General features: G+C 40.0%; 2 protein-coding genes across 5 annotated transcripts; one reads left to right on the top strand and one right to left on the bottom strand.

The window, feature by feature from the left end:
• Positions 51,144-118,340, top strand: KIAA0930 (KIAA0930 ortholog). Of its 3 annotated transcripts, none has more exons than XM_021393002.1 (10): positions 51,144-51,538; positions 81,235-81,383; positions 99,236-99,340; positions 100,600-100,677; positions 103,261-103,362; positions 103,814-103,954; positions 105,769-105,963; positions 108,120-108,282; positions 110,301-110,456; positions 113,440-118,340. In XM_021393002.1, exons 1-10 carry the CDS (start codon positions 51,394-51,396, stop codon positions 113,478-113,480), a joined length of 1,275 nt encoding a protein of 424 aa, XP_021248677.1. In that variant the 5' UTR covers positions 51,144-51,393; the 3' UTR covers positions 113,481-118,340. The 3 variants fall into 3 exon arrangements, with proteins under 3 accessions (XP_021248677.1, XP_021248667.1, XP_021248685.1); XM_021392992.1 differs by having other exon boundaries at positions 51,146-51,538; positions 99,233-99,340; XM_021393010.1 differs by lacking the exon at positions 51,144-51,538 and adding an exon at positions 70,660-70,693 and having other exon boundaries at positions 99,233-99,340.
• On the bottom strand, positions 121,847-138,354 carry NUP50 (nucleoporin 50). 2 transcript variants are annotated; one of them, XM_021392971.1, is made up of 8 exons: positions 138,019-138,354; positions 135,171-135,249; positions 133,904-133,987; positions 131,693-131,885; positions 130,231-130,890; positions 129,171-129,249; positions 127,535-127,653; positions 121,847-125,750 (listed from the first exon to the last, which is right to left on the bottom strand). In XM_021392971.1, the coding sequence occupies exons 2-8, from the start codon at positions 135,237-135,239 to the stop codon at positions 125,548-125,550; spliced, it is 1,407 nt and encodes a 468-aa protein (XP_021248646.1). In that variant the 5' UTR covers positions 135,240-135,249; positions 138,019-138,354; the 3' UTR covers positions 121,847-125,547. The 2 variants fall into 2 exon arrangements, with proteins under 2 accessions (XP_021248646.1, XP_021248655.1); XM_021392980.1 differs by lacking the exon at positions 138,019-138,354 and adding an exon at positions 137,683-137,904.

Below are 144,179 nucleotides of genomic sequence, written 5' to 3'. Positions count from 1 at the left end.
TTTATGTGACAGTGGAGATGTCTCTAATAAAGACCAAGCACCCTTTCTTTGCTGTAGCCTTCTCATAACTGCCTGTTATGGTGGATCATTTGTGGCAGACAGGTCAACACAGGGCAGTCACACACTTCTGCATGTGCAAAATGGTAACAATAATAGTTTCCTACTTCAGTGTTGATTGAGAAACTTGATCTAAACAGCATTTACAATCAGGAGTCATACTGGTGTAGAAGACAGAGAAGATAAAATGTTGGTGGTGGTTCATGGTGGTTGGATAATGGTGTGTTATATCTATGAGCAAGTAACACATTTTTTGATGAAGAACTAAGCAGAGATGACAAGGGATCCTTGACTATGACCTGGCTACATTCCTTAGGCTGCAGTTTCTGTTACTGACTTTGAGCAAAAGTAACTTCACTGTGTTGGCATGACATGGGCAAAGGCAATGACCCTTCCCTGGATAATGTAGGGAAGCAGGCCTTTCCAAGCAATGTAATCCCTCAGGATGGCCCTGAGTATCTGTATGATAGAGCCCTTTTAACTTCATTTTACCAGGTAAATAATATTTAGCTTTCTGAGTTTGCAACTAAGAGTGAATTTTAATGAAATCCAACTAGATTAACATTTGAGGTTTGAGAGGGATCTCTGTATAAGGGCTGAAGAGTATGTTTTTTGCTCTTGGAGATTTTATTAGGGCTTGGAAGTCTTCTAAATCTAGAATCCTGAAGTATCACTACATGGAACTATTCTACTACCTTCGGGACTCAGCTGAACTTCAGTGCAGTGGCTGTGGTTTAAAATGAGTGTGAATTACAACATAACCAGGCTCCTGTACTGAGCAGTGCACCAAATTCCACTGCAGTCAGAGTGGTGAAAAAGTTTTCTAATGAAGTGATGAATTAAGTCCATAATATCATAATTATAAATGCATAAAGCTTTCCATTAGGACTTCATTTACACACGGATTTTAACCACACTAGTATCTTCATTGTTCCCAGGAGGACAAAATTACATGCTATTCTGACTACAGTCTATAGGTTGCAGTTGAAATACTTCAGGCTATATTTTGATAGATGCTGTTTAAAGATAACCACATAAATGCTAGAACAGAGCTACCCCTTAGGGTGAGTATAGGAATAGATATTTCTTAGTCTGGATCTGGATTCTTCAGACAATACCACAGAAATACCTCATGCAGTTGCCTTCTAAAAAGGGTAGAAGTTTTGTGAAACATTCTGGTACTTGGGTCCCTGGTTGTCACATCCGTGGTTGCAGTGCAGACTGTGCAGGACGATGAAGCAACTCACAAGTGAGGCACTGAATGCCCATCTGGGACATAGGACTTAAACCTACAGGCCAGTGAATGGAAAAAAAATAATTCCAATTTTATTTTATCGTAAGATTATATAAGACATGCAAGTACTGCTGTGACCAATGCCTAAGTGTAAAAATTAGGCCAAGTTGAAGTGCAAGGACTTGAAAAAAAATCCAGATCTCTACTCTTGTTTCTCCTAGTCCAACACCTAATAGGTGGAGTTAAAATATTTTTACTTAATGTGGTAGGCAGAAGCTTGTTTGTCTTGTATAGAACTACTTTAATCTTCTTTCTCCTCACAACACACTCTAAGTGGGACTCAATAACAGACATTTTATTGTAATCTACTTTCTAAGAGGCTTAATTTCCAATCACATATCTTGTATTCATCTCCAGAATGTGCACTGCTGTCCACTTGTCTCAGCTCTCAGCTGTTAATTACTCCCTAAAGAAGAGTTGGTTTTTTGCTTAGGACCAGGACTGAGGATCCAAAAGATTACACATAGTTAGGGACTCCTTCTGAAAGCAACCAACTGAATTTCTATTTTTCAGCTGTCCATTTATAAGATAGGAATAAAATTATTCCTCTCTCAGGTTTTAGTACCTCTGTCTATTCAGATTATGTGTTTAAGGGAAAAGATTACTCCTTATTATATACTTGTATTGGTTATTTTAGCCTTTAAAAGAAGAATTAGGCTTCAGTGCAATACAACTCACTGGTCAGGTTTGGGCAGGCATGGAATACAACCCTCAAGCACACTTTCAGTTTCCAAGCGTGAGAGAGGAACCTCTGGAAAAAAAGTCTGTACTCTACAGCTTGTCATATGTACAAGATAACAAAATAATTTAAATACACCTAGCTTGCAAGAGTGTACTTTCTATGAACACAGTCTAAACAGATATTCCTGCTCAGGAGCTGAGTCCTGACTTTTTTTTACAGAATTTTGTAGCATGACAGGGCTGGTTACTTGCGAAATTTGGCTTCAGTTTTGCCACATACCAAGAGCTCAAACTCTGAAACTCAATGTTTAATCTGTGTATGTATGCACATTTTCATTGCTAAGCTGATGAAGAACAGTGAGCAGTGAGGTGGACTTTTACACCAGTATGCACTGGGAATCAAATGGCTGGAAAACAGCACTGCAGAAAAGGAGCTGTGGTCCTGGTGGACAGAAAGTCAATGAAATCCAGCAATGTGCCTTGCAGCAAAGGCCCACAGCACCATGGACTGCATTAAGATGATTGCTAGCAGGTTGAAGGAAGTGATCCTTCCCCTCTGCGCTCAGTGCTGAGCTCCCCAGTGCAGGAGACAGATGGAGGTAAACAGTATGAGTCCAGAGAAAGGCTGCTGAGAAGACTGAAGGATTGGAGCATTTGTCGTAAGAGGCTGAGTACTGCAGCAATTCGACCTCAAGAAGGGAAAGCTCAAGGACCTGGTCAGTGTGTATAAATACCTTGTGGGAGGGCATTTATAACAAGAAAGTAGCCAAAGGAAGAAAAATGTGGGAAAATAGGACCAAATGAACATAACTGAATACTTTACAATGGGGTGTCTGTCAACATTATGGAAATAAATGCACATGGAAAATAAAGATGAGGTGATTGGTAGTAATCAACACAGCTTCACTATGCCTGACAAACTTGGTGGCCTTTTATGATGGAGTTACAGCACCAGTGGATAAAGGAAGAGCAACTCACATCATCTACCTGGACTTGTGCAAAGTGTTTGATACTGTCCCGCATGATATCCTGGTCACCAAATTGAAGAGAAATGGATTTGATGGATGGACCACTCGCTGGATAAGGAATTGGCTGGATGGTTGCACTCAGAGAGTTGTGGTCAACAGGTCATTGTCCAAGTGGAGACCAGTGACGAGTGGCATTCCTCAGAGATCAGTGCTGGGACTGCTGCTATTTAACATCGTTGTAGGCAACATGAACAGTGGGATCGAGTGCACCCTCAGCAAGTTTGCAGATGACACCAAGCTGAGTGGTGCAGTTGACACGCCAGAGGGAAGGGATGCCATCCAGAGGGACCTGGACAGGCTTGATAGGTGGGCCCATTCCAACCTCAGGAAGTTCAACAAGGCCAAGTGCAAGGTCCTGTACCTGGGTCGGGGGCAATCCCAAGCACAAATACAGGTTGGGCAGAGAAGGGTTTGAGAGCAGCTCTGAGGAGAAGGATTTGGGGCTGTCAGTTGATGAAAGATTCAACACGAGCTGGCAATGTGCGATTGCAGCCCAGAAACCCAACTGTATCTTGGGTTGCATCAAGAGAAGTGTGGCCAACAGGTTGAGGGTGATGATTCTGCCCCTCTACTCTGTGTTCAGAGGGTCTGAGGTCCCCAACACAAGAAGGACATTGAGCTGTTGGAGTGGGTCTAGAGGAGGGCCACAAGGGTGATCAGAGGGATGGAGCACCTCACCTATGAGAACAGGCTGAGTGAGTTGGGGCTCTTCAGGCTAGAGAAGAGAATGTTCTGGGGGGACCTTACAGCAGCCTTCCAGAACCTGAAGGGTGCCTACAGGAAAGCTGGGGAGGGACTTTTTATAGGGGCATGTAGCAACAGGACGGGGGGAAATGGCTTTAAAGTGGAAGGAGGTAGATTTAGACTAGAGATTAGGAAGAAATTCTTTACTGTGGGGGCGGTGAGACACTGGAACAGGTTGCCCAGCGAGGTTGTAGATGCCTTCTCTCTGGAAGCATTCAAGGCCAGGCTGGATGAGGCTTTGAGCAACCTGGACTAGAGGGAGGTGTCCCTGCCTATAACAGGGGGGTTGGAATTAGGAGATCTTAAAGGTCCCTTCCAACCCAAACCATTTTATGATTCTATGATTCTATGATTATCAACTTTGAGGGAAAGGCTTTCTCTAAAATTCATTCAAACAATTACAAAAAGCTATGTCAGGAAGGCTAAAAATAGGGCATGATGTGAATTGTATTTATAAGCATATCACAGTCAGAATAATCAACAAAAAATGAGATTAGAAGATATCCACGTGAAGATATTTGAGCTGAAACTGTTGTAATCTAGACCAGAGACCAAACAGAATTCATGATTCCCTAAACCATGAACAAAGCGTATAAAATTTCATCTGAGGACATATCTTTGCTCACCCTTGACTCTCATGCAAAGTCAAGAATGCCGTAACATCCTTTGGGATAAAACAGATATAGATAAATCTTGCACCTTATTTTCTATGCTAGCTTTGAATTTAATAGCAAATGCTCACATGCAGTGCCTGCCAAATTGTACCCCAATACAGAAATTCTGAACATGAGATTGAAAAGGTATTAAACACTTTGTCAAATCTATAAGAGCTTTTCACCCTCTTTTGGTCTAGCTGTACTTTTTTGTTTTACTAGGCAGACCAGATTGTTTATTGCTGACTTTTGCCTTTTACATTTTCAGGATGTTTTCCCCAATATTTTTGTTAAATACTCAAGAGCAAACTAAAGCTCCAAGAGGGCATTCCTGTTTGGTGAAATTATCCAATTATAGCAGAGGTAATTCTGAAAGTTCGGCATCTCAGGACAGTATAAAAATTAAGGAATCGTGTGCTAGTCTAGTCTCAAATACTTTTAAAAACTAGGAATTAAATCTACCCAATTTCTTCTTTCACAGTAGCTGGTATGACAAAAGTGTTAAAAGTGACTGTGTAAAAATAATCATTGGTAATCAGTAAGTTGCTGTGATTGCCAGCTGAGCCATGTGAAATGAATGTATGTGGACTTCCTGCAGCTGTGGAGGACAATGAGTTAATTTAAACCACTTAAGCTGCCATAGAATCATAGATTCACCAAGGTTGGAAAAGACCTCCAAGATCATCTAGTCCAACTGTTTCATTAAACATCTGCACAGTTAATCTGTCTCATTTAATGAATAATAGAACATTAAAATGGAGAAACTTGAGCATTTTCAACTGCCTACACATATGGATCAGGCATCAGACTAACTGGTAACTTCAAGAGAAAGGTTGGAGTAATTTAAATTCATTTCCTAGTTCTTCTGGCTTAAAAAAGGGATTACATTAGTTTAGCACTTATCCAACCTGACAATTTCCTACCAGTAGCTCTGCTATTCCTATATCCTGTCTGGTAGTGGCAGGACTTAAGCTGCTACAGAACTGAAAGAAAAGCTCCAAAGTTTTACTCAGAGATCTCCATCAAGCAAAGCTTCATTTGTATCTTCATTTCTAACTTCTAATAGCAATACATTTATTTGTTTGCCGACTAAAGGACTGCATTTCAGCTACCACTATTTACATGTCATTTACTCTACTCTCTGTTTATCTCAATACATCAGTTAACAAAGAATTGCAAATTCCAAGGAAGATTGCTTATTAGAGGTTTTGATTACACCAAGTAATTGGTGTAAGTGGACTTATAGTCGTATAGGCCTGAACTCTGCTCTTTAGAGCCAGTTCTACCAAATGCAGTGGATTTATTGGACAACATAGACATTTAATAAGTACCATCAAGCAGCTCAGGCATTTACAGCTGTATTACATAGACAGTCTTGCTTGGCCAAAGGAATTTTTGTACTAAAAGCTGTCTTGTTGTACTCACACTGACATGCTGGAACTTATACAGCATTTTTAACTCAGGTCTAACATTATCACACACATCTTTCTACATTAAATACTGAAGCAATTCACTAATCAGGGCAGCAAAAATACATTGTAATCTATAGATATTAAAAAAGTGTATAAAAGATTTCTAAAAAGTCATTACCGCTGTGTTATGACATAGCACTAGATTGCTGTCATTCAGAAGAATAGCATCATAAATCCAACATCATAAATGTTATAATATAAATTTTATTTATATTATATATATATTATATATATTATATATAATATATATTATATATAATTTATAATATATATTTATATTTTATAAATTTTTATAATTTATAATATATATTTATAATTATATATATATATAATATATATATTATATTTTATATATATATATAAATAAGTGTCATAAATACCACTTACAAAAATGATGAGCTGAGTCCGATGGATCTAAACAAGTTTATACCAAGTTACATCTATAGTATACTCCAAGTAATAATGTCTGTTAATAGGCAGTAATGTCCTTAAATGATCTGCAAATAATGAGAGAGAAAGACACAGGGAAGTTGAAGGCAGACCTGTACATCCTCCAAAGAGAAAGGTTGGATGAAGGACGTTGTACAGCACATGTGAAGGGAACAGACTTCTCAGCCTGCATAATGAACTTCCACAACTAATGACTTCGGAAAATGAACTGCCTTCCATCCAAGAACACAGCATATGTAAATAACACATCATATACAAAAAAAAAAAGTGCAAACAAAGCCTTCCTGAAGTAAAGTGTTACTCTACATGCATAAATCTTTTCTTGAGGCAGGAGTGAAAAAGCAAATAAGCTGCACATGTCAGATGTTTGCTGTGTACTTTAAAGCCACCAGTAATTCTTTAAAAAGGACTCTTGAACAGGAAAGAAGGGAACAGAGAAGAATTTGTTGAAAAGACCTTGGGGAAGGAAGTCAGCAGTATACATTTTTGAAATTGCAAGGATTATACCCAAAGCAAAAGGCTCCATGATGTCAGAAACCAGAACAAAGAGAAAAAGTGCTCAGTGTGAAGAGAAAGCCAGCACATACCAAGTCTAGCAGGTTTGTCTCTGTTTTGTCAAAGTGCGTTACACCTCTCAAACATAGGGACTTGCTCCTGAAGCACCAAGAAGAAAGCAGAGAAGCAGCAAATGCCTCCTAAGCCTTATGTTGGTGCCTGGAATCGAGGTTCACTCTGTGTCCTTTTGCACTGCCAGTGGGTAATACTGGAGTGGTGCGGAGCCTTCAGCCAGGCTGGGGGAATGCCTCATCCTCAGGTAGTGCTGGATACGTGCAGTGCTTCTGCTGATCGAGTTTCAAATTGCAAGTCAGTCAGGCAAGTGATGGTAAAAGAGAAAGGGCTTCTTTTGGTTTCTGATGAAAAATCTGGGAGAATGACATGGGTTCAGAGCACTAGCCTCAGCCTGAAGTAGACATGGGGCAGCATCTTGGGATTGTGACAGGAGCAAATGGATGGCAACGTGTAGGAACACTGATAAGCAGGATAAATAAAAGTCTTCTGCTGGCTTTATATAATGTTCCAATAAATTTATAATAGTTCAAACTCCATTATTAGTGGCTGAGAAATGATACAACACAGTTTTTATAGAATAAATTACTAATGATGAGTAAGTGCTGATGGATGCTACTTTTATTACTGTAGATCTGGACCTTTTTATCCCCAATTAATCTTACCACAAACTAAATTACAATTCACTTCAGGCAGACTTTTTCTTGACTTTGCTGGAAGGAAAACCTAACAGAGGGCTCCACTGGTTTATCCCTACTTTAAGCAAAGCTTCCCTGTACTCCTCAGAAAAACATGCATAGAGGCATTAATATGTGTTAACATACTCAAGATTATTAACTAATAAAACAGTGTGCAGTTATTAAAATTGTTATTCCAATGCCTAAATTGTCTCATGGAGTAAGGAGTACTATACTCATTTTTAAATTACATTAGTGATTGGTATTAAATGGGAGATGGTGACTGGCAATAGCATTCTTAATGAGTGGTATTATATTACCTGTGAACAGAAATTAATTTTTCTTAGTTTATTTATGACTTTTTTTCTCCCACTCCTCTGCTTTTTAGAGCCCTTTGGAAATGCTGGGCTAGATGCCTGTTCTTAAGAAATGAGAACTTTGAAATAGAGTACTAGTTTGTAGCTCTTAAATTCATTGCCTCTCCACAGAGATCCACAGGTCATCAGGATCACTTCTGAATTCTAATGTTATACATAGCTTAATTTGCCTAGTTTCCCTAACAATTCCTGCAGTTTACATGTTTATGGGTTGATATGGATGTTCACTGGCTTTTGTACATGAATATTCTGTGCTCTGGTTCTGAAAGTCAGGATTCTGGGACAGTCTACTTGGCTTTAGTTAGTCATAGCTAAAGAAAGTCATTTCAAGGTAGTTAGTGCCTACAGCTTCATTAGAGTAAGGGGAAATTCAACCTTGTCAGAAATGTAAGCGTACATTTGTGAAGCTATATATCAGAATTTGATCTTTTATTTCTGTGTCTTAGCCTGCTAAGAAATGGCCCTTGCTTGATATTCTTCTGTCTTAGAGGTATTTGAGGACATCAAACCGATGAAGCATTGCACTACAGAATCATAGAAGCTGTAAAGTGCTTTGTTGTAGATGCAAGTACTAACAGAAAAGATAGCTGAGTACAATCAGTACTATCACATGCTGGAACTCAACCAGCCCACTGTCTGCCCCTAATGAGCAGGCTGAGATTTGGAGGCACTTCTTTCAAAATCTGGTGATGATAGCAGTCTTCTCCAAGCATCAAGCCTCATGTGGGCCATGCAGCCTTCTCTCTAACTGCCCCAGTTGTGTGAATTCAAATTGGGAAAGGGCGTCACCTTTTCAGCTAAAGGCTTGGGCACTCATTTGAGTTGAAAGGTCATCTAGTCCAAGTCCCCTGCAATGAACAGGGACATCTGCAACTAGATCACGTTGCTCAGAGCCCTGATCAGCCTGGCCTTGAATGTCTTCAAGGATGGGGCTTCTACCACCTCTCTGGACAACCTGTTCTGGTGCCTCACCACTCTTATTGTAAAACACTTCTTTATATCCCATCTAAATCTCTCCTCTTTTAGTTTGAAACCATTTACCTTTGTCCTGTCACAGCAGACCCTGCTAAAAAGTTTGTCCTCCTCTTTCTTACAGCCCCCGTTTGGATATTGAAAGGTAGCTATCTGGTTTCCCCAGAGCGTTATCTTCTCCAGCTTGTGGAGAAGAGATATGTTATATGTGGTCTCTAACTACAGACCACGTATCAGGACACAGCACAGGCAGGGCCAACTGCTCCATAAGGCCAGGAGCCAAGGCAATGCCATGGCTAGCAGTGAAGAAGCCTCACCAACCAGGTCCCCTCCCCCAGCCCCAGCAACGCAAGCAGTGCAGGACTGCAGCCAGGATCACCTCAGGGTACAGGTCACCAAACAAGGTCACAGTGATAAGGCAGGTCCAGCATCCAGTCAGGAAATCAATCCCCAGGTCTGGATCCAGCACAGTGATAGCAACCTGGTCAGCTAGAGCAGGCAGCTCCACAGTGACAAAGCAGTCCTGAGGCTGAGCCAGGGATTTGGCCCACAGGTGCAGATCAACAGGGTCCATGGCCAGGCAAGGCATCAGGCATGTCCATCAGCTGGGCTGAAGACCAAGCTTCCTACCACACAGCTCATAAGGAGGCCAAAGCCCCGGAATGAGCTTAAATAGACCATGGGCAGGGGTATGGTGGTGGCCCCAGGCAGGCTTATCAAAGGCATTAAGGTCTGTTGGTGCCCTCAAGGCTTTGACACTTTCATAGAGTTGGCTTCATTTACAAGGACAATAAAAAAACACTAAGTTTGAAAGAAGCCATGCTGGTATTCTTTTTTCTTTTTTCTTTTATTGTTAAATGATTTGATTTAGGGATATACACAGAAAGAAACCAACAAAAACTGTGTATTTTAAATGAAAGAGCACATTTTAATCCTACATCACTTTGTTTACTTACTTAAAGCTGCCATTACCCTAGGAGAGCAAAGGAATAGAAAGCCCATGCCTTCCTTGCAAACCCATATTCAGTGAAGTGGGAACATTTCAACACATGTAATTGATTTATACTTCAAGAAAATGAATGATTTTTTTTCCCTCACCACTCCTAAGCTGCTTGATTGGAAAGTAATTGCTCTGCTTTTGGGAGGCAAAGAGAGGTACAGATACAGGGCTTACGTCAAAGCTGGTAACCCCAGTGCCACATCAAAGCCACATAAATGTGGCTGTGAGCGAAACCAGATAAATGCATTGATAGTCAGTATGAGCACTGGCCAACTGAGACAATATTTATACATCTGCAGGGAGTATGTTTTATTTAGTGTTTAGAAGGTGGTCATTTGATCAGCCAGAACTTCAGTTTGTTTGGTGGGGATGAAGTGGTGGTGGGGCTGCAAAGATCCAACCAGATGTTCTGGTTAAAGACTCCAGTGCTGATTTTTTACTCCTTGTTGCCACCTAGTGAATTCAGAGGTGATTTCATGATGGCTCTGTGTTTTGTTTGTTTCTTGTTTGAGATTTTTATTAGTTTGTTTTCTGAAGGGAAAAGAAAAAAGGAAACTTAAGAAACTGTATTCATTATAGGGAAGGAGTGAAAAGAGGCTCTTCTGGCAGATTTTCAGGTATGTTATTTTGCTATATGTCAAAATTGGCAAATTCAGAGAAACTGTCATAAGCTCCTTGGCTGATGGATATTTGTTCATGGTCTAAGTGCAGACTGGTTGCCAGGTACCTCACCAGTACAGTAGCAAAAAGTGTTGTTTCTCATTCTTCCAGTGTCACAACAATCTTCCTCCTCATCAGCCCTTGCCCCTAGGTCATTTTGCCTTCTTTTTTCTTCCTTTCTGCTTCTGTTCCTCCCTGCCCCTTCAAATAATGGTCTTTATGCTGTTTCCCTCTAATTTGCCCTTACTATGAGCAAGACATTTTCTCCATTTTGTGTTTGGGAAGTAAATATTCCTCACAGCAGCTGTGATATGTTTTGGCAGTACAAGTGAAACTCTCTTCTGACTGGTCCTAATTCTGACTCCTGTTTTGGCCCCTGAAACATTAGAAAAGACATGTGATGTAAGGACATTTTTTAGGATGCTAAATTGGTTTTTGGAAACTTAGTTCAGTTCCCGAATCTCTTCTGGCTTTTTGTCTGACTTAAGAAAGTCACTAAATTGTCATGTATCTCAGCTGCTCAGCTGAGAATGCCCCTTGTATTTATGCCTTGCACTGTGAGTCTGCCTTTTTCATGAAAAAAAAAGTAGCAATATGAAATAGGTATCACAGAACATGTCAGTAGATAGAGTAACCTAGTATCTGATATATAACAAACACTCCTCTGCACCAAAACAAAGCTTGGTTGATTTCTTGGTGCCTTTTTTACCACCTGGCACTCTTTCCTTCATTTGTTCCATTGTGTTCCTTCTGCTATAAAGTTCAGAATGGTAATATGAGACACAGAACAGCTAAAAAAGCTTCCATTTCTGCTCCTTGGCAAAGTAAGAATCAACACTTATCACAATTTGACAATTTTGTTGCAAATAACAATTTTATTGACTTGCATTGACACCTAAGATATTCTTCAAGGTTTCTGACTTTATGTTTTTTTTAATTAGGTCAGTGAAAGATCTCAACAAGATAATCTTCCAATAAACATCCCCTGTTCAATTAATAAAATAAATGAAGTGGTAAATTGCAGGACTGGAAGACTTGAAAATCTCAGAAACAAAAACAATCACCTCTTGGAAACTACAAACAGTGACTTAACTACATTTTTGGTGGAGTTTCAGAGATATGTCATTTATAAGTTGCAAAAGATTTGCTAATTTGAAAAGCTGGTAGAATTAAAAGATGATTTTTTTTCAAAGCACACATTTATTTTCGGAGAATAGTCTTGACAGGATAGACTCAGGAATAGCACCTGAGATCAAGAGAATTTTTAGCCAAGGCCAGAGAATCAATAGATATTTTCATACTCTATAGTTCCAAGGCAGCTAAAGATTTCCAAGCACCATACTTACATATGGTTATTTCACCATTCTTTGAGGCATAGCAAGGACATTCTATGCCCCCTCTCTGGAAGCATTCAAGGCCAGGCTGGATGAGGCTTTGAGCAACCTGGTCTAGAGGGAGATGTCCCTGCCTATAACAGGGGGGTTGGAACTAGATGATCTTAAAGGTCCCTTCCAAGCCTAACCATTCTATGATTCTATGATTCTGCATCATGGATATATTGCTTATAAAAAATGACTTCAATTAGATGGAAAGAGAATAAAAGAGTAGAACTCTCAAATCTCACAATAGTGTTCACTCCCTTTGTTCTTGCTGTCATGTTTTGACTCTTATCTGGCATTATTGCTCTCTGCCTTTTATCCAATCTTTCTGTCAAAAGCAGGGAAACTTGTCTATGTCATGTAGAAGGAAATTATTGACTGATGGGACATCAGTAGGCATTTACTATTTTATAAAAGAATTTTTTTTCTCCTCTGGCTCTTCGGTTTTGGTGTAGGAGCTGCTAACTGAAGTGAAATGGCAATTGCTCCCTCTAGTGAACTGAACTTTTACAGATATGCAGGTGTGCGACTGCTGGGCCTCTCCTTTTTTACTTGCTGGAACATCCTCCAAATTCTTTCATAGATTCAATACTATCAAATGCTAATTGCAAAATAAAACACTCGAATAGAAATCAAGACTGTAGAAAAGCTTAAAATTAATATGTATCTGACTGTATGAATCTGTAGTCTGTGTTCTGTACCAGTGTGGCATTCAACAAAATGTTCTTCCACAGCCAAGAGGAACAAAACAACAGAGGGTCAGCCCCAAGGGACATCAGCTTCCATTTTTCCTTCTCTGGAAAGAAGGAAAGGAATCCAAAGAGGAATGAAGAAAGAGGTTTCTAGCAGAGGCTATCAAACTGCCATGCCTAAGCATCAGCATCTTAAGCACTCATCTACCTTTCATTTAAAGCTTACAACCTGTTCTCTTCTTCTCTTTTCTTGTACCAGCTAGCACTGCCTCTCTTTTTTCTCTCTTTCCAGGCCCTGAGCCTCTACTCTCTCCGTTCACTCCACTTCTGCTGATATGTACAACAGTAACAAAAGGGAAATAGTGTTTCTGTTTGTCTTTTGAGATAAACTCCTGGAAGAATGCACCAGTTGTTCTGAACATAGAGACATGAACTGTCTCCATGGTTATTCCTATTTGTGCTGCATATACTCCCTTGGAAATCTTATAGTGTGGCTAGAAATACAGAAATATCTTGTTACCAAATTATTTTATTTCATTGCTTTTCCCTTCTGATTAGATACTGATTAATCAACACTGCTTCCTGCAAGGTGCTAGATGGCACATGGCATGTAAAGCAGGTATGGAATGCCTGGAACATGAGACAGTAGCTAAACTAGAAATAATATTCCCCAAGCTTAACTCCTGTGATCTCTAAGACTAATGCAATGCTGAGCTTCCTCCAAGTTGGAAGTATAAATATTTACTGCCCACAAGCACTATTGAACAATTTTGTACATGATACACAATTCAGAGTTTGAATGTGACTATGGATATAGGAAGACTCACATGTCCTTCTTCTGTAGCACTGGATATATTAAGCAGACTTAGTATAGCAGTCTCCTGGGTTGGTTTTACCCTTTTACCCTCTGTGGGATAAGGAAGGACCTGGGAGAGGTGGAAGGCAATCTGATGGCAGAAATTCCAGAAAGTGTTGGGCTGGACTGTGTCATTAGTGTTGAATGAGGAGTAAATTAAATGAATGAGGAGTAAATTAAATCCATTATAAACTTGGTCTTATTCGTAGCGTATCTTCTACCTTGTATTAGGTAGAGTAGATTTTATTAAAGCTGGACAGGAATGAAGGAAATCGTATGAACACACAAAGCAAGTGATGTTGTCAACTTATGAAAGATTCTGCAAAAGAAAGACTCTTATGAAAGAGTCTGCAAAAGACAGAAAGAATTATAAATCCTCATTTCATTGACTATCTCTCCATTTACCTACAACTATGAAACTTCGAAATCCATCAGTGTTCTGAAAAACTTTGGGCTGCCATTTGAAAGGAAGTACCTCAGGAAAATACGTCTGTGAACATAATGAAATCCTAGTAAGTATTAAGATTGTCATATAACCCACCAGCTTTACTGGGAGAAGACCTGAGGCATACAGGAAGTGAAGCCAAACATCTGCTGGGACAAATGTGCCTCTGGGGGGCAGTCCAAAAATGAAAGAAAATGGGCCTATCAAAAGAGTCCTTCTACTGAAGGATACTGAGGAAGTGAAAGTGTATTGGTTTAAACCCCTAGAAAATGTGTAAAACATGGCTCAGAACTATCAGGGGTGGAAGAACTTTGTTCATGACCTCAGCCATGTTCATCAGCTGAGGGAGGAGTGAAGTAATTAGCGTTCTAGCTTCAGTGACCACATTTCACTAAGCAGAGTTCCTCAGCAGCTTTGATTTTGATTTTGAAATAAAAAGGCATTGACTAGCAAAAAATGATTTGGTGATCTAGATTCAGGTTCAGTTGTTTTGAATGCTTTCTCTAGAGCTTCCTGTAGCAGTCTGTACTGTCTCCAGCACATCCTGAACCACAACTGGCAAATCAAGAGCAAATTTCCATGGTTGCCTTGTTTTTGCAAATAGCTGAGCACAAGTCAGTTGCTACTGGATGTTGAGTTATGAACACAGATGCTTTGCACGTCCCAACAGTTTCACATACATTCATCCTTTGCAGCCTAACCAGCCGTAAATTTGTACTGATACTTTTGCTTATGTTCCTAGATAAACAACTTTCACACCTTAAAACTGTGTAATGTGGATGACTTGTGGTCATGAATGAAATAATATTAAAATGAGTGTGTTTTGTAGTCATTATTGAGTTACTTTACCTTTTATTTCTTCGTGATTATAAAAAAGATGAGCATTCTTTTTTTTTCCTTAGTTTTCTTCCTGTTCTTGTGCTATCTTCCTCATGCTTTATTTTTATCTCTTTGTTTTAGCATGTTCATACTCAGCTCTGACACTTCCCAAGCTGTTACTCCCAGAAGCCACATAATAATGTAAAACATCTAGGATAGAACAAATTGTACATTTTACTCTAGTTTGGTGTGTTAAAATGAGCAAGAATATTTCCACAAAATGGAAAAGGGCATTGTAATAGAAGTCTGAAGAGTAACAATCTGATTTCTCCGGTGGAGAAATCTTTTAATAACAAAACAAAAAAGGAAATAACATAAGTGAATACAGTCCAGATTTCCTAAGGAGCAAGTTTAATTTATTAATGAATGTCAAACTTTGTTGTTTTAGATTGTAAAATCAAACCATCAATTTATGTGTGCCACAAGATCATATGAGGGGGTGAGGAAGGACCAGAAAAGTCAGAAATAATTTCATGAAGACTAAATAGTGCCGGTACAGATTTGATACAGTGATGTTGTGTAGTGTTTTGTTGTGTCCTGTCTTTCAGTGCATGTGAAGAATGCAAAGGCCTTTCTTCCTCATCACTTCCTGAGCGCTATCACATATGCATAGATTAAGGATCTGTGTTAGTACAGTCTGATCTGAGATTATGGAAAGAAGGGTATAGGAGAAAGTGACCTAGTGAAACATAAAAAAGAAAAAAATCCCAGCAAACAAAGAGGTCAGTAGAAGATTAGACCTCAGATTCAGGACTGCAGGCCCTCCAGCAAAGTATTCTCTAAACTGCATTGCACTGGATATCTCTTTAAAATGGAACCTTTTATCCTTAATAGAAAATCAAATGTAATTGAATAAAGAAAAGGAAATGCCTTTTGATAAGTGATTTGCTGCAGGGAATTGTTCTTAGGGTTAGACACAAAGAATCTTCATCTTCCATGTTGTGTTTTCTAGTTCAAAGAGAATTTAGAAAGATGTATATTAGAGAACTATCAGAAAATGTAGAATGAGAGGTGTTTTAGCTATATTTGATAGTACTATGCAATACAACAGGGATATTACTAATGGATTTGAAGCCCCAGAATAAAAACAAAAATGAACGCAAAAAATGAAACTATTAGCAGAAATATTATAGTTAATGCTTTGCAAGTTTCCAAAAAACTATGTACATCTTAAAGTAGCTCTGACATCCTCCAGAGCAGGTAGACGTGTGGCACAGCATGCCATGATTTCATGTGAGTGAGGAATCACCATTAAGGAATTGTTGAACACTAAGCTAATGCATAGCACATCTAACCATTTCTCAAAGCTTAACTGGGATGTATACTGATAAACATGAACTATATCTCAGTGGTAATGGGACATTCAAAAGATTCTTTGTGTTTCTATAAAACATCAGTTGCTCAAAAAGTAAACACAGATGCTAGCTGCAAGATAACAAAAATATATCACTGAGAACACATTACTTGTTCTCTTCAGGTACAAACCCTCTGTTATAAGTGGCTAAGGGTTATTTTGAAGAAGACAATATTTTAAATTTTAGTTATAGAGAGACTCATTTGTCTTTCGGCAAATTTTGTTCTTATCTTTGCTCTTCTCTATGAAACAGCAACATCTGAGCTGGGAAGTGATAGACTCAAACCGAACACTAACCATTTGGTTTAGAGAGAGTCTTTTGATAGGCTATTTTTATAAGTTTTCTCAATGGGATTTTTCACAGTTTCTTCAGGCTGGTGCTGTAAGGCCACTCCAAATGATGGACTAAGGAGAGTAGTGGTGTGAACTTAGGGAACAATTTATAGTGCATGTGCTGTCTGCCTGCTCCAAGTGCCTAACACACAAATGGAAAGAGTGGGAAATATTTCCAGTTTGTCTTCAGAACAAGGATATTGTCTGTGTTCAACAAATGACTAATATTCCAAGAAGTTCCTGTTCATGCAATGCTGAGTCTAAGAAGGGGTTTTGCAGAGAACCAGGCAGTTTAACTCATTCACTCTGTTGTGCTAATACTGCAAATCGGCTGCCAGACTGGGTCTGGCTCATATTCTGGGCGACTGGATGAGAGGTTAAAAAACACAGCTCTGTGTGTCCATAACCTCAGTGAGCTAGCTATACAAATTAGGATAGAAGCCGCATGTCTAGACTCTGCTTTAGGTTTTGCTATTGATATTTAGGAGTTACATATATTTTTATATGTGTTAATGGTAGTGAGTCAGTGCATTGATGAGTAAATCACTGTCAATTCTCAACACAAAAGTGATTGACTCAAAAGACTGAAGCCAAAATAGAACTTAAATGATGTGTGTCAGCCAGCTCTTGATGAGCCTCCTTGGATGAATCTTCTCAAGTGGCTCGCCCTCAGGCTGTCGTGTTTGCATGACTGAGAGCATACTTGAAATGATTACTATTCTGGCTTTTAAGTTTGAAGATGGCTTATTGAATCAGCTTAAGTATTAGCCAATTTTATCCCCATTTTATCTAATTGGAATCTCTGTAATGGAACTTCCCAGCCCTTTCACATCTTGTTATGGAGACCTATATGTCTGGCACAGCTGGATGACTGAACTGTTACTCAAAAAAGCCCTTGTGCTATTTCTGTCAGCTTCTCCCAAAGAATTCAGGGAGGTTTTTTGCCCTGCTTTCTTGCCTGAGCCAGCATTTGGTAATTATTCTATACGCATGCCTCTCCAAACTGTTCTTGTCCTCTAATCTCTGAAGATGGCTGTGGAAATGCACTGCCATTACAGGGAATTGTATCTGCCATGAAGTCTGCTTTCTTTGGCTGCTTGATTTACTGCAGTGTCAGTAAGGATTGAGTTTGGTTTGTAAGGAGGATTCATTCAGTCATGCAACCACTCTTCCTGCTCTGTGTTTTCTTGGACAAACTCCCATTTATGACTTCGTCCATAACTACTTGCCAGCAAATCCTTCTGAAAAGGCCTGAGGGAAGACACCCGTGAGAAGGTTGTTCTTTAAAAAGATGAAAAATGGCTTAATGTTTTATGCAGCATATAACGGTTCGCTGTGGAAGTCAAAGAGTACCTCACTTGTAACAGCTCTCATAAACAACCCTTTCTTTTGAGTTTTTCAATGTACTGTAACTCCAGACTAACTGCTGCTACTGTGTTTCTGCATTTCATGTGTGAGACCAGCCTCCTTAATGCCAGAAGGAAGGACAAGAGAGCGTTGTTCAGTCTTCTCAAGCAAGCCTCACTGCCTCGTTCCTACTTTCTGAAGCAGTACAATTGTGAAGGCCAAGTAAGAATCCCTTCCTCTCTTCCAAGAAGCAAGAACCCCGTGCTGTTCCTTGTCTTGCACTACCTTGTCTTTGTATTCCATGCTCTGGACAGGGCAGTAGCAGGCTTGCATGCCAGCAGGCAGCAGATGAGGAAGTGGGCAGGAGGTGGGAGTTGTAATGAGAGACATTTGCCTACACAAAAGCTGATGAAATTCCCTGTCAAAATTGTTTTTCATGGAAAATAATTTGTTCAGGGCATTTTTTTTAAGATAAGTTACTTTTCTGTTGACAAATTATAGAGCTTCTTAGACTGTCTGTATTCAGAGTTGATGGAAAATAATTTTTCTTCAACAGACTTCCCAAGCTATTTTTATGAGCAACTCTAGTTTTCATAATTGACAAGGAATTTGTCTGAGCTTGCCATATGAATTAAATGCATATATTTTCTAGGAATAAAATGTGCTAAAGTTTATATCATGTTGGATGTTAGAAACTGTAGAGTACATCACTGACTCTGAGAAGGGAGAGTAGGACATAATTGCAGCTAATCTATGTGAATATGTTTAATATTTCCAGTGCATTTCAACAGATCTGATTTTGACTTGCTGAGCCTAACACGCGTATTTTAAGATTGCCCAAACTGTTTCAACTAATTAAAAATGAAGAAATGATAAGAATTTTAATTTTGCTTCTTTATTCCAACAGATGGGATAGAAAAAGGGCTGTAACGTTCCAGTTTCCTTCTGGGAGAGGAGCCCTACAGCTTTACACATATTCCTTCCCTGGAGCATGCACTATCATGGTGAAGATGTTTATCATTGTCAATGTTAACAGGATGTTTAGCTTAGACAGAGTCATACAAACTGGATAATTTGAGAGAAGGGACCAGAAGTACCCAAATTGTCAAGGTTATAAACTCACAGGATATCCCAGTGGAAATGAATTAAGATGCAAGAACACATTAAGATAGCCATTCTGGCAAGCAGCCTGCTTTAATAATAGGTTTTCTCTTGGCAGGCTTGATAAGTCTGCAAAAGCTACTAGGTAACTGCAGAGTTGAGAATCCTTTATTTTAAAGACAAGGCAAAGTAGGCTTGAGTTATTTAGAAAAATGGGTGCAACATCGAATGTTATGAGGTGGCAAAAAATGTACAACTGTAGTTTCAGGACTGCTGGAAGACGCTACCATCAGTGTTCAGGAGCTGAAAATAGTAACTGGCAGGTGACAATGGAGTTGAAATTTTTCAAGGAAGCAAAGCTCAGTAGGACTAGCATTGATTTTGTGATGTGAGGGTGAAGTTGAAGCTCAGCTGTGCAATTGCTTCAGGTCCTGACTGATGACACTGTTGACAGAATTAACTCCTCACAACAGAGCTCCACCAACTGTTCAAGCTGGCATATGCAATGTCGTAGCTGTGTAGAGGTGCTCCAGCCTGCTTGCTACCTGTGCCTATTAGCAAGCGCCTGCTGTCTCTTGTGACTGCACAAGCATTTGTGAAGTGAATAGTGAATTGGCTCTTTTTCAAAATAAACCCATTGAAAACAAAAGGTTGCTATTAATCCAGATCACCTTCCTGAAAAGAGTCATTGCAGAAACCCTCCAGGAATGCCAGAGTAAAGCAGGTGCTGCCATGGAAAGCAAAAGTAGTTAACGTGAAGTAAGATTTGCAGTGAAATTTTAAAAATATATACATCCTCATAGCTCTAACATTTTATAGAGAGCAGAAGGTTAACATATAAGCATAACAATATCAAATTGAACAAAAAAAATGAAATTCCAAGTTTTGAGGTTCTCAGACCAGTACCACAGCACCTTTGCTGTGACAATACTGAGGAAGACTTAATAATTCCAATTACTTTCTAGAGAAGCAGATCTGAAGTTTGATGAGTGAAGATACATGAAGCAGTGTGAAAGAAGAGCTGTAAGCTGAAGCATGCATCCATGTCTCAAAAAAGGCTCCAGAAGAAGAAGCAAAAACAAACAAACAAACATAAAAAACCCAAACAAACACTGGTTAACTTATAGCAGGAAAAGGGAGCACTAGAAGAAACTGGGAATGTGTGGATTAACATTGCTACAAAAGCTGAAACAGTTTCTGAAAAGCATCACTTGTCTAATGAAAGCAGTGTTCAAGATGTCAAGTTCATATCAGCTGGAAGACCAGTTACAAATAAACAGGAAAATGTTAGAAACTGTGAAAAGAAAAAAAGACTATGGACAAATCATACTTACAGATGGAAAACTGGCAAACATCATGGGAAACCAATGGCTTCTACAACAAGACTGAACAGCCAGAGCTAGAAACTGAATCATTTCACATCACATATAAAGCTGTGAAAATATAAAGGGTAAAACCAATACTATTTCAGGTAAAAAATGACAAGCTTCAAAAGAAATCAGACGCAAAAAGCTGGAATTGACATAGTTATCAGTAAAATCATCAAAGAGTTAAAAAAACTACGAGATGAGTAGGAGATTTTGCAACAAAATGCCAGTTATGACCTAAGTATGCGTATGGGTCATTCTTCAGTTGGCAAATACAGCACTGACTTGAACAGAGTAAAATAACTCAGACAAAAGTAAAGAAAGAGCAAGTCACTCTTCTTTCCAGAAAAGCATGTGCACACCAGATTTTCACCCCACGAATAGCTGTCAAAGAGATAACTGGACAGTAAAAGCTACTCACAAAATTGACATATTGGATGAAAGATTTTAACAGACTTCAGCATCAATGTCATTCCAGAACATCTTGAATGTTCCGGTATCCAATGAAAATAAAAGACATCAAAACATTGTATCAGGACTTATATTTCTATTTGTTGTGGTTTAACCCAGCAGGTGGCTGAGCACAACGCAGTCCTTAGCTCAATCTCCCGCCTTCCCAGTGGGATGAGGGAGAGAGTCAGGAAAAAAAAAGTAGAACGACTGGGCTGAGACAAAACTGCTTACTAAAATAGAGAAAAGGAAAATAGTTATGACTATATAAACAAACAAACAAATAAATAGCAAATGATGCACAAGCAATTGCTCACCACCTCCTGAACTATGCTCACCTCAACCCCCGAGCTGCGGAAGGGAGCAAGATGAACTCCTACTCCCTTCAAAACTCCTTCCACTTGATGTTATTTGGTATAGATTATCCCGCTGGCCAGTGTAAGTCATCTGTCCTAATTCCGTTCCCTCCCAGCTCCTTGGGCCCTTTGCTGTGAATGGCCTTGGCTCAGTACAACACTGACTAGCAGCAACTATAAACATCGGTGTGTTATCAACATTGTTTTTCTGTTAGAACCAAGACATAGCATCATACCAGACACTCTGAAGAAAAAAATTCCATCCCATCTGAAAAGAAAACAGTATTTTAAGGCAACATATCTTCAGTGATTGGCATAGAATAGAACTCATGGTCAGATGAAAACATCTTCTCTTCTTTCAGCTATATGGCATTGCTTTTGCATTTTCAGAATGGGTAATTATATGCAAAAGGGTTTAACATTTGCTTTATATGGCACCAGAAAGCTCAACAATAGTGCACTTGAGATTTACATTTTGCAGATGATAATGTGACCACCTTCCCAATGTGGTTGTAAAACAACATTACAAAATGAAAAAAAACCAACATTACAAAAGTTAGCCTTAATAATTAGCAGTGAAAAAATTTAGTAAGAACTCAACCAATTTCAGTGCAAATTTTCTGAAAGGTGTCACTGACAGTAATAAAGGTCATTCAGAATGGATTTAATTAGGGAAGACAACAACAGCTTATCGCTGCTTAGCCTTACAGGCATATCAAAAACAGCACGTATTCAGAGCTCTGTCTGTTCGATAAAATATCTTCATCCTTGGTTAACAGCTATGATATGTACATTGCATTGTAAATGATGAATTTGCATTTGCACCAGTAAGTGCCAAACATACTGGGGCTCCTCCCCTACAGGGCGCTCTGTGGTCAGTTCAAATATTCACTTACATGCAAACAGTGTGGGTAACTGGGAAGCTGGACACTGTGACAGACCAGGGTACTTGTGCTTCTCCTCACTGCCTCCAATTTTAATGCAAGATAAAAAACTTTGAATATGAAATGAAAGTGAACTAATATTTTTTCTCAACATCAGTGTAGACTTCAATTTTTCTAGAGCAAAGAATTTGCATTCAGCTTTCAAGAAATGGTTGCCCCATAGTTTCTCCCTAGAAGACAAACTCAGAATGGTTTCCCCTAATTTTACTGGCTATCCAGGATGAACCCAGCCAGCCCACAAACAAGGAATCGGTTCTGTAGGATTTGTGGTATTAACCACTTACAGTCAGTGGGCTTGAAATGTGAGAGAATTTTTGTAAAACTTTCTGCCCAACACTAGCACAGAGATGTTAGACTTATTACTGCACTAAATGCACTCTCCTATCTATCGCATTTATGGTAGAAGTCTTCTTCTCTGAACTCAAAACCAAGATTTTCAAATAGTATTTATATAATGGATTACTTTTACTTGCTATTAGAACTACATGACTAAGAGCTATTTCTCAGAACCAGTACCTGCATTTCCAGTTAATATTAGTGAGAGATCATGACTACTAAACACTATGCTTCTCATGGATTTAAACAAATCTTTCTCTTTAAAACTCAGATGTATTTTACACCTGCTCATACTCCGTACAATTGGAAATTGAACAGACTCATTGTATAGTAATATGTCTATGGCATGACTCACAGTTATTTTAAAAATCATTATTCAGGTAATGCAACATAATATATTCTATAAAGTCTGCAATTAGAGAAAACTGCTAGCACTAGGATGTCATTTGAATAACACTATATTGGTGTCTCTCACTCTGCTTCACTGATCCTTAGGCTGCGTGCTTCCAGCAGTCCCATCTGGGGATTCTAGCTCTCAATGAAATAATGACTTTGAAAAATGCATCATTAACGTCATTATTCTTAGTGATAAAGACAAAAAGCAGGGAAGAAAGGAGAAAAATAATATATTTTCTTTTTTTCACAGCGAACATATACTGCTGATAATGATAGTGCTGATTCAGGGTCTGCTGACATAACACCAATACAATACCGAGGTGAACTCAAACTGCAAACGACATTAAGTGATCTGGGATTTTCTGAAGCAGTTGATTGTCTTTCTCTAGGTTGCTGAGTCTTCTCCCCTTCTAGCCCTGAACAATGCCTCACACTGGCATTTCTGCTGTGGTAAAGATTTACCCCAGTTCCTGGTTTCTCTGCAACACTGCTTTGGCTCATCTGAGAAATCAAAGGCATTCCTCATTTATCAGACTCACTGGAGTTCATTTTAAATGAAAATGAAAACAATGAAGTTTATTCAAACAAGATGATTAAATTGTCATATAAAACTGAAAATGAAAGCATGAAACCAAGAGAGACTTTTAGTAGGCCTAGCCTTAGGCTTCCGTCTGTGTTCTCTGAGGCACCTCACTGCAGCAGTCACCAGGGCTTGACTCAACAGAACTGAGCCTTGAGTGTGCTGCCCAGGGCTCATTGTCTTCGCTTTATTCCCAGGCTTTCGGATTGCTCTTGAATGTCAGTGATGCTTCAAACCCTACCGCTGAAATCCTCTATTTCAGAGGACCTTCCCTGAGGGCAGCCTAAGGCATCTGTGAGATAGCTTAAAGGATGCCCTCCAAGATTGCCTGAGAACGACTGAAGGGTAAAAGGATACTTCAGGAAGCATCTTCCTCTGCTCATGTTTATCTTTTCTTTTAGGAAGTATTTTCATTAATAGCTGTAGAATCATGGAATCACAGCATCTTTTAAGTTGGAAGGGACCCTTAAAGGTCATCTAGTTCAATTCCCCTGCAATGAACAGGGACATCTGCAGCTAGACCAGGTTGCTCAAAGCCCCTCCAGCCTGGCCGTGGATATCTCCAGGGCTTCCACCACCTCTCTGGGAAACCTGTTCCAGTGTTTTACCACCCTTGTTGTAAAAACTTCTTCCTTATATTCAACCTAGATCATACATCCCTTAGTTTGAGACCATTTCCTCTGGTCCTGTCACAGTCGACCCTGCTAAAGAGGCTGTCCCCTTCTTTCTTATAGCCCCAACACCTTTGGATATTGAAAGGCTGTTATCAGGTCTCCCTGGAGCCTTCTCTTCTCCGGGCTGAACAACCCCAGATCTCTCAGCCTGGCCTTGTGGGAGAAGTGTTCCATTCCTTGGATCATTTTTGCGGCCCTCCTCCGGATGTGCTCTAACAGGTCCATGTCTCTCCTGTACTCAGGACCTCACGTCTGGACACAGTACTCCAGGAGTGAAGTCTCACTAGCACAGAGTAGAGGGACAGGATCACCTCTGTCAACCTGCTGGCCATTATTCTTTTGGTGCAGCCCAGGATATGGCTGGCTTTCTGGGCTGTGAGGGCACATTGCTGGCCCGTGCCCAGCTTGCCATCCACCAGTACCCTCAAGACCTTTTTAGCAGGGCTGTGCTCTATCCTTTTGTTCCCCAACTTGTATTGATAGTGAAGGTTGCTATGACCCAGGTGCAAGACCTTGCACTTGCCTTTATTGAACTTCATGAGGTTTACCCAAGCCTACTGCTTGAGCCTGTCTAGGTCTCTCTGGATGGCATTCTGTCCCTCGGATGATTGCACCACACAGCTTCGTGTCACCTGCAAACTTGCTGAGAGTGCGCTCGATCCCACTGTTAATGTCACTGATGAAGATTTTAAGGGGCACCTGTTCCAGTACTGACCCTTGACGGACACCATTCATCACTGATCTCCATCCAGATATCGAGCCATTGACAACCACTCTTTGGGTACAGTCTCAGAACCTGTTCCTCATTCACGGAACAGTCCACTGGTCAAATCCATATCTTTCCAATTTTTCTGAAGTCCACACAGGTGACATCACTGGCTCTTCCCTTGTCCACTGACTCACTTAATGCCATCATAAAAAGCCACAAGGTTGGCCAGTCAGGACCTGCCTCTGATGAAATCATACTGGTTTTCCCACATCATTCCCTCTGTTCCATGTGCCTTAGCATAGCTTCCAAGAGGATCTGCTCCGTGATCTTCCCTGGCACAGAGATGAGGCTGACAGGTCAGTAGTTCCCTGGGTCATTCTTTCTACCTTTTTTAAAAATGAGTGTGACATTACATTTTTTCCAGTCAACAGGGACTTCAGCTGACTGCCATGCCTCTTCAAATACCACTGAGAATGGCTTGGTGACTTCGTCAGTCAGTTCCTTCAGGACTCTGGGATGCATCTCATTGGGATCCAGAGATTTATGGATGTTCATTTTCCTCTAGCAGTCACTAACCTCATCTTCACTTACAGCGGGAGGGGCACTGTTCACCCATTTCCCACCTTCTGAACCATCCCTTCAAATAGATGTATTTTAAAAATCACACAATAAAAGCATTCTTTATTATGCAATACTTTCAGTCACCTTCTGGTTTATTGGCATTTTTGGAAGATCAAAATTGCACATTAAATGCGATGCCAGTTGTAAGGGCCATTCTATCTCAAGGTATCTTCATCTAGATTTTTAGCAGTTCATAAACAGGAGCTGCCCTAAAGTTTTTGCTGTAGTAAAAAGAAAGATTCCATTTGCAAGTGAAGTCCTAATTCTTTATACGTCCAGGAATCCCTTGAGAAAGCAACATTCATTGAGTTATTCTTGAATAATGCAGCACTCTCATTTTGAAAGCTTACTGCAAATTCAAGTTTTGAATATTCTGTGACCTTGGTTTTTTTTTTGTTTTGTTTTGTTTTACTTGTTTCTGTAACTTTTTTCAAGCTCATACGAAGTTCAGTGCTTCAAAGTTTATTCCTTAGTAAACTTTCCACTTCCAGATTGTATTTTGGTGTTTGTAGAAGTCCAGATTTCTAGACATCAAGCTCAAAAGGAGGATCAAAGGATGGATTTATTATCCAAAAACATACTTTTTTTTGTCTTAAGAAAAAGTATCTAACTATATTTTAATAAAGTATCAGTTCTCTTTTGGTGATGGTATTGTTGGTGGAAAGGAGTCAGTAAGGTTCCTGTACTCAGAATCTGAAGGGATCTATTGTTTGGTTGTAGCGTTAGCCATATTCCAGCTAGGACGCATCACAGAGTAAGACTCCTGCCTGCTCACTGTTGTCAGTCATGAAAGATCTCAAAGAACTATAATTTCTGAAGTTCTGGACAACTTGTAGCTATGATTGTTGTACATTTTACTCCTATTAACTCACCCTATGTTTTCATCTCTGTAATCCTTACATCTTCCTTTCTGAACTGTAATGTTGCAATAAGTTATCGTGTAGCTGCTTTTTTCACCCTGACAGCAATAAAAGTTTAGCAGTAAACCACACACAAACATCTTCCTTTAAAAGATTTTTGAGGCTTCATTAACACTTAAAAAGATTTTTTGAAATGTCTTGTTGAAAGACACTATTCAAAAGCAAAATATCGTTAATCATAATTGTTGTTATTTCTGTCCTTTTTTATTCCTCTATGTATTTCTCTAACATGTTAAATTCAGTCATTTGCAGAGTGCTTGGAAAGTTTCTGAATTGTTTGTGACAGGATTGGGGAAAGTGTAATGAGAAAACAAAAGGAAAATGAGCTCTGTGCAAGAGCAACCCACCTTTCCCTCCAAATAAAATCTGTGGGCATCATCATAACATCAGCTCAGCTACTGCTCACATTATAAAATAATTTATTTCAAAATCACCCTTTTCTACAGTTCCTCCATGGCTTCTGTATGAGCTGTGTCTTCTGCTGCAGTAACAGATTAATTACGCTGCTCCTAATGAGAGGTGCTGCAAGTGGCAGTGAGAACTGAGCCTCAGCTTGAAGGCAGTAGGAAGTGAATTTTGCTACAGAGCATCACGGTCTTCACAGAACACCTTCACAGAACCTCTGAGTATGGTGCTGGCTGAGGTAAACTGAAATAACTAAACTGTATTGATTAGAACCAGATTGAAAGCTGCATGCTTTTGGGGAGAAAAAGAAAAAAAGACAATTTGGGATATTGGGAACTTCTTTTCTTCTTAGTACACCTATTGTGTCCAGAGCAATGCAGCATGTCTTTTGACCATTTAAAAACTACTGAATGAAGTTATTATGGTGGTTCTTGAAGAAGCAGTGTGATAGAGAGAACTGAAATGTAAGCATTGGGCTGGATTACAGTCTGAGGTATGTGCTGTCAGCAGTATCCTGGAACAAAGTGGTGATAAAGAGTTGTATATTTATCTAGAAAATGCAATTAGTACAGTACTGGTGACCATTTCTGCATTAGAGTCTGTGTCCTCTTGGGTCTTATCTCCATGGGAAACTACTGTAGAATACACAGAAGTCTGAATGTTCCATGTAAGAAGTACTGGGAACAATTCTTTTCTCTCCACAGTTATATGGCCCTTCTGTGGTTTTGTTTAATTCATGTGGGAGTTTGACTAAGCTTACCAAATGACACTGCAGAAAAGCACTTGCATGGTATGACAATGCAAGAGGGAACTAAGAGGAAATGGCTGCTCTGCAGTTACCCTTGCTACATACAAACTGGCCAAAAGAACCTCAGGCTAGAACTTCTTAACTTAGGTTCCTAAAACCTCAATTCAAATGTAGGTACCCTGCATCGAGAGGTTTCTGGAGCCTAAAAATTTTATTATCTGCTCTGTTGGAGGGCAGGTTGCAACCTGCCCTCCAACACTGCTCCTAAATAAATAGCTCGGTATGCAAAAGGCAAAGCACCTTAAGCATTTCTCACTGACTTATGTGCCACAGGTCCTTTGCAAATCAGATCATAGTCAGTACAAAATATATGACTTCAAGGTTCAAGGTGCATCCCTTTGGCCAGCTTAAGTCAGCTGTTCTAATTCTGTTCCCTCCCAGCTCCTTGGGCTCTTCACTGCAAATGGCCCTGGCTCTGTACAACACTGCTTAGCAGCAACTATAAACATCAATGTGCTATCAACATTGTTTTTCTCCTAGAACCAAGATATAGCATCATACCAGACACTGAAGAAAACAATTCCATCCCACCTGAAATTAAGACAATCTCTCTCTCTGGGAGGCTGTCAGTCCCCTCACAGTCCATCCAGGTAAATTAGTGAGCAGTCTGTCCCACCTTTTATTCATAGAGCACAGTACACTGCATGCTGTGGCCTCAAGTCAGTGGCTCTGTAGCTCAAAGGGAGTGGCTACTGGCAACCAAGCACACAGTGTCTCTTCCACCCACAATACAAACCTCACATCAGTCTTCTCTCCTGCCTGCTTTCAGGCTGCTCTTCCTGCCAAGGCACCAGCATGTGCAGGAGGTGAAGGGGTTAAAGGTAATGCCTTTGTGCCATTCAGGACAGTCCTTTTATAGTCAAGCCAGGCTTCAAGCTTCATAAATTCAAATTCCCCTTTGCGTGAGGCAAGGGGAAATGATAGGGTGATATATCTTTAAGTACTGAGGATGAGATCATCTTCTCTTTATAGAAAATGAAATCACCCAAAAGCTGCACAGCAGCATGCTGAGTGCATTTCTCAAGCTGCATGGAAAGAACACTATCTGGGAATTTTTTTCCACATGAAAAGGGAACACATATCCAGCCGGAATCTACCTTGAAGCATGACTCCTAGACTCTGCTTCTGTTTCTCAGGGAGAACTGAGAGTGTGGCTGCTTTCATGTTATTACTTCTGCAGTCATTTACAGCTGTGGATGCTGCACCCATGCAGCCATGACAGCAAAAAACAAGTTTTTCTAATTCCACTGGGTATAACTGAGAAACGCTGATAACACTTTGAATCTCATCTCAGAAAGGAATTATCTGTTGCAGTTCTGGAGCTATTGCTAGGCAAGGAGATAAAACAATAAAGCCGAAGTAAGAAAGCACCCCACCCTAATACTGTTCATTATCAGAGGGCACATAAGAAAAAGGAGTGAGTATTGTTTGTAAGAAAGACCTCACACACCTGCAAGCACACAGACAGACACGTGTACAGACAAACACAGACATACACTGAGTCATTACTGGGTCAAGCATGACCAGGCTGAGGCACAAGTGGGATTCCTGTAATAGCAGTGGGAACATCACAGGTCACGTTTGCAGTCCTGGCTTGTCCCATATGAAAACTTGGAAAACGTACTCTGAAATTAGCATACCACAGGTGTATCCATAAATAAAAGCAAAGCCTACATTTAACCATGAGTTTTGAAAGCTGAGCGACGTCACTCTTTTTCCAACTGTTCTATACCCTGCATTGCACATGAGCAAGTCACACTAGGGTTCTTTTTTCTTGTGATTTCTATTCTTAGCAAAGCTTTAATAGCTTCATGCAAAAACTGAATCTGTTGAGAAGTTTGTCTTTTACTGGCTATATATGCTGTAGCTTTGACTGGCAGGGGAGAAACAGCCCTTAAATCTTAGTGAAAAATCCCTAAGAGGTGTTCTCACCACATTCTCCTGTTAGGTACGTAAGGGTCATTACTTGCAATAAAGGCAAAAGGAGGTGAAGTGCTGTTCTGGTGTTTAACGTCTTGAGGCTGGATCCCACCCCTCAGTCACAGATGGCACAAATGAAGTGATGTCACCACATAGGGTGACAACCATAGGGAGCTTTGATAGCGTAAGAACAGTATACATATTAGGAATGACAAAGATCAGAAAAACACAAAAAGAAAATGGTAATTACAGTGGAATACAAGCTTTGTTTCTGAAAAAAATGTCATATTGTTTTATTGCAGTCCTTTCTGTTTTTATTTTCATAAGCCTCTTAGATAATCAGATGTGAAATTTCACTCCAGTTTCATTAACAACCGAATCCAAGTATGCTGCATGCTATAAAAAGCAGATAGTCTATCCAAGATAGTTACATTAAAGATTTATAGCAGTTATTAATCCATGACCATATCCTTAGCACTTGTAGACTGGCACAGCTCCATTGGTACATAGCCAATACATCCCAGCTGAGAAGCCAGCCTTCAAAGTCAGGTCCCAAGGATAGTCATAGAACAGTCACTATCAATTTAAGTAACATTTTCTTTCTTCATTCTGTCGCTTTTTGTCAAATTTTTATTAAAGGGAAATCCCTCATTTTACGTGCTTTTTGTATGCAACAAATGTATATGGTAGACGTATGTGATGTTTTTACATTTTATTATTTTATTATAGTGGCATTCTCAAAGTTTCTGAGTAACAGGAGAATATATTTTAATTACAAAAATGCAGAAGTTGCAAAGTCTTTCATTACACCACCTATTTTCATTTTTCTTTGGCCCCTAAACTCATTCATAGACCAAGATGAATTACGAACAGTAAATGGAAGATATTGATACCTTGCTGTATCTTCAGTGATCATTGCCTGATCCTCTGTCATACTATGATCATTCAAATTCATTCTACATGTAATACTAAATATTCTTAGAGGCATTCTTACAGATTTAATTATAATTGTATCCGATTATTTCAAAAACAATGATGACTACATTTTCATACAATTTTCATGTGAGACAATATAATAAATATTCACTTTACCATTGGAAGGATAAGGCACAGGAAGAACCAGGTAAAAAATAATTATACTTATCTTGAGCACACAGTGTGAGAGATCAAGAACTATATATTTTTCCACTTCTATTGCATTTTGTGACATTTTATATGTTTCAGGCACAAACAGCAGGGACCTCAACTGAGTCCATCTTCAGGATACCATGTAATAGCTTGAACTGAAAAGTTTCCTTTCTTTACCCTATAATCCCCCTGCTTCATTTACTAGATGCATTCCTTGTTTCTGCAACACATGAAACAGAGTGATTATAGACAACAAGCTAGTTCTCTGCACAATCCCAAAGCAATCCAAGAGCAGTTTCATGCTATGGTCAAGTGTTAAAAGAGATGCATAAAGTGAAGAAGGTTGTTTTCAGATTGCACAAATTCAGTTAACTATGGCATTCCAGATCTTCTGAGAACTTGTTTGTGGCTGCTTTGTTTCTTTCTCAGACCTCTTTTATGCCATTCCCAACACTTTAAAAACTTTGATGAAAATGATTTTAAACAATGATCAAGACTCAACAATAGTACTACATCGTATTTGTACTCTCAAATTGTCATCAGGTTTGGAAATCTCAATACACTGTGAAGCGCCCTGCCACTTCACCTGGAAGGAGGATCATACCCATAGCTGATGGCCACCTCTCATATAACCTTACCACTGACAGAATAACACAGATCTTTGACTGTAGGTGCAGCAGTATTTTTGTGCAGACAGTGGGACTAAAGGGCTGATAGGAGTGGGACCTGTGTGGAGGACAACATTCCATTGCAATTAAGGACAGTCCACTAGCCTGATGCATCTCATTTTGTTCCTCCAGTCACCTAACACCAACACCTTATAATTTGCTGTAATAATGGACTAAGATAATGACAATCACTACATCCATGTGATTTCAGTACCTTCCAGCCCATTTAGGTAGTTAGATGTAGCCCTGGCCAGCCCACAGTCTGTCACTATTCAAAACGCAGTTCACTTTCCTTGGCTTAAAAAAATTGCTGTAGCCTTTAAAAAAATAAAAGCGTCATCCTGCCTTTGGAGTTATTACCCAAAGCGGAATAGCAAAGTGCATATGTAACTATGAAGCCAAGCAGAAGTAAGACAGAAACCTTAAGTTGAACAACAATGGAGAGCAAGATGAATGAGTATGTATGTGTATATACGTGTGTGTATGTTTAAAAGGGACCTTGGTAACTTCTCATTGACTTTTCCTAAAAGTCATTCCACAGATTACATGTTAACTTTAAAGCAACCGTTTCAAAGACATTGTGACACTGCAGTAAATGATTCACCTTTTTTCTCTGTTGTCCAACTAAGATATTGACTGTTCTAAAATTAAAACCGATGTCAAAAAAGAAGTGGTACAGGAATACATGTGAAATCTTGCCAGTGAACAATTTTAACACTTCTAAAATGAAAAGCTCTGGCTTTCTTTTCAAGGTTCATTGTGTTGCACAGACAAAAACAAAGCCCAGAATTATTAATTTTCTACCTTAATTATGACAGAGTGGTAATATCTGAGCTGCTGCAGAGCTATAAACCATAATTTCTCCCAAGCCATGCCTACAATGCATCATGGATGCCATTAGACAATTATATACTGCTCTGAGCTGCTTATCATAGCAGTGGTATTAGAGCAGGAAGAAGAACTTCCTGCACTGCCCACAGGCTGAGCTTACAATATCTTGTTAGAATGTGAGACAAATGCTGAAACATCACCAGAAGGCAGCCACGGCTTGAAACTGGACACAGTTGACTTCAACTTCACTGCCATGAGAGTATGTTAAATTTCAGTTTTCTTTGAAACAGTAGGAAAAGATGCACATTATCCTTTTCAAATATTTTTATCCAGAGAATATGCCTGGTCAAGCTCTGGCCTCATTTCTTGTTTGGTTTTTTTTTTTTTTTTTTTTTTTTTTTTTTTTTTTTTTCCATACTGTAAGTTCTGCTTGTAAAAGCAGCTAATAAGTGAAAGTGTGCAGAACTATTGTCCTGTTTAACAAGAAAAGTCCTGCCCAAATTTGAACTGTTCTTGGTTATACAGGTCTGGTGACATTTTTTCCAGAGAGATACATGGTAGAGCAATTTCCTGTCCAGTAAAGTGTGAGTGAACTTGCCTAGGCAGAGTGACCTGCTAATGCAGTTGAGTCTGGACTAGCTTATTTCTAACTACCTGTGGTATCACTGTTCACCATTGTACATTGTAGGTATACTATGAAATTCTTGGAGCAAGAACTATAAGCCAGATTCAGCGCTGTTTTTGTATATGACTAGTGCAGAATGAATGTATATCAGACAATTTAATTTGTTGCTACTTTCTGCCAAAAATTGTGCACAGAAATGATAAACCATGCTTTGGTTTCTTTCAGCTGTTTGTAAACCTAAAACCTTCATGCATTTTTCTCTTAACTTATATGAAATTACTGTTTCCCAAAAAGACAAAATTCAGAGTGCCAGGTTTATTTCCATCTGAGTCAAGTACTGATGTAATAAAGAATGAATATTTTTTGAGTAATTTTGTTTATTCACAAACATTAATCCAGAAGTCTGTAAAAGAAAAAATAATTAACTATTTATTTGGTCAGGAAGAACATCAAATGTGCTTTTCCATGTTTTCTCATGCTCTTGTCAATACTTTCCCATGCTTTGTGCTGACTTTCATAGCATCTTTTAAATACACTCTACTACAAAATATGTTACCATTTTCTACAACTCACACCACTCAAGACTGTCTTCATCAGACCTTTCAGGGTCTGCAATTCTCTATCATGGAGAGGGAAATATTTTTTTTCTTTTTCTTTCCCCTTTTAGTATATTCATTTACTTTGATCAGCTTTGCTATAATCTTTGCATCAGATTCACTTAACAGCAGCTATTAGCATCTTTCTAATTTACTTCATTACAGTAATGCAATAAGTGAATATATTATGTCACAGAGACTAAGGAAAAGCTTATATACAAATTCAGGTTCCATATGAAATTCTCACTTGCTTAATCTCACCTTTGAAGAAGTCCCCCAACTGGCTTACTATCTTAAATACAGTAGATACTGTGGGATAATGATGCTGCATCTTCACGGGCCTGCTAGGACAAATTAATTCCACTACTGTGGTATTTTCTGAAGATAACCATGCTAGAATTTTCAATACTTACTTTTCTTTAAAATAACTTGTGTTATGCTAGCAAGCCAACGTGGGAAATCTGAATTGTCATGCACCATGGATTGTCCTTGGGTACCTGTCTATAGCATTCAGTGAAATAATCACCACCAGTGCTGTGCTCATGTTTTTTGTTTCTAAAATCTTTCTCATTGCAGGAGTGCATTCTAATGAACTGTAGATAACTCCAAGTTCTTCTTCCAGTCAGAACAGTACTTCTTCTGTCAACTGTTTTGGTGCTTTGAAACCAAGTGGAAAATATTAATGTGATGGATTCTTAACTCTAGAAAAGGGATGAGACATATGGATGCTGTTGCTTGACTAATACCATTAACATCACTTGTCATTTTGAACTCATCATGAAAGCCTAATATAAGGCAGACCTACTTTCTGTATGCTTTTGAAAGTACAGTTTCAAATCACACTCTTTTTAGCAATGGAAGAAGCCAACTCCCACTCTATTGCTAATCATGGGTTGAGAAGTCAGATTATTTTCTCATCACTAGATTTGTCCTTAAAGACCAAAATAGAGATATATTGGTAAGACAAGTATGGGAAAGCCTGTGACAAGATTTCCCCATATATAGTACACTTCTTAAATAAAGAACTTTCTTCTTTTTAGTATTATTATCACAGCAGTGCCTAAAGGGTCTATCACGCTAAAAGACCCATCACACCCATATATACATATGTGAAAAAACATTACTACTTACTTTCAATAAAAGCTTGAGACAGGAGAGACTGGACAGGAAACAGAGGCACACTGGTGTGAACTGACTCATTCAGGACTGATCAACAGCTCAGGAGGACAGCCAGGATGTGTATTCCAGTTTTTCTGCATTCCTACCTTGAGAACATGTCTTTGCTGCACATGGTCTGCAAAGGCTTTTGACTGCTGTAATGCAAAAAGTAATGATCCTAAAACACCCAGCAAAACAGCAATTGCTGCTGGGCAGCCAGCAATACCTTGTGAGGACTTCAAAATTCTCTATTCGTAGAATCATTAAGGTTGGAAAAGACCTCTAAGATCATCTAGTCCAACCATCCACCTACCACCAATGTTGTCCACTAAACCATGTCCCTTTGCACCACATCTCTTGAACATCTACAGGGACAGTGACTCAACCACCTCCCTGGGCAGCCAGTTCCAGCACCTGACCACTCTTTCAGATAAGTTTTTTCTAATATCCAACCTGAATCTCCCCTGGTGCAACTTGAGGCCATTCCCTCTTGTCCTGTTGCTGTTACCAGGAGAAGAGGCCGACCCCTACCTCTCCATAACCTTCTTTCAGGCAGTTGTAGTGAACTATAAGGTCTTCCCTGAGACCACTCTTCTCCAGATTAAACATGCACCGGTTCCCTCAGTCGTACTGCTGCAATGAGCGCCAGCATCAGGCACAGCTGGATGTAAGTTGTTATCCCTGTTCCTTGTTAGATCTGCAATCTGTGAATATATCTGTCCTGAATATATCTGTCCTGAATATTTGTTCAGGCTATGCTAATGACCAAAGGTAAACTAATAGCAACTGCAAATTCCAATGTAGACACTTCTGGATGCGTTGTGTTTGGTGTCCATGCTGTTGTCTTGTACTTATTCATTTTCTCTTGTGCTAGATTGTACATTCTTTGATTTTTCTTCTTTGATTCTTTCATCTTATTGTATTTCTGTTCCATTCTGGAATAACTACTATTATGATAACAATAATAACAACTTTTTCCCTTATAGATAGTGAATTGACTAGAGTCTCTCTCAAAACCCTCTTCTTATTTGTCATGGTTTTGTGATTTTTGTTGTCGGTATTCCACGTCATAACACCATGTAAAACATTGGCAGTTATAGAATTAATCTTCTGGTTGTGGGGACTGCCTTTTTTGGATGCTTGGTTCTCGGAGGGGGAGGGGAGGAGATGCACTCCCCAGGGGTCTTTGCATCTGGAGGGGACTGGTGATGCTGCCTGGCAGGTCGGGAGTTTGCTTGCTCCATATGCAGTGGAGAAGCATGTGGTCCCCTGCAGCTTAGGGAGTAAGAATCTCAGCTTTGAACTCTCGGTGTTTGGATTTGCTGGCCTTAATTTTGATATAATATTTAGTAAATTAACGTTCCTCCTCAGACTGGTGCTGCTGTTTTATTTTAGACCTGTCTACGATTTCCCTACCCTTCCCCCTTTTCCCTTTGTTTTCCCTAGGGCATGGGTCCACAGGTCCCCTGCCACATTAGCCATGGAACTGGGCAGGGCTGGCCCCTAAACCGCTGACACTTTTTTTTTCCCTCCTTTCTATCTTTTCTGGGCCTGAAGGCCTGCTGTACCCCTGTCACAGACACAGATCCATAGATAACGCCGTGACATTGTTGTTCTGTTTTCCTTTCCTTCACCATGTCATTTTCCTTACATAGGCACTTATTTTAGTTGCTTGTAAAAGAGTTCAGGATCTCTCTCATCCAATTATTTCAGAAATTATCTATATCTGTGACATGAGGACAGTCTGTGAAATGAAAACACATGTTTTCAGAGCATTCTTCAATCCTTCAGGATGTGCACTTTCAGAATGTGTCAAATGCCATGTTATGGAGCTATCACCATGGCAGAAAATGTTGAGTGGTTCTCTGATAGAAAGTTAATATTTTGGTTCTCCCTCCTGCTGATGAAAGTGGAGAGGGGGGAAGAAATAAGGGAGTTTCTGTGAAATGTCAGCTGTCCAGAACAGTCTAGTGCAGCCATATTTTACTTTAAAAAAAAAAAAACAACAAAATATCTTAGTAACTAAAAGGAAATTTATTAATTTAAAAACAAAATCTTCTGTGGAATGAGTAACAAGTATTTCAATTAGGCCACTTGGTCATGGCCAGAGGAGAGCTGTGGGGCACCCCCATGGGACAGCTAGGGCAGGGTCCTCAACAGGCAGAGCCTGGCCTACCAACCCAAGCAGGGAGCAGAGCAGGCTCAGGGAGTGCGCAGGGCAGCCACTGACACAAGGTTTCAGGCAAGCTCATGGTGGCAGGTTGGGAAGTCAAGACCACACGTCTGGGCCAGGATCAGCAGAGTATGTGGCCAGGCACAGCTGCCACAGGGCTGCAGCAAAGCTCAGACTACTAAATGTGAGAACTTCAGCTTAAAAGCAGTTTCAAAGAGAAGGAAAGATCTTGCTGAAGCTTCTTGGCAGAGATGTTTGGGGAAGTCTCTGCTGAGGCTGCTTTCTTTCAGGGCTCCCACCTACATTAACTCTAGCCTGGCCTTGAGCCCAGGCACCCAAGCCCCTAGATTCTTCTGGAGCAGCTTCTCAGCATTTTTCTGCCAAGTCAGCTCTCTGCCTCTTTTCAAGGTTTTGCTGAGCCACACACTTCAGTCTCTCATGCTGTTAAGTCTGTTCCAGTCTGAACCTGCCAAGACTTCATTTGCAGCTGTTGCCTTGGCCTATATCGTCTTATACTACTTTGCATCTCTGTTGTTTGCTCTCCATCAACAGCTGTGGATGCTCTGAGACTGCCCTCAGCCTCCTCTTTGCTGGACTAAACCAGACCAGCTCTATATCTCATCTGTTATTATCCTGGCAACTCTCTGCTAGATCCACACTAGTTTCTCAGGAGCTATTCTTAAGTGGGAGGCCCCAAAAGAGGACACAGAAATCCACGGGCAGCCTCACCAGCACCAAAAAGCCAAGCATATGGTTTTCCTTATTCATGAGGAGAGCATGATTTCTGGTTTCTGTTTAGTCTAGCATCCACTGTAACTTAGAGGTTTTCAGCAGATTTTTTAGGCCTTCAACCTCTGTCTGTACCCATGAGTGTTTTTTGTTTTTATTGTTTGCTGCATTTTTAGTTTGTTTGTTTTTTCCTCCCCAGTCCAGGTGATGTTAATTGGACCCTGTAACAGCTATCATTTGGGATAAGAAATACTGAATTGCCTGAGATAACATTGTACCTAATTCTCTACAAAGAGCTAATGCAACAAGAAGATAAAGTATGTTATATATCTGTTATGTTTATATCATACTTACATACATTAATTACATTATACTACTGCTCTAAAACAACTTAATCCTGTCCCAGAACATGAACATTTTGAGAGAAGAAAAAGCCCTGGAACACTGATCCTACAGTCCTTATTTAATTTTAGTTTTCTGTAAAGCTGATTTGAAGAAGTAATTACACAAAATACTCTGTTAATATATCCCTATAAGCATAGCCTCTGAATTGTTGTATAATATGAGTAATGCTTGCTTGCAACACCACAGTATCCTCTAGATGTTATGGATGATATTTGTCATGTTGCGTAGTAAATGGAGAAGCTTGTTGTAAGACTGTTCTGCTTTAACATGATACAAGTTGTCACAGTATGGTTAAGCTTGCTAATGTTCACTGATGGATACCCCTGCTCTCCAATTTGTTTAGATAACAGAAAGAGCTGGATCTCTGAACCAAGGAGATAAGGAAGTCCTGCTGAGTCTTTATATTGAGGAAATAGGAGGTCCTGCTTAGAATGGGTCACTGAATACGTAACGTACTTCTGGGAAACTTGCATATGTAACATAACTCTGAGAGACTTCTGAATATATAACGTACCTCTTGGAAAACTTCTGCATATGTAATGCCAGTTATGTATGCAAAGTGAAGATCTTTTGTGCAAGCTATGCATGATAGGAGGATTACCCCCATGCAATCAGTGCTGCCAATAAGAATACCTGCTTAACAGTAATAAAACTTCTAATGTTTCTTCACATCGATTTCTTCAATTCAGAGCTATTGCCATTAGCTGGCATTATTAAGAATTTAAATACTTTTATTTTGCAGCGTTCTGTGAAAGAAAGAGTGTAAGGTTAAAAACCTGCAGATTCCAGATGAACTTTTCCTTTATTTATTTATTATTATTCCCTTATTTATCCTTCCATTATCCTTCCTCTAAAGTAAGCCGAGGTAGGACGAGACACGCATCCCACACATTAGCAGCTTTCCAGTGTTACTCAGAAGTCTGCTTAATTGTCCAACAAGACTTTAAAATGGAGAAAGATATTATTTCAAAATCCTGCTACTGTCTGTTAAAAAGTATATTCTTAGGAGGAAAATACTTGAGATACTGATCTGCCCTTTTTTTTTCTGCCTATAGAGATCATGTAAAATTTCTTAATTACATTCTGTGTGTCTGAAACTGAGCTTTCCAGATAAACAAAACCTGTGGACAGGTGATAGTGTAATTACTTAATTAGTAGTAAGAGAGCAGGATCAAAGGACCTTTATTGAGAAAAGTCAGCTGAGACTGGTATAAGGAATCAAGCTTTTATAAATGTAGTAGGATACATATCTCTGAAGAAATGTTCCAAGTGGCTATACATATATATAAACTCATGCATTCTTTTGGAATGAAACTGGTAACCTACTTCCTTAAACTGTTTTGGTTAAAAATCAAGTCAAAACACTTGTATGATGAAAAAAAAAAAAACATTTAAATGGGAAAGCAACCTCTGTTTCTGAACTTGGAAGGAAAAGAAGAAGAAGAAAGAAAAAGAAGAATTAAGGAAAAAAAAAGGAAAAGAAAAAAGAAAGAAAGGATAGATGAGGTAAGGATCCAGCAAGACCTTGTTGTAGCCTTCCAGTACTTTAAGGGATCTTATTAAAAAGAGTGAAATAAATTTTTAACATAGGTAGATAGTGATAGGACAAAGGGGAGGGTGGGGGGTGGCTTTAAACTAAAGGAGGGGAGATTTAGATTAGATGTTAGGGGGAAACTGTTCAGTGGGTGGGTGGTGAGGCACTGGAACAAGTTGCTCAGAGAAACTGTGGATACCCCATCCCTGAAGGCACTCAAGACCAGGTTGGATGGGACACTGTGCAGCCTGATCTTGTGCCTGATTTAGTGGTTGACAACCCTACCTGCAGTGGGAGATTGGAATTAATGATCTTTGAGGTCCCTTCCAACACAAGCCATTCTATGATACTATGAAAATTATGTGTTAAGTTTTAACTTTTTCCAGTTCAAATAGCTTTGAACAGTTATTTCTAACAGTACAAATAAGAAATGAAGAAATTATAAATATTCACTTTAAAATATGCAACAAGTTAGTAGAGTAGAACAATTGGAAAAGGATAGGGAACATTTTTACTTGTCTTTGGAATAATAGAAGAATTGGAAGTTGAAGAAAAAATTATTAGAACCTGGAATGTTTGTCAATATGGTGTTCATTTTCCTGACATTAGAAGTCTCACATTTGATTAGATGATAATAAAAGCATACAGTAAAGAGCGTCACAAAGACTTGTGTAACATTTCAGTTTAGGAATATGTTTTATAGATATGGCAAGTAGTGTTAAGTATTTCTTTTTACTTAGGAGCTGTTAGAAAAATATCAGTGCTTGTTAACAGTGTGATCTATGTAGGTGACTCCAAAAGTAATGCCTCCTATTTATTCCTATGGAAACAACAATAACGAACACAGTAACACTGGTAAATTCTTAGCTACAAAACACTATTTTTCAACACAGTCATCACCATTAGTCATGTATTTTTGCAAATGATTATCAAGAGTCAAACTGTTATTGTGCTCATTATATCTGTTTTGGTTTCCATGGAAATAAATAGGAGGCATTATTTTTGGAGAGACCTACATATTCTATATGCAGCAATTCCTCTTCACTCAATGCAGCCCAAGCAAGCCAAAAGGTTGGAAGCCCATGGGCTAGTGCATCAAACAGGTCAGAGACCCTTCTCTGTCCACAAGACAAACTGACAAGCCATCAACACATTCAGTTCCCCAAACCACAGCAGGAAATCATTTCCCCAGCCTAACGCAGTGCTGGGGACTGCTACAAGTATGGAACTGTGTTCAGGGCCAGCCGTGTGTCTGCTTGGTTTCCTGGTACAGATATAGTGAAACATGTCAGAAGTAAGCAGACTGAGCTGTAAATGGTTTTTCTTTCTCTCACTGGTTGCAGGATTCTGGTTTGACAAAAAGCTTGGAGTGAACAGGGAAAAAAAAAGCAAAAATGAAATGAGAATGAAGTCTGCAGCCATCTATAGGCAGGCAGACTTTGGTGGGTGAAATGTCAGGTCACATCCAAATTACAGCAGAGCATCCCAAAGATGTTTCATTATGACAGTATCTTTAACTTGATTGCTGCCAGCTTTGATCTTTGAGAGGCTTTGAAAGACTTCAGACATCTAATTTCCAAAGCTTTATGCATACATAATAAAACTATTGTTTAATCCCTTCAGGACAGGAACTCTCTTCCTTTGTGTATACATAATAATAAGAGCCCTACCTCATTTACAGCCTGTAGGTGTTGCCTGTGAGATTGGAAAATTCAAAGCAATATGTATGGTCGTTTTCTTTTTAGTTTAACTTGAGAAAAAAAATTACCTTTAATTTTTATTACATACTGCCCAACAAAAGAATATAGTCTTCCAAAGTGGAGTAATTTACCTATTGCAAACATCTACAGCTGCATTCACATTTTTGAACATGTGGGCCTTACAGTGCAAATGCTGATCTAAGCTTACCTGCAAATGTGCAAAAAATACACTGTAATACAGCATGTGACATCAGATCAGCTTGTTAAGAGAAACTCTGGCAGTTATCAATTACACCACTGAAATAATGCATTTGTCAGAGCTAATATACAGCCAGGTATCCATGAATAGACAATGAAGCACTAGCTAATTACCTACCAAGTCCTTCTATTTACTTGATTGACTTTGGCAAGTAGATTCAGCATGCAAATTTACCATTCTACAGGGACTTAGCGCTTTCATTTAGAGACATTAGTTCTTCCTGACAGGAAATTACTTTTCTCTCATAATGTTCCCACAAAAAAAATTCTAGTAAGGTGCAGGAAATACTTCTGTGCATTTGGCACTTGATATTCATAAAACTTCAGCAGTCACTATAAGCAGCTAGGACTAGATGTAAGAGTTGCCAGGCAGTCTGATTAGATCAAGGATTTCCCAGGAGAGAAGCTGACAACCATACTATTTGATGGATGGATTGAAAAGACATGTGTAACAGAAGACATTCACAATATACTGTTGTTTTTAGCCTTAGGAGTCAAATTCACGTTTCAAGAGGGAAAAGCTTCTTCTGACTTCATGATCTCAAGCTCATAACACTATGAATAATTAGAACTGTGAAATTCAAATCAATGTTCTTCAGTTTGTGCTAATGCTACAAGAAGCCTTTAATCTCTTCCAGTGTGAAGAGACATTTAACTTTTAACCTGAAGTTAACCTTGCTACCTCTCTTTCTTTTGCAGTGCATCAGGAAAAGAAATCCCATTGCTGTCTGTCCAAGGTAAGCACATAAGCCCTAAATCTAACATATGTCACTGCATTTAAACTAATCTGAGGAGCACTTTTCTTTGTCTAAAATATTTATCTAAGGAACAACAACACTTCATGAAAGAGGGCATTGCTGGGGAAAAACCTAGAAATCATGGATTGGCTTAGACTGCCTCTGTCAACCATCTCTTCTCATTCTCTGCTTCAGCCTGACATCAGCCTCTTTCCTCAGCTCTCCTAGCAGGCAGAGATGGACAAGTAGTCACAGCTGTGGAGAAGTAGGGTATCTAAACTCAGATAATAAATTAACCTGCACTTGCTTTGCTTTTATTATTAATCCTGGCAAAAAAAAAAAAAAAGCATTCAAGTGTGTGACATTTTGTACAATTGGCCAGTGAACAACTTGCATCTAACTCAGTAAGATCAGTAGACACCTCAGTTCCTCACTTTTCAACTCATTTCTCCTGATGTGGCCCAGATGTCTTACAGCAGAGGGTAATCTTACCTACGAACAGTAATGAAATTTATTTCTCTAAGATACACAGTCCCCCCAGAATACCTGTTAGGGAATTCTTAATGCATTGTAAAAGGAAGCTACACATGAAGTCAAGATTTAAAAAAATGTTTATATGTGTGTAAATTACCTTTACCAGGAAACAATATCTAAACAATGTAGAGAAAACCATAGACAGGTCAGAAATGAAGCCACAGAAAGACACTCCTCTGTATCTCAGATTGTTTTTTGCTTATATAAACTGCCATTGTGCCTATAGAAAAATGGAAAACAATTAATTTTACTTCTGCTCTGATTGTTGGACCCCATATATTTGATTATTATGCTTTTATTGATATGTTTTTTCAGAAAAAAAACTATTGAAATGGTTAATATCCTCCTTCAGTTGTATTGAGCTTAGTGTAGGGTTTGTTTCTTGAAGTGTAATGGCCTATGATGTATAGAATTAGATTAAATAAGCTGTCACTTGAACCTGGTCACTGTTCAATACTTGATGATTTAAGTTAAGCATGTGGGCAAATGTATGCACAACAGAGGTCTAGACCAAAGGAACCTAAGACAATCATGTTCAAGATAGGGAGTGAGAAAAAAAGAGTGCCTTGAAAGCAACAAGTGATAGTGCTAGAGGATGTGTGCTTTGAGGAGCTGGAAGCATGTGGCTTTCAAGAAGGAGCAACATTACCAAAGAGTAAGAGGAAATGATAGGATAAAAGTAGTAAAACATACATCATAAGATTATTTCAATGAGGGCTCGAGAAGTACAGGGAGTGAGAGCAAGGACCAACTTTTTGCTGCTTGAATAAATGAGGTCCCAGACCTCTTGAAACCTCCAGGCATCAAGAGGATTTACATCTTACTCGTCTATTTTCTAATGTTTCACTTCTTGAGGATGAACTTGCTTAATTTTTTTAAATACAAATTCATTTTCATGGAGGTGTAGTCTATATTTAAATAAAAATTGTCATTTTCCAGGCACTGCTGCACATAAAACGCATTGTAATACAATAAGAGCACAATTGCCATATGCAACTGCCATTGAAAAAATAGACTGAAACTGATGAGGCAATCGCTTATAAACAAACTGGTTGAACAAAAGTTATGAGGTTCTGAAATTATCATAAATTGTTGTGAACTCACTAGATGAGTACCAGTTTAGAAATACATACAGGTATAATTTCTTAAGCCTCTCCAAGAATAGCAGATCTCATAATTTTAAAACACTTATTAAAGGGAATATGGATAAGAGTTCTCAGAAGTAATAATGACTCTGACCAAGAAATGCTGTACAAGCCACTGAGTAACAGCTGAGACCATTTTCACAGCTTAAGTCTATAGCTACTCCAGCTAATCACATTTTCACAGTTCACCTAGTTCACCACTAGTATCATTAACTCTGTTGGGAACAAAGGTCTCGTACAGACAACTGAGCTGGCTTAATATTTTAGCATCTAAACTTTAAGCTCTGGACAAAATACATAATGTTGTCAAGAACAGGATAGTCAGAAGCACCGGCCTACCAAAACAGCTGATGATCCATGTTCAAAAAGAATGTTCTAATGTTTAACAGGTTTCCTTCCCTTGTCCCACTCCTCACTCCCACATCCTGTTGACCAGAATATAGATCATTAATTTTTTATTTGAGAGAAAAATCAGCACTTCATGTGTTTTATTCTAAACATATTTATCCTTAACTGAAATGAGTCTTCAGTTTTTGTTTTGCTTTATAAATAAAGTTCTGTGTCAGAAAATTAGAGATTGAGCTCTTCTTACACATGAATCACTTCATGTCTTTGTAAAAGACATTTAACATCTATATTCTACAGAGGCCTAGAGAAATTCAAGCATTAAATGACTAAACATTACAAAATTATGTCCTGACCCCATCAGTACCTTCCTTTTACAAACCTGAGTCCAAGTTTCACCCTAGATCATCAGGTCACATGCAGTTGCCTGGCTTTAAAGTTCTTTCTTCTCTAAGCAGGAAAGGATTTCTCTAATTTGAAACTTGACTGCCCTTATCTATTTATTATTTACTTGATATTTTAATTTATACATATTTGAGTACCAGCAAAGTTGTTTAAATACCCTGATTAGATGTCAGGGAAAGAGGGTCTGAGCAGAGTTCAGCCATGTGATCTAGAAAGAAATTCTGTGATAGACATAAAAATATAGAAAACTACATGTATTGTCCTGAATGTAGTTGAATCAATCAGAATGTTTACTTAAGTAAATGAATCCAAAGGAAACCCACTGAACTGAGTTCTTTATCTATGGCTACTTCTTATGATATTTATCAGAGCAGCTCCTATAAAAGCAAGTCTACATATTACAATGTTTTGCAATCTTGTAAAATATAGCATAATTAAGATAGTGTGTTAAAGTAAAACAATACAATAAAAACTAAATACCAAAAATAAACTTTAAAAAAAGCCCTTGTTATGGAATTCTAAAAACAAAATTAAAGATTCAACCATTTTAAGTTGTATCATACAACTATATCCCATTTTCAAATTTTACTTTGCTCTTACAATTCTTGAATTCCTCACAAAAATAGTCAAGATTTTAAAACACCAGTTTCTAATTAAAATATTATTTAGGATTTCCTGCTGAAAAATCAGTTTTTTATAACGTTATTTCACAATTATCCATTAGAATTAAGTTAATCATTACATCCTTCATAAACTGTGCATGACTGATCTCTTCTATAAGCAAGTAATTCTTTAAAGCCCTTTTTGCTGCCTGCTAGGATTTAACTTTCTCTTTAGGGTGGGCGGAAAGCTACTCTCTGTTGTCACAAACAGATTTCACAAGCCTCTGACATCATTAGATGTTGACAGTGGACAAGAGATCCCAGCAGTGGTAACTGCATAGGTGCAGTCCGGTGTTACACAAGGTCAGTTCGCAGCTCTGACTCATACGTCTGAGCCACTGCAGAGTACCACTGGTTCTCTTTAACCAGGCCTGTTATCTGGTAACAACAGACAAGAAAAAGGCTGAGATACTCAACAAATTTTTTCCTCAGTCTTCACTACTGACTGCTCCATGTACAGCACTTAAGTGGATGGTTCAGAAGGTGGGAAATGGGTGAACAGTGCCCCTCCCGCTGTAAGTGAAGATGAGGTTAGTGACTGCTAGAGGAAAATGAACATCCATAAATCTCTGGATCCCAATGAGATGCATCCCAGAGTCCTGAAGGAACTGACTGACGAAGTCACCAAGCCATTCTCAGTGGTATTTGAAGAGGCATGGCAGTCAGCTGAAGTCCCTGTTGACTGGAAAAAATGTAATGTCACACTCATTTTTAAAAAAGGTAGAAAGAATGACCCAGGGAACTACTGACCTGTCAGCCTCATCTCTGTGCCAGGGAAGATCACGGAGCAGATCCTCTTGGAAGCTATGCTAAGGCACATGGAACAGAGGGAATGATGTGGGAAAACCAGTATGATTTCATCAGAGGCAGGTCCTGACTGGCCAACCTTGTGGCTTTTTATGATGGCATTAAGTGAGTCAGTGGACAAGGGAAGAGCCAGTGATGTCACCTGTGTGGACTTCAGAAAAATTGGAAAGATATGGATTTGACCAGTGGACTGTTCCGTGAATGAGGAACAGGTTCTGAGACTGTACCCAAAGAGTGGTTGTCAATGGCTCGATATCTGGATGGAGATCAGTGATGAATGGTGTCCGTCAAGGGTCAGTACTGGAACAGGTGCCCCTTAAAATCTTCATCAGTGACATTAACAGTGGGATCGAGCGCACTCTCAGCAAGTTTGCAGGTGACACGAAGCTGTGTGGTGCAATCATCCGAGGGACAGAATGCCATCCAGAGAGACCTAGACAGGCTCAAGCAGTAGGCTTGGGTAAACCTCATGAAGTTCAATAAAGGCAAGTGCAAGGTCTTGCACCTGGGTCATAGCAACCTTCACTATCAATACAAGTTGGGGAACAAAAGGATAGAGCACAGCCCTGCTAAAAAGGTCTTGAGGGTACTGGTGGATGGCAAGCTGGGCACGGGCCAGCAATGTGCCCTCACAGCCCAGAAAGCCAGCCATATCCTGGGCTGCACCAAAAGAATAATGGCCAGCAGGTTGACAGAGGTGATCCTGTCCCTCTACTCTGTGCTAGTGAGACTTCACTCCTGGAGTACTGTGTCCAGACGTGAGGTCCTGAGTACAGGAGAGACATGGACCTGTTAGAGCACATCCGGAGGAGGGCCGCAAAAATGATCCAAGGAATGGAACACTTCTCCCACAAGGCCAGGCTGAGAGATCTGGGGTTGTTCAGCCCGGAGAAGAGAAGGCTCCAGGGAGACCTGATAACAGCCTTTCAATATCCAAAGGTGTTGGGGCTATAAGAAAGAAGGGGACAGCCTCTTTAGCAGGGTCGACTGTGACAGGACCAGAGGAAATGGTCTCAAACTAAGGGATGTATGATCTAGGTTGAATATAAGGAAGAAGTTTTTACAACAAGGGTGGTAAAACACTGGAACAGGTTTCCCAGAGAGGTGGTGGAAGCCCTGGAGATATCCACGGCCAGGCTGGAGGGGCTTTGAGCAACCTGGTCTAGCTGCAGATGTCCCTGTTCATTGCAGGGGAATTGAACTAGATGACCTTTAAGAGTTCCTTCCAACTCAAATGATTCCATGATTCTGTGATCTCTCAGGATATAGGCAATACTCAGGTAATACAATTCAGAAATCCTGTAAGGTCCCATTGACAGGGTTTGCACCAAGTGGTGGACAACATTTCTTTATCTGTTACTGTAAGCCTACATATATATATATATATATAGTCTGAAAGAACAGAAATTCAAACGTTCAGTCTGGAGAAGAGGAGGCTCAGGGGAGACCTTATCGCTCTCTACAACTACCTGAAGGGAGGTTGTAGTGAGCTGGGGGTCAGCCTCTTCTCTCTTCTAACTAGTGACAGGACGAGGGGGAATGGTCTCAAGTTGTGTCAGGGGAGATTTAGGCTGGACATTAGGAAATACTACTTCTCTGAAAGAGTGGTCAGGCACTGGAATGGGCTGCCCAGGGAGGTGGTTGAGTCACCATCCCTGGAGGTGTTCAAGAAACATTTAGATATAGCATTGAGAGACATGGTCTAGTGGGGCTATTGGTGGTAGGTGGCTGGCTGGACTAGGTGATCTTGTAGGTCTTTTCCAACCTAGCTAATTCTATGATTCTATGATTCAGATAAGACAAAGCCCATAGAGTTTAAGCACTTCAAGGAGTTTGGCAATACATTAACAGCAACTAACACTTTGGTGAAAGTCAACACTAAGTTTGTCATTGCTTTGGACAGAAAAGGGAAAGGGATCTGGGGGTTCTGATTGATGGAGAGTGGAATGTGAGTCAGCTGTGTTCCCTGGCAGCCAAAAGGGCCAACTGTACCCTAGGGTGCATCAGGCCCAGCACTGCCAGCCAGGTGAGGGGAGGGATTGTCCCGTTCTGCTGTATGCTTTGCAGCCTCACTTCCAGCATTGTGTGCAGGTTTAGGTACCACAGGACATACAACTGTTATAAAGTATCCATAGGAGGGCTACCAACACTGGCCCTTTAGACCCTTCCAAAAGGCAAGGTGTATGAGGGGCAGCTGAGGTCCCTTGGTGTGCTCAGCCCAGAGCAGCAGAGCTGAGGGGAGGCCTCATGGCGGCTGCAGCTCCTTACAGGGAGCAGAGGGGCAGCGCTGAGCTCTGCTCTCTGGTGACAGCAACAGGGCCCGAGGGAACGGCATGGAGCTGCGGCAGGGGAGGGGCAGACTGAAGATTAGGAAAACGTTCTTTACCAGAGGGTGGCTGGGCCGAGGAACAGGCTGCCCAGGGCAGTGGTCATGGCCCTGATATAGGCTGGCTTCTTTAGCAATAAGGATCAGTATATTAGTTTAAGGACCAGTGTATTAGTTTAGCAAAAGGAATCAATGAGTGCTAGCTGTAAAACTTTCAATTTCAGCTTTGCTTAGTGTGTGAACAGCCTTGTTTTCTCTTAATTCTGCTTCACAAGAAGCACTGGAGTAAGACTACTTTTGGTTTTTGCACCCATCAGGTGCAAGGCCGTCTTCCTTGGATTTTGCATATATTGTTTTGGAAGTTGTTCATTATGGCCTAACAAGCAATGGAAATTTGCCAAACTGAGGAAAAACAGTGATTAAGCTGATGGTGGAAAAATGGGGATAAAGTAAGTGGGCGTACGACCACCATAAATGCAACTGCGCATGCACAGAGGGACATTAGCATATAATAATTAGTTCTTGGAAAAAAAAGAATATGCCAACATACTGCATATGTACGTATTAACTGTTTAAATGTACAACCTGAGATCAAGGAGCATTTGGATAATGCTTTCAGACATAGGATTTGGATTTTGGGTCGTCCTGTGTGGAGTCAGGGGTGAGACTCAGTGATCCCTGTAGGTTCCTTCCAACTTGGGATTCTATATCTCAGCAGACACTTGGCCTGTGCAAAGTTTCCTGTTCTCTTTGCTGTCTAAAGCAGCTTCCCAGCTATTTCAGCTCTTTCAGCAAATCCCTGTTGCGTGACTGCAAAGCCATCTTCAGACTGGCAGAAAGTGCATTCCTGTGACTTGGCTTTATTGAGGGACTGTCCATTTCCTCTCAGGAAAGAAAAAGTTGTAAAAACCCAAAACGTAATGAATTTCTGCTTGGAATTCAAATTTGCTGAACTGGTGGAGAGTTTGTAAGTAGTTAGGTGTTTCTGGGTACAATACATATACAGTTAAAGTACAACAATGAAACAAGGATTCTGTGCAAGTACCTTATAAAACCCAGGAGCCTGTTATCACAAAGGCTGTGGTTCACATCTCAATCCAATTAAGATAATTGCACTCTCAGGAACAGCACAGGAGCAACCTAGAATAAAAGGCACAGAATGCTTAGTGGTTTTTGATGAAGATGAGAGGGATCAGACGAGTTCAAAAGGTGTTTGTATGAGTTAGACGTGTTTCCACTATTACAATGGAAAGCTGAGCACCTCTGGCTTCCATTCAGCATTACGCAAGGCAGTTAACTAATGGAAGTAGAGACAAGTATGACAAGAATAGTACAAAGGGGGGGCAGAAGGGCAGAAGAAAGCTGAACAGATGAAACACCTCTAACTTCAGAAATACATGACTTTACAATGGTCGGTACTGCCTTCAGGGGAGTATCTAAAAGGATAATTTTAGCTAAAAATTTTGTAACATTCTAAAGATAGTATTTTCAGAAGCTTTAATTGTAGGCTTAATATTGGGAACAGAATTAGTCTTGTGCTGTACACTGTAAGGTTCCAAAAGTAATTTTGGAGCATATTCCAACCTGCCCAACTTAACACATTTCGTAATGGAAGGCCCAAAGCTGTTGTTTCCTAAGTCTAAATGCCTTGATGCAGGCAGGTAGGCAATTAAGTAATGATGGCAGAATCAATCTTTGAATATACACTCACTTGAAGGCCCACTGAATGGTGCGCATGCCTTCAGCAGAAAACAGCAAAAAGAAAAAAAAAAAGGGGGGGGGGGAGAAGATATCCCAATACAAAACTAGGATATGATTAGGATTTTCAAGCAAATTATTTCTTCAGAACAAAGCTGTATTTCATATCTTGTATCTGTAGAGTTGATCTAACATTCATTTGCTGCAAGCAGCTGTTTTAAACCTTTACCAAAAACAATAAATCTAGGGAAATATTTAAAAGTGAAGGTACTTTTCATGTTCATAACAGGTTAAATGAGACTTTCAAAATTTCAGAATTACAAAGGAATGTTCTTTTCCTGCAAAAACATATAGCTTTAAGTATCTAAGTAATTGAGATCTCTAACAGGCTGTAAGCATGTAAACAAGCTTTGATAGCATCAGCAATGCAAGGCATATATATAGCATTGTGTCACCTGTTAAAAATACATTCAAATACATTAAATAAGCCCATTTCTACTGACTTCCAGACCCCTTTTAATTGCTACATACTCTCTGGTGATTTTGTTAACATGCACTGCAGGCTATTTCTATTAGCAGCTACTAAAACAAGCATAACAAGAAAAATGAAGACTTGCACATAGCTGGAACAATTATTTATGTAGGCGTGGCAAAGCTTGACCATTATTGACTAATTCAAAAGACGTGCTTTACAATGTTAACTCAGCTAGTACTTACGCAGCTTTACTATTACATGTTGTATGTGTTATACACCTAATGCAGTGATGCATTTAGCTGTCCATCTTGCTGATCAATGCACACCTCTTATACCAGTGCAAGAAACCCCAATGGTCCATTATCAGGTCTAGCTGAGGGTGAGATGGACCCTGGGGTCACTGGCAGCCACAAGGGAGTGCAGGTCTGCAGGACATGACCCTTAGCAGCTGCACCACCTAATCGAGGGAGTAGGGGAGACTCGAGGCCATTCCTTCAGGTACTCAGGTGGCGGTAAGACAGCACTCAGTCCAGTCCAACTTCTCAACCTAGCACTGCTCAGCTAGTTGCCAACACCGTAGACACAGGGGACGCAGTCCGGCCCTAAGCCCCGCCCTCCTCCTCGCCCTCCGCCGCACCATTGGTTGATACAGGGCGGGGTGGTGCCCGCGACGGCCGAAGCAGGAAGCGGCGGGGCTGGGCTGGGCCGTAGCAGGCAGGGCGGTGCCCGCGGCGGCTTCAGCCCAGGGCTGTACCGAGTAGGGCAGAGCCTGGGGAACTCGCTGGGGACAGCCAGGAAGCGTCGGGTTGTGGGGGCGGAGAGGAGCGACTCGGCTCGTCTCTCTCGTCGCTGCCACGGAGCGGCCCCCGGCTCCGCCCGCCGCCGCCACCGGGAGAGCCGTGCGGGCGGCGGGGGCGGCCTGACATGAGATCATCGCCGGCGGCGGCAGCATGGCCTCTGCCGGGAGCGGCGGCCGCGCCGGACCGCGGGACGCTGAGGCCAACGGCGAGCTGGACCGCTCCCTGCAGCTGATGCTGCGGGCGATAGCGGAGGAGCGCAGCCGCACCGGCCTCCGCCACGAGATCAGCGGCCTCGGTGAGGGGCGGCGGCGGCCGGGACGGGAGCGGGCGGCGGGCCGGAGGGCTGTGGGCGCCGCGGGGCCGCGCTTCTGCTCCCGCTCGTCCGTTGTTTGGCGTGCCCTTGGGCCGGCGGCCGAAATTACTGGGAGCAGAAAGAAAGCTCGTGTCGCATGTTTGCGCTACGGACGGTTGTCGCTCTCGCCGACTCGTGTGTGTCGGGTGGTCTCGGTGGGTTTTCCCCGCGAGGCCGTCGCCTCCCTGCTCCCAGCGGGCTGCCCCGCGCTGCTGCCGCGCTCTGCGAGTCGAGGCGTGTACCGGGGGCCCGGGCAGCGCTTCGTGGCGGGAGTCCCTCACAGCTCTACGGTGGGCTTCCGTTCTAACGTGTGTTGCGTGTGACGTCTGCTCAGGTCTTGGCTAAGCCCTCGTTGCAAAACGGGATCTGAGAGTTGTGCTCCAGTTGACTTGAGGTGACAGTGGTACAACAGCTGCCTTAGCCAGGAGCCTTGGGGCCGGGAAACTCTTCCAGCTAGGATAATGAATAGAAATCTTTTCTTACGTGCAAATAAGAGAACGTGGGCACAGAAGGCTCTCATGCGAGGGCTGGTTTCTGCCTTGTTCTGAACTGCTGTTATGCTCTGTGCTGGGAGGGATGCGTGCTCAGGAGTCCCTGCAGGCTCAGGGCTTTTTAAATTAGAAACACTTATATGAAATTGTTGCTATTTCTTCCATGTGGCCTTTATTAGTGGCTCATCCTTCCACTCCTAACTTACAACTTCCCAAACGTCTCTGTCTCCAGGTCTTTCTTAAGGACTCTGAGTTTTACTTGGATTTTGGTAGTTTCTGTGGTGTGGGTTGGCGTGGAAAACCCTGCTAGTTCTCCTCCTCCTGTCCCCTGTGTACCAGGTTGTCCTCCAGTGCTTGCTGGGCGGGGGGGTGTGTCTCCACAGGGAGGGGTGGGCTCTCTTTAGTTCTGCCTTACATATAATGAAAGCTTTTTCAAATAAAAAGAAATTAGTCCTTCTCATTTCTTCATTCTAATGCCATTGTATCTCCAAGTTGTACTGGAGTATAAAAGTGCTAAGGCCAAATAAAAAAAAAAAAAAAAAGGCCAAATAAAGCGTTGTGGCGAAGAAAATGTAAATAGAAGGAGGAAAATAGAACCAACCGCAACAAAAAAGAAATGCCTGTGAAATTGTATTCATGGATAACTTGTTGCCACCTCATGTTTAGCCATATCAAGTTTGAGTGAAAATAAAAGCTTCCAGAAATACAAATACTACCTCTACTTTCTTTTACTGAAATTGGCTGGCAGAAACATAAGAATGCTTCCTTGCTGCTTGTATTTGAGCATATATCTGCAACAGCTCATACTACAGCATGGCTTTGGGATGACCATGTGAGTCACAGGGCAATATTGCACCTTTAACCGCCCCACACCCCAGGCAGAAATATGTAAGGAAAACTCCAGGTGAATGACTGAACTCCTTGCACTGATGTTAATTCTGGCTGCGGAGGGTCTCCTGTGTGTGGCTGTGCCTGTTTGAAACTAGATCATATGTCAGCGTAGGAGTGCCTTGGGTGTTCAGTTTTTGCGTCCAGCTGCAAATGCTGCTGTTTGTCAGTCTGTAGCTGCTATACCTTGCCCACCAGAATGTCCTGCAGATAGAGGAGTGCTGAGATACCAAGTGGGACTGCTCTCAGGATCAGGTTGCCGTATAAACGTTTAAGTTGCCACACCTGAAACAACCAGCCCTGAATATGGTAATACTTCCCTTGGGCAAGTCCCATGCCCCTCTGCAGGACAAGCATAGCTGCAGCTGGTTTTATGATGGTGGTTTGTCTTCTATAATGGTCAAATCCTTTCCAGCGGTGTCAGGACTCATATATCAATCTGTTGTGAGTTTCTCTGAGTGCTCTTGAAATCAGCTGTCAAAGGCTTTGATCCTGTTAAACTGTAGGTTTTTCTGACCTGTTAACTCCTTTGCGGTAAATGGAACTTGATGGGTAAAATTTGTGAAGCTTCTTTCCTGTTGTATGTTTTCTTTAAGTGATCCCATGCTCCCCAGTTTAAGGAGGAAACTGCTATTTTTGCTGATCCTGGGTTTTGGTGAGAGGATGTGCTTTATTTCGAGAGTATCACATCAGCAGTTAGACAAGTGTTGTCCAAAAATGTGAATCCCCTCCTATGGGATTTTCCTTATTTTCTTCTTTGTGTAATGTAGAAAATACATCAAACCCACTGACATCACACTTCAGAATAATGACTCATACATGACTCTGTACCAGGCTGCTTAATGGGAATGATGATGCCACTATGAGATGTTTCAGCTGCACGTCTGTTGTGCAGAGCGTTGCATTCAAAGCTGGCTCTGAAGTGCAGTTTGGTACAGCATCTCAATGTCAAAGTAGTTCTTATTCAGAGGAATGATAGGATTGCTTTATGTCTTTCATAAGAAAGATTTAGATGCTGACAGGTTCTATATAATGTTAATTGTGTGGCTGTGAGTACTGCATTTTAGGACCTAGTTGATAAAACAAATAATGTGAGCTGGGGACTTCTCAACTGCTGCTTTTCTGTTGGGAATCCCTTCCTGTGCTGTACTTACTTTCCTCAACAACACTGTGTGTAAAGCTCTGAAGTTTGTTTTTGGCCAAAGCCCTGAACTGGTAGAGTTTAGATTAAGCCTAAAACTACTGTGTAGCATGTAGTATGCCAGTTGTATGATACTTAACTTCTCTGTCCTTCATCCCTTCAGGGATGAGTTGCCCTGTCTTCAGTGCGGGCTAATGTTCTTGGATGGAGGTATGACTTGCTACCTACTGACCTTATAATTAGTAAGAAAAGGAAAAAATAGGTCTGAACAGTGTCTTGAACCGTAGCTGATTGGTAACACAAATGCAGCCAGGCGCAAGTCTTGAGGCAGCTGGCTTAGGACTAAACCAGCTGTCAAAAATTGCTGTCACTAGGCACTGGTGACAGCAGCTGTAGTGGTTACAGGTGCTGGCTAAGAGGCCAGACCCTGCGGAAGGCCTGATAGTTTTATCACTAATTAAATGTTCCCTTTGGCTTCCTGCTGGGAGAGGAGATGCTCTCTTGTTCCTCTGACCCTTGATAAGTGGAGGGCAGGGGAATGCATGCTTGGCAGAGGGTCAGCAGAAAGAGGAGCCTTTATCCTCACAGCCTGAGGTCTATGTGAATTTTCTTGTGCAGCAGTGATCTTCAGAGCTCGTCATGTGAATAGAGGCAGGGGGATGATTCATGTGCCAAATGATTGTGATGAATAAATAAATCTTGGAAGTAAGTAGGTCTCAAACCTTCCTGAGAGAAGGGAAGACGAGGTGGCATATACTACGTGCTTATGGACATTGTGAAAATATGATGAGAACGTGTAGACCTGAGTGGGAAAATGTGGGCAAAAGGGTTAAGGACAGCAAAACAAATGTTTGGAAAGCAAACTGGGTTAAAATGAGAATTGAGGAGAACTACAAATAATTAGGACTTGAAAGTATTAAAATCAGACCTTCTGCATAGAGTGGTAATAATGTTAATTAAATTATAATATTCAAAAAGAATATATTTGCTTCTGAAACTCTGAAGAAGATGTAACCACTGAGTAGGTGGAAGGGTCTGCTGAGGGTTTTGCTGAGCTAGTTTGACAGGAGTAACTTGGGTGTAGAAAGAAAATATATTCTTTGTTCATGTTTGTTCCTGGAGTTGGCTCAGTGATTAGTCCAGTCAAAGATGAGGGACTAGAAAAGCTGGAAAGCTTTGTTTTCTCTGAACTGTGAGTAACAAGAAGGTCTGTAAATCACTTCTGCTCTTCTGAGAGCTTGCGGGACATATACAAGCAGTCAAATTCACTACCTTACAGATAAAATCATAGAATCGCCAAGGTTGGGAAAGACCTCAAAGATAATCCAGTCCAGCCATCCATCTATCACCAACATTGTCCATTAAACCATGTCCCTTAATACCACGTCTCTTGAACATCTACAGGGACGGCGACTCCACCACCTCCCTGGGCAGCCTGTTCCAGTGCCTGACCATTCTCTTGGAGAACTATTTCCTGATGTCCAACCTGAATCTCCCCTGCTGCAACTTGAAGCCATTCCTTCCAGTCCTATTGCTAGATATGTAGGGGAAGAGGCTGACCTCACCACGAGCTGAAGCTGCCTGCTTCTCCGGGAGAATACTGCGGGAGACAGTGTTGAAGGCTTTACTGAAGTTTAGGTAGACTATGTCAACAGCCTTTCCCTCATCCACCAGGCAGGTCACTCAATCACAGAAGGAGATCAGGTTGGTCAAGCAGGACCTGCCCTTCATGAACCCATGCTGGCTGGGTCTGATCCCCCAGTTGTCCTGTGCATGCTGTGTGATCTCCCTCAGGATGATCTGCTCCATAACCTTACCTGGCACCGAGGTCAGATTGTCAGGCCTGTAGTACCCTGGATCCTCCTTACGACTCTTTTTGTAGATGGGAGTCACGTTGGCAAGCCTCCAGTCCTCTGAGACCTCTCCAGTTGACCAGGAGCACTGATAGATGATGGAAAGTGGCTTGGCCATCACCTCCACCAGCACCCTCAGGTGGATTCCATCTGGCCCCATGCACTTGTGGCAGTGCAGGTGGAGTAGCAGGTCTCTAATGATTTCCACCTGAATTATGGAGGGTTTATTTTGCTCCCCATCCCAGACTTCCAGGTCAGGGGGTAGAGTACCCCACGGATAACTGGTCTGACTTTTAAAGACAGATGTAAAGAAGGCATTGAGAACCTCAGCCTTTTCCTTATTTTCAGTGGTCACGTTCCCCACCACATCCAGTAAAGGATGGAGATTCTCCTTAACCCTCCTCTTAATGTATTTGTAAAAAAGTTTTTTGTTTTCTTGTACACTAGCAGCCAAGTTGAGGTCAAGCTGGGTTTTTGCCTTTCTAATTTTCTCCCTGCGCATCGTAACAACTTCTTTGTTCTCTCCCTGTGCTGCCTATCCCTTCTTCTACAGGAGGTAGATTCTGTTTTCTCCTGGAGCCTCAGGAAAAAGTCCTTATTCATCCACGCCAGTCGTCTTCCCCGCAGGCTCATCTCGTGGCACAAGGGGACAGCCTGTTCCTGCACTTCCTGCACCTGAGGAGTGGCCAGCCTTCCTGGGCCCATTTACTGTTCAAGACTGAATCCCAAGGGACTCTCCCTACTGGTGTCCTAAACAACCCAAAGTCTGCCCTCCAGAAGTCCAAGGTAGCAGTTTTGCTGACACCCTCCTGACTTCACCAGGAATTGAGAACTCTACCATTTCGTGGTCACTCTGTCCAAGACAGCTCCTGACCTTCACATCTCCCACCAGACCTTCTCTGTGAGCAGCAGGTCTAGTGGGGCACCTCCCCTGGAAGGCTCTCTTACCAGCTGTGTCAGGAAGTATCTTCCATGCACTCTAAGGCCTCCCAGACTGCTCCTTCTGTGCTGTGTTGTATTCCCAGCATATATCAGGGAAGTTGAAGTCCCCCATGAGATCAAGGGCTAGTGGTCACGCAACTTCAGCCAGCTGTTCATAGAACGCCTCATCTGTTTCTTCATCCTGGTTAGGCGGTCTGTAACAGACCCCCACCAGGATGTCTGCCTTGTTGGCCCTCCCCCTGATCCTTACCCATGAAGATTCATCCTTATCGTTCCTAGCCCCAAGCTCAACAACATCAAAACACTCTCTAACATAGAGAGCCTCACCACCCCTCCTTCCTTGCCTGTCACTTCTGAAGAGCGTATACCCATCCATTCCAATGGATACAATCCCCTGTAAAGAGTTTAAGATACATTTGTTTGTAAATTGATTTTCATTCAACACATTCAGATTTTTTGAGTTTAAAGTCATCTTTTGTAGTACCTCAATATTTGTACGAATTCCTTTGTCCTGTTTAAAAAACGTTTTGCAGCTAATACTTGTGAAATATTCAAGAAAGGATGAATATTCAAATTCTGAAAAAGGATGCTTATGTAAGTAATTTATAAATAGTACAATTAAAAAAACAGTGCGTAGAGCAGCTTCCTAATGAGTAAAAATAAGACTGTGTTTCAGCCAGGGAGAGTGTGTATTTCCTTCTAGGAAGGGTTCTAGAAAGTAAAACGCAAAGCAAGACTAAAATAGGATATTTGAATTTGAGCTAAGGTAGGTGGTTTGATTTAACCAGCTTACCCTGGGTACTGAATATCAGATTTACGCTGGAGAAAGTTGAGCAAACAGCAAATGAATTCCAAGGATTTTTTTTTTCTTGAAGAGAAAGATAGGGTAGCCAAGAGGGTGACTGGGCACTGGAACGAGCTCCCCAGAGCAGTGGTCATGGCCCCAAGCTGACGGAGTTCAAGAAACATTTGGACAACACTCTCAGACTCAACTTTATTTTGGGTGGCCCTGTGTGGAGCCAGGAGTTGAACTCCGTGATCCTTGTGGATCCCTCTGTGATTTTTGTGATAATTTTGTAGCTACTTTCTTTCTTTTCCTTCTTGTTCTTATATGGAAAACTAGCTGGGTGAAACTTTTGAAGTGAAGCATGCCAGTATACATCTGATGTGCAGTTGAGTGCTTGTACAGCATGGTGCTGGAACCTGTGCTGGAGTTGGCTCTGAGACCCCATGACTTCAGTTCTGGGGTGGGAAACGGTTTGTTTGTCTAGCAGCCCTGCACACAGGACCAATGAGGTGAGGGATTTGCTTGGTAGCTCCTGTGAGGGATCTTCTTGCTTTTGTCCCAGCAAAGTGCAGTGGAGGAGCAGCAGAATGTGGCTGCAGGGAAGGGTCCTTTCTGACAGGGCTGTGTCACGTGGCTTGCTTTTTGTTGAGATTGCATTCTGTTGCTATCACAGAGCAATAGGCTGTGATTTTTGCTGTGATGTGTTTCTATGCCATGCTGGTACGGACTAAGGAAGGACAAATGAGACTTATGTATTGGAAGTGGGATACCTTGTGATGTTGGGATAGGCTTGTGTGCAATTATGGACGGAGGTGAATAATGTTTAATATTGAAAGCTGGAGAGAAAATGTCTGGTTGCAGAACACACATGGAGGTCTTGTGCCCCGTGATCCAGTCCTGCCACATGATCAAGCCAAGAATGTTTAGGAATAACAGCTTAGGATCAAGTCTGTAATGTGTGTTTCCTCATCTATTTTTTTAATGAGCCACCTTAGGACGGTTGTGTAAAATAGCTCCTGGACTCTCTGAGTGCTAATTACTTCTATTTGTTGTTACAGACTACTGTGCTGTGGAAAATGGCAGTCTAGGGTACAACCCCAGGGCTGTCATCCTCTGGGGTAAATACCTTTTTCACAGATCAGAATTTTTTTTTTACTGTCATTCATTAAAAATGCCATTTGGTGGTTTATTAGAACCCTGCTCACGCTGTTGTAGCTAACGGCCTTTCAGACTTTCCATTACACACCAGTGTTTTTAGGGGATTTGTAATTTGGCTGTGGAAGTTAGCTTCTGGCAGGAGCCTGACAGATATCATCCTAGATCAATAATATAATGTGATCTTTTTATTGTAACTTATATGTATTTTTGAGCAGTTGGGTTATTTGTCTATTCTTTCCGTTTAATGGAGATGGTTTATGGGATTTCTATGTCCCTGCAGAAGAATACATCTTTGAATTATAAGAGACAGACTGGAGATGCTGAAATCTGGAGGCAGATTTTTAAACAAACAACAACAAAATAAAACTACAGCAAAACTCAAACTACCCTCTCGATCACTGTTGTCCCAATGAGTTAAGCAGTTTAGTTTTTAAAACAAGGCATGCTGCTGTTTGTTGGTAGCTGCTTTTTTTTTTAAAAAAAAAATGTGTGTTTGGTAGATGAGTCCCTTTGACTGTGAGTCTGACAGTGGGAATAGTTTTAAAATACCCATCTTTTATAGATGTAGTTCTTGCTGATAACTGTTTGTTTTTGTTGTTCTAGCAGTATACTTACTAATCCTTAAAGGGGTTATTGGTTACAAATCTATTTTGAAGTCCAAATTCTGTTTTGTTCTTTTAAGATGGATAGGAGGTCTTGGATTAAAATACATTCTACCATTACTGTTCAGGATGGATCAAAGGATTTAACAATGTATCTGCTTGAATTCTTTCCAGAGAAGTGAAAATTGAATTTCCTGGTGGATGGAGTATGTGGTTTTCCCTACTCATCTTCTATGTTTGGAATAACCTCATCAATAGAAAAACTCAGAGGATGCAAACTTTGCAACAGTTGAAATAGACTTCGTTGCCTTAATCTGCATCTCTGGAAAAGCAACCCCCTGCAATTAACTAGTTAATGTATGTTGCATCTAGTTATCCTTATAAATGGAGCGCTAAACAGTGTGAAGAAGTAGGGTTGCACTTTCTTTGCGGGATTCCAAATAATGAATTAATTACTTTCCTTCATGTAGTCAGGATTCAGAAAGGCCAGATAAATCATCATATTGCTTCTGTATAGGAGTCCTGGTAATCTGAGCATGCTTCAACAACAGTTCTGTTGGATGAACTTGGTAAGATGCAGCAGCAGTTCTGAGTAATTTTTTCTCCCTGAATCTTTACCATTAAGGGTGTGAATACTACATGTAAGGAAATTTAGGGTTTTCTGTGATCCTGTTAGGGAAATAAAGTTTTAAAACTGAAGCTCTTGTCATTTGGTTTTGCCTGTTCTCCGTGTGTGCTGTTATTAAACAGAAGTTGAACCCTGAAAGTAACAGTAGTTTTATCATCTTCTTCAAACATGAAGTGAAGATTGAATGAAAGCAGTAGAACTGTAATATTCTAGGTTTTCCTTAAACATTTCGTTAGAGTTTTTGAAGTCAAATCTTTGAAGTGAATGCCTTGCTTTGTGGGCAGACAGCGTGCTCTGCCATTAAAAGAAGTTCATTTTGGAGATGTGTAATTTGTTCCACTACAGAATTGTCCCTTGTTGTTAGGAACAATTTCAAGGCGTTACAGAGAGTCTCCTTGTAAAACAAGAGTGCTCTATGCTCTGAGGTAGTGTTGTGGTTTTGTGATTTGTGATCAGTATTCCACATCATAACATCATGTAGTGCACTGGGAGTTAGAGCTAATGCTGCAGTTCTGTGGGTTGTCGATATTTCTGGTTACCTGATTCTCAGAAGGGAAGAATGAACTGCAGCTACCAGAAGGCTACTTCATTCCATTTCCATTTTCCATTCAGAGGGAAAGACAAAACTGACTGGGAATCACAAGACTCCGTTTTTCTGCCTGCTTTGCTTGGTGTGCTCCCTGGCTGTCCCACCTACAGCATTAGAGTAAATCCTTCAGTTTTACACACACACACACTCTCTCTCTCTCTCTCTCTCTGTCTCTCATTTTATTTGATTTATTAGCTTCAATTCCAATTATATTTTATTATATTGTATTATCTCTCATTCTGCTATCATATTTAGTTGCTTCCTTAGCTTGTTGCCTCTGTTTTTTTTCTCATCTAGGCCAATCTCCCCACCTTTTTCCCTTCCCCCCCCCCCCCTTCCCCTTTTCCTGGGGCAAGGGACTTTGGATCCCTTTATCCCCTGTCATGGAACTCAGCCAAACCAGGTTGAACCGTGACAGATGATAGATTTGAACCCACCTCATCTGTTGTACTGTCTGGTGTCCTTCATGGGAGATTGCATCACTGGACTTGAATCTTACCCCTTTAACCGTAATGTGCTCAGTCAGACTGACTGAGACTGCCTCTGTCATTGATGTTGATGCGTGGGCGATAAAAATCTTTACAGCTCAGTCAAGACCTAGCTTTTTGTGAGCTACCATATAGAGGAGAGAGGCCGTATATCAATAATTGCCAGAGGCTTCCTCCGTGCCTGGATTCTTAATTTCAGGAGGTTTGCATTAAGCTAATGCTTTCACAAACTATTGTGCCTAGGGTGGGTTGAGTTGTCCGGAAGATGGGCTGCGCTCAGCCTGTGGATGCTGAGTGGTGCTTCTCTTGGTCACATGGATGTGGAAGAGGTGGTATTTCCAGTTATCTCTATTTGGAAGTAACATAGATAGTTCTAGCTCTCATCTCTGTATGTCTAACTAACGAAAAAATGAAAAGAATGTTGGGGCTTCTTAGGCCTGTCTCACCAGGCTCCGTGTGGTAACCTGGAATTTGGGAGATGGATTAAAAGTAACAGTGAAGCTAGAGCAGTCTCTCCACTGTGAAGAGTTCTACTTTCCTGTAGATGCTGAAATATCCTCATGGTGAGGGAAATAGTTTGAAATGGATTTATGGTATGTTCTGCCAAGATACATGAAAGTCTTCACCAGAAACCTATTCCTCTCCTTGTCTCTCTGTTCAGAGACTGAATACAGGAATTGTTGAGAGTCTAGCAATGTTACATTTCCAATAAAGAGTATGTTTACTTACCACCTTAAAGGACCTTGGGAGTTTTAAGTTACCATAAATCTCAGTGCTCCACAGAACACAGGGGGGTTAGTGTGATTTAAATAATCAGTCTTAAGGAGATGAGTTTAATACTTCCTAAGCGTCACTCCTGCTTGACTATTGCCTGAAGACGTATTTTTCCAAAACAAGGCTACAAGCTCATCATGGTATGTCCTGGAGATAAAGCTCTATGAACCCAGCTAGCTTCCTAAATAATCATAATCCAGATTTATGCGTTTTGTAGGAATGCTTAATTTCTTTTTGCTTAGTTTAAAGAGAAGTTTAATTTTGCCTATATAATGATGTGAATGGATGACCTGTGTTTTTTATAACAAGGGTGACTAAATTCACTGTAGTCAAAGCATCATGTGAATTGTGAGTAGGCCGTGTTTTATGTGAATAAAGGAGAACTAATTTCATCCTCTTTGATCTGTTGATACTAAAGGCAAAGGCTCCATTGTTTTGTTGTTGTTGGCCTGATTTGTCAAATATTCATACTAGATTGTGTTTCATAGGCAGTTTTTTTTCCCTTTCAGTTAAAATTGTAATAGATGTAAAGATGTGCATGATCTGCTTGGGGAGTTAAGGTGTTTCTCAAATGTTCTAGGGTCAGAATAACAATTGTGATATTTTTACTTCTGTTCAACAGCTGTAATGTTGATTATATGTGTATTTAATTCAGAACATCGACTCTATGACAATCACAGGATCAGTGTGGAAGGATGATGCCTTTAGTGCTTGTTCCATGTTTGATTGTTCATGGCTGCTCCAAGAAGCTGCTGAAATAAATGGTTCTAAGCCTAAAATAAAAGAATACAGGCAAAATTTGAGATCCAAAGTCAATTTTAAAATTGTGTTGTTTTGCATTTATTTCAAAAATAAGGTTTCTAGGTATCTCCTGTATAGATTGAAAGGTTTGGACTTACTAGGCCTTCCTTCTGGAGGCTCACTCGTTTTTTGCTCAAAGACCTTGTGATTTGGGTTTGTAGGTGATACTGGAAATGTAGATGCTGCACCCTTAGCAGATTCGTGTGCATTTTGTAAACTGCGCTCCCCTATGGAGGGTAGACTGCCCTACGTGGTAGGATGGTCAGGAGCAGCATCTTCAACCAGCGATATTTTACTATTGGAAAAGTTTTTCATGCATTGCTGGGGAATAGAAGACTGTTTTCTATTTGATTCAACCCAGTTGAAATCTAACTCAGAAGGCATGCCCAGAGAAAGAATATACCAACAATGAATGCAGAACTTCAAAGACCGGTATTCAGTGGCTGTGTTTCTATAGATTTCTTGTAATTCTGGGCAAGTTGGTGATGCTCCTTGTGCTTCTGTTTCTCCTCATATTTTTGGGTAATAACAAGGCATTTCCTCTGAGGGAAAACTCTGATTCAGAACTCTTCTAATTTCTTAGGGACAAAGGATGGGTGACAGCTGAGCTCTCCCCATCAGCAGCATGCCAGAGGAGTGGAATAGCATACCAACAGTGGAGTGCACCAGGGAAGGCATGGGTCATCCAGCGTGGATGGTCCTCTTTGGTTATGAGTGGTTCGTTTGGCAGAAAGACTGAGTAAATTCGATTATCAAGGGAAACAAAAGACTAGCAGATTGTGCATTGCAGCATTCAGGAATTTGAAGGCTTTGTTCTCCATCTGAACCAGATCAATGTATGTTAATAATGCATTGTTTTGCTTTATTAACAAAACCCTTAAACATAGAGTTGTCAGTGGCTTTTGGGGGCATCAAAACTTGAATTCTGAGTTCTGAGATCCTTTTTGACGGAATGATTCTGCATTCCTATGTGCATACCTTATATTAAAAAAAAGTCCATGTTCGAACTTTGTCTCATGGTGTTCTGAATTGGGATAAAAGAGAAAATTTATCATAGACATGCTCTTCTTTCTAGTTTCCTGGCAAGAAACTTTTATAATGCATCACAAATGTTTCTTCCACAAAATGCTGTGGCAAATGCAGCAGTTAATGTAATACCCTTCTTGTACTTGGTTGCCACCCTCTCTTAAACTTGAGGTCGAGGGCATTTTCTAAAACTTACAGAACATAAAAGGGCAGGAGGCAAATCTGAGCTTCTGGAAATGTATCCGGAACCGTTATGCTTCTCTTCAAAAGTATTGTCTATGCTGCAGTGATATGATTGATTGGATGGAGAACTACTAAGGTGTATGTCTTTTACTAAAAAGCTGTATTGGCAGTTTAGAAAGGTAGTGAACTGTATAATTGAAATACCATAGCAGGGTGTTTGTAATGTAACCATTGGCCAGTGGTAGGGAAAAGCAGAAAATGACATTCCATCTTGTGCTGGGGAGTTCTCTAGGTAAGACTTTTCTTTCTCAACTCACATGTACTTTCTTGAGACCTTGCAACTGTCATGAGATAGAGGTGGTGATTTCTCAACAGATAAATGTTGCAGCTGCTCTTGGTTTCATAAACCAGTTTCTTAACCGTTTTCAGTCTGGAGAGACTGGCTACGTGGGTTTGGAGGGAAATGTGATGGATGGGTGAGACCCAGAGAGGGGGAGAGGGCAGGAGAAACAGAGCAAAAGTGTCTGACCGTAGACATGCTGTGGGGTCAGAGGGAAAGTTATTAAGTCTCTTAAATACATAGTCCAGTATGCTATTCTCAAGGCCCCACATTTGCGCATTTGTGCAGGCCGTCTAGATCCGTAGGAGTTTGTAGCTGAAGAAAATCCTCATCTTTGGAGGAGAAATCAGTGGCAATGCTGGTTAGCAATGGAAAAGGAGGGCATGTTTTCAGCAGCTGATGTGTTAATGGTGGGTTAAACCTCAATTAATTAAACCTAATAGTATCTTTGTAATAGTTGCTGTCTTATTGTAAGGTGCTGTCTTTAGGGCAGCTAATATTTTGAATTCTTTCTAACTGAAGTTAGTATGCCATTGATGTTACTAAAATTCCTCTTACTGTTTTTCTTCCCTTTTCTGTCTTTTAGCCAATAACAACTCCTTTTCAGAAATGCAAGGTCTCTTCCTTCTGTAAACTGATCTTCTTACATGTATGTCGGAAAGGTTGGTGTGTTGTTTTTTTTGTTTGTTTTGTTTGTTTTTAAATCTTGACCACAAGATGGGCAGAAGTGTTGGTCATTAGCTTCTGGAAGCAGATAGGCTTGTGGTTGGGAATGGAAGTGAGAATTGCAGCTTCCAGAGTGTAATTGCTAAACACTCACTCAGCTGCTACCGGTGCATGATCGGTGTAGGAAATCTCTCTGCTTCCCTGCAAATTGCTGTTGTAGCAATTGCTCTTTGCTTCTTCCTTGCTAGTGTGATGTTAGCTGGAAGTGTGCAGTAGAGAGAAGATATGAGAGAAAATATGTTCATGCAAACTCTAGGTAGTTTTGTAAGGCTAGAGTTCTTCTGAAATCTGATTTCCTGGCCTTACCACATCAACAACAATAGTCTGTTTGTGCTTTGACTGTAATGTTTGTTAATTATGTAAATAGAGATGTTAGATGCCATAAACTTAGAGGACTGGCAGTGTTCAGCTGGCTGGTATGATTGAGTTGGCAGAGAACAAGAACACTATATATAACATAGAATATGTTTGTCCTGCTGTAGACAGGTTTCTGCTCTCAGTAGTGCCAACGTGCTTTGTAAGTCATCAAATTATGCCCACAAAGTGTGTTCAAATCTTGGGAAGTTTGGGACTGTTGCTTTTAGATACTGGAAGCAGCAGTAGGACACACATAGTCACTTGTTCCTCTTCCACTGGGTTTAAAGTGAAGGCATCCAGTGGAGTTGATTGCTTCTGCTCAAGGAGGAGAGCTACACTGACACAAACTTTCCACAGCTGTGTCAGTTAAGACTGGCGATGCTTTCTCCATTCTTTTCTACATGAAAAGATGAAGTAGTTGAATCCTCTGATGTTGCTCTAATGAGTGAATTAAATGGGAGCAGCCTGTGGAAGCAGTGCTTCAATCCCTGGTGGAGTTGATGGAAACTTATACTCTGGACTGAGTGAGGTTTGTATGCAGCTTCTGAGGAAGGTTCAAGTTAATTCCAGTGATTTCAGAGCATCTGATAGTTACTAGTTGGAGTGCGTCAGATAAATCTTAGCTGTACATTGGAGACTGATCTATATTACACGATGCATATGATGACTATTGGATGAAAAAGCATTTATTACTTTTGTACATTAAAATTTACTAGCAGATAACTGTATGCTACCAATTGTCTTGACGTTTGCTATAATTACATATTTAAGCTAGCAGATCTCTGTAACAGGCTATCTTCATTTGATGATTAATAATGACATAATCATTTCTTTCTAAATTTAACTTCTAAGATTGCTGTGTCTCAATATTTCTCAAGTAACTTACAGTACTGTTTGAATTCCACACTTTCAAAGGGAATTTTTTAAGTTCTGCAGAGTAGTTAATACCTCGAAATTCTATGGCCTTTGATTCCACATTAACTAAAATGTTTTCCACAGTGCATGCAGTAATAGAATAGAGAAGACTTTTAGAAAAAGGTAGGAGCTTCAAGAATACCATTTACAGGTGTTTCGGTTTTTTTTTAGAAGAGATTGTGTGTGTGTTCTCAGCCATCATCATATACAGCAGTATTCTGCAGTTGGAGAATATGGAGAATGTGCGAATGGAAATAGAAAACTGAAAAATGTGGGTAAGAGGAAGATCTCCCTCCATGTTCCCCTTCTGAATAATCTATAAACCATACCAAGGAAAATAAAGGAGAGAACTACAGTGCCTGGGATCCAAACATTAAGATTTCTGAATGCTTTTGTGTGGGTAGCAGTTATTTTCTTTTGCTACTGTTGTTACCTTCTTGAAATGAAGTAACAAACAAGCCTGTTTTTTTTTTTGATGGGGTTTTCCTTTTTTTTTTTTTTTTTTTTTTTTTTTTTGGTAACAGCTCCTCAAGGGAGTTGTTCTGCTGTTCTACTGTCCTCCCTGTGGTAATTTGACCTAGAAATGGCAGTTAAGTCTGTGAAGAAACTTTTTTGTTGTGCATTATTCTCCTTTTGTTTGCTTTAGGTGCATCTGCAAAATATACTCAAGATATTCACTTCTGCGAATCGTTTTTCTCTTGGGTAAAGTTCAATAAAACAGAAAATAGCAAAAATGAATGGTCTGAATCCAGAAACAGTTAGTTGTATGTGGCCTGAAGAGTAACAGTGCAGCCAAGAAATGTGTTGGTAGATTGCTCTTTAGCTCTGTGGATGTTCCTCAGTTGGATGGAATTGTTTAAGTTATTGATAGTAGTCTTTTATGAATTCAGTCTTAGCTCAACATTTACTGCTTTAATTTTCTTGCCTTTGCTTTGGACTATCTTTCCCCTCTGTGTTAGTTCTTACTAATGAGAGATAGTCCAGGAAAAAGCTCTGGACTGAATTTCCACACTATGAAGTTATGTGGCTTCATATTGTGGTTGTACTTGAAGTTTTGCTTTTGAGGGCTATGTTTCACTCTCATCAAAACTTGTTTATGTGTTTTCTTGTGCAAGAGCAAATTTGAAATCTTTATCATTGTTTGTGGTTCTGAGTGAGAAATGCTGTAATGACTCTGAGTGAGTCAATGCTGTAACTTCTGTCATGTTTTGCCAGTACACACAAAGTAGTAGTTGTAGACAGCTGATGACAATCATGCTTTCAACTGGTGTCGAAATAGATCTTGATCTCTAGTATCTTACCTATGTTTCCATTGATGCTCTTAGGCTTATCTTTGCTTATGCTACTTTGGATTTGCCATCTAGAAAAATTAGAACTTTCTTTTCTTAGTATGAATAAGGAATAGCTTAAAACATGGTTTTCTTTAACTACAGATTAAATGTTTGAAGGATTATTTTGTGTTCTCATCTGTCTCAGTGAAGGGATGAAAACATTGCCTCTGTCCTGACAGATGGAGTAGAGTCAAGTGGGGCTGTGAAGAGACTTACTCAAACCAAAGTGTGTAAGTGGCAGGGGAGGAAACAACCCTTTTCTGGGGGGTTTTTGGCCTAAGTTTTTTTCTGAAAATCTGGCTTTTTTGAGTAAATCTCTGATTCATGTGAAGGGCAATGTACTGCATTCACTTTCTCTGTTAACATGCTTACGAGGTTCATCTTAATCATGGACTGTTTTTGTCAAACACTCTTTTTCCTGCAAAAGATGCATTTTGAGTAATGTTATGCAAGCAATGCTGAAAGTGAGCAAATATCAGATTTCATGCATACCATATAAAACAGGGCCATTTGGGAACACTTACCTTAGATAACTAAGTGTGTAAATCAACTCCTCTGAAATGGTCAGGTGCTATAGCTGTTGTGATCTTACTCTTTTCCCCACAGTTTTATCTCCTTTTGGCTGGAGGCTTCTCTCATGATTTAGGTGTGCACCAGGGTTTGCCATGTCCCCCCCAACAGGAAAAGGTAGGTAAAGAAATTGTAGGCATTAGGTACAGTAGTAGGATAGCAAGATCAACTACTTCAACAGGAACATTTGAAACTAAAGAGTAACCTGCGAGCCAGTGCCTGAGGTATGAAACTAATGTAGGATTTTTTCTAATAATAAACTAAAGGAACAATTAGGACAAACTCTAGAAAAATCTGCTCTGGAAATGCAGATAATGCCTAGTTATACGTTACATAGGTAGGACTAGGTACCAAAACCATGCTGAAACACTTTCAGACAAACTGAATGAAACAAATCTACCACTGTTCTTTCTGTTGTTTGTACCAAGTGTCTTTTCTGTGAGAAAGAGCTCACTGCTTTCTCCATAATTGGTGGCTCACTTCTGATACTCTAAGTGCATCAGAAATAATTAAGCAAGCTAAGTGTCCACTGGCTGCTGATGTGGTACAGAGAGAGCCAAAAGCAGTTGCACTGAGAAATGTTGCCCAGATTCCAAGGCACTGATTCTGTCATTACTTTTCCTGCTTTCCAGTGTCTAATTAGGAGGCGGAGAGAAGGACACAAAATAAGTTACAGAAATACTATGATTGCATCTGTTAGCATTTCTGTGTTAGGTTAGCACTGGCCCATCCCTGGAGGCATTCAAGGCCAGGGCAACCTGGTGAGTGGCTTGTCCCTCATGTTATCCCTCTGTGGTGAGGGACAACTTGTGTATGACAAAGAATGACACCAATCTGGTGAAAGGTGACTCCTCCACATCAAAAGTCAACCCCAAATCTCCTAGTTGTGGGTGATTTCTCCCTTTACATTGGAAACTTAGAACATTCAGAAAAAAAATAGATTTTTGAGTTTTTTAGTTATTTGACTAAATGTTAGCTTTGCCAATGTTGAATGCGTTGTAATTTCTCAGTAACCCTAATCACAAGGATGTGCAAGGTACTTGTGCTTCTTGAGTGGGATCTCTATGTTCTGTGTGATCTTCTGCAGTGGCAACTTGACACATCCAGACAGACCTGCTGTGGTAGTGTTTGAGCCTTAAAATCTGAATTGTTATTACTGTGGGAAGTTGGAGTACTCTTGGTAATGCTTTTTTGTTTGTTTTCAGCTTTTCCATGATTTCAATTGTTCAGTTCCTGTTTTGCCTCGCTGTATCTTTTCATAAGGAAAATTATTGTAATGAATCTTTGACACGAGTATGATGTGAATTCTTGTCCAGTACGAAGGCAGTTCCTTTAGTGCACAGATAGAATCCATTCATATGGTGCTGGTCAAGGCAATGCATCTGGAGAGAAGTAGGTCCTTACTTCACCAACACAATCCTAATGCTCATGTCTCAAAGATTCTGACCCTTTAGCTGCTTGGGAAAAATAAAAGTAGTCTAGGATAGCTTCAGTTTGATGGAGCCATGAGGAGCATCCCTGGGCTGTTACACTGATTTGATGTTTTTCATGTGGTGGTTCCCTTTATGAAATCCAGTGAGCTCTCGTTATTTCCCTACATTCAGCCCCCAGTGCAGATGCATCTGGGCCTGATGGTGTCACTGATTCTTGTGAACCCAGCAGCAGGACCTGAAGGCTCAAGAAAAGACAAATGACTTTTATATTTTTAATATTAATTATTTGTATTAGGCTGATTCTACTCTTTCAGTCTCTTTCCCATTCTAGTTGACTCAGTAGTATGGTATCAAGCCACAAACTTGGTTAATGGACATTGGCACTGTGTTATAGCTTTGTGAATTTGTAGCAATGCAGATTTATAGCATGGAGTCTAGACAGGTATTTCCTTGAAATTAGTACTCGTTTGGCTGCAGGTAGGTTGCGTTCCCTTTTGGATTTCTTGTCTCCATCTGTTTTCTGGATGAGCATTAAGGTATGTATCTTAGGTTTGCCTGCTGGGATAACATTGAGTCAGACTTATTAGTTTAGTGCTTTTAATTTGCTATCTGTTCTGTGAGCTCTAGAATAAAGCTTTATTCTGTATGTACTACTTATCTAAGTTAGTACTAGTTTGGGCTTTCAGAGAACAAGTACTAAGAATTAATGTGAAAAGACATCTAGTAGGTAATCAGCAGGTTCATGCTGAGAAAATTTCAGAGGTTGCCATCACCAGCTGTGTCTACCCTGCTATCTGCTGCAGGTGACCGCCTACATAGCACAGGTTGAGGCATGGTCTCTTGGTATGTTCATAAGGTGCTCGAAGCCTGGCAGACTAACAAAAAGAAATCAATGACACATGAATACTCTGAACCTACAACAGTTGAGGTGCGCATTCAACACCTGTTTTGCTGTCCCTGCTGCAGAGGCACTACTCTATGGTGGAAGAAGGAACTATCAACTACAGACAACAACTTTTGAATTTTTTCCAACAGCAGTTATCTGTATTTGGAATCATGCTTGCGTACATCCATGGTGAGAAGAGCTTCTTGCATGTGTTCCTTCCTGTCTTCAGATTACTAGTGCTAGTATTTAGGATGTGAACCATCTTAAAAGAAAATCTGTGATCCAAGTACTACACTAGGCTATTTTCAGTAGGTGCTGTGTTAGAGAAAGGCTGTAGTGTTTTGTTTATTTTTTCCTAATTTTCTTTTTTACATGTTTCAGTCAACTGATCTAACTGTACAATTGTCTCATTGTCACGGTTTTGTGATTTTTTTGCTGTCGGTATTCCACATCATAACGTCATGTAAAGCACTGGCAGTTAAAGAGTTAATGTCCTGGTTTCTGTGGACTGCCTTTTTTGAGTGCTTGGTTCTCGGATGGGGGGAGGGGAGGAGCTGCACGCCCCAGGGGTCTTTGCGTCTGGAGGGGGCTGGTGAAGCCGCCTGGCAGGTCGGGAGTCTTTTTCTTCGTATGCGGCGGAGAAGCACGTGGTCCCCCTGCAGCTTAGGGAGTAGGAATCTCAGCTGTGAACTCTCTCTGTTTGATTTATTGGCCTCAATTTCGATATCATATTTAGTAAATTAACATTCCTCCTCAGATTGTTGCCGCTGTTTTATTTTAGACCCGTCTACGGTTTTCCAACCCTTCCCCTTTTCCCTTTGTTTTCCTAGGGCGTGGGTCCGCGGCTCCCCTGCCGCATTAGCCACGGCACCGGTCCGAGCCGGCCCCTAAACCGCCGACACTTTTTTTTTTTTCTCCTTTCTTTCTTTTCAGGGCCTGTGGGCCTGCTGTCCCCCTGTCACGGACACAGATCGGTAGATAACGCCGTGATACTCACGCATGGAAGTATCTTCCTCTGCGCAGTTTATCATTCTGACACATTGGGTATATGAATAATTTGTCTTTATTCCAGGTATTATAATTGTCCATGCTAATAGTTGGAGAGATAATTTTGTATTTTGCTCGTGACTGACTTTTTCATTCTCCAGCTGGGAATCCTCTTTCATAATCATTTCTGCTATTTTCTTTTCCATATTTTAATTTGACAAAAAAATTCTGACAAATGCTTTCAGACCTTAAAAAGGGCAACGGTAGCAATGCAGTAGTGATGTGAATGTTAGGCATCTTGACAGCTTGACAACTGATACACTGTGAAGAAAGCTCAGTTGTGGTTTTTTTTTTGTTGTGGTGGTGTTTTTTTCCTGCAGGAAAGAGGCATATGTCAAAAGTATCAAGATGTCACATTTCCTACATAAAAGAACTGGATGAGAAGGCAGTTATGAATTGAGATGTTTAATCTGTGAAGTACAAGTGTTGTATCTAAGTGGTTACTCGTTCCACTTCCCACTCTAGTCAATAAGAATCTGGTTATCTCTACTCTGTCCTACTCATTGTCTTTCATCCAGTAGCCCTATATACCCAAAACATCACCCGGTCATTTAGTTACATCTGCTTATTTGTATTCTCTAATGTACTGTAGTTTTTCTTTCACTAGAAACTGCAAAGGTTAGGTTCCTTGTTACTAAAAAGAGAAGTACTTCATTTTTTTTTGTCTGCTTAGTATATTTATATAGAGTTTATATATAATAGAGTTCAAAGCCTGATGATAGATTCCATAGTCTTCCAAAATATGTAGGAACACCTATGATTTGGTATCTGGTGAGGAAACCGGATGTTAAAACGCATGGAGTATAAATGGATTTAGTTTTCACTTTGCAATTGTGTCATAAATCTGGGCTTGACAAAACCAACAAAATGAAGTTAAAAAATGTAAAATGAATCATGATGCCCTTTTTATTGTTTTTGTTGTACTCCATCCTACTTTTCCTGAGCTTACGTTACAGCTGCTGTAGTGCAGCTTACCTAAGTAGATGTTGCTCTGCTCTCTTTAATCTGCATTTTGGCTACCTGGAAAACAGAGTTCTGTTGAAGGCTCCCCCATGTCAATCCCCTGGTTGCTGACAGTATCACTGGTTTGTGTTTTATTCATGCTCTGTTTTGTCTTTAATTTGGAGTTTGTGTGCCTGGGTAACATTCAAGCAGTGTTAACAGAAATCTCATTAGGGTTTAGATGTTAGGACACTTACACAGACTAAACCTGTTTTGTTTCTGGCCCAGTCTCATAGCCATAAAGCTAAAAAGAAAGGATGGAAAACAAAATCCAGGAAGACTATGTTTTGATTTCTTTTGCATCCTGAGTGTAAGGAATTCTACACAGACTGGAGAGCCAGCATGTCCTTCTGGTATCAGTGTTGTGCTGTGAATAGGAAACAGTAATTAGTATGCCCCAGCAACTAGGGACAGAGCATGCAATCATCCCCATGTTATATAAGCCTTAACCTGGCATGATACTCTGTTACTGACATCTAGGTAAGTGACAAATAGGAAGGGCTGAGTAAGGCCTTGAAATGATATCTTAACATTTGCAGAATGGGACTAAAGTAGGGATGGCATGCATCTTAGTTTTGTCTTAGTTTTGCAGTCAGAATAGCTTTTGCTGCATGTGTTATACTAGAGGAGAATTCAGAAACTGTTAGGGAATTTCAGAGCCTTGAAAAGGGAAAATCAAAGCAAATGAACAACAAAAAATCCCAGCCGTATGTATGTTTGTCGCTTTCATAAGCGATGCAGACAAAAAGAGAGCCTATCTGTGATAGGCTTTGTCTCGACTCAGTAGATCTTCAGCATTTCCATTAGCCTTTCCCCTTGTTGTGATTTAGTACTTTTTATCCAAACTACTTTTCTGTGCATTTAAAAAAAAAAAAAGTGGGAAAAAAGTCTCTACAATCCATTTTAATGGATTTGGAGGGGGGAAGAAATACTAGTTTCCATGAATGGATGTATTCAGAGTATTAAAAGATTCTTTCCATTTAGCTACTATCTCTTACTTAGCTGTTTTGATACCCTGATTTTGTTTTCTTTCTTTTTTCTTCCCCAGGGAAATGAAGAATGGGAATTAGTAGTTAGCCAATTAGTAGAGCAGGGGAAAATAAGATGTGTATGTATAATAACAGTTATAATGCCATGTAACAATGTGACTCTTAGAAACCCAGGTTCTTTCATTTTCCATGATAATTAGACTGCATGTGCTTGCAATTGCTTGGAAACTGGAACTGGGTTTCGAAGTTAGATGTATTTTATACAAAAAAAGTTTTACGTCTCCAATTCTTAAGTCTTTTGCTGCCAATGAGTAGCCTAATATATGCTTGGTTTGTACCTGTTTCTGTCAATATACAGATAGATTGTTTTGTGACAGATAACTGAAGAATATTTTGGTGGTACTCTAAAGTTTGTTGTGTTTGTCCATGGATATTGCCCTGGAAATTGTAAATTTACTATTGGCTGGTATTGCTAATCCATTCCTGTGATGATAAACTAGTTTCCTGTGAACTGCAAGGGGAGTTTTGACTTCCTCTGGGAACACTCCTACTCTAGGTAGCTCTTTTGCAATGTCTTTTGCCAAATTGGCAAAGTTAGCTTTTGAAATGAGCATTGTCTCTTTTTCTAGTATTCCCTCATCAAGTCTAGCTGTATGTATTATATGAAATTAGTGAAGAGGATGAAAGGTGGAAGGGAAAATGAACTTTTACTAACTGATAGTGAGAGTCAGAAGTCAAGCTACTTCTCTCAATTCTGTTGGATATTTTGATAAGGTATATTTTGTGGTGGCATAGTTATTCATGGATGATTTTAAGTTGGAAAGAATGTGTACTCCTGAAAACAGAGAGAGATATTGGGAAAGTTTAATTTGAGTGAATTATTTTCTGCACTAGGCAGAAATGAAGAGCTTCATTGTGATAAACAAAATGATGCTACAGTAAAAATATGGTATATCTTATTTTCTAGGGAAGTAGGAGCCCAGTCATAGTTTGACATACTTGCTGTGCTGAAGAAGGTACTGAATCATGATTATGAAGATGAGCTATCTGAAGTTTCTGTCTGTTTATGTGGTTGGAAACTGTGCTATGTTGTATCCAAAGCCTTTTATTTTAACATTTACGGCACAAATCTATCCCACCTAATGAAAGCATCAGTGGCTATGCAATGGTATGATTATGGGGCAGGGAATCTATACCTCCTAAAAACCGTCTGCAATGAACGTCCCTGGACACAGAGAGGCAGTACTTTGATTATACACACTCACTGGATAGAAGACTTCAGAATCTACATGAACTCTGTATCTTATTATATTAATAGAAGTATTTTCAGGGTCTAGGCAGTCGGAAGTGTGGGAGCAGTGGAGGATCATTGCTACGGTATGTCAAATGTGTTTTAAGGTTGTATTTTCATACAGGGAATAAAAAGGTTTCATACTTCAGCACTAATTCCTTTTTTTTTTTTTCGGGACGATAATTCCATCGCTTTGCAAGTGGAGGATAAGATAGGCTTGTGATCTGCAGGTCTTTTATGGTTATGGGCCATGAAGCTGAATTGCTACAGTCATGGCTTGACTTCACAGAGCATTTTGAAGTTAAATCTCTGGTGTGGGAAGGAAGCTTTCACCGAGAAGGGTAAACTAACTGCATTTGGTTTTTTAGAATATAATTGCATTGTTTTTGTTCAGTGTAATTTGTCTAGTCAGCTCTGTGAGTCATTTCTTTGCTTCAGGAAATTGAAGTTATCAATTGAAAATAAGCTCAATTTCTCCCAATCTCGAGCATTTTAGACCTATTATTTCATGGAATTGTTCACATCCTTCATGGAAGGCTTTACAATATTCAGCAGTAAAACAGAACGGTTTTTTTCTCCCTCTCCACACAAAGGACCACATTTCTATTTGATCCAAGTGTCTTCCTGTCTACATTACTTTTGGCCTTTCAGTCAATTACCTGTGGCAAAAGGCTTTGAATTTAAGGTGCACTCTGAAACTATGTATTGATCCAGAGGCTCATAGCAGGTGTCTGCAGTTTATTTGTGCTTTGTGAAGGTGAGAAATAAGAAATGTAGTATCATCTGTTGGCAAATAGGGTACAGCAGCTGCAAAAACAATTGGCCTAATTTTCTTTCTTGGCTTTCTAATGTTGATGACCCAGTGCACAATGCTTTTGTCTAGTTCTTATAGGTATACTGTGAAACCAAGTCAAAAACAAGTATTGCTGTAAGAGGTCTTAAATACTTGTGTACTTGAAAGCATAGTATGTTCTTTAAAAGTACTTGAAAAGAAAGGGAAAAGCAGCAACACTTCTATTTGATCTAGACTTTCTTCATTCAGCTTCAGACTAGGCTTGATCTATTCTCCTCTTTAATTGCTCTTTGTTAGTAGAGAAGCATGTGGTGTAACTGTTAATTAGACACAAAAGAAAAAGAAATTATGTTCTGCTTATCCTCTTCGTATGACCTTAATGGATGTTTGTGCAACATGTGGTAGGGTAGGGGAACAGTCAATCTCTATTTTAAGGTAAGAAAAGGGTCTTGCTGTCTATGGCAGAGCAGGAAGGGTAAGCAGTGGTGTCTGTCTTGTCCCCATCGCTACTGTTACTGTGCTGCCTTCCTTTTCTAGCAGGAGTTCTGCCAGAGAAACTTAACATTGAAAGTATGTTGTCTTTTCTGACAGATTTAGGACTTCTGTGCTTGCAGAAGCATGCTTCTCACAGTGCTCTGTCATTACAACTGGCGTTCATGGAAGTGCTCGTTTCAGAGTGAAACTACTTTTGAGAGGAATACGCTGCAAGGGTTTGCTCTGGGGACCTCAGTTGGTAGTGTGTTCCCTCTGTGTTGCCTGACTGGGAACAGCTGGATACTAGCAAAGTTCTGAATGCTTCCTGAAGTCTATGTTTGTATAAGGTTAGACTCAAGGGTTTAGACGACCTATTATGTCTGTTTGGGTAGAAGACTGGACTTCTGATTTTGTGATGATCTGAGTCACTGGCAATTATCAAAAGACAGGGGGCATCCGTTCTCATTTTATGCGGTTGTAATTAAAACTATTTTAATATCCAAAGGTAGCTTTAATCTACGTGAAGCACTTCTCATATTGTCCTTGCAGAATACTTGACCAGACTCGAAACAAAATTAAATTGGTGTGGTTGCTCAGAACTCATTCTGAGGCTGCAAGAATCTTTACAAGCATTTGATTAACCCCTAAACATCTAAGGATGCTCATTTTACAGATGATGGTACTATGACAAAATTAGATGAAAATAGTTCTATGAAGTTTCACAGTTGAGAGCAGCTCATGGCAGTCTGGAGGAGTAAAGTACAGTAAACGCTGTCTAGCTGAAATTATTGCTTCTCTAAGCTCAGAGTGGTACATGCTGGAAAAAAAGACGATTATTCACCAGATGTAAAACTTTCTTCTATTCCTTTGAAAGAAAATAATACACTGACACATCTCTTTATCCACTGACTTTTTGGAAAGCATTAATTTAAGAAAAAAAAAATAGTCCCCAGCTTATTATGTCAATCTGGAGTCAGTTCCCTGAAATTAATGCTCAGTATAAAAATCTAATAGGTAAAAAATGATTTATTTCATAGCAGCTGGCATAAATCTTGTTTCTAATGAGGATAAAATCCATGTAAATGAATCATTACAGTAAATGGTTGTAATTAGGATTTATTCATTTCAAAGGTCTCATAATTATATAATCAACTTTAGTGTATTAAGATTTATAGTCTCAACTCTTAATTCCATTTTATTCATTTAGAAGCAGAATTTGTTGGGGGAGGAGTGTTTTCAGAAGCTACATGCTCTTGACTAGAAATGGAAGTTGGTTCCTTTTCAAATACCATCTAATTCTGGTGTTGCAGAATGCTCAAATTCTTCTCCAGCAAAAATAAACCTGACATCTTGAGTGCAGTTGGGGCTTCTTAACGGGTAACTGTGCCAGTCTGAAAAATTAAGGCCTCTTTTCTGTTCTATTTATTGAAAAGAAGAATTTTGTCTGCTTGGCCACCTGAGTGCCATTACCTAAAAATTTTAAAAGCGGTTTCCAAGTTTTTCCTTAGCAGAGCTGGAAGGTGTCAAGTGATACACTGAAAATTACCAGAACACTTGTAAGGATGTGGCTTGCTTTGAAGATCTAATTGTTGAAGGCAAGGCTGAATGGATTTATTGGATCTGTCAGTTTATGGCTTGAAATTGGAATTGATTTTTGGTTTGTTGTTGTTTTTTTCCCTCTGAGCTTTAGGAAGTCAGGATTGCAATTACAAATTTTCTTACTTCCTTTTCAAAGTTAATGCCATTTAATAGAAGATTGTAGAGGCTAATTCTTCATGTGCTGCTCCCCATCCTTCCTGCTTCTACTAAAATTAAAAGCAGCTGTACTGCTTTGATTTGGCTCTTCTTGTCTTCAAGAAAAGTCCTCCAGCCACTGCAGTCAGAATAGCTAGAACACCTTCAGGCCGCTTTTAATGATACAGTAATGTCTGATAATGCTTCTGAAGTTTGGAGGATGACTTTCTCCAATCTTTTGCAGATAAGGTTTTGAATTGATGGCTGTCCAACATTGCTGTTGGGATTTTCAGGTTTTTTTCCCCTGCATTATGCTGCAGTGCAGAAATAGGTTCACTGCTACAGCACTTCTGTCCCCTGGTTTTCTGTTTAGGCTACTGAAAAATACATTTAATTAGTTTGCCCTGTGTTCTCCAGCAAGGGTAGGAGCACATATAAAGTCTTGTTATCTTCCTCTGTTCTGCCATTCTCCTGTGCATATTAATGTTTTGATACAACCACCCATAAATCATTCAGAAAGGCTCCAGTACTTTATTGTGTAAAACACATCTGATGCTACCAGCAACTCATACAACCACTTCTCAGGATTGTGCAAGTACTTCCAGAACCTAAAAATGATTTAACCCTCATTTGTAATGTTGGATTTAAGTAATGTGATTCTTCTTGTCTAAGGGGAAAGTAGAATTTCTCACTGATAGAAAAACTTCTTATTATAAATCTAGCAGCATCTTGTCTAGGCTTATTTTGTTTGCCCGCACATAATCCAGAACTAAATTGTACTTCCAAACACTAGGTTGACTTCAGAGATGTGTGTTTAAGATCCACAGGTTCTTTTTTATCTTTTTTTTTTTTTCCCCTGAAACTCCATATGAATTCAGGGCAAACATCTTTCCCCCTTTTCTCTACCCCATGCTCCTGCCTCACATCCTTCCCCTTTAATTAAGGTTCTGAATTCAGGTACTCAAAACCCATGAGATTTCTTAAGGTTTTTTAAGACCATTAATGAATCATGTTGATGCATGCCCTGTTTCCTACTCTTTACTAAATATGGAGGCAGGACTGGGTCACGGTGTCCTCTGGTGTCACTGATACCACATCAATCTTCTTAAATAAGTTTAGCTCTATCTTCACAGCTGTAGGGATTTTTGCCTTCCCTGTTACTACTCAGGAGTCTGTTCCTGAGGCTCATGGCCTGAAAGCTTTGGAATATACTCCTCACTTCCAACCTACACATATATAGATGAGTATTTCGGAGCTGTTTATCCTTGTGTCAGCAGTACGTCATTAAATCTGAATAGCTCTTCTTTCTTCTTAGTGTTTATCTAGGAATATACTAACTGATGGTAATCCTGTCTTGTCTCAGCCTAGCTGTGAGAGTCTGAAACACATCTGAGACTCGTCTGGCTCACAAATGCAGCTGTTTGCCATGCAGTTCTGTTCACTTGTGCCCAGGGGAAGGCTTCAGATGGAGAAGGATCACAGAATCCTGGATCTGATCTCTCCAGTGCTAGATTCCCTTTCCCTACTGGAAAAACTTAAATACCATGCAGAGTTTGTTTCACAATTGCATGCTATGTTCTATGCTGGCTTAAGTAATCACAATGACTTCAGCAGAGCTATGCAAATAAAGCAACTGCAGCTTGGTCTGAAAGTAACCTGTACTGGAAACTTTGTCTTGGCCTTTTGCTGTTCTTTCATAGCTTTTTCATGAATACTTACATATAATCAACTATATACATATTTTTGAATGTTATCCTTCATGATTAATATATTCTTTGTATGTTCCATCAGTGAAATTTCATTTTGTTTTTAGTGTTGCTTTTGGATTAGTTGGAAAGATGTAAAAAACTTTATTTGAATCACTCATTTGTCTGCTAAAAAATTTGAAAGTCTAATCTCCTGCCCACCATAGTAATTAAAGATTGGAGGAAAATTTGGCTTACAAGTACTGCACTCATAATGAAGTAAGAAAATATGCTGAGTTATGCTTGTGGTTTAAAAGGTTGGTTGATTTGCTTCGTAAAGCCCTGACGTTAGCCACCAGTGCCCATGAAAAATCATGTTCATTGTTATGGTATGTCAACTTTCTTTTGCAATTGACTGGAAAATCTTTTAAAGCTTAATTCACGTATTACTGTAAATAAACGTCACTTCTTATGCAAGGCTCATCTCTCTGCAGCAGCGTTTAATATGCTCAGTGTACCTCTGGAAGTGGAACTCACCAGAGGGAGTGGTTGCTGGGCTTGGGAGTGACACGTACAAATCTGCCCCCCAGTGCATAGCTTTGGGGAAATAAGTTGCTATAAGGGATAGCTGCTCTGGAGGCTGTGCTGTTAGCCACGTGTATGTTTTGTATGTAACCCTACCATCCATCAACAGTTTCAGGTTTTTCTGTTTCTCAGCAGTGTAGGATTTTCAGTGCCATTCTCACAGGTTTCAAAGCAGCCAGTCAGTGGCTAACGGCTGCAGTTCCTGCTTAGCAAGGCTCCACAGGAAGTCTCTGATTGGGCTACGCAGCGCTGGAGAATTTCAGCTCCTTGTCTCCAGGACACTCTTTGTCTGTGTGGATGTTGGTCCTTAACAGTGTACAGGCATTACAGCATGACAGAGTTGCAACGCTTTTGCTGTTTTTATTATAGTTAACTATGTTGAAGAGTTTCACAAAATGTGAGGTCACTTTTGCTGTACCTCCTTTTCCTGGTGGGAGACCAATGGCCATGTTCTTGATGCTGTAATTTGTTCCTCTCCTTGAATAAGACAATGTTATCTTCCTTTCCCAATGTTTCCCTTCTCCTTAACTGGAATTCATGGTTTCAAAACACCTTGTTTTGTTGATGAAGAACTGATTTTTCATCCTGGTTAGAGAATTAATTACTGTAGCTCCTGCATGGGTATGTTCTTGTTGCTGTGTATTGATTTAAGGAAGGGAACAGCTGCTAGCTTCTGAGGGATTAGCAGTGCTCCTTGAGAGCATACAATAAATCTACTGATGGATTCATGTCATTATCTTTAACATATATTGATGCTACGTGCATCTGGAATTATTCCTTGAATGCCTCTGAGAAATTCTGTCTCTCTTTACTGGTCCTGTACTTCTCAGTGGTACAGGCATAGGCAAGACGTGCTTGTTGGCCTTGATTTGTATTTGTCATGTAGGAAAGCAGATAGATTTGAAGAGGGCAATTTTGGTTGACCGTGGCCAAAGATGGGCTATGAGTTTGTGCTGAGTGGTGGCTGTGTTGTACAACTGGGAAGATACTACTTGGAGGTGTACAAGTTTTTCTCCTGCAGTTGAGCTTGACTGCACCATGCATAGCAAAGACTGTGTGTGTCACGTTAGGCACAATCGAATATGATGTTTAATGACTCTTATTTCTCCTTTCTTTTGTGTTTCTGTTAGGATGTTTCAAAGATGACCGTATCGTATTCTGGACTTGGATGTTTTCAACGTATTTTATGGAGAAATGGGCCCCCCGGCAAGACGATATGCTCTTTTATGTCCGTCGAAAACTGTCCTATGTTAGTGGTGATAGTACAGATGGGAAAAAGGTGAGTGAGTAATGAAGTGTACTTTAACTTGGGAAATTTAAGTTAACATGTTATTTGGTGTTTCTGGACGTAAAACATCTGAAGAACTGCAGACCAATGATGAGGAACTTCCGGATTTGCCTACCATGAGAAACTGAGCAAAGCTGATCCATGGGGTTAACATTGTGAAGTTTTAAGTGAGCTTCACTATCACAGGCTTGGAGAGATAAGTGAGCTTGTATGTTTTTTGGGAAGCTCTTACATTGGTCTGCCTGCATTTACGGGAAAAGGAGGGTAGCCACACTATCATTTTCTTTTTCGTTGATAATATTTTATAAATTGAGAGTTTAAATCTATGGGACGGGAGGTGAAAAGAGGAGAAAGATGGTCACTGAAGTATTTCTAGAAAAAGGCTTCTTGAGATACCACAGTATCTGGAATAAACACCTACTATGTACTGTACTGTGTATACCTGCTACTAGCAGAATACATGCAGACTGCTGGAGCTGGAATACAAGTGACTGTAAGTGGGGAAACTACTTTATTTTCAGGTATATTTAAGACAATTTGCATTCCTGTAGAAATACTTTTTCTTGAAAACATGAAATCAGGTAGCTTAATGTTGCCACAGAGGCATTTTCCAGTTACAGATAAGAGAAACTTCTCAGCATGTTACAGCAGTTTTCACCTTAGTCAAGGGAAACAGAAGCAAGAGAAATGATAGTTTTACTGCAAACAAAGGATATGACTATAGGGGGTCAAAAGAAGAAAGGTAATTGTGACAGGAGGAGAGTGGGGTTAATTTCCTTAGGTAAATAATGAACACTGTTGAATCACAGATGTATGTGTGTGGTGTATACGAGTCGTTTGTTTACTTTAAGCTAGGTATGTTCTTTGGGTGAAAATATGGTCACACAGCTACATTTGTCAACTTCCTTGAAAAAGGGATCCTGAAAGAGACTTTCCAGAGGTGTTTTTTTGTTGTTTTTTTGGACATACGGGAAGTACAGAGGGTTATCTTCTCTTCCCATATGCCTCCAAGTTCTATCATGACAACTACTAAGGAAAGGGTGATAGAATATTGATCTTTTCCTGTCAGATTGGTAGTTCCTTACTCTTCAGATGAGAATTCAGGATAACATACTTGCATGTTTAAGAGTTGAAGGAAACTTTGATCCTAAGTCGTTTGAATGCCTGCAAATGCATTCCTCTTTCACTTCAAACGACACTGTGGCTTTGTTTAGCCTAATAAAAACAGGGGTCATTTCACCTCTTATTCTTTCCCAACACAGAAGGTGAACCTCAGAGGAATTCTGATTGCTTAAAATTCATTCACAGACTCCAGTCAATCTCTGTTTAACTTATTAATAAGCTCAAACTGTTTGAACCTCCCCTGGAGAGAGGAAAGTGAAATAACCCTTGCATTTGCTATCAGAGTTTTATTTAAGCCTCATAAAAACCTCATAGATAATTTTGATTTGTGAGCTTTATTGTAAGTGGTGGTTATTACTGAATCAGCTTTAGTGAATTGCATTAGTGAATTGCTTGCCATAACAACTGACATGAAGAGCATATGTTATATATAGCTCATAGTCAGTGGAAGTTTACAACACTATTTTGCACCTGTCCTGTACAGTGATACACTTGACTACCCCAGATCTTTGACGTACAAGTAAGGAGCTTTTGATTTGATTTCCTAGTTTTGCCAGATCTTTCTTGAAAGATGTGTACCAAAATACCAAAGTAATATCATTAAAAGGGGAAAAAACTGGAGACCAGTTGTTTTTTAGATCTCACACTGACTTCAGACATCCCTGTCATCCACCAAGTTGCTTGCATGCTCTCATTTACATCCCCAGAGGTAGCCTGAAGAAGTGGGGAATGAGAGAAATTTGGGCTTGTCTGAGACCGCAGAGGTAGAATCAGAGCTGTTGCTGCAGGCACCTGCCTTGTGTTTAAGTGGTGTGAAGCTGTCACTGATGATTGTTGTCAGTGGTGATGACTTCTCTTTATGCAGAAGCCAGCATTGAACATTGGGTATTTGTAGAATTGGGTCTATGTAACTTGGGTTTATGATAAAGCAAGCTCACTGTAGTTTTTCTGTAGACATTTATTTGCTCTGCTTTTGCATGGCAACTGTCAGTTTTGACTGAACAATGCTGGCAGAGAGACATGAGGTGAATTGCTGTCCTGTGATATCTCAGAATATTAGTTTATATTCATGAGAATAATACCTGCACAGCTTTGAGCATGGTAGTCTCCTGTAGGACCAATAACAATGATGGAAAAAAATGGATTGAGAAGAGAGGGGCTGTTTGAATACTAACAGTAGGGATGTTTGTTTTCTGACATAATGAGCTCATGCAGCTTGTTCATATTACATACTACAGTGCTGATTCATGTCAGCAAGAAAGTGTGTGATGACTTAGCACACACATTCTATGTTTTGATGGTTGTCCTCTGTGTTTTAAGTTATTCCTGATTATGCTTTTTTCTGTATTTACTGAAAACAGTCAGCAATAATATTTGATGTGAAGTTAGTGTAAGAAATGAAAATCAGAGGAAAAACTGTTGGGGTCGAGATCAGTTGGAGGCTCATTTTTAAGCTGAATGAGAAGGGCTTTGAATTTAGCTTGAATAGTGACAACAGCTTGAAGTAACAAATTTCATAATGTACCAGTATTGGTAGATGCTGATGGTAAACTTCCCTGCTATCTGGAGTTTCATTTTTAACAGCCTTTTAAATGACTTGCTTCATAGACCTCATAGTGTAAGGGACTTTCCATTTGCTTCTCCTTTCCTCTTCACCAATTTCTAAGCTGTGTGTATACAGGTGAAGCAGCAATTAAGCTCTTAGTATGGTCTCTGCCAGAGCAGAACTGCTGTATCTAATTCTATATTATATCCATTGCAGGTTATTGGTTCCCAGTGAAGTGCCTTCACTTCTGTTTTCTTTTCTTGGCATTTCACAGTAACAATCTTGCAGTTCTTCATGCCAAGTTTTGAAGATGCTTTTTCTCTCTGTGTCTTTAAGCAAAAGTAAGGATTCCCTGTCAGGATCACTGACAGCAGAGCAATGTGAAATGTAGCTCTTCTTAAAGTTAAGTGATTTACTAGGTTTTTAAGGTAAAATCCCTTTAGCCTGTGGCTCTTAATGTGCTATTAAGTCAAGATTAGAAAAATCCCTTTGCCACTGCCTTACACAGTAGCTAATAAGACCAGCTGGAAAATACAAGCCCTGATCCTCACTTACAAAGAGTCCTCTACATTGCCAAAACTTTTAAAGTTATCGTGGTTGGACTTGGGATTCTGACTTTAAAATGGCATTAAATCAAAATTTAATATTTCTTAATCTTCCCAATGCAGTAGACATTTATAAAGGATTATGCTTTGTTACTGCTGCAAGCTTCTGATCTTTCTGTAGAAAGAAGCTTTACCTTCTCGTAGGGATAAAGAAAAATACTGGAATGGTGTTAACAGTGATAACTGCGTAGTACGGAAACTAAGGTAAAACCTCAAAGAGCAGCGTATCAGTAGAGCTAGGTTGTATTAACTCCTGGCATTGTCATCTGGCAAGGATGCTGTATTTATAAGGCAGAGATACAAATATAAGTGAGTTTGCCTGGATTTTGGAGTAGGTCCTGTTTTCTACAGCATCCTACAGCTGTAAAGTAGTAGAGCTGATGCCAAATGCATATGGTAGTTATTCAGGCTGTTAATTCTTCACTAAGCTTAAGCTACTGATGTGGCTGTGGTTTCAGAAACAGGTGAGCAGGAGCACTGGTTTATGTATTTATGTGCATCTGGACCTGTGACATAACAAATATTGGCTGGGGTGGAAGACTAGTTAGTTTCTAAATGACTTCAGGCGCATGACTCCCACTGAAATTCACAGTTTCTCAGCTGAATATCTAATTCACGTTAACCATCTGTCTGGCTGGAAGATTTGACAACCTGAACTTAGCATCTAGCAGAAATGCAATGTTTAAAAAAAAAAAAATCTTTCTTTTCTTTCCCTATTGTAACTCTCAGACCAGTGCATTTTGAACACTGTAAATAAATAGGATGTCTCCTATAGAACTACTTGATATGCTTTCTGGCAGGTCCTCAACACCATCTGAATACAACAGAGAAATAAATGGCCAAATTCTGAATCTTACTTGCCAAATAAATTGTCATCTTGTGCATGAATAGTTATGTGGGAACAAAGGATGATTATGACATATGCAAGTCATCAGGAAGACAACTGTTCTGTCTCAACTCTTTTGCTTTGCTAAGCTTTTGGAAGTGTTACAGTGAGTAGGAACAGGGGCTTCTGCAGAGAAGGAGAGGGGAAACACATTGCTCTCCATTTGAAATGTGAAAGAGGAACACTGGTATTATCAGATTATTATTATGATTTCTTGTAGGGAGCTCAACGTTTGAACTGTAAAGATTTGGCTTTTCTTTTATAATTGACCCTCTAACGTTCCTGTTTTTTCCCATGTTATTTTGCTGATATTTGGTTGTCTAAATATATGAACATAAACTGCTACTTGATAACCTCTGCTCGTGCTGCATTTTTATCAAGTCACTTCCATATCCTGTGCATGCTGTGACTGACACGTTGACAAAAATAAAGAGTACCATAATGGATGTAACAATATTTTTTCCACACAGAACTGTCTGTGACCTAGGATGTGCTTGTGACTTATCTGGCAAGCTAATGAGCATTAGGTTTGGAGATGCTTTCATAATCTGTCTTTATTCCTGAGTCAGTTTATGCCTGAGAAAAGCAAGCATGCAGCTGAAATACCTTCCTGGTGCCACAGTTAACTCCCAGCTCAAGAAGGGAGCTTGTGCTGCACAGGTGTTTTTGATAAATTACTGGTTATTGCTTCATGCATCTGAAGAACTCTACTTATGAATTCAGAACAGGTAACAGGAAAGCAAGTATCACAGGTTAATTTAATGTGAGTTACACTGAAATGTGGCAACACTGAGTCTTGTGTTTGAGGAGGTGCTTGATTCGCTGTGACAGAGAAACTTCATCTGGAAGAGCAGAAGCCCAGACCCACTTTCCCCAACTGATAAAACAGAAATTAATAATTCAGTGTCTCAAATGGAGTGTATCTAAGTCGCTGGGGGGTTGAGGGACAGCTGAGCACTGCTTGGCTGGGCTGCTCAGCCTGGAAAAGATGTCCTGGAAAGTCTGCTTGGAGCTCCCTGTAAGCCTCATCAGGCTGCTGCTTCAGCAGAGCGCTTAGCCTTTGATCTGTGGGTTATGCAGGCGGTGTCAGTTTGCTCATTAGGGTTATGAAAATGTCTGTGTTCTGTGTTTAAACTTGCACTATTGTGCAACTGAACTGAAGCTCTAGAATAGCGTAGTCAAGTCTCTAATGACACTAGTAATTAGGACTTAGAGGTTTAATTTATCTACCAGTTTTTTTCATGCTTTCCATTCAGTAATCCAGTTTATGCATTTCCACATCCAACAGAAGTGGTTTGAAATGCGATACTTTATTAACATTCAGTAACCTTATTTTCCCCACATCTGTTTGCTTCCTGAGTTAATGATAAGATGTACCTTCTCTTTTTTTACTTACTGGATTCTGCACTCAGCACACTGTATGTTGCTTCAGGTACTTGTGCTGTTCTGTGGAGGACTTCAAAAAGACTGTCAAACACAGTAACAAGGTGATGGTTAGCAACCTGTTGCATCGGAAAAGATCTGTTACTCTGTAGCCTGGGGCTGCATTTGATAGTGCTTAAATAGTCAGCTCAGATCTATCCTTTCAGTTCTTGAATGGTGGTTTAGCAAATGTATAGAGCATTTGAATTGGGGAAGTAGCATTGAAGCATTCACAAGAGTACAAGTGTTAGGTAGCAGCTAGGATTACTTTGACAGTATATCAAATATAGTGATTTCTTGCCTTTCTGATTCTTATCAATGTGCTTTAAACTCCAGATTTGTCTTGCTTAGCAACAGTTAGAATGGCTTTTCAGTCCCATAGCTGTGCTGGGGGAATACACTTTCCATGTCCTATGTGTGTCATGATTTTCATGTTGTTGCTTTCCCCTCAGTTGTTTGATAGACCTCAAGCATTCAGACTGTTCCAATAATTGGAAGTTTTCCAATAATTGCCGTTTTATTTCTGGATCTATTATCTGTATTTTAATATATCTGAATATATGTGGATTTAGATCTGTCTATACGTTTTTCATACCTCTCTTGCTATTGTTAAAATTGTAAAGAAGAAATGGTCTTGGATTTTTATTTATTTTTTATGCAAACTGCATGGTTGAAGTCAGCTTTCAGCTCTGTGTCCCATTAGCTTTTTCCAGTCTCATAACTCACTCATTCCATTGCATGAGACTCAGCTTATTCATGTACAGTATGCAGATACAGGTGTATTGGCTTGTTAAGTCTTTTCTGATTGTGACTTGCCAATCCAGAATCCCTTGTGCTCCTTGAAAAGAAGAAAAATTAATATATTTGGTATAAATTCCTTGTGATCAAGAATTATTTGTTATAAGAGCTAGAGTCAGTTTTAAAGTGCTTCCTTTCCTATTGGGACATAAATTGTCCCGATAATGAAGAGAGAAAATAAGAGTCCACTGAGAAAGCATCCTCTGTGTCTTCTACTATTGTCTCATGGGAGGTAAGTGGGATCTGACTTTAAGCTTACTATTCAATCCAGAACCAGTCATAGAACAAATTCAGTTCCTGCCCCAGATGTACTGTTGCTTGGAAGGAGGTGATGCAAACAGGTCGAAGTTGGGCAACATTTGCAGTCATGCTTTGTCTTTTCTGAATGGCTTTAGAGTAATGAGCAGTGTAATTAACCTTGAATTTCAAGGGGTCAGACTCCAACAATCAGAGCATTTCTCACTTTAACAGACACTAAAATGTGGACTCTAATGCAGTCTTGCACCATTAAGCTGTCATTTGCAACCAGATCAATATATGACAGGGGAAAGATTAGGCTGTAGGGAATTACAGCTGCACTAACACTGATCTGAGTAGCCGAGAGTAGCTTTGCAGAGCTGAGTATCAGGAAGAAAGGAAGTGGGAGAGAATGAAAGCTTACATGTAGATTGACTTTGTCATTTTTGAGCTTGAACTACAGCTGGGTTTATTCAGTGAAGGACTGTGATGAGTGAATGCATCTGCAGATACAGTTACCTTTTGTTATCCTCCAGCCTTAGTCCTTCTGCATTACTGCACTTTAATCAGTGGAAAGTACCTGTGGGTTGTGCAATGGAATGGTATAAGAGAAGGATTTCAGCAAATCTTGCTATCCTGGTTTCAGCTGAGGTAGATTTGATTTCTTTCTTCATAGTGTCTGGTATAATGCTATGTTTTGGCTGTGGCAGAGAAGCAGTGTTGATAACAGGCCCATGTTTTAGTTGTTGCTGAGCAGTGCTGCACAGAGCTGAGGATGTTTCTGCTTCTTGTATTCTTGTTTCTGCTTCTTGTGGGGAGGGCTGATGGGGCACAAGGATCTGGGAGGGGACAGAACCAGGACAGCAGACCTGAACTAGCCAAAGTGATATTCCCTATGATATGACATCATGCGAAAAAACTTTTAAGAACTGAGGTGATTTGGCAGGGGGGCAGCTGCTGTTTGGTGACTGGCTGGGTATCAGTTTATGGGTGGTAAGCAATTGCGTTGTGCATCACTTGTTTTGTAGATATATACTGTCTTATTATCATTACTTTTGTTTTCCTTTTCTCTTCCTTTTCTGTCTTATTAAATAGTTTTTTTATCTCAGCCAGCAAGGTTTTTTTTTCCTGATTCCCTCCCCCATCCGACTGGGAGGAGGGAGTGAGCAAACGGTTGTGTAGGGCTGAGCTGCTGCTGGGTTAAACCACAATACTTTGTCAGAGCTTTATTTGTGGAACCATCTTGAACAAAAATATGAGAATATGAGATTTCATTGCTTAGATTGTTTAAAAGTGGACAAAACAGGAGGAGGAAGAAACATTACCCTCCTTAAGAATTAAGTGAATGACCCGTGATGTTTTTATACCCTGCCTCTACCCTTTATCCTGTGTTAAAAAGCACTTCAGCAGTATAGTCAAAACACTAATATGGCAGGGTGCAAAGGCCTGCTTTTCTGTCCACAGATGTATGAGGCTTTCTCCCTAATAAATTGTTGATTAAGGTCAAGAAAAGGTTCTCAAGCAACCTGCTTTATAGTCATGGTATTACCTGAAGTATTTAAATCCTGTTTCAGTGCTAAAAGGGGAAACAATCATTCTGGTCATCTTGCTTTCTTGAAAAATCCCACATAAGCTATGGGAAAAAGGAAAACACTCTTCTCTTTGCCTGATTAAATGTAAACTTGAGTGATTAGGAACCATGCTGAACCTTATCAGGTATGGTGAAATCACCAAGTAGAAATCACCTCCTTAACTTATATCAATCCTTAGGAACAAAAAAAAACACCAAATCATACAAGTGATTCCTCTTGTAATGAGTTTCCCAAATGCATCTCTCCAGTTCCTTTGTGATAAGTGGAATCTTTAAGTGATATCAAAATTTAAATTAATTTTACAATGCAGTATTTTATTGACACTTATTTTTGTACCAAATAGAAATACTTTATGAAAACAGATGTTTTCTTTCAACTTCCCCAGCAATTACTACCTTATTTTCTTACTGTTGCTTTATATATTCCTTATGTGAAGACTAATAAATCTTGTAAGGTCTGCAGCTTTTAGTGGCATGACTGCAAATAGGATGATAAATCTAGCATATTAACTTTGGTCCGAAAGAAAAGGTCATGTGTGGGGAATCTTTCTATTAATGAACATCATATGTAGCTATTCCTCTTTGAAATCTGTTCATAGTTTTAGTAGCTTGCCTGCTTTTTAAACATTTCAATCTAGATTATTGTGGATACAGCATTGTCAAATGTACTTTGAGGTACGTGAGTAGAAGTTATGAATACCTGGATGATCTTGAGGTGAAATCCCAGCTCCTCTGAAATTAATGATAATTTTGCTTTTGACTTCAGTGGGCAAGACTTTCATTCCCATTAAATGAAAGTTCTAAAATATTCTGCAACTCGTTGAACAGTTTAATATAGCCAAGTCTATGAATATCTGATATCTAGTAAAAAAAAAAAAAAAACCTCCCCTGCTACACTTACTTGTTCTCTTGTCTGCTGTGACTGGGCATTATTCCTGCAGTATTCTCAAAGCACAGCTGCTGCCCGCAGTGTCCCACTGGTGATGTCCCATGCCTCTCACTTGTTTCTTTTTTGGATATTACGGTTGCCACCAAGGCTTTCATCTTGAGTGGTTGATGGCAAATGGCTGCTGAAGAGTTAAATGAAGGCTGGGCTTCCCTGGACCGTTTTCCCCAGATATAGCATGGAGATGTCCCATTGCTAACTATTGTGAGGATACAGTCTGAGAGACCTCTGTCATATTTGTCTGAAGTTGGCCAATGCTTATGAAGGATGGGTGGGAGGTTCAGTTTCCTTAAACTATTTGCTGAATAAATAGCAGAAGTTAATTGCCCAGAATTTTTTAGGCCAGCAGATGGAAAAGAGAATCCGAAGTTGTGAATAGGTTCTCCTGGGTAATTGTGTTATGGAAAAAAATGAGAAACTGCTGTTGAGCATGCAGTTTGTCTCATTTGGACTTCTGAAAGCATTTCTGAAAGGTACTGGAGACTGAAATCTTATTTCTGTTCTGATTTCTTTAGAGACAACATAAAATCAACTTTTTAGATCATTTACTGCTCTTTCTGTAGATGTGGCTTTTGACTATACTGAAATGGTTGTGTCAAGGCAATTCTAAGTAGTATTGAAGCAAGTTATATTAAAGAATTAATTTTTGCCTGTAGCAAAAGTTTGCCTGTAGCTGAACTTTACATCTTACACAAAACAGTTTACAGTCCCTTTATTGGAGTGGGCTTTGTTTCAGCTTTACAGTTCAGGTGTGTGTCTAGTTGCCATAACTACTGGGCATTATACTGCTTTTTTTTGTGGGTTCCAGAGTATGTTCCAAAAGCATCAGGTGCAAATTCTGAAAAATTAATAGTATCTGGGAAAAGGGAATTGGAATCTTGCTTTCTTCTCATTGTCTTCTAGAGTTATTGCCAATGAGTGTTATGGTAGCTGATAAACCTAAGATGAAAACTCCATGTTACATTTGAAAGAATCTTTTTCAGTTTAGTACAGTTGCATTGTTAAATACACTTTATTGTCACCTTTTAAATATTGTCTTGGATATAAATATTCTAGGTGTGAGAGAGAATGTAATCTGTTGTTAATGTCATTGTCCCTTCTTTAGCTACTCTATTTGACAGGACTGGGGATGCACCATTCCCATAGGGCTTCTCTGTATGCTCGAGTAAATGCCAGACTGCTTTGATTTTCTTTCCATTTAATAGAAACAGGTCTGTCAGTGCCGAGCGGATGAATGAGCAGATGGATTTTCATGGGTGACTTGGTTAGATCAGCTCATGTTGTGTTATTGGGTGTGTACTCTACAATGATGCTTGGCAGCCTGTTAAGAAACACAACAATTTTTGTCTTCACGTATATGTCTGCAACTTTTCCTTGCCTGTTAAATACATGTGAAATCAAAATCTTTAGAAATTGGAGTAGTGACCTCCGAGCCATGTTTTAAGATGTTTTTTATTCTGCAAAAAATCCCCTATTTCTGTGTCAGAGAGTCCTGGCAGCTACTGGGAGACTGTCTTTTCCTTCTGAATTGTGTCATGATGTTGATTTGTTGTTGCGTGCTGACAAAGAAGCGTGGAAAGACCTGCATCTCTGTGCTTTGGAAGGGAGAGTGTTTGCTCGGAGTGGGAACATTGCCATAAAGGCAGCTAGTTCCAGGCAGCTGGGAAAGCTTGGGTACGTTTTGGCAGATTTTTTGGCAGATCTGTGTAGTCAGCCTTGGGTCTGAGGAGCTGGAGGAGCTGCTAGGGCCAGAGCCATTGGAAGATTTTGGCACTCTACCACATTTCTAAGAGCAAGATTAACAGACATCGCTGCTCACAAACCCTTTCCTGGTACTGAGCTTTGACTCAGACTGAATTTACTGCCTAATTTCAGTGATGATACCTACTAGTAAAAATACCATGAAACAGTCAGAGTAGAGTGCTTTGCATTAAATCAGGGACCTGGAGCTTATTGATTTTGTTGTTGTGTTGTTTGTTTGTTTTTTAGATACAGAAATCAATATAAGCCCTTTTTCTTCCCATAACCAGTGTATTAAATTTTTTGTGATGCGAATTCAAAACTTCAGATCCTAACATCTTTAGCTTTCAGAATACTATTATTTAAAGGATGCATGCATGTATTTTGTTCTTTTAGTTAAAACAGTTAAGAGCAAGTTTACTGGGATATGAAGTATTTCAGAGGTACAGTGAAAGTCTGATACAGGAGAAGCTAGTAAAGAGACAAACTAGCAATGTGATAAATGTGAAAAAAATGCTCCAATGTTGAAAGCCACTGGGCTTCTCAATAGTTGAATGAATAGTTGAATGTCCCATGTGATGGGACAGTTTTAAAACTGTGCTCTAGGGAAAATGTTGGGAATTATTCTGCTTTTGTACGAGAAGGAGCAGTTTTTGAAGAAGAGAAGGGGGGAAAAAACCACCTTTTTGCTGTTTTTCTTGATCCTTTGAAACCCAAACCTGTCAGTGTAAATTTCTAAAAACTGGACTTTGGTCTCTGTATGACAGCTGGTTCTGGAGATGGTAGGAGGATCTCCTAGCTGAATTTATTTAAGAAAAAAAAAACAAAACAAAACCTCCTGGATGTTGTTCAGTCGTTCAGTCTCTTCCTCCTCTCTTTCTTGAAGCTTACCTCCCCTTCCCTGTTTTTTTGATGAATGTGGTCTAGGAAACTGAAAAGAGGGGCTACAACTCGATAGGCCTGTGAATCCCATTGGATTTCATTTAAAAGAGAACAAGAATCTATTTGTCGTTTTGTTTTAGGGATGGCTTTTGAATACCAGCAAAATAGTGTTTCTTGTAAGCCATTCTTCCCCTGCTGCCCAGCTAACAGCCTGTATTGATTTTGATTAGATTTCTTTTCAGGAGTTGTTCAAAGGCTTGTGATCCAAGCTGTGCAAATGAGATGTTCAATTCACACAGGTGTCATCAATTAGCTCTAACGCATTGGCAACTATATAAAATTTGTGCTGTCCTAAGTGAAGGGTTGGGGAGTGTATCTAAATATTGCAGCATTCAATTATTTGTGGAGTAAATGAGCAAGGTGGGGAAAAGTATCCAGTATATCACAAAGATTTTAAAGCTATTCTGGTGTTCACATGGGTTTTCTGGGTTTTATGATGAAATGCTTCAGCTGTCTGTGTAAGTGTATAACTAATGTATGTGTGTCATGGTTTTGTGATTTTCAGTTATTGGTATTCCACATCATAACATCATGTAGTGGATGTACCTAGTTCTCAGAAGAGAAAGACTACTACAGTCCCCACGGTACTTTTCTCCTCTGTTACCATTTTTCCAGCCGGAGGGAAAAGATAAAAGCTCGCAGTATAAAAACTTGCAGATCATGAGACCTCGTCCCTTTTTTCCGCCGTCTCTCGTCTTGGCAGCACCTCGCTCTCCAGCCGTCTTATCGTCGGTAGTAGAGTAAGGCCTACCTTGACTTTGGGACATTCTCTCTCTCTGTATTGGATTTATCAGCTTAAATTGTAATTATATTGTATTATAGTGTGTTGTTTGGCATTCCGATATCTTATTTAGTAAATTAGTTTGTTTCTCCTCAGATTGTTGCCGCTGTTCTTTGCTCTCAGGGCCATCTCCTTACCCTTTTTCCCTTTTCCCTTTTCCCGGGGCATGGACCTGTGGATCCCCCGTCCCCTTCGTCACGGAACCGGGCCGAACGCCCGTAAACCGTTGACAATGTGTTTTATTGGTTTCCAGGGTAAGAGCTGTGATTTTTCTATCACTTGAGTTGTTCTGCAAACATATCCACTCTGCACTACATCTCTGAAAGGCATATTCCTGTGAATAAAACACATCAGTGTTTACTGCAGTAGATGCTTTGTTCCTTCTCACTTAGAATGTTCTTTTGTGCGGATCATCACTTTGAGCAGTTCCAGTAATACTGCATGTTCCCTGCTGCAGTAACCTCCTTCTGGCCCTGCCAGGCTCTCTCCAGTGCCTCTGGTGTCACAGCAGCATAATCACAGGCATTGCATGAAATCCTAGAGATGGACTATAGCTTGGCTAATGTGTGAGAGATGTGCAAGAATTGCCAGTTGTGACAAAGAAACAGGGTGTTGGGAGGATCCTGGTGAAATGAAGTCAGTAAAGTTGGGAAAAAGGCAGCACATGGAGGTATTGGATGAAGAGGCTCAGCAGGGATCAGTGGCTGGGATGGTAGCATCAGAGCAGACGCAAATTTGTGGATGACAAAGATTGGTGATGCATGAATTAGTGAGGGCAGGATCATCACTGCACAACCTGCTCCCTGAGAAGTGTGGATCTCTTTGTTACTGATGTAAGTCAGTACTTCAGTGCCAGGAGTGCATGCAGGCTCTGAAAAGAATGCGCAAGTCTTGAAGCATAAGTAATTTAGTGTGAGATCGTGGGGCTGCTGTACAGAAAAAGTGCAGGCCTGATGTGTGTTACAGTGGAGTAGTAAGAGTGTGAGTATCAGTGCCTGTGCCAGCACCAGGAAACTCCAGTACTGGTGAAGGAACAAGAGGGAAAAGAAGACACAATTTGCAGTTGTCTAGCTGTGGGGGGCATAGAGACCTCCTGAAGGAATTCTACACAGTTGTATATGAAAGACTGATGAACGACAAATTGAAAGCATTTACATTTCTTCATGCAAAAAAAAAAATTGCATTTACTGAGTATTAAAGAGCTTCTTAATATAGTAGAAACAGACATGGCAAGAACTGGAGTATGGAAAAAGGATAGTAGCTGAATTAAATGAAGTTGCATATTTTTAGCCAAGTTGTTCTCAAACCATGGTATTTCCCTAGGCACTGCCTAGTCAAATATGATTAACTGGGCATTATAAAGAAATAGCAGAGTAAAATGTCTGTGACGCATAGGTGGTCATCCTAGCTGATGCAATTCCCCTTTCTAGCTTTAACTCAGTAGCTGAAAACTTTATAAAGGTGGCATAATGTTTTTCAGCTTGCTCAAACTGTAGAAGGGTGTTCATTTTCATTTTGATTTGAATGAGGAAACTCAGGTTGGCTTTAGGATTTTGCTGGGAGTAGTTAATTAGTATCTATGCTGTCGCTTCTGTTAATTGTTTTTCTCACGTGCAGCAAGGCACATCTAACCTAAGGCCAGCCAAGTGAATCACCAGCAGACCTGGAAGAAGACCCAGTGTTACCTGGATCCCAGGCTGAGGTAGAGATGTTTTCTTGAGAGGACACATCTGTCCCTGAAAGCCAGCATGTTCTCCAGTCAATATCATTTCCTAACTCTGGAAAGCTGAACATGACAATGTCAATTAAGGCCAGAAAATCACAAAACTGTTTACTAAAAACCATGAGATCTTAAGAAATTTTATACGTATGCACACACCCCATAGATGTTATATATGCACTATGTGTATGTCCATATATACGTTTACACATAGTTATGTATACATATTGAACCAAACAACAACAAAACAAAGGTTCACATTTGCCATGGAACTTCTATGAAAATCTAAGGCAATGTTTCTGTAAGGCAAATGTTTCTCTTCAGTCATGGAGCACTGTGTTCAGCGCTGGCAACGCCAACTTACCTAAAGTCCAGTAATAGTTTCTATCACTGGGAATCTGTTGAGATTTTGACATCTCTCCTGTTTGTTTGAATGTTTAGAGGTCAGAACAGTGAACACGTTGATCTCTGTACCATACTTTCAATCCCGAATGTCTTCTAGCAGTGTCACTTAAAATGGTTCGCATAAATACAAAAAATTAGTACTTTATCCTCTGGTTTTTATATTTTCTCATTAAATTAAGAAATCTCTTAATGGCAATTGAGTGGTAGTCACTTCTGTAGTATTCAGGATAGCATAACTACAATTCTTTTGCACATAAATAACCTTACAAAGAAATGGCACTGTTTGGGTGCTTCTGGCTTTTATTTTAGATGCTTGGCATGTATGCTGCTGGTATGTAGTACCCAGAAGACAAGCATAGAAGTGCTTGAGTGAGTTTCTTAGGGAACTGAACAAGTAAGATCAACCTGCCAAGGAATTTAGATAGCTGATTTTAAACAATAGCTAATAATGTGTATGAAACACTGAGAATTCGTGTTTAAAGCTCTTTGTGTTTTTTTTTTCCTTTCTTAAAGTGATTTGTTTATTAATTTTGAATGTCTCCTTTTGTAGTGGCTAATGATGAACAAAGAGCTGCAGGGTTCAAGTGGGTTTAGGTCCAGTCATCCTTCCAGTATGCCAGTAGCATTGGGGTCGTATGATACGAGTTGATACTATGGGAAATAAATCAACAGGCTTGAATCAAGTGGCCACTGTTACCTTCTGGCACCAAGGCAAAAGAGGGAGCTGAAGTTAATTTGTGAGCTGTGGAAGAGACTGCCCATGTCCTAGATGGTGTCACCTGTCTGTGACCCATGTGGTTTATCATCCAGCAAAAAAAAAAGAATTGATCCATTGTACCTAAATAAGTTTCCCATTGCATTACAGTGATGCTCAAATGCTAGGCACCTGTGGAAGGGATTTGCTGTGAGCTGCAGTGCCCTGACCCAGAAGTTGTGCTGCTTGGGGGCTGGATGCTGAATTAGTGGGGAAAAGTCTTCTCCCAAACTTGGGGGGAAAAAAAAGTCGCAGCTGATTAGAGAGAGGCCATTGCCTGTCATTATCCATCACAGGGTGGGAGTGGTGTTATGTGAGAAAGCTCTGGTCAAATGTCTATGATCTATTTCTCCCTAGCAGTGTGTGAATTAATTTTACGAATCGAGAACATTAGTGGTCAACTTCTGTAGAGGGAGACTTGGACTTCATCATAAAGAGATGATATTCTGCCTGGGTTGAAATAAAGGCTTTGTGGACATGGAGGTGGAATGGACTGAGGTGTCTGCTGTGTGCTTAATCTCACTTGACCTGTTGTTAGCTATACCTGGACTTATATCCTTTAATTGTTCAGTTATGCTCAGTTACGTTTGCCTTCATCCAGTCCTCCATCATAGAATCATAGAATTAGCTAGGTTGGAAAAGACCTACAAGATCATCCAGTCCAACCATCCACCTACCACCAATAACCCCACTAGACCATGTCTCTCAATGCTATATCTAAATGTTTCTCGAACACCTCCAGGGACGGTGACTCAACCACCTCCCTGGGCAGCCCATTCCAGCACCTGACCTTCCTTGCTAGACAGCTCAACTTTGCCTCAAAAGGTATTTCTGGCGTCTTGTGACTATGTTGTTTCCATGCTGTTAGGCACAAAAGTGCAAATATCACCTTAGTTTATTTGGAGATGAATTTAGATGAGATTATTGCCCTCAGCTTCTCACGGCTTGGTTTTAGTTTTTCCACTAAGTAACTCAGTCTGTGCAATTATGTTACCAATAAAAAACTCATAGGAGCTTCAGAAATAAAAAACCAAAGGAATATGTCTGTGTCTGGTATTTTTAGAAGATATCTGTAAGGAAAAACATTAATAACAAAGCAATGCATTCAGCTTTCAAGGTATCCGATGATGGTATCAGCCCTGAAATATTGCAGTATTTCGTTAATCTTTGGTATTTTTTCATTCTTATACCTTTGTCCTTCTTGAAGGACTTGAAATAAAAAATGCAGTTAATATGGGGCTTAATGCTACTCTTCTTGATTTTGTTCATGTAGTTAGCATTTTGTGATCTGTTTTCTAATACATTAGCTCTACCTTTTTTTCTATGCCCTATCTAAAACAAAACAGGTTCAGGAATTACCCTGTTTGTATCTGTTAGCTAGTCCAGATGTCTTAACGGATGTTTAAGAAATGTTAATGTTAACTGAAAATATTTCTCAGAAAGGAACAAATACTTTCCCAGGTATATCAAGATAGATATCAAAGCTATGCACTATTAAGTGTGCTACCTGTCTCTCTATTTTGTTTTATGCACCATTTCATAGATAAAGCTGTTCTACAGATTTGTTTGGTGAAACATTGGACTTCTGTTTAATTGTGTACCCTATGTCAAGTCAGGTTTTATTTGTTATTTTAGCTGCTTCAGTTTGTTAGCATTTGTGGAGTTGTTTCTACTTTCTGGGGCTTCTTGGGCTTTTTTTATTTGCTGCTTCTTCAGTACGCAAAAATCTCATATGTAAGTGGGTCCAGCCAGTACTGTCAGTGTGAAACATGTAGAAGAGGGTTACCAAAATGTGCTTTCTGAGGGATTAATTAGTGAACTTCATCCTAGTGTCTCTGACTGCACTTGGGAACAAGTTCAGTTTTTTCCTTCTGCCTCCACAATGACATGCATATTTACTGTGTTTTCTTTTTATCCCTGGTGACATTCCGCCATCGTGGGATTTTTAACAGAGCATTTGTAGGCTTCTTTGGATGAAAGTTTCTCATTGCTGATATGATGGCTTTGAGTTTCAATTCCTGCTGCACAGTATTTTTCTCCAGACAGCTACCAGCTGGACAGCTGTGTGCATTAATCTGATGTGTTTGGTTTCAAGGGATTATGCTAAGAGAAATAAGTGTCAGTGTATGGATAGCAAACTTTATTTCACTTTTGCTAAAACATACCCACACGTAAGGAATAAATGAAGCTTTGCTTCCATGAAGAGTCTTGGTCAGCAAAATCTGATCCTCACAAAAACATGTTGGGAATCTATATCAGCAATGTGTAGTTTCTGGAGTCAATATTAAATATGCATTTTGGTACCTCTGTATAGTATTTTTCAAAGAGATCTGTTATTTTCTTAGCAGGTTGAAGTTGAAGTTTATCGGAGAGATTCTAAGAAGCTTCCTGGGCTGGGAGACCCTGACATTGACTGGGAAGAGAGTGTCTACTTGAACCTCATTCTACAGAAGGTAACAGTAATGCTTACTTAATTTTCATATGCTATTCATGGTAGAGAGGTTTAAGGGGTAAGCTTTAGTCTATCCTCTTTCCTCTCTAGCATTGGAGGGATGTGAATGTCTCTGGAAAATGGAAGTAAAACATGTTTTTTTTATTTTGTTTGTCAGAGTCTGAATGAACAAAACCAGGAATAATTATTATTTTCCAGTAGAGTCTTAATAGCTTTCTTAAAAGTCTTTAAATATATCCAGTGAAGCTGAGCTGAATATTATTATCTGAAAGTTTTGCAAAATGGAAGACTTTGTCAAGTATAGTAGTTGTTGAGTGTGAACAAGACCATTAGACCAGCAGTGGTTTCGTTAGTTCACAGTACAGCCAAGAGAGGAAACTGCTAAATGAAAATGCAACGGGATTTTTCTGCTATATACATCAGAGCTATATTAAACCTTTTCTTTTTGTTAGTGGAAAGATGAAGATAGCACATCCTATTTTTTTAATTGCCTCATGTTGTTCAGTTACTGCATGTTACGTTGGTGCTTTGAGAAGGCGAATGCTATTGGAGTCATTCCAAGTCTCTGAAAAGTTTTGTTGATTATGGTTTTTAAATGAGACTGCTGGCTTATTGCGCACATCCTGGAGAATAACTTTTTTATTCTCTCCCCTTCCTCCCAAAACTCAAATTGCGGAAGTTCCCTGCAGAGGGTGGTTTCTGTATGTATTTGGCGTTAAAACAGAATCTGTTTTAATGCCACAGACAGAATTTGGAGATGCTGCTACTGTTGGACATTGGTGTCCAGAGCTGCTACACATCTAAGTGTTTTCAGGTCATTTGGCAGATTCCATTAATGCTTTCTGATCTTTCTCATTTTTTGCTTGATTATTGTTTTCATTTTCCCCTTTTTGAAAGAAGGAAATATATTTTCCATTTCTACTGTGAAGTGTTCTGTGCATCATGCTCATTCTCCACTTGACCAGTAAGCTTAGTGTTAAATAATACTGACAGATGTTTCTTTACCCATATGCTGTGCACTCCAGCAAGCATCTCCGTAGCAATACTGAAAAATCTTCCGAGTTGGTCCACAAATTTGTGTATTTATTATCAAGAAAACGGTAGGGATTTCAGGATGGTAAAGGGAATAGCAATACCAAAACATTTTACTTCTTAGCTGGAGGGATGAAAGAAATGAAGACGGAATGTGTTCTGCTATGTGCATTTTATTTTTTTCTGACTCTAAAACTTCATTTCTCTATCTGGTGTCCTTGGTTTTAGCTGGATTATGTGGTGACATGTGCTGTGTGCACACGCTCCGATGGAGGAGATATTCACATTCACAAAAAGAAATCTCAGGTGAGATTACCCTATTTTTATTGTGGATAAGAGGCTAGCATCCAGTACTGGCTGATCCTAAAAACTGTATCAACACTAGCACAGCAGTTCTCATGCTGTGCTCTGTCACAGGTTCACCCTTGTGAAACAGCTCAGGTCTGCCTGCTGACGCATCCTGCCAGTCAGCTAAATGTGGGATCTAAATGTGCTTTGTAGCCCCTCTCAAAAAGCCATGAAGACCTCTCTGTGCTCTCTAGATTTATATCTTTGCTTACTGGATTTGAGAAGAGTGAGCTGAGAGGAGTATGTCTGACTGTTAGGGTAAAATCAGAGGTTAAACCCAGTTCGTACAGGACGTGAGTTATAAGAAACCTGCAGGATAAATCTGTAATTTAGCAATATTAAATGGTAGGCAATTTACTGATTGGCATCTTATCTTTCCATTGTTTTTATGCAGTTTTTATTTTCTTCCTTAAATTGTTTATTCCTTCCATCAACCTACAGAGGGCTTTTATCACTCATATGTGTGCAGCATGCAGTTAATCCAGGGTTTAGCACACGGGAGGAAACTGAATGATAAGTATAAAGTGGATAATATTAAGAAACCCTAGACTTCTTCCCTCATTTTTCAACAGTTCTTGCAATACATTTTCCTATTTGACAGAAGTTCTACTCTAAAAGGCTCCTGTTGCATAAACTGTTTGTCACAGAGATTTCAATTTCTTTAGTTCACTCAGCTGCTTCTGTGGCTTTAGCTAAAATAAGTCAGTATTTTAAAATTCTTTAACCAGTTTTACTTCATTGAAAACAGTTGTTTTTCCTACAAAGAAAACTAACAATGCTGATTATTGTATTTATAATTTGCATGTTGGGCACAAAAATCCCTCCTAGCAAAGTTAAGACACCGCATTATAGCATTGACAACAAGTCTTTCTTTTCTTGTTGCTGTTTCTGCTGTGTACAAGTCCAAATTAACTTCTGCAAAATTCTTCTGAGAAAAAGAAATCTGTAAATATTGAGCGTGCCTTTGAAAACTAGGAAGATGAGAATAAGAAGCCTGCCCAAAGCACTTGGGCAATGTTCTGTGGAAGAATGAGGTTTTCTATTCCTCATTTCTTGAGGCTTATAATGTGAGGCTGCTTACAAATTTTACTTTGTCTCCCCTTTTCTAGGAGAAACTTGGAACGTGTTAAAATTCACCTTGGCATCCTAATACTATAAAGCTGTTGTATGGAGAAAGGAAAAAGGGCAATTCTGTGTACTGTACTAAGCATATTTGCATTAGGACATTTCATTGAAACATGCATGAATCTACTTTTAGAGATCTATGTTACTGCTCTGATTGTTGTTGCTTTAGAAAGCATATGTTATGCTGCCAGTGTGCAGATAGATATTGAGTAGGAAGAAGCCCTGCTTAGGAGTATGACTTGCTGTACTGCTCCAAAGCTGCAATGGAGCTACCGTGTTCATACCAGTAGATAGAGTGCCAAAGGCATGGCTTAGGCAGATTGACTTCCCCTCAATTATTCTTGCAGACTACACTGATTTTCTTCTGGCTTGAAAATAAGATCTCTACAAACTGTATTTTCCTTCACTGTGTCTTACAGGAGATGAGTTTGTGGTTTGTGTCTTTTTGTTGTGGTTTTTTTTTGTTGTTTGTTTTGTTTTTGCTTTACATTGGATGGCGTTAGAACAAGGATGCCTTGAATATGTCATTGTTTCAGGCATCAGTCCAAGAAGCAGCAGCATTTCTTTTTAGTAATCTTACATGTAACTCATGATTTTTTGTTGAGTGGTTTTGAATAAGAACATCACAAGCTTGATAGCTTGGGTAGATTCAGATCTTATAGGCTGTGGTGAATGTGTTGAGAAGACTTGGTGTGTTTCCTTAATTCAAAGCTTTGTAAACAGAAGTGAATGCAAAGAAAGCTACTTAATATGAATTCCTCTCCTTCTTTTGTTGTTTGCAGTCTTGTTGGACTGCTAAAATCTAAAGCCTTCAGCTTTTAAAATGTTGGTAGTTTTGGAGAGAAATGAACAAAGGGGATGAGGAATTGCTTCAGAGGGGGAGGACTGTGCTACAGGAAGCATGGTGGCTAGGGAAAGAAACGAAAGTGGAAGGTGGGGATGAGAAGTCAAGTTCTTGTCCACTTGAGAGCCTCATGTCTCCTTACTGGTTAATACTGATCTTACTGTGAGAGTGAACAAACAGCAACATTTGTTGCACAGTGGCAGGTCAGCAGCTCCGCAGTAGCGCTCTTGCTGTCTGTGTTTTTATATTACAGCAGACTTCAGTAACTTCGAGACAACTCAAGATGGTTTTCTGTTAATGAAAAGCATTACCATAGATTGCTGAGAGCTCAGATGCCTACAGAAGCATCTGGTATGGATTAATCGATTGTTTGCACATGAAAACTCAAGAATTTCATGAGCAGAAGTTTCTGTCATTATTGTAAGATGAGTTTTGCTTGTAGTATGTCCAGCTTAAGTGCAGGTGTTGGCTGATTAAGCAGTGTTGACCATGGTGTTTTGACATTGCTTGCCTCATATTCAGTGTGTTTGTTCCTGAGAAGATGTAATTTTCTTTTTCAATATCTTTCTCAGCAAGTGTTTGCATCTCCTAGCAAACACCCAATGGATAGCAAAGGAGAAGAGTCAAAGATCAGCTATCCCAACATATTCTTCATGATTGACAGTTTTGAAGAGGTGAGTTCCTTGCTGCAGCAGGGTTTTGTCGTATACTAGTCTTATATCCTCAGTAGTTGTTTTCTGGGACTTTTGGACAAATATTCTTGGCTATTTGAGGGTTATATTCCAGGGGAACTTACTGCGCAAGTCATGGTGATTGTTTGATCTTCCTCATTCTTTAATATGTCTGAAATCTGGATTTAGAGTTGAGTTTTGGTGTAGGTCTTCATGACAGGCTGAAGCAAGAGGGAGTGATTTTTAGAGATGCCTGTCCTAACGCATGATGTGTGGTGGGCACTGCCTAGAGTCTATGGTCTTTGGAAAAGCTGGGATGGAGCCTGCAGATTCCTTGCTTTTTCCCATTGACTTTGAATCTGCATTAGGCATAAGGAGAATCATGGGAATCTGAATGTATTTGAACTTTGACAGGTGCAATTTTCCTTGAAGTGTTTCATCTTGCATCTTGCAGGTTTTCAGTGACATGACTGTGGGAGAAGGAGAAATGGTCTGTGTGGAGCTGGTGGCCAGTGACAAAAGCAACACTTTCCAAGGAGTCATTTTCCAAGGATCCATCCGCTATGAAGCACTCAAGAAGGTCTATGACAATAGGGTAAGGTGCTCTGAATGACAGTGTCTTGCAGTAATGATGCTAACCACAGTTTTGGTACTGAGACGGTTGGCTTTTTGTCCTGTTAGATCACCTGCATTGTAATTTATCCTATTTGGCTTTGAAAGCTGCTCCAAAGTTGGTGCTTTTTGTCTCAAATGGCTGAGATTGCTCAGATCAGGATATATTAGTCTTGTGTTTGCCAAAAGGAGTAAAGCTGCTAAGCATGGCAGGATGTGACACCATAATAGATCTGAATAACAAAGTTCTGGGAGCCCTCTCATTTTTCTGAAAGCTCATGGGTTTTTCTACTTACCTCTGAGAAGGCATGTTTTACAGGGAGATCTTAAACTCTGACATGTGTTATATGTACAGTGTTTCTTTACGCGAGTACAGAGCATACTACATTGAGTTTCATTGCTGCAAAAGTAGTTTTCATTGTTTTCTGATAGAAATGTGAAATGCCATCACTTGCAGCTTCAAATTCAGTAATTAATGTTGAAATTGAGAGACGGCAAGAGCCAATAAACTTTATAAAAGGTTTGCTGTGAAGACAGTACTGAAAAGTTAAAAGAAAAAAAAGCCAATTGATGCCTACTGTGACTGTAAACTCCTTCATTTCCCTTTGTTCCTATCCTTTTCAATAGAGATCCTGAACAATTTCTCTTCTCCCTGTTTTAAATGTGAGTAGTTTTGTAACTGTTCTTCCAAGGAACATGAAACTCAAGTTTTCTCTATCCTGCCATCATCTTATTGTCTGAAATTATCAGCAGGTGAGAATGCAGAGCTGCTAAAGACTAAATAAGAGTAAAGTCTTGCAGTGGAGAGGCAACACTTGATGTGTTAGTATCATCTTGTAGCTGAGGAATGTCCTATTTGACCATGCTGCAGTTTTGTTTTTTTTATTAGGTGAAAAATAAAATGGTTTATTTTAATATTTGCTTACAGCTAAAGGCAAATCTTAAAAGTCTGACTTCTTTGTATTGTCAAAAGAGAACAGCAGCAAGCTATGTGTACTTCTGAAGGTTACTTGGTTTTAGTTGTCTGCTTTAATTCTTAGTGCAGTATGGATTGTTATATTATGAACAAACTTGGCCCCTTAAGGGTTTAAAGTGCTGAAAGTTGTGATAAACCATTGAAGCTTGTGGATAGGTCCTTATTTCACTTGACAAAACCTTCACCATTTTGATATTGTTCTGTTCTCTTTTGCATTTCTCAGTTCAGTTTTCAGTTCAATTGTGTTGAGTGGAAACCAAGCCCTTTTCTCTGCTGAGAGTTGAAAAGCTGTTAGGGTTTTGTGGCAAGTGATGTTGTGGTGCAGGTGTTAATTGTGCATCAGGACTCTGTCTTTACACTTTGGGCTTGACAATGTGAATATAAAAATGTCAGAATTATGCTTGGTGTAAGGTAGGCACACAGCCCCATTCTGGATGAGTTTAGTTGTGTCTATGGTGTTTTGACTCAAGCATCCCTGTGGACCTGTGAGGAGTTGCGCATGTGCCTGCCTTTGCTCCAGTGTGCCATGGTGTGTGGGCTTGGGTAAAAGGCTTTTTTTAATTTCAGTATGTCGTGGGATAACTCTGCTTTTTGGATAGCTGAAGGAATTGATTCTTCTCGGAGCCACTGTTGTATCTGTAAAATTGCTTTCCCTTTAGAATTCACGTTGTTGTGGCTTAAAATGCTTCCTAAGAAGCAAGATAATGACCATTATTTGCTATGTTTTCACTCGTACTTAAATAACTGCTTTCAGAGAACATCATATTTTATATTTGGAGGTGAAATTATGTGTATTTCTTTCCTGTTTTGGTGCACTGTAGGTGAGTGTTGCAGCAAAGATGGCTCAAAGGATGTCTTTTGGCTTTTATAAATATAACAACATGGAGTTTGTCCGAATGAAAGGGCCCCAAGGGAAAGGACATGCAGAGATGGCAGTGAGTAGAGTACCTACTGGCGACACTTCACCGTATGGAACAGAAGAAGATTCAAATCCAGACTCCCCACTGCATGAGAGGGTAAGTAGACAGAAATACTGACCTAAGGTGAAGCATGGATATGTTTTACTTCAGAGTCAGTGGATGGACTGAAGCTGGAATTATCTGACATCATGGTTCTGAACTTAGTTTTGCACGTGTATATTTTGATTATATTCAGTATATGCAGATGGATTTTTGTCATGGTTTCCCTTGAGCAAATACTGAATGCAGAGACGAATGCGTGATTCATATTTCTGGAGGAGTGTTTTGTTGAAACAACAGCAATGTTGATGCCAGGGAAAATGATGGTTCTGCCTATTTTCTATGAAAATTAATAGATTCAGTCTCTGTACAAGATGGGGTTTACCTAGAAACATGGAATTCATATGTGGTATAGCTTTCTTACTAAACCTCACAGATGATTTTTGAGGAGTTGTATGGGGAGATTTTGCCAGCAGTGGGAAGGTTATAGTTCTTGCTTTGATATTATAAGTCTAGATGCAGAACCATAGTTACGCATATGCTTAATTCTAAAAGAAGCACAGTAAAATACTAATAAAGTAAGTCCAGAGATGCTGATTTGGCCCTTATTCAGTCCTAAGCATTGTTTTCAGTTATGGCATTTAACCTATTCAATGGCGATTAGACAGCATGCCTTTAAAATATATGTACAGTCGTGTCCTGACCCAGGCAGCATGATTATTGATTCCTATGTAACATCATTAACTCTGTAGTTCATAGGCCAACAGAGCTGCTTCCAGAAGTGTCCATGGAAGAGTGTGACTTCTGGGTTCCTAAAAGGCCAAATGAGCAGTCAGCACCGAGCTCATTAACTGAAAGTGTATGCTCTGTACTGTAGAGAGACAGCCTGAAGAAACCATGCCTGGTGGGACTTCCTGAGCTTTTAGCTCCTGGGCTTCCAGTGTCTCTGTTTCATTATTGCTCTTTGCTAATAGCTTTAATGGCCATTTGTCTGTTTCTGGTTTTCCCTCCAGGTGTGATATGAAATGACTATGGAATTAAAAATAAATTGAGACAAGCATAGGTTAGAGATCAAGTGCACTTATGAGAGGATCATTTGGGTGATAGAATGTTTCTATTTTTTTTTTTTTTTTTGCATTAATGACGGAAGGATAACATAAGGGTTTCTTCAGTGCAACACCGATGTGGTTTGGCTGTCATCCTCAGTTGCATATTATCTCCCTCCTTATATGCAAGGACAGATAGAAGCGGTGTCAGATCTCATTTTAGGAAACATTATAGGATTGTTAAATCAATAGTGTGAGAAAGGAAGGCTGAAACGAGTTATAACCTCTGTTAGCAAAGTAGTTAACTTTTTTTTCATTTAAAGGGAACTATGGAAATATTTCTAGCAAAACCAGTACACAACTGCTGCAATTAAAATGTTTTCGGAAGTAGATATAGCTGACTAAATTGTGATTTACTGGCAAGTAACTGCTGCTCTGAAGGAAGGTGTCTTTATAGATCTGTGCCTAACTCATGGTTTAAAACAGACAATTATATCCTTGTATTTATCATCACTTGAAAGACCATTGATTTGTTCTTTTTGACTTGTCTTCCTCCATCCTATAGAGAAACTATTTCTGTGGAGAAATAATATACTTACAGTTGTACACTGATTTGGCTTTTGTGTTGTGTTCTTGGGTTAGGTAATTGCCTTGTGACCCTGCTTCACAGACAGTGACATTTACAGCGATCTCATGTTACATCCGTTTAATCAGGGAAACAACTACCTTGTGCTCACCAAAGAAATGATGGTGCACAATTTTGTGTCCACTAAGTACATTCTTAGCCTATTAAGTCTTCTGCATTTCAACATGAAAAAATAAGTTTGACATTCTTGGTGCTGAAATAAATTATTAATCCTTTGTGACTATAAATCCCTTTGAAATGTGATCACGTGACAGCTCTGAAGAGAGGTTTTTTATTTTTTTCACATAACAGTTAAGGGTGCTGATGCATCGAGATATCTACATTTTGATGAACATCTTGAAGCTCAGGTGACTCTGCAGTTGACATTCTCTGACCACTATGCTAAAACTTGCAGCTAGATGCCAGTTGTGATTGAGTTTTAAATGTGACTGACTTGTGGCACATCTGAGACTAAAAAGTTCTATGCTTCTAGTAAGCCATAAACAAAATTTTCTCTAGCATTTCTTATATTTTTCTTTCAGCTCACGTCTTTCAGCACACCACCAACTCCAGAACGCAACAATCGCCCGTCCTTTTTCTCTCCTTCTCTTAAGAGAAAAGTGCCCCGAAATCGAATTGCTGAGATGAAAAAATCCCACTCAGCAAATGACAGTGAGGAGTTCTTCAGAGATGATGATGGTGGAGGTGAGAGAAGTAACATCAGCTAAACAGACTTTCAGAGAGAAGGGGAAACACATATGTGAAAAGGGATCCCAATGCTGGATTTTTCAAAAGGTTTGCAGCATGAAAAACTTAGCTCCACAGGAAGTCCAACACGGGTGCCACTTTGATACTGGAGTTATTTCATAGGTTTAACACTTGTTTGAAGGCTGGAGACCAACTTATCTCCGTATTTAATTATACAGAAGCTACAGCGTGGATCAGTTACTATGTAGTGAGATGAGAAGAGCTGCTTTCCCAGATGGCGTCCTGCTGTCCCAGTTTATTTCACCTGGAGGCTGCAGAAGATAGGCTGGGGTTCAAAACAGTTATCCAGCAGCAATCTGGTAGTGGTGATGGTGCCTGCCCAGTATGGTTTTACTAGGTCTGATTCTAGCATGCTTGATCATAATGATGAACATCCATATTATTTTCATCTTCTTTTCCTGTGGTAATTTGTTCACTCAAATATTTTTAATTTTCCAAACATTTTATAGAATACAAATAATAGAGCACACATATAAAATACTAAGATGTGTGGTTTTGTTTACAGTTGTAAATGTTTTGATCTTATTGTTCCTGGACCTTATTTAAAAATATATATAGTTTTTAAAATGAGTATTATAAGGAAGTTTAATTTACTCAGTGGGCTTTCTAAAAGGAGAAGTACCCCGTGAGGGTTCAAACAATTAGATTTCTTAATAAATTGCAGAAAACTGAGTGTCTTATCAGCATTTACTCAGGCACTGTAGTAGTGAAATTCTTTTTTTTTTTTTTCCAGAAGGGAAAATGCTGACTTAATTTCACCCAAAGATGGGATTATTGTAGGGGTGGGGAAATTCTGCTGCATCTTGACCTTGTGAGTGGAGAATAACTGGCTTGTCTGAAGGTCAGCAGTGTCCTGGGTCTGGCCAGTGCTGCTGCAGACCTTACCCTAGAACAGACCTGATGTGGACAGGAGCGGTCTGAGAGACTTCACTTGTTTCTGCTGCATGCAATCATGTCACAGCAGGAGAATTAATCCTATTATAGCTATCAGAGTTAGGTCGTTCTGACCTGATCACCACGGTGCTGTTGACGTAGTACTAATGTGTGGGAAGAGAGAATAGACTGCTTGCCTATGCATATTTACAGGGAAGGAAATCAAGATTTTCTACTCCTATGTTGTTATGGAGTAGACATAATAGCTGCCACTTTTTTCTTTGCTAAGGCCTCTGGTTGATCAAAACCTGCTTGTAAACAAGTGACTCCCAGAGCTTGGATCAGGCTGGTCCAGGAATATGTTCACTTCATCTGCTTTTTAGCACTGTGGGATAGGGCTGAGTTCTACAGAGGAATGGAGGGAACACTTAAGAACAGTGAAAAGATGTAACTCATGCATTTGTGTCTACAGCTATAAAAATCTCCTCTAGCTTACAGTGGATTCAGTGTCTTTTTGTTTTAAATTATACCTGTGGATCTCTAAACTAACTTTAAGGGAAACTAACTTTGGCAGAAGGATCCCATGTTTGGCTTGGAGAATTCATGGAGATCGCAGTGAACTTGCTTACTAATAATGACTCTTCCTGCATCTTGTAGATGACAGACTTCTTCATAAGATGGAATTTTCTTTCTGTTACACTTCAACATAAGCAACTACTCTGTTGTAAGGATATTCTATTATTTTATATACAAAGGAGGGCTGGACTAGTATTTTGCTTGTGCAGGTTCTTAACTCCCTCTCCTCCCTCTCCTAGCTGTCCTGTTAGTGGATGATGGTTTACTACTGCTGCCAGCTGCTGCTACAGTTCATTAACTTCAATGTAAATAGTGAATTCTGTATTCAGCACGCTCTGACTGATTTAAAAATAAGTGACATGCATGTGTGATTCATCTCTAGATAGTGAATAGTTGGGTTTCCTTGTTCTTTTTTTTTCTTTGACTTTCAGAAGCTTTCATTGAGTCTTACAGTGAAATACAGAAAGAACAGTCACTTTAAAATTTGCTGTCTTCTACCTTTACAGATCTGCACAATGCAACAAATTTGAGGTCACGTTCCTTATCTGGAACAGGACGGTCCCTGGTGGGCTCATGGCTGAAGCTGAACAGAACAGATGAAAATTTTCTACTCTATGCACACTTAACTTACATCACTTTGCCGTTGCATCGAATTTTAACAGGTGAATTTTAAGATGCGTTATGTATAAAAAGAGTTATTTGGTTCTCCCAGATTGTCACTGTGTTGTGGGATTTTGCTATTAAGATAGAGGAACCAGCTTTTCTCTGAAAGGAAGTGTAACCTAAACAAACCCCATTTGCTGACTGTAGCAGCAAATCAGTGTAAACAAGTGGAATGGTTTCAAATTCTCTCAGGCTTTGAGCTAGTTTTCCTTTGTGAGGGCTCAAACAAGATGGTAGATTTCACTTCCAGAGGAATGTTACTGGCTTTAGTACTGAAATATAAAGTTAATCTACCCCCTGAGTGCAAGGCAATTCATTGTGTGCCTATCCACTGAGCAGAAGGTGTAGGTAGCCGAGACCTGTGACTGAGAGGGTGATGGAAAGGTAGCTTTGGAATTTAGTTACCTCCTTTGCCAGTGTTGAGTCCTGGATTTGTTTTCCAAATGAGTTTCTTGGATTGATCCAAGAGCCCACACCGCCTGTAAATCTCTTAAGCGCCCAATTTCTTCAACTGAACTATATGATTTCTGTGTGTCACACCATGAACAGTCAGTGCTGTGTTGGTGGTCTAGGTCTGCCAATTACAATATTGATGACAGTCAACTCTGTGTTTGTTCAGCTGGATTTTCAGAGTGCACTTGCAGCCCAGAAGGCCAACTGTATCCTGGGCTTCATCAGAAGAGGGGTAGTCAGCAGGGTGAGGGAAATGATTGTCTCTGCCCTCATGAGTTCCCATCTGGAGTACTGCATTCAGGCCAGGGACCCCCAGCCAAGAAGGATGCAGAGCTGTTGGAGCAGGTCCAGAGGTGGGCCACAAAGATGATCAAAGGGCTGGAGGATCTCTCCTATGAAGATGAATTGAGGGAGCTGATCTTGTTCAGCCTGGAAGATAGCAGTGGTTGTGCCTGAGATAATGAACTCTAAATTCTAGATTTGAATTAAGTTGTCACCCCCTGCAATAAAGTTATGATCATAGAGAAATTTAAAGTCCTGTCTGTAACCTTTGAAGAGCCTTGTAACTTCATCTGTGAATTTAATCTTTCTCTTCCCATCCACCATGTCAGATGACTTCTGAGAAGGTTTGTGTAGGCTATAGGCTTTTGATCAGTGCCTGTTTTTTCTTGTCTGGATCTAAAAAGAGAACATCAGTATTGTGCAGTGGTTATTTCCAGACTGTTCCTGAAAAGTAACTAAGAGAAAAGGACTTGTTAATCTGTTGTTAAACAGGTTAATCATCTGCTAGAAGAGGTGGGAAGAAAGCATGGGTGTGCTATTAATGTCATTGGTTGTACTATGCTAGTGTCATAGTAATAGCTACAGTCTTCATTTGCAGGCTGACTTTGTTAGAAAAGTAGAACTATTCCTTCTCTACAGAGAAAGAAAACTGTTGCTGATAAGGTAGAAAATTATACGTAAGAGATACTTCTACATTATTTGCCATTTCTCTGGTTTCAGTTTAGAAGAAATAAAAAATTCCAGTAAGAATTGATCCTCTGTAATTAAAAGTGGATTTTGATTTGTTTCTGCGAAATATATAATTCTTAGTTATGATAATTGTGTTGATATTGTTACAGCTAGTTAGCTGGGGTTATCAAGCTCGCTGTCTCTTGCCACGGGCATTTTGAAGTTAACACAAAATGTATTGTTCCTGTTGGCATTTAATACTTGCTCAAGTGGATGGCACAAATACCTCCATGCTCAAATATTTGCTTTTAGCTTGAATGTACTTTCTGAGACTTAATTTGTTTGACATATGGTTGCAGGAGTCAGCGTGTATATCGAGACACACAGAAACAGGACATAAAATGTCTGGGTTATGGGTTATGTCTGGGTATCCTTATGGCAGGATTTTAATCTGCATTTCTTTACTGTCTGTGTTTACTTTAGCTTGGCACATCAGGTAGAGCCTATTTTCAGTCCTTCGTGTAGTTAATGCATTAGTGTCAGTGCTAGCTTTCCTGCAGGAGGGAGCATTACACATGGGGCAGGGTAATCCTAGGGATAGTGATCAAAGTATATTAAAAATATCTGGACTTTGTGTATTAATAAGGCTTCCTCTACTCCAGGCCTTCTCTCTCTCCATGCTAAATAACCCAGCTCTCAGCCTTTCCTTGTGTGTCAGATGGTTCAATCCCTTAATCGTCTTTTGGCCCTTCACTGGATTCACTCCGCTACATCTCATTTTTCACAAGTATGACTTGAACCCTCTGGAGCCATGGATCAATTTTTTCTTATGTCATCTTCTTTGTGCAGATGTGTGTGACCTGCCTCTTAATTAAGCATGCACTTCCTTTTCCCATGTTCTTTTTTTTCCACGTAGCCTGGAAAAAGACCTAGCAGCCCAGTTTCCAGATGCTTCTGCATATTTCCGTGCCAGCACTATAGTTTTATTATTTGGAAAGATGACTATAATTAGACAAGTATCTTGCAGGTTCATATTCTGTCACGCTTAGACAGTATGGAACTGAGGAGCCAACAAAGGGGACCTGCCTTTAGAGTGCAGGAATGTAGACTTCAGGCTATAAAATAGATTAGACTGTTAAATTGCTTGTATGCATATCTTCAGAGCCAAAAATCTTAAGGTTTTTGAGGATGGTGCATCTCTCCCTTCAAGAAGGAAAAAAAACATTGGCATATCCTTCCATGCTTCTTAAACCTTTTTTTCTTTGGAAGATTGCCCCTCTCTCCATGTCCGGACATGTGTTGTTTCATGCCACTATAAATGATACTTAGGTCGGATATCATGTCTATATGATGGGATATACTTGAGGCTTAGCATCTTTCAGCAAAGGAGGAGTTAGATCAGACTTCATTGATAGGCAAAATCTCATGCTAGTTGTGTTTTGAATTCCCTTAGTGGTGTGACAAGTTGTCTATGCTGCAGTCCAGAATTGCTTTTCCAGTTCTGGCTTTCTTGTACGGTGGCTACTTCCAGCAGCCTCCTAAGTGTGCTGTTTCTTTTTGTTTCTCTCCCTTCCCCAGATATCCTGGAAGTGCGGCAGAAACCAATTCTGATGACATAGCAGAGAGCAGGCACAGCCTTGGAGCCTTGTTGCCAAGTGCCTAACCTCAGCAGTTTTCTGTGCTAACACTACCACCTAGTGTCAAGAACATAAACCTCCGCAGAAAAAGGGAAGTCAAAGAATACCAGCCGATCAAAAGTGCCTCTTTCTTCCTTCCTCTGCTGTCATACACCATATGCACACTTGCAGTACATCACTTGAGTGTTTCCGACTGGAAGAGGACTTTCAACAAAACAGAAGAAGGGGCTGTGTCTGAAACATGTCAATGCTTTATGAACAGTTTATTACTGTGTTTACTTTATAACTACGGCTCCAACGTGTACAGAATGTGTTAAACTTTATATACTTTGAAAGAAACAATTTCGTAATGATGTACTAATGAACGTTGTTCCATTAACTCTCACCCATACTCTCCTTGTTGGATTGGCTTCGTGTGTGTGAGCGTGTGTATGTGTTGAGATTGAAGGGATAAGACAGTTTCCTACTGAGGGAGGAAAAGGGAAAAGATGTTATAAAAACACATTGCCATTTGGTTATGTGCGGTGGGTTAGGTCAGGGATTGAAAGAGGCTTAAAATGTTCCCATTTGTTCATGTGTCAGTGTTAGGACAGGAGAACTCTGCTGACAAATTCCTGTATCTACCAAAGAACAGCAACATTTTCATCCTCAAGAACTGGTGAAGAAACTGAGCGAGGGAAAAGAAGGCTAAAATGTGCTGCTATAGTAAAGCTGAGGTTCATATCCACTACTAATGCTGCTTATCTCTGTTAGTGGAGTCCATGTGAGTCAGAGGCTAAAGTGGAAAAACTGGAAACCTCAAGTGGACTCCAGAAACTTAAAATCTTATTGATAACCAACATCCTCCTGCATGCACTGGATCATAGTACAAAAAGTTGTCCTTGTGGTAGTGTTTGTGGCCAGGGAGGGCACGAGAGCTGATTAATGTCTGGGCAGCTTTCCCAGATCCTTCTTTTCCTGGTCACATTCTGCTGTACTGTTACATGCCGAAGCACAAGGAGTTTTGTTTCAAGGCAGAAGGCTTAAATGTGATCCTATTCTGAAAAGTGACTAAAAATGTCATAGTGGGAGGTTTGAACGTTGTGTCAGGAGCTCTCAGGAAAAAAGCCTTATGTTTACAGGTAAAATGCAGCTTTCTCAAAACAACACAACTGCTGTCCTTGACATGTGAAATCTAAATGATGAAATGTTGAGACTACTGCAGCTGGATTCACCACATGGATGTGGGAGCTAGCCATTGGTTACTTTATTTATTGCTACCTAACTGGCAGAGTGAAGCGTGGGTAACATGTCACTTAGAGCATGAGGCACTCTGATATACGCACAAAGATCCATAGAGAGTGAAGGTGCCGTTTTTGTCACTTTTCAGACTCTGAGTACCTGAACTCTAATGCTGGTGCCCCACTTACCAGTATGACATGTGCTCTGAGACTGGACGTTTTGTCTCCCTCAAACTCAACCTTTCCCAAAGTGCTGTGTTATTCTCTCAATAGTATCTGATGACTTAACCTCTCAGATAGGACTTTCTGCTTTTTTCCTCAGACCAAGTTCCATGGGAATAGCTCCACTTCAGCATTAAAGATAGATTAACTATCATTCAGCCCAACATGATGAATCCAGTGTGGTAAGGAGGCCTTTTCTTGTTTGAGGCTACACCTGGGAGAAGTCACCTTTGTCCAGAGTGATGGCATTTCTGAAGCTGGCAGCATGAGTGCTTAGCAGGGACATCTGACCAGTTTCTGCTTGCTTCAGATGTTTTGTGACTGCATTAGAAAAGTTCACTTCATCATTGCCAGCACAGCCACTTTGCATGTTGCAGACTGAGTTTTGCTCTGTGGGAATGTGCACTTTGTGTGAGGCTGTTCATGCAGTCTAATGTGAGGCATGCAGATGAGGTATCTGGGCATCTTACCGGAGAGGTGGACTCCTAAAAGAGCAACTGAAATGCTTTCTCAAGAAACTTCATAGGCAGCCCAGGTGCTTGCTTGAGATCCCTGGCAGTGTGCCTAATGCCAGTCAGTGCGAATACTCTCCCTCCCTGTGTCCATGCCAAGAAGTCTTCAGCTAGGAGGCCAGTCCTACTCTGAAGCCTCTGAAGACGTTCCATATTCTGCATTTTCATACTGGGCTGGGAAAGCAATGCTGTTTCCTTTAAATAGCCACGGGGGAGGGAACGGAGAGAGGGATAATATTTGTACTGCTACTGACAATTGATTACGGATCGAACAGAGAAACAACAAACACTGATTGGAACCTGAGTGGTAGGTGCCTGAGTACTGCCTAGTCAAGAGTAACTTTTATTGCATTTTGATACCAGTGTGTTAAGTTCAGACAGCTTAATTTCATGTGGTCTGAAAGACTGAACAGAACTTGCGTAAGGCTTTTAAGCAAATGGCGAATGAGGAAAGATTCTGAAGTAGCAGAAAGGCAGTGTTACAGAAACAGTGCAAACCTCAAGTCTGTTATACAAGAAGTATCATCTGCTTTGTTACATGTACGTGGATGAATCTGATGTCTGGTTTTTGAAGGGCTGAATGTAAAAGTCCTATAGAAGAGTTAATTGATATATTTTATCCTGTTAGCAGATGTGCTGTATATACATTAAAGACTCAGTTCTTTTAGTACAAAAGGGCTACAGGTATGCCCAGATGGATATCGCTGGAAAACAGATTAAAAAAAAAATGTATTGAATATCTGGTACTTTGGGGAGCAAATCAGATTTACCCAGTTCTCAACTATTCACTCTATAAACAGCTGACTTACAGTTCTTGTGTGTGATGAATTTCCTTATGTTGTTATCAGGTGAGAGGGGGAAAAAAAATATGTATTTTATTTTGCTTTTGAATAAGCCCTAAAAATTGTAATGTATTGTCTTCATACAGACAGACTGACAGGGAAGACGGTACAAGTGTTGTCTGGGTCAGGGTGGCACAGCTGGGCCTTTAGCGTGCTATTGCACTATACCAAAAAAGAAAAGGGAATGTTAGGTAGAAACCTCTCACCCTTCTAATTTAGAGGGGTTTTAAACTCTATGCTCTGAAGCACTAAACCAATAGATTGAGCCTCTGTTGGCCATTTAAATTGCTGAGGAATGAACTGGAATGTTCTGCATGCTGTAAGGACTGCAGCAGTGTATGGCTGTTGATGTCCTGACTATTGGAATGCAGTGGTGGTTTTCATTGTGTTTATGTTGATGCTTGACAACAGCTCTGTCTGAGAAGGCAGCACTGTTAACAAATCTGGGATGCTTTGAAGAATCATTTTATTTACAGAATCTCACCATCCCTCAAGACCGAGTTAGCTTCCCTCATCCTGCCCATTCACTCCCTCTGGAGACCTGAGACTTACCACTTCAACCCTTCACTGATGTTGCATTTGACATCTGTCAGTACACAAAGCTGTACATTTTTTCAGCCTGCACGGATTTTTCATTCTTATAAATTTAGCATGTAGAAAGCCTTTGATTTTTAAAGAAAGCTCTTAAATTACTTATTTTGTATTAGCAGATTATTGCTTTGCCTTAGAGACCACAGTGTATGTAAAATGATATTCTTTTAGTGCCAGCCAGCGGAGGGTGGGGTTCCAAGTCTCCTTTGAAAAGAAGGCATTCTAGAAACTTAACAAATCTTTCAGCTGTAATGGCAAATCCAGTTTGTATGGGTTCACATTCCTTCTTTTTGTTCTCTCTGTCTTCATTGTTTACAAGGCTTGAGCATGTTTGAATGTGAGTCCATGTTACTCAGTTTTCCATTTCTGGACACAGTGTGCTTTCCTGAAATGAGTTGTTTGCAAGAGTGATTTTTGCAGTAAAATGTTTTGCCTGAAGTGTGTTATTTTACCGTGTTTTAATTTAAACACTCAGGTCCTTGGTTTTGCAAACAGCTTTTCTTCTGGCAGACCCTCATGTGCAGAGTCCCATGCTAGTCACTGAGGTTCTCTATAGACAAGGAGTCTGTATAGGGAGTCTACATGTTTAGGCTATTGAGCTGCTGCTTGCCAGTCACGAATGTTTCACTTCCCAAATGATTGCTTGCTCTGTATTTTGTAGTCTAAAGCTTCCCCTTATTAAAGATGTAAAATCTTTAAAAGTGCCTAAGTCCTGTTGTTACCCAATGAGGTTTAAGAACAAATTTTTATTTAGGAACAAAGTACACTTAATTCTGTGTGGTGTGTAGCAGTTTTAGGAAATAAGTTTATAATTCTTGGAAGGACTCTTCATCTCCTACAGACCGCCGCTCCCCCCCTCCGCCCTTCCTGCTAGGTTCTCATGGTTCTCAAAGGTCATGGCTGAAAGCTCTGGAAAAATGGAAATCTTGCGATCAGAGCAGTTGGATGTCTGTGAATGCCATATCTTCTTCTGTGCGATATGACTGAAAGTGTATGGCGTTGGTGTGTTTAAAAAAAAAAAAAAAATTGTGTCAAAAATAGATGCAGTAGAATCCAGTGAAAGGCATTGTTAAATAAGTAGCTTTTACACCAAACTTTATGAAACAGTATTTTACACCAGAATATAGCTCTCTGGATGCTTGGTCAAGAAAATATAAGACTGCAAGAAGGTTACAATGTTGAACGTTCTCTATGTGTATATATATATATATATATATATAAGTACTCTCAGCTTAATTTTATCAAACAAACACATGTTGCATGGTTCATTTTTTGCCTCATTGATCATCAGTGTTGATTAAAAGATGTTGGGGTGGAAATCATGCTGGTACTGTACTGAGCCCTTGAAACAAAGTGCAAGGACCTTTGTGCACCAAAAACAGAGTTGATTTTGCATATGGCAGCAGCGAAGAAGGTGTTGGACACTGCAGCCAATAAACAGACCTCTTAAATGACCATGAACTTTGTTTTCTCTCAACTGTGCCTGGTGGTTTTTGAGTTGGAGTGTATTCTTTACTGGTGGCAAGCATACTGGTGGCACTCATAATAAGCATTGCCAAATGGACACTCATAAGAAAAGGTAACCTGTCTACTCTTCATTTTTCTTCCACTTTGGGCAAAGCCTAACTTTGCCTCTGCTTGCTCAATCACATTGTCTAGAGGGTAAGAAGGTTCAAGTCACTGTGCTTCTGAGTTTGTTATAAAAGTTTGAGTTTTCCATTAGATGCTGACATTGAAAATAAAAACAAAATGAAACAACAACAAAAAAATGAAAATAACCCACAGAAAACAAACAAAAAAAAAGCCAACAACAAACCAAAACCAAACAACAGTAAACCAGCTCTTCTAAACAGGTGTTTTTTGTTTTTTTTTTAAACTAAGCTAGGTAGCCGTAAGTATTTAGGCTTGACTAGAGTGTAATATTGAGAGGTGGTTGGCTACAGGGATTTCTTCCTGATAAATTTAGGAAGAACTTCAATACGGTTTTGTACAGTATTGTTAAAATAAGATTGCTCTTTAGCTCTTACCTGCTTGTGCTACCTTAAGTTGTACTTAGTGACATTGAGTCTTTATTTAAAGAATTGCAAGACAATGCATCTTCTCTCTCTAGTTGACTTCTGTGACTAACGTTTCACAGTAGGCTGCTTCAGGGGAAGGCTTCCACATAAAAATAGTTAAAATAAAACACAAACGCCAATTACAGATCTAAGGTGGTGGCGTTGATTAATTCATGCAAACTTTAATTCATATGCAAACCAATGTGTTCATCAAAACCTGATGCCACCTAGGAATCGAGTGCCTTATGCCTTCACTTTGTCTGGATGCATTCCTTTGCTCTTGAAAATGAGGAAGTCGGTAGAGCCCACTCCTCCATCCCTGCTTTTCCCTGCAAGCGTGGCATTACATTGTGCTTGGAAAAAAAAAAAAAAGATCGTCAAGGAACAAGAAGAGCTGTTGTTTAAACTTGGTTCCCTGCGAGGAATTCTGAATTCCATACTTCCTGTTAAGTATATCCATAGTTAACCTGCTGACCTTCTTATATCCCAGGCATAGGTGATGATTCACAGCAATCATTCAGACTTCATTTTAAAGGTAGGAAAACACTTGATTTCATAAACTGTCAGTGATGTTGGATTTGGTATGTGACCTATGGTTTTCTCTTCAGTAGTGGCTATTTGCTTTTTACAGTGGAGAAACCCTCTGCAGGTTTTCTGTGGGATTGCAGTCAACAGAATTACCATTTGCAGGTAAGAGGAATGTGTGAAGTACCCACCAGTTTAGGTGGGGTTCCAAAACCATAACTGAAACAAAATCTTATGTCATGTTATGTCACTTATGATAAAAGATAGCAAACCAAAGTCAGAAACTTCTACACAGAGTTTATTACCTGGGCAGGCAAATTCTAGCATCTTTAAAGCCTGTGCTGATTTCCAGAGATGACCAATTTCTGCATGACCTCTCAGTAAAGGTTGTTGTGTTCCCAATTGTAAGTCCCACAGAACTGGTGAAAATGAATACTTATTTTGATTATAATGCTTACTAATATTCAGGATTTTGGGGTACAAATAGAAGGATTTGTATCTTCTGTCTTTGAGAGATGAACAGCATGTTACCTGAGCAGAAGCCTGCTAGAAACTTGGAAAAGTGTGGCAGTGACTGTCAGTGTAATTTTCTTCTGGCTGTATTCTCATGTTGTGTAGCATCACCATCCTTTTGGTTCTTGTGTGCCACTCCTGTTTTATGCAGATATGTACCATAACTTGCAGAGTGGTGCAGGGGTTTGTCATCCACTCACTGCCTACTGAATAGCCAAGGAAGTTTGTTGCTCTTCTGTGCCTAAACTTTGTCACGTGTCCTTTCTTTGAAGTGAGTCTGAACTCTTTCACTGTTTAAAATGTTGTGTCATCTGGAAGGCTGTGTACTCAAAACTGCTCAACTGGCTGTTGCTTTTAATTTAGCTTTCAGTTTGTCTTTAGCACTAGAATGATTAGAACCCATCATCTGTCTGGGGCTGTGTTATTTGTATTATGGTAAAGTCTAGTTGTCAGCTTCACTTGTTTTTATAGCATATAATATGTGCGTAGCTTATAGTTAACATGCTTTTTGGATGGATCTGTTCTTCTCTGTGACTCAGTCTGCTGAGTCCAGTCTGCTGAGTCTTGCTGTGACCAGTCTGCTCTGAGGGGTGTTTCCCTGCTGGACTAGGAAAGAGATTGATTTTGATAATACAGACTGTTCTTGAACTGCTGCGATTTTAGTCTGGATATTCAGGAGTTGCTGTCTTCTGCTTTATCATTTTTGCTGTTTTCTGGTTTGCAAGTGAGTGGCAAAACCTTTGGTTGGCTTAGAGTTCCTGAAGCCACAAGTTCTCTAGAAGATTGGAGGTGCTGCCATCTTTTTATTTTTGTTACATTTATTAATTTGCACAATGGTTGTATTCAATTTACTCTTTGTATTTTTCATGAAACTTTTTTCTTGATGTTACGCACTTTCAAATGAAGACATATTAGTCTAAACCTAATCTTTTCACCCTGAGCCAGTACTACACTACTTTTGCTTTCTTATTGTTAAATCATCTAAAAGTTTGTTGTTGTTTTTCGCTCTGGATACACTGCAGTATTATATGCAGTGCGGTATAATATCTTAACTCAAGTTTTCAGCAACATCTGGGGTTGGAGGATGATGGAAGATGCAGGAAGTTATCTGTATTTTATGAACTTGTTCAAAACTGACATTAGGTAACTTGTACAAATGAACATGAAATTCTGTGCTGGGTTAGGAACTTCATTATCTGCATTAAAATCAAGGTAACATTTGCTGACCAGTAATTACAGCCTCATGCAAGAAGCAGCTCCCGTTTGTGGGAATGGACAGATCCAGAACTGCAGAGAGAACCGAGGTAGGGCTGAACAGCACAATAGTGGCTAATGGGAGAAAGCACAGTTGTATGACAGGTCTCATGGTCTCAGCGGTTCGTGGTGCACTGGAAAGCTGTCGTATGCACTTAGCTTTTATCTACAAATCTGTTTTTATTTGGTTTTGGTGTTTAGCATACTGTCACAAAACAGTAAAGCTAAGAATCACTTTATGGCCTTGCTTTTGGGTGGAGCTATTTTAGGCTGGATCTAAAAATGCCGTGTACTGGACACTGTCAGGCAAACAGTTGACCACTTCTCATATTAAATCTTCTAATGTTCAAGCTGGAGAGATTTTTGGATTTCAGTCCCCACGGTAATTCTCTTAACATGTAAGAATTAATATTTCTGTCAAATAAAAGGCCGCCCTAGCTCTTACTTAACCTTGTGTCAGGACAGTATTTTGCTGACTGAGCCTTTGGTGATGGGATAGCAGCAGTGTGGCAGCGTGCAGGACTGCCTAGGCAGCTCACCTGCAAGCAGCTCAACGTGAAATTCCTTCTATTCCTAGTGCTCACAGTCCAAGTGAAAGGGATACACACAAGACACTTCTCTCATTCATTTATTCACATTTTTCATGGATTTTTGTACACTTCCTCAATGCATTAGAACTAATGAAAACATTGTTACAAGTTATGTGAAAATTAAGTATCCATTGAAAAACTCAGAGCAATTTGAAATCTATTAAGAGACCATCACATTCAGCATTTTCATTGAATTTATACTAATTCATGCCACTTAAAATTGTTTAATGACAGTAAATTTTTGCACACAGGCACCAGCTACAAAATTTTAGCAGATGCAAATAAGTTAAGGCATCAGAAAGTTAAGTCCTCAAGAACATTTTAAGTGTTACAGTGCTGCAAAGGGAGCTGAACTGGAGTTCCTGCTACTAAAGCCTACCTCCTAATTGGTTTATGTTCTGAAACATCTTCATTTAAACTATAGATTTAAGTTTTTGTGTCCATCAGCAAAAAGAGATTGTAAGAAGATGCTGTTGTGTTCCCAAATAGATCATTTAAGTACATTACAAAAGACCTGCAAATAGCAATTTGGTATTTTAAAATAAAATTCACAACAACTGTAATAATCTCTCTTAGAGATGGTTCTGAGAAGTAAAAGAAGCTGAGATCTTCACTTTCTTTTTCAGGGAGTAGAAAGGTGGGAGGGAAGAGGCTTCCAAGCTGCTGAAATTTCAAAATTGCAGCAAAAGGAAGAATGCATATCATCATCCATTAGACACTCCAACACCTATGTACAGCTTTAACAGTCTAGGCATTAACTCAAATTAGGGGAGGAAACTTAGATCTTTAACATAAGCTATCTGCTATCTAGCTGTTAAATGTATTAAGTATCAACCACGATACAGGAATGCCTCATTGAACTGGAATTCTGATCAAAGTCCTTCCTTGTGTAGACACTTAGGGAGGCATAAATTGATTTCTGTTCTCTCCGCTAACTTGCTTTTAATTCATTTTAGTCTGTAGTTTTCTATGTAATAATCCCTGGCTTTTAAAAAATATCTATTTTAATATTTAAAGAGAAACTGGAGGTTCATCACAGATTTGTTTTAGTAACAGTACTAAGGATTGTGCTTTGTAATTGAACACCAAGTGAAACGTTTGACTTGTTTCTCCTGCTTCATAGTCCAGATAATTGCAGAGTCACTAAGAATGATGTTGATTAAATATCTAATTTGCAGTTAAACTTTCCCATTTTTAAAACCATGTTTATACATATATCTGACACTGTAGTTAACACAAGATTTCTATTACCCTTTCCTAGGCTTTACTGATAAATAAGTACATTGCTAAAGAATTTTGATGTCTCATCTCTATTAGTCTTTCCCACAGCTAAGAGAAGATATTGCTTGCTACCATGAATACTGTTCTCCAGCGTATCAACATATTCTATTACTCTGTTTATCTTAGACTCCGTGCTCATCCTCAGAATGGCCACCCTTGAAAACACGACAAAGATGCACTAGACAGTTTTAGAATTGGGCCAAAGACATGTGCAAAACCCTGCGACTGCCTCACTTCGGAGGTAAGTCATTAAGGAGACCTAGGAAGCTCAGCTTGTCTCTTAACTGCTTTAACTGGTCCACACTTGAATGGATATGCAGTAAGTTATGTACCCATGGGCTTTAGGAAATAAACAACAAAACTAAGACCCCTAAAACCATCTGCACTGGATTACTCTTAAAGTGAGATGCATAACGAAAATAAACGCTGCTTCATGGAGACAGGTTTAAGACACTACAATTAAAAGACAGGTGCAAGATTAACTGAGCCCTTGGACGATACACCTGAGCCTATAATAAACTTCCAGGCAATAGTTCTGTTTTTCATTCATACACAGTTACCATGAAAGCCTTCAGCTTTTGGCCTCCAGTTTAGGTATCAGCAAGACTTTAAAAAAAAAAAATTAAGTGATGTCAATTATTTTTTATAGTTGAGCACTAAGCTGGGTGCGAGGGAAAAAAAGAAAAAAAAGGCACAACTTCGTATTTCCAATAATACTTGAAACAATATCTAAGCTCCCCTTACACTCGAGTGTTAAAAATGCAATTCCAGTGATCTCAGTGAAGCTGAAATGTGAACAAAGGCCTTTGTTTTTGAACTTTGGTCAAGAGGGCTATAGATCCTATAGTTTTCTCCTGCTTTTTAGTTAACGGGGAAAAAAGGCCTTCACCTGAATTGTGCAGAAAACTAGGCCTAAAGGCAGCCATTTGCTCCCTGGTGGAGAGCAGGTAGAAAAAACTACTCAAATGGTACTACTGCTTTTTCCCTCACCACAGGCTCCTACTGTTACAGATTGTATAGTCCCCTGTGAGAATTGCATCATGCTGTTGCATTAGTGAATGTTCGGTTTTTCCCTCTGAGCCTTATTAGCCAGAAGCAGGGTGGCATGTTTCTTCCAAATCCCCAGAGCTGGTCACTGTAACAAATCAGAGGTCAGCTCAAATTAAACCTTAGCATCTAGCACTTTGATAGCTCTCAGAGATGAAAGTGAAGCAGAAAAATATTTATTAGGGAGATGCCAGCCAACTAGGACAAGATTTGAAAAAGAAAAGGATTAAATAACCAAACAGGGTCTGATGGAAACCGAGAACAAAACAATGTTCTGCTCTGTGGATCTGTGAATCACTGCCACTTGGTTCATTTCAACTCTGCTAAAACCTGCTACAGATTAAATGAGTGCTCCCTAGTTGTGACAGAAAGCTCATCATCCTAAAGCTGTGAACTACTGCTTTAGGTAGTGCAGCAGTGCACTCTAGTTTGAGCAGATGGGAAAGATGATTACTGACATACATTTGTGCATGCATTCTTGGTAATGGCCAGAGATAATATGAGGATTTATAAAAATTCTGAACTTTGTGAAAAGCCATCTTCAGTAAAGTACTAGCAACTAGCATGACAAGTACCCTTGCTGCTCTGCCTCTGCTGAATTTCAGTATTAGCCCAACAGATTAGGGAAGGAAGAGCCTTTGCCTCTGACTTGTCAGAAGCCAGTAAATGCCAGCTGTGGTTGTGGTCCAAGATAAACAGTCTTCCAGTTGTCTGCTTATACTATTGCACATCATTAGCTTGTTGCTACAGTAAGAACAGAACTGACAGTTCTTCTCTAAGAAACACTACTGTCAACAAGACTATGCAAGCTAACTTTGTATTAAATAGCTGGAGATGCAGTCTCCAAGTCCCAGAATCACACAAGTTCGTAGGAGTTAAAACACAGTACAATATACATCATCATTGTTGTTTGGGTACATTGTCAGTTTGAAAAATTAGTCTCACCAGAATGACAGACTAATTAAAAATAAAAATCTTGAGTACAGAAACAGTTTCAACAGTTAAATTTGAATATCCTCTCACAACAGGAGGCTGTCGCATTGCACCGTAGTCTGTGAAGAATCTCTGGTACCGTATTTTATACTCTGATTTCAGTCCATTCATTCAAATTGACCAGTGTTAAAAACATGCTTTAATTTAAATCTGTGTGGTTTATCCAGAAGAAGTCCTGCATTTAGATGTTGAAAAATGAGGGAGCACAGTCCAAAACTTGTGTTCTATTAAAACTTTTATTAGCTAGTTTACCTTTTCCTCACAGATTTTTCCAGAATTTCTATAGTAGTTCTTAGTATCAGAATAAAGAGTTAAGTGTTCAAGTGAAGATATGGAAGAAAAAATAGAGCAGCAGCAGCAGCAGTTTGGCAATAATTTCTCAAATCACTGACTGCAAAATACTTAAGCCTCCTTCTTCTCAAGTAAGATTTTGTGCAATTCATCTGCGTCCTCACTTGTTTTCACCCTTATTAACATAGTGACAGGAACAGTTGGATTGTTCTCATCAATTGGTGGATTAGGAACACAAACTATAAGAACATTGTTTTTTCCGGTTCTTGTGCATGGCATCTTCGATGGAATTAAAACATTCAACAGTATGTTTCCTGCAGGTGAAGGGAGAAAAAAAATTAAAATTAGCAAATTTCCAGCTTTTTTCACAATATGGTTGTTAGTGTACTTATTAAATAGAGATTCAAGTCTGTTTGGAAGAAAGGCACTTCCTTCCAAAGTGTCATATATACTTGTCTTATTCTTCTTTAAGCATCTGCTAATGGCCACTGTTCCTGATTTATTTCCTCAGTAGGAAGGAGGAATCTCTGAAAATACTATATCCTCCTGCTTTAAAGGGAGGGAGCTGAGGAGTATTAAATGACAGTCGAAATACACAGGGAGAAGGAACAAGGGAGAATTAGCAGATAAGGAACTGAGTCACTACTTAGTTTATGCTTATGCGAGTTACTCATTCTGAAGCATAGCTCATAAGCGAAAGCAAAAAGTTAGCTTTAACACACATACAGACATTAATCTAAAAATGGTCAAATTATTACAGAATAAATACTTTGTATCCTCAAATCATATACCACAGCTGATGTGGTCTACCACTTAATACTACTAATAATGGTTCTATGTCAACTTGTTAAATTTTGTAGCGAGTTTGAGATGCACAGTATTAGTGGTCTATTAAAACAGTTGCAAACAAATTCAAATCTGCTTCAACAGAAGATGCACACATTTTGTAAACCTGGTAAACAGTTCAGAACACGGTAGTAGTATTTAGGGAAAAGTCAGTCTTCGCCTTCCTTTCCAGTTCAGTTTTTCAAACACAGTGAGATTTAAGCAAAGTAATACAGCACTGTGTGAAGATAGCAAAAAGGAAAGTGTGCATCACTATGACTGTAGCTGCTTGCACAAACCAGTGCTTGGAGTCACCAAGCTAAATGTCTTAAAGTGTATCTGCTAGAAAAAAAAATTCCTAATATCACTTCAGATGAAGTTAGAGGGAATGTAAATCAACATTATGAAAATTAGCATCAGGTGAATTAAAACTAAGACTTCTGTTATAGGGCACGTAAGTTGGAGAAAGCAAGTTTTCACCTGCTCTATTCAGCATATTCAAATCCTTAAAAAATGCTGAAAGAAAGTGATTACTGCCATACACTTGCAGTAAGTTTTATTGCTAAGAAGAACTGCCTTTTATGTGGCAAACCCTGCCATCTCCATCAGAATAAGTCACTGATTTAGGAGTGACTGACACACGAGTTCCAATCTCACCATACGCTTGAAAACTTTGCCTAATAGATCTGTGGGGGCTTTTTACAGACCTGCCAGAGTGTTTAATAAAGCGAAACTGAGATAAGATTTACCAGTGGCCTTGCAGGCACAGCATGGCTTAAGTTCTCGTATCTTTTATAAGCATAATTTATTGTATTTTATGGAAGTTGCCAAGTGAACATGAACTCCATTTCACATTTGTTGAAGTGAGGTACTGAAGATGTAGCAAAGCTGTTCAACAATTAAAACAGGTGACAGCTGGCCTGCATTGTAGCAGAAATTATGTTCACATACATTCATCACACCTCTGATACAAATATACTTGATTGTGGAGTCCTAAAGCCAAACTTCTCCATCTCTGACTTGCTGAATGGCTGTGAATAGCTACTAAAACAAAAGTAGGGAAAAAAGTACCCAAGCATACACCATAGGCTTTTACTTCCTTGCACTACTTAATGCGTATTATTTCAGAATACTTGTTAGAGGTGTCTAATTCTTTGAAATTATTCAAGAGGAAAAAAAATTCAGCAATCTCATCAGTTATACTATGTAACAAAATCCTAATGCTTTGCAGAGAATCTACATCAAGATTTGTTACTGGAAGAAATTTACTTACCTAAATTGGTATCTGCTCGGACTAGGAGTTGAGTTTTTTCATTTCCTGCTGGTTTTAAGTGTAATGTTCCTACACCTTTTTCTTTAAATTCATTATCCTTTTTGTAGAACAGTTTACATCTGTACACAAGAAAAGCAAACCTAGTTTGTACAGAGACTAAATAGCAGTATCCCCCAGTAAGGGATACTGCTGACTCCCAGTAAGCAAACAGTTTAACAATAATCAGTTAACATGCTGGGCTATAAGTAATAAATATTTATTCTTCCTGACCTTGCTTTATTCATTTTCTAACAGATAGAACAGTTCAGTTGGAAGAGACGTTCAAGGATTATTGAGTCCTGAATGCTTCAGGGCTAACCAAAAGTTTTAGGATATTACTGATGGTGGTATACAAACACCTCTTGAACACCAGCAGACATGAAGCATCAACCACCTCACTAGGAATCATAGAATTAGCTAGATTGGAAAAGACCTACAAGATCATCCAGTCCAACCATCCACCTACCACCAATAACCCCACTACACCATGTCTCTCAACACAACATCTAAATGTTTCTTGAACATCTCCAGGGTCAGTGACTCCACCACCTCCCTGGGCAGCCCATTTCAGCACCTTTTGGAGAAGCAGTATTTCCTAACGTCCAGCCTGAATCTCCCCTGGTGCATCTTGAGGCCATTCCCCCTCGTCCTCTCACTAGTTACAAGAGAGAAGAGGCCAACTTCCATTCTGTTCCAGTGCTTGACCACCTTCATGGTAAATAATTTTTTCCTAGTGTCCAGTCTGACTGTCCCCTGGTGCAGCTCTGTGCCATCCCCATCCTGCAATCAGTTCACAGGAGCAGAGTCTGGCACCTCTTTCTGCTTCCACTCCTCAGGGAGCTGCAGAGAGCAATGAGATCGCCTCTTGGCCTCCTCCAGACAGGACAGCCCATTGGTCCTCAGCTCCTCCTACACAGGACATGCCCTCCTGTCCTCTTAGTGGCTTTGGTGACCTCCCCTGGACACACTCAAAGATCCTTTCTGTAGCGTGGAGCCCAGATCTGCACACAATACTCAACACGATGCTGCACCAATGCTAGGACATAACAGGAGAATCACCTCTTTTGACCTACGCTGTTTCTGAAGCACCCCAAAATGCAGTACAGTGGTACGTATCAGTTCAGAAAAAGGAGGCTATTTCTTTCAGTACTGAAATGACAAGTGTTACTTTCAGGAAAAAAATAAAAACATATAGTGACTTGTATTCAGGATCTACATGGAATAATTAAGTAATAACAGCTGTAATTATGATAAGGCATTATTCAACAAGCAATAATTACAAAAAACTACAAACAGACAAAGGCAGAAATTTCTTCAATCACTATAAAAACAAACAAAAAACCTACAAACAACAAAGAAAAACCCTTATCACAAATAGCTATCAGTGCTGTGTTCAAGACATGAAAATATTAGTAAGATCCTACATGTCTTTGCAATAATGTTTTTACAGGCAGAACTTCATGTTCTACATAGCTTACAAGCTAGAAAGTCAACGCATACATCATTAATTTTTATACTGCTATGGTTAATTGCAAAATGTAGATACAAATTTTATTCTCAAAGTTATGATTTGTTATTCTAAGGTAAAGACACTTACTTCTTTGAGTAGAAAGCATCATCCTCTTTTATTTCATTAACAATGACTTTTGGTGGCTCTTCTTCCTCCTCTTCTCCACCTTTAAATAAAGTTTCAATACATCCTACATGTTAATGTTATAAGCATATAATCTGGAAGGTATTTTGGCTTGTGTTAGAATTAGTTTATGCACACTATATATTTTATATAAACATGCATAGCCCGTCAGTGATTGCCAAAATGCTTAAATCAGCGTGGGCTCTTAGGCAGCTTCACTTATAGAAAATCTTTTTTTTTTTTTTTCCAGCTACATACCTCAAGCGACTTTATGCTCATCTTCAACTTAAATTAGATGAAAATATCGAACTCCCACCAGCCAATCAAAAAACATTAAAACACAGCAAACAGAGCTTAGCAAATCAAATTTAAGCTACAACTGTTTCTCAGGGGAAAAATGGTTCTAACATTTCAAAGAGTAACCTTCAGTAATAATAAGCATGTGAGGCCAAGTTTAATTTGGTACTCAGAAAGGGTACTCAGCTGCAGATACGACAGACAAGAGAGGGGCAGGACTATGCCATTCCAGTCCCTTCTGCTGCTACAGCATTTCTATCAGCTAACTATATTCAACTTAGCTAAAAACCTTCCTGTAGCAAGCAACTTTGTCTCTTGCAGTCTTCCAAATAAGATCCATGAAAGTGTTTCATATCTTATATATTTTATTGAGGAATCTTTTAATAAACCTACAGGGAAAAGCAACAAGATTGAGGTGTCCTGCAGGCTCAAATATGAACATACCAGTTGCTTTTAATTTCATTGGTTTCAGTCTTGTGTTCAGCTTCAGAACTTATTACAGAAAACAAGTCTGACAGACATGCATACGTTTTGATAATCATACATTTTCAGTGTTACTTAAGCAGTATGCAATAATGACAATTTCACATTGGCAGCATCATTCTGCAACTTTCAAATACAAGAACTATGACCTCATTCAATTTAGTATTATTTCATCTTTGCAGTATTCTTAAGTTATATTCATTCACAGTTTACCATTAAAAAGATTTTTAAACATAGAATTTACCTTTATCGTCACTGTTCCCGCTTTCTGTCTGAGCTTCCAATGCATTGGTGGATACTGCAGTGACAGACTTTGCCTGGTTTGCATCTTTTCCAAACAAACCTGAATTCCCAGGAGAAAATGAAAAACCACTATGTGTTCCTGAACCAAAGGAACTCAAACCCGAACTGTGAACACTCTTGCCAATATTAAATGAGACACTTGACGTAGCTCCTATTGATGGGTCTCTTTTTTCTGACGTAACTTCAGGTTTTTTGTCAGAGGCATCCTCAGTTTTGTTGTTAAATAGAAAAGTTGATCCTTGCTGTAGCTTTGAATTCCCAAATGTGGAAACAGACTGTGTGCCAGGTGTCTTGTTGCTTTCGTTTTCAGAGCCACTATCACTACTGTTTCCGTGTTGCTGTTCAATAGTTGCTAAATACTTCTCATAGTCTCTAAAGATAGGCGTCAGATCACATAGCGGGTTTGTGTTTACATGCTTAACTATCCAGTCACGCACAGAACAGTTTAAAGCTGCTAGCTGTTTGTGATAAACACTAGAGCTACAGACTTTACTCTGAGTATAGCCAGATGATGATGGTTGGCTGCCACCGTTCACTTTTGGGCTTGCAGTCGCCTTCTCAGTAAGTGTGGCTGTAGTTGGACCATTTGACATGGGGGATCCTATTAAAAGAAAAACATGGTTTAGAATTTCTTTCAAAAGAAAGAAAAAAAGCAGTTCTCATAAAATCTTACGCTAATTTTTTCAATATTTCTATATCAAATCACTGAAGTCGTGTTCAGTTATGTACAGCGCATTGCATCACAACACTGCGTGCCAGATAGCACAGGCTGAGTAAATAGGCAATGCTATGAAACAGATTTAAACTTGCTAAGTTGATAGAAGTACTTTGTAAGGCTTGTAAAGTTAAGGGACTAAATACCAAAGCACAAGACTAGAGTTAGATTTCCCAAAATATTTAGGATCTTAAAATGCAAGTATAAGAGAGAAACTTCTTATATTGCAGTCAGTCTTACTAGATGTACAAGAAACAAAGCTTAAGACTTTAAAAAAAGTAAATAATACAGAAACAAGACTTTAAAAACAAAACTAAAGAAACGTACAAAGAAGTCAGTCCAACTAAAAGGATATTTTCCATTAGCGGTATTTTTTTAATACCAAGATTCAGATAATTGGGATGGTTACTTAACTGGAACATGTTATCAGCTCTTTTATACTATTCAGGGTGTACAGTAGCAAATGTCTTCCACTCCCTTTGTCTCTAAATTTATCTCCAGAATTAGATCCAATTGTAGTTTCTACCTCCTGAAACTGCATTTATTTCACAACACGTCCCTCCACTAGTCTAAAATCTTTACGAAACAGAACTACAGGGTTATTGGAATTTGTTTATTCACTATTAAATTAACTCTACAGATTTTATGGCTGAACATTTTGATGAACATGTACTTATTTAAAGCTTACCAAATGCAGATTTTGTTTCAGATGTTGTCTTTAAACCGCTGAAAGGAGTACTGAAGATACTACTGTTTCCATTAGACAGGCCTTCTAAAGGCTTTATTCCTGCACCATTACCAAACCCGCTGAAGCCACCTCCTTCTTTTCCAGAAGGCAATACAAAGCCTTTAAACCCTTTAAATGCTCCTCTACTTTCAGGCTGGAGAGGGGGAAAAAAAAAAAAAAAAAAAAGACAATCAGTTATAAGCATCACTGTATCACTGTGCTTCTAAAGCCACTAGATATTAAATTTCAATGTGTCATTTCATGCCTTACGTCCCTTATTCTAAGTCAGCTATGTAAACAGGATTAATAGTTTCCTTATGACACATACCGCTACTATTTTTAAAAGACTTAGAGGACTGGAATGAAAATAAACTATTTACAGGAAGTGGATACTTAGAAATTGTTCAGAGCAGCAGACGCATTTGTTTAATTATTCACACATTCATAGCATCTTGTTTTCTTCAAATAACCATGGAGCAATATATAACTACAGACTTATTTTCAGGAACAACCACAATTGGAGTCCAGCACTCATCAGACTCATCGTAACAGCATACTTTGTAGTCACCTGTGTAATGTCTAAGGGACTTACCAAAATTATTCCAATGTGACTGGTGGGAGAAGCAAAGACAGACTGTGTGTGATAATGTAACGCATTTGCTTTCTGCAACCTTTTCATTCCCCAGTTCTGAACACTTACCACAGTATTTTATGATGTAGTTTCTTACACATTTTTAAAAGACAGTCATATAGCACATTTAACACCCAAACAGGCACTGCTACTTTTACCTACTGCATTATCTTTTGAGGTAATGAGCATTTATTACTGAAGTAGAATTTCTCTTCTTTCAGTGTCTCTGGAAAGCCATCAGAGGAAAAGGAGAGTATCTTCAGAGGCTCATCTGCTTTTGCCACTGAGAAACAGCAGAACTCAGCAATTTTAGGTTCACTTTCACTACCTGGCCCTGCAGGCCTTGGCTCTTTCTGTTTCCCTTTGTGCTTCACCTTTACCAGTTTGGTCCTCTGTTTCTCATTTCTAGCTAACTGTTTTTATCCCATCTCTCTTTGTTCAGTCCTACCTCTCTCCAGACAACCCAGTTAAATTGCAGTCTCTTTTGTCTTTGCAGCATTCTGCTTGTTCCATTTATGAACTTCAGTAAACTCTGAGTTTATCTTGTTGTAAATGTTTCACAGGTTTATCTTGCAGACTCTGCTATGCTGACATCTCTCCTGCTTTTTAGACTTTGTCTAGCCTATCAGACTTCTTCGAATTCTGATATATGACAGCTGAATCCTGGCCTTACGACCATTTCTTCTGCAATCATCTGGTCCCCGTTCTCAACCAATTCTGTCTTTCCATTTTATTTTGCCCCTCAATCCTTCCTGTCCAAGGTACTGGTTTTTGTGTTTTTTTTTTTTTTCTTAATATCACTATAATCCTCTTTCCATTAGAGTTCTTAAATAGCTGCATCCTCTACCACATCTGTGGCTAAAACTACCATAGGCAAAAGTGAGATGGGACAGCTGCCACATTTATATTGCTTGGACAGAAGGAAAAAGAAGAGCATATGAAAAAGCTACACAGCTCATAATTGAGCCTAGTCTTGTCCTACCTAAAAGCAATCTGGATGGTAGGTAAGAATTGTCCAGTTCCTAACATGGAGTGTGCAATCTTGAAAGAAAGTTTCACAGAAAGATGCATGACAAAGCAAAGGATTTCTATAAAGGACTAAACTTTGTTCAGATTGGTTTAATGCTTTCACAGGAACTAAGAAAGTTCCTGTGAAAGTTCCTCTAAGAAAGGCCAGCTTTCTTTCTACATTCAATTTGTTATTGCAAAAAGTACGTCACACTAAAGGTCTTGAAGGGGAAAAAGTACTGTTTTTAAAATAAGACATTTCTTTCACTCTAAGACCAACTTAATAATTTGGCTTTTGCTGCCTTGGACATCCCCCAGCCCTCCAGTATGAGTAACTAGTGCTTCCATGCTCCATTTCCAGGCTCCTACCTCTGCCAGGATTGCAAATGGAGCAGTTGGCTAGTTGCATATACCTTTAAAATGATAGCTTTATATAGCATTATTACAAGCCCAAGTAAATAAAGACTTGAACGCAGATGTCGTATTTTGCAACTGACTGAAACTATAATACTAATGTTCAGTGATTACATTACCTCTGATCCAACGTTCTGACGCTTTGCTTTTTTAATAGCTCTGTTTTTCAGGACTTCCTCGCTAGCCACTGAGAAGGTTCCCACCTTTGAGAAAAAGATATAGAATTATTAGTGAAACTCTCAGAATACATGAAGTTGTCACAGTCTGAAGAGATGACTGAAATCCTGAGATATGTTTTTGAACACAACTGTAACAATTCTCCCTAACAAGTAGGAAAACAAATAAAAACGTGAGGAATATTGAAGTACTGGTATTAGCTTGTCAGGTGCTGGGATGATTAGCTGATATTTCACAGCTCTGTTTTTCCTGCTTTGCATTCAATTTCTCTTTATACAGACTGCAATCTCAATTTTACTATGGCAAGTAATTCAATTTTTTTTTTTTTCTAAAAACAAGGAAACTATCTTTGCTGAAGGTACTCTATCAGTAACAGTTACACTGTTACAAACAATATTTAGTTTGGAGAAAGTATATTGAGATATACTGTCAGTCTTCCACAATTCGCAGAAGTATTGGTAAAGGTAGCTAATGACTAATTACTACCCAAGAATAAGTTTTCTTATATCGGATTTCTGGAAAAGTACTATCAGTTCTCTTTCTTACATTCTATAAGCCTAAGCATTTTTTTTTAGTAGCACAGAAACTAGCACAGTTTGTTTAGAGATAAAAACACATGCCTTAAATAAATACGAGATACTAAACATGAAAGTCTCTTTTTACAACCAAATGAAATATGTCACTTGACTGCTTGCTTAAGTTCTGTGGCTGTGTAGGGACACTGTGCTAAGCAATATCAGAAATATGTTAGTTTGGAGTAGCTATTACTGACCTATTTAAAAAAAAAAAAAAGGCCAGGAAAGATATGAAGAAAATATCTAGACTGCATTATGTCTGCGAAGCTTAGTCACCTATTTTAAGAAATCAAGACCATTTTCTTGTGAACTGCATAAATATCCATCATACAGTTGAACAGTTCAAAAATATTAGACATCCTAACAAGCCCAGGTTTCCCTTTAGAAATGTAAGGTTCCTTTCCTCTAAGCTGGTGACTATTAAAAGCTGCTTTTCCATATGGTCTGCATATAATGGAAGCTTTAAAAACAAGCAAACAACAACAAAAAAAAACATGGATTTCTACAAAATCATCAATAATTACTACACTTCTAACAAATTTTACTGTAGATTTTACCCGCAAGATGAATAAAATCTACATGTAAATAACTATCTGCTAGGAGTAGGGGTGAGGAATCTAATGTATACTTTTACCTCCTCAGCTTCATCTTCTTGATCCCAGTTTCTGTCAGTCAGTTCCTTTTCTGCAATTCTCTTCGCCATTTTTCCACACCTGTAGAAAAATTATCAGAAATGCATAGAATCAATTGCCCAGTAATTCTAAGCAGCAGGGATGTTCAACTTTTGTTATTCAGAACAAGTAATTGGAATCAGAGTTCACAAAGAAGTCAGTCAAAATTGGAACAACAGTTGAAAACCAAGTGTTTTTAACATTTGTTGCAACAACAGTCAACACAGCATATGAAACTGGAGTTGTGGTTATTAGCCATACTAGATACTAAATTTAAGCAACAATAAAAATATGCAGTTCAATCACAGGGTAATTTTTCTTTAGCAGCAGAGCAGGCTAGAAAAAATCCTTTCAGTCCTGTATTCCATACCTTGTCACCATTTATGCTGACAGGCTGCAAAAAAACCAACAAAAACACATAAAGGGATCTAGTTAAAAGATTACTTATCCCAGTCCATCTTTCTTCAGGATACCCAGGTAAACACCAACAGCCTTGCAAGAGAAAAGCTTCTTGACAGCACCTAACATCAATGCTGATAAGGACCAACTGAAGCATCTGGACTGCCAGTTCATTTTGGGTACGGATGAAAACAATACCCTCCTACAAAGAACCAGATTGCTAGGACATTACTAATTAGAATGCTGAAAAATTCTATTGCAAATAAATCAGATGACTTTTCTTCTAAAGAACACCTAAGTGTATCAGGGGTATTAAAGCTATTACTGTATGCAGCTAACTGTAATTTCGCTAGTCAACTGCAGAAGCAACTTTGGAGAAGTAATATCTGTGGTTTTAACTTCTGATTTCCATTTTTGTAAACCCATCAGCTGTGTTCAAAAACAAAGAATGAATCCAGGTACGTTATTTTACCTGAAAGATTTGGCAAATAATGACATTCAAATCTGATATGGAAAGAAGTTTTGATGATGACTTTATCTGGCATTAGATATGAAAGCTTTTCAAATATATAGTTCTGTAGCAATACAAGTCTTAAGCAAGCGCAAGAAATGAAATTCCTCAAAAAGCCCTCTTAAGCTGGTCCAGAAAAAAACTGAAATTCAACTGTTCGTGGAATTAAAGCCAAACATGATAATAAGTAATTACAGAACATCTTGTTTAGCCAATTATTATTATTTTTTAAGCAGAACAGTAAATCCAGCTGCATAGCAGGTTACAGAGCTCATGACTGAAAGCCATGAATTTCATAAGGCAAGTTATTAGGATCTTTTAAAAGGACAGAAACAAAAAACTGTTTATGTAAATGCTTTAAAATGGCATAAGCCCCACTCTGCTGGAAAAAAATAGGTCCTTCCATGCACTACGTGATTCTTTGCAGACGAGGTAACTGTTTAAATTAACCCAATGAAAAAACTAAAAATATTTATTTTAAAATTGGCTCCCCTATGCGGTTTCCCACAAGGGTACACAAACACTTGCCCCCAGAGGAAGGCAAGATTGTGTCTCATTGGCAGCAGCAACAGCTCAAAGGCTCATGAGACTAACCTAGAGTTACTCCATCAGATTCCACAGAAGATCACATTACAAGTCTTAATGACAGCCACTGAAGCATTACAAGCACTATATTAACCAGAAAGCCTGTTCTCCACTATAAGGAAAAAGTGGAAAACCAATTGGCCCAGGCTCCAGGTTCCTTAAACCTACCTGTCTTCACCTGATTTCTCTAGGTCAGCTCTGAAAATAGGAGCTGACAAGACAATCTAACTTACATGAAGACAGCAGCAAAAGGATTCTAGGCATTTCTAACCTGTGAAACAGGAAGCAATGCAAAACGATCTCTATGTTATTTTTTAGGTACAGTACAACCTTCCGGATTTTTCTGTCACAAATGTTCCACACAGGTAGAGATGGGAGGATAATGAGAAACAGCTTTTTATTTAAAAAGCACTGCACAGATGTTTTGTTGAGCTACTACAACCCACCTAGTACCTGCAGCATTCTTTAACATAGTATTATGAGAACTTTTCTTACATTTCACAATATAATTTCTACAATAGAGGTTAAAAAGTTGCACTGTCACAACTTACAACCTCAGATGTGGGAGTGACAGAAGACACTCACATCCCAATAGTACTCAGGAGCCTTAAGCCAACTAGTGTGGGGATGCACAACCAGCATTACGGTGCTTTTTTCACCCCTGCTCTTAAGCAGGAAGCTGCTGCCGCCCTCCATCAGGCCCGGAAGTCACAGGGCACGGGGCAGCTGAGCCAGGCTTCTCGCTTCCTCAAAAAGCGCGCTGTTTCAACACGGCTTCTTTCGGTTTAACACGCAGTTCCGTCGCTTCCTCTGCAAAAGCCTAGCAGCAGACTCGAAGAACACCGTCAGTTCCTCCCTCCACAGCGATTAAATGGGAGCTCTGCCCTTCCTGAACGTATTGCTGCCTTCCCCCAGCGCAGTTCCTCAAAATGCCACCCGCCCCTTAAAGTCGCGAGCCTACCCGGACCCGCGCGGCTTACAGAGTGAGCTCGCTACCCGGCGTTACTCCCGCTGCCAACGCTAATCTGCTTTTTGATCCGCTGGCCGCCTACTGGGGTGACACGTCCAACCAGGTCACCCCTCTCCCGTCCGCAGCCCCTCCCCGAGGGGAGGCGATCTCGTCCCGCTCGTTCCCACGCGGTGGGGCCTGCAGGGCCGCCCGGAGCCGCTGCGGGCAGGCGCCATCCCGCCGGGCACGGGTCCCCGCAGCCCCGGCCTCACCCTGCCGCAGAGCCGCGGAGCCGGGCGGTTACAGCGGGGCCGGGAGCCCGGCAGCAACGGCGGGAGAGAACGGGAGGGAGGAGGCTGCCACTCACCCGCGCGGCACGGCGGCCCGGCCCGATGACTATCGCTCGCCGCGGCGCTGCGGGGCCGAAGCTGCGGCTAGCAAGCAGAGTCCAGTCGCAGGTTGTCCGGCTCCGGAGCCCGCTCACCATTCCCCGCCCGGGCCCTCAGCCACCCGCTCCCTCCTCCCGCTGTCTGGCAGCCTGGCGTCAGGCCGCCATTTCGTGCCGCCGTGAGGCGTTCGGAACCAGACAGACGCCGGCCCTGCGGTCGCCACAGTACGCATGCGCCGCCCGCCCCGCGGCCGCCGCTCGGGGGACGGAGGGGCGGGGCGGACCACTGCCCCGCCGCCGGCCGTTGGAAAGCGAGACATGTGACCGCCGCGGCCCAATGGGAGACCTCGCCTCGGCGCGTCTCGCGAGCGGCCTGCCGCTCCTGCGCCTGGTTGGCGTCTCGCGCCGCTCATTCAAATTCGCTGTCGCGTGACATAGGCACGTTCTTCCTGCCGCCGGCGCCGGCTGTTGGAGCTGGCGTTGTTTCTCTGAGGAGAAGTCGGTCGCCTCGTGGAGTGTAGCTCATGCGCGGCCGCCTGCTCTCTCCGGCTGCGCGCAGCTCCACTGAGTCACGAGTCGTTGCACTCACGTCCGGTTTGGGGCAGCAGCAGGAGTTGTTTGCCCGGCCCTGTGCCTGGCTGACCTACAAAGCTCGCTTGTTGCATCACTTATGGCCTTTTCTCCGCATGGCGTGATAGTAATTGGGGTTAAATACAGCGTGAAGTAACAGCCTCTCCTGTAGCTTGACAACAGTGTCTCCAAAAGAGTTTGCATCACATACGGTGCCTGTATAACCTTAAAAGAGTAGCTGAAAATAGAAGCAGTCAGAACATGCTCTTCTATTACAAGTTCAATATGTAGGAGAGAAAAAAACTCTCCCAGTAGATAACTCTGATTTCTATCCTATCTAGGATCCTAAGATTCCTGAAACAGAGAGCTGTTCCCAGTTGTGTTACTGAGTTTCAACCTTGAAATGATATATTTTCAAATGTTAAGGCTGTTATATAAAATGAAAAAAATAATTCAAGCTGTTTCTGGGAGATAATTTGGAAAACTCATTTTACCTGCTCTCCTGGGACTCTAGATGCACTGTTTTACAGTGTGCTTTGCTGCACACTGTATTGAATTTAAAATTCCTTGAATTTTAAACTGCCTTGAATTTAAAATTCCTTGAATTCTAAACTGCCTTGAATTTAAAATTGTTTTCTAAGTATCTTGTATCTTTAACTGCAAAAGATAGGACTGTGGCATGGTATCATTAAAATTTTTAACTGGCACTCAGCTGGTGTTGTTTAGATGCCATTTTTGTTTAGATCCCATTAATGATTTAATGTTTTAAATATTTCTATAAATGCAGAAATCCACAAAGCATTCTCCTATCATTCTGGTAGCCTTTTTGAGAAGAAGTGATACCCCTAAATTATCCTTATTATTTCTGCTAAACATCCCACCTGAAGGTTCTTAGTATAAACTACTAGGAAGGACATCCTTCCCCAGAGTTTGGATGTGCCGTGATTTGCCCCGTCACAGCTGCAAACACAGTCAGAACATAGAGTCCATAAAAAGAATTTCAAAAATAACAGCAGTTTGCTTCTGTTTGAAAAAAAAAATAATTAAAAACATGCAAAGCCCTTACTAACGAACTCTGTGACACTATCATCTGATTTTCATGATTTTCAGATCTTTGTTCCTGGACCTTTCTCTTTAAGTGTGGAGGTTTTTCCCTGAGCTTCATGTTGTTTATTTGGCTTGCTTAGGCCCCAAAACACAAAAGTTACTTCCTTCTGCAGGCAAGCTCTCTTGAGTTCCTCTTTGGTAAGCTTGACTGTCTAGATGCTAGTGTTTCCTGTTTGCTTTCCACCCCACCTCTCTGAAATGTGGGAAGAACTCTTCTCCATCTGGCAGTAACAACCATTTAATTCAACCACTGCTTTACCTCTTCAGTTGATGGGAGCTGTTAAAGGCTCCTTCATTTGTACTCCTGTCATGGCCCTTCAACTCTTCGCACAAGTTAGTTTTTTAAGGGCAAGCAGAAAGCAGTGCAACTAGGAGCAGATAAACCTAACCCAGCAAAATTAGCATAGAGAAGCATTGTGTGTTCTCTCTGAGTTCTGGATCCAATGGCTGATTTTTGTTACTCTCTAAGAATACATAATTCTCAGTTGTCCTTTCTAGTAACTGGGTTCAGTGTATCTATGGGTGAGGTCTGCTTGATTTACCAAGTATTTGAGTTGAAAAATGGTGAGATGAGAAAGAATCTGTATTGAGAGCCAATAAAGTGGTCGATGAAGCAGACTTGTGTGTCTGCAAGGTGTGAATGGGTGCAGAAAGAAAGAAAGCAAAGTGCTTTAGGTAGGCATTCAGAAAATTCTACAATTTTGGCTGGACGTTATCTGTCCTATCTTGGCTGGGTCAGATCTCATTCCTTCTTTTATATTCTCTGACCTCTATTTCCTTCATCTCCTGTCACTTTCCCTTTTCCTATGCCATGCCCTCCATCTGTTTGCTCTTGACTTTTTCTCCTGTTTATCTCATTTTCTCCCTCCACATATGATCATTATGCTGCTATTCCTTTTTTTTTTTTTTTTTTTTTTAATACCAGTTGCATTAAGGGTATAGTTTTAACTTTGCCTGCCAGAGTTCCCCACCCCCCAAAAGGTTTTCTCTTCTCTCCTCCAGTCTCCCTTCCTTTCTCTTCTCCTCTTCTCTGCTCTGATCTGCTCTCACAAGATACTTTCCTTATATCCTACGCCTTATCCGTGTCTCTCCCTGGGGTGATGTTTAACATGATTTGAGTGGACGGTCAAGTATATAGTCATATATGTTTAGCATGTTCTTCTTAGAGCTTATAAGCAGACTCAGGAGTGTTAACTTTAATATTAAATTTCACAGTTAGTGAAGCAAAATTTATAACTCTGGGTATTGCAGCCTTGGAGATTTTGTGCTGAAGCTGTATATCTGGTTATTTCTGCAACATTTAGCCAAAACAAAACTATCCTGCCACTGCAAGACTCCCACTTTTGGCTGCTTTTCATGCTGACCTTGCAGATCTTCATCCCCAAGGTTTACACAAGAGATAAGCAGGCACCAGTGTTTTTAACCCCTTATGTGCAAATCCCATGTTATATATGTTATATATATATGTTATATATGACTATATATATATTATTATATATATGTTATATATGACTATAGTGACTTGATTCAAGATCCAAGTCATGTTTGTATAAATTAAAACCTAGGGTTATCCTATATGTCTGGATTTTCTTCCTCTCCACCTGCATGCAGCTCTAATTCAGTCCACCTGGACACTATGCACGCTTGGTGAAATAACACAGTGGTTAGCATGGATGTGGCACAAGCGAAAGATATAGAAAACATAATAATTGCAATGATTACTGTAAATAATAATATGATAAATATTATAATATTATAAATGCAGACTGCAGTAAAGAGGCGAAACATCCTAATAGTAAGAATCCTATCAGCAGTGTTGATAATACACCCATGTTTCCGTTGTTGCTGAGCAGTGCTGCACAGAATCAAGGACATTTCAGCTTCTCATGCTGTCCTGCCAGTGAGGGAGATGGAGGGGAGCACAAAGAGCTGTGAGGAGACAGAACCAGGACAGCTGACCTAAACTGTCCAAGGGGAAGTTCCATACTATATGACATCATGTGAATAAACTTTAAAAAACTGTGTTGGTCAGGGCGCAGCTGCTGCTCAGTGACTGGCTGGGTATCAGTTGGTGGTGAACAACTGCAATGTGCACCACTTGTTTTGTATATATATACTATATTATACATATATATATATATACTATATTATTATCATTACAATGTTTATTTTCCTTTTCTTTCTCTTTTCTGTCTTAGTAAATAGTTTTTATATCAACCCATGAGTTCTACTTTGGTTTTGTTTTCCCAGTTCTCACCCCCATCCCACTGGGGGTTCCATCGCTGCTGACCTGCACAGCATGTCCTATACAGGGTATGTTGAGTTCTGAACAAATTATATCGCACATTATATAGGCAAATGAGACCAAGTGTCATTGTTTGAGGTGGTATAGTTACAACAAAATGATTAAAAGTCAAAATTATTTAAGCCTGGAAAACATCTTCTTAAAAAGAGGTTTCAAAATTTCAGTCTGTTTGGGCCTACACTTGTTTTATTAGCGCTGTCATGACTGGCTAGTTTCTGATTGAGGAAATAAACTTATGATTCTGTGGTCTTCCCCAGGACCAGAAGAAGGAGAAACCAGCAATCCCACTGCCTTGTGAGAGACTTTTTTTCTTTTTTTTTTAATATCTATTTTATCTCAGAAGTTGACTGAGAGTTAGGTGTTGGCCTCCTAATCTGCCAGAGCTGTGCTCTGCCAGGCAGAGGGTGCCATCCAAGCGCTGCTGCCAGGGCTGCCTCTTGTGGAGCGGGGGTGAGTCCTGGGGGCTGCTGTGGGACTTCCTCTTCAGGGGGTGCTGGAGGACCCACATGAGTGATCTGTGCCGTGGGTGGAGGGGCCTGCTGCCGTCGGCTGCCCTGGATCCTCCTATGGCTCCTCTGAGGACACAGTGGTGGCAGTGCGGTGACCTGGATCCACACTGAGGATGATGTGGAGCTCCTCAGTGCTGGAGCCTGCAGGGCTGGTGGAGCAGCCTGGCCAGCGGCAGGAGGCCCCTGATGGGAGGTGGTGGGGCTGGGGGTGGCTGCGGGGCTGTCCTCCTGCAGCACGGGCATCCCAATGGACCTGCTGCCGGCGGATCTCTGGGCCTTACAGGGCTGCGAGTGTGGGCATGAGCCCTCTCACAAAGGGCACTGTGAGGTCTTTGATAAATGGCTGCAGCACCCACAACAAGGCTGCAGTGTGGTCAAGCCTGTACATACACAAGAAGCCCTCAACAGAGCACTGTCCTTCATGCACCTCCCACCACCCATCCTCAGAGATCCTCTCAGTCTCTCATTGGAGCCAGTGGAGCAGAGGTCTGAGGTCTTCTGGATGTTCTTGGAAAAAGGCAGCCCAGACCTCAGGTGGGAAGTTGTGCTCCGAAGCCAGGAGCACAGGCTCTGCTGGCCCCTGCCCATCCTGTGGGCCATAAACTGAGTGTGCAGTGGGCTGCAGGACAGAACACTCAGTATAATCATCATCTGACCTCACCAAATATCGTATGGTCTTTATCTTGTATCCACATACAGCACAACTCGGCTTCTTCTTTGCCCACCAGAACACACAGCCATAGCAGAGCTGGTGGAAAAAGGGAGTTACGTGACATCATCCCAACTCTGCCAACTGACAGGGCAGGTTCAGCCTGATGCCACGTCCGTGGCTCGAGGGTGTGTGGTGGCCTGGGGAGAGCTGAGGTCAGGAAGCTATTCCCTCACTGGTGGGGCAGTGAGCAGGTGTTACAAACTGCAAAAGAGAGAGAGAGGCTGCAGTCACTCACTTTCCCAGGGACAGGCAGCAGCAGTGCCCTGATCTCCCTGCAGCAAGCCCTCCCAGCCCTTGCTCACTACCAGCTGCCCTGGGGGCCATGTCCCTGCACCACACTCCTCTGCTGCTGTGAGCACACCCTGTGGGGTCCCAGCTGCCTGAGTCAGGTAGGGACAGGGAAATGCTGGTGATGCTGTGGGATGGGCATTAAGAGATGCTGCTGGAAGTCCCACAGCACAACCCAATCAAGGCCTTTTCCAGTAATCCAAGTCTCACAGATATGCTCAACTGGAGTCCAGGCACGAGTCCATGCTGGACTCTGCCAGTGCTGGAATTTATAGAACGAGGGTCACAGTCATCTCTCACTGATGTCCCAACTCCTTGGTTGGTGCTTCACAGTCCATCACTGCATCTATTCAGGCACCTGCCTGGGCCTCCATCACCCTCCATCATTCAGTGATTTTCCTTTGTAATGGTGGTATATTTGGGAAAATAAAATTGCATGTTTACTATCTCCACAATAATCCATCTTCTGTAAAATGTTTAAAATTTCTGAAACTTAGTGAGACACTTTTTTTGCCTGTTCTGGTTTGGATGCAGTATGGATTAGTAGCCATCTCTACAACAGAACTGCTTTAGTTTCTTTTTATACGATGTGCTCATATCATAGCAGGTTGTTTGCACACGCTTTCCTCTCCAACTTACTCTACAGGAT

The sequence above is a fragment of the Numida meleagris genome, chromosome 1 (genome assembly GCF_002078875.1).
Source record: "Numida meleagris isolate 19003 breed g44 Domestic line chromosome 1, NumMel1.0, whole genome shotgun sequence".
Lineage (NCBI taxonomy): Eukaryota > Metazoa > Chordata > Aves > Galliformes > Numididae > Numida > Numida meleagris.
The sequence above is the reverse complement of the archived record's forward strand: the minus strand, read 5'-3'. Positions and strand labels throughout refer to the sequence as shown.

What these genes read in the sequence shown, in the direction of transcription:
- KIAA0930 (XM_021392992.1), top strand. Translation starts at nt 51,394, where the DNA reads ATGGCCTCTGCCGGGAGCGGCGGCCGCGCCGGACCGCGGGACGCTGAG. An exon ending in CCACGAGATCAGCGGCCTCG is followed by an intron (nt 51,539 to 81,234) that starts GTGAGGGGCGGC and finishes TGTTTCTGTTAG; the next exon opens with GATGTTTCAAAGATGACCGT. An exon ending in GTTGCATCGAATTTTAACAG is followed by an intron (nt 110,457 to 113,439) that starts GTGAATTTTAAG and finishes TCCCTTCCCCAG; the next exon opens with ATATCCTGGAAGTGCGGCAG.
- NUP50 (XM_021392971.1), bottom strand. Translation starts at nt 135,239, where the DNA reads ATGGCGAAGAGAATTGCAGAAAAGGAACTGACTGACAGAAACTGGGAT. An exon ending in GATGCTTTCTACTCAAAGAA is followed by an intron (nt 127,654 to 129,170) that starts GTAAGTGTCTTT and finishes TCTTGTGTACAG; the next exon opens with ATGTAAACTGTTCTACAAAA. An exon ending in CCGAGCAGATACCAATTTAG is followed by an intron (nt 125,751 to 127,534) that starts GTAAGTAAATTT and finishes CTTCACCTGCAG; the next exon opens with GAAACATACTGTTGAATGTT.